Here is a 121,896-nt window from a genome sequence, read left to right as displayed (position 1 = left end):
CTTCAGTAACAGTATGGACTAGTATAAGAAAAATACAATATAGCAGATATGCCCACCAAATTGTGCATATTTAGCCCTTATCAATAGCTAACTAGGGGCTTCCCTGGTGGCTCAGTGGTAAAGAATCTGCCTGCCAATGCAGAAGACTTGGGTTCAGTCTCTTGAGTCAGGAAGTTCCCCTGGAGAAGGAAATGGCAACCCACTCCAGTATTCTTGCCTGGAAAATCCCATGGACAGAGGAGCCTGGAGGGTTGCTGTTCATGGGGCCACAAAAGAATCAGACACGACTAAACAACAACAATAATAGCTAAGATATTATCTACTGGGTATGAATATTTAGGTATGATATCTGGTTAAGTAGTCTCAAAAAGAATAAATATTCTAAACAGGTTACAAATCAACTTTACAATTTTCAAAATAACTTTCGTATGATCTCAACTGGTTCTTATGACAACTTTGCAACAAGGACAGGGTAGATAATTATAACCATTTTACAAGTGAAGAAAGGGAGAAATTAAATGATTGTCTGAGGTTATAAAGCCTCTAAGTAACAGAAGTAGGATAAGAATCCTCAGAGCCATTATTATTGTTATTATTATCATATGGTTGTAATATTGACTCCCTGATACACTTCTCTTTTTGGCTCTCTGTCCTGTCCACAGAGATCTCTGGAGCGCATGTACCCTTGAGCTGCTCTTTCTCCTCTGGGCTGGGGGTAGGTTGTCCCGGGCTGTGTTCTTGGCTTTCACAGGGGCTGAAGGGGCCGGAAGCCTGGCCTGGCCCTGCTGGCTCATGTCCTCGTTTTGCCTGGGGCCAGGCCTGAGTGGATAGTTAGAACTGGAACCCTTTTTACATTTCATGTTTTTCTGGTTTCTAAAAACGAAACAGGGCAAGACATCCCTGCAGCAGGAGTGTTTGTTCCAGGCAGGGCGTTCCTGCCAGTCTCCTGTAGGAGGGCCTGTCTTCGGGCATTCCTATTCCCTTACCTTGGTATGTGATCACTCTGATAAGTTTTAAAGATGTATCACACTTGGTGTCCAGGTCTGACTGTTGGGTCAGATGCAAATGCAGGAGGTGATGTGGTTTCATTTGATTAAAATAAAGACTATTCGTGAAGCTGGGAGGTACACATGTTTCCTAATATCATGCTGAAACTCTAAGAAGGGACCATCCCAAAGCTCCAGAGGAGTCAGGCTACACGGTATGAAGCTGGAAGGAGTGACGGTGACCAGCCTGGGCTGACACAGGCTGGTTTAGCGGGACACTGCTCAGTCTGGTCTCTGGAGGGTCATTATCTGAAAGAGAGATCATTCACTCTCATTTGGTCTTTGCTTGAACTTCTTTTAGGGAAAAAAAAAAAAGAAACATCTCCCCAGATTCAAAGTAATGGAACTTAAGTTGGAAGCACCAAGGTTGTGTGAATGGGGAGGGTTTTAATTGAACAAGAAAACGTAAACCCCTGCTCCTCCCTAGCTCACTCAAGTTGCACATCTGCATCGATCCAACTGCACGATTGTCTCTGAGGACCAGGAGCTCAGTTTTGGACGCTCACTAATCAGAACCATGCCAGGGGAAACCCAGAAGCTCTACCCAGAGAATTTAGCAACTCTACCCAGAGAATGCAAATAGTCATTGCAAATACTCCTTCACACACCACCACACTCCTAGACACCGTGGACTCTGGAGGCTGCAGGGCAAGCATGACTCTGAAACTGTCTCTTGTAAGCTGTAAGAACATGCTTTCCCACATGGCCCCTGATCTATCTCAGAAGAGCGAGGAGACTGGAAGAGAGAGGGTGGAGGCAGGGAGACCTTCTCTGTGTAGAAGAAGCCAAGAGTGCAGCAACAGCATAAACGTGCCAGAGGGAGGCAGGCAGGGAGCCAAGAGTCTGTGAGTGAGAGCCGAGCAGCGGGACAGACCTCTCTCCCAGCACCGGCAGGCCTAGAAGAATTGGATGGTACCCTCCAGTTGCCTCAGCAACCAGGGGGTGTTGGAACCCCCGGGGGTTTGTTAGAACTCTGGGCTCCAAGGAGGGGCCTCCTGGTTCTTTTCAAACTGCGTGGGGAGCAGCTGGAGGGTCTGAGTGGCCGTCGTGGTGTTTGGGGGCTCCTAGAGCTGCCTCCTCCGGGCCAGCTGAGTCCCGTGATCGGAGTGGGCTGAGTCATGACAGCAGCTGTGTGTCTCTCCAGCTACAATCTGCATGTAAAATCATACTTGTTATTGTATCCTAACCTTTTCAGCATAGATGTGACTTCATTTTCAAATCGTCCCTTTGCTGCCTGGGGATTGTAATCTTTTCCCAAGTCTCAGCATCACAGTTCCCGAGTCTCCAGCATCCCCCACAACTTAGTTCTCCCCACTCCTACACAGGCAAGAAAGAAAGTGAACATTGTGATGCCTGAAACACCTCGTCCTCTGAGTCTTAGAGGACCAGGCCCTGGGGAGAGGAGCCAGCTGTGTGCCGTCAGATCCAGGGAGACCGGAGGGACCACCACGGCCAGCCTCCTCCTCGCCTTGGCACCTCTCTTTTCAACTCCTCTCCCTTTGAAAACTAAATGCATCCTCTAGGCTGCAGGAGTCTATTTCCTGGCTCCCAGAAATCCTTGGTGTGAGAACAGGCAGAGGAATCTCCTGGGGTATAGTTGGAAGGAAGGGAGTAAGCTCAGAGTTGGATAACTTCCACGAGCAGAATCTTAACCCTGCGGCACAATGGAATTATCTGGGAGCTGTTAAAAAAATTGAGACCCTCAGGGCCAGGGCCAGATTCAGTGCATCAGACTTGCACAGAATTTCCTTTGTTTGTTTGGCTTTTGTTTTGTTTTTCTGTTTTGTATGACCAAGGTACTTTTGGTCACCATTCCTGGGTGATTCAGAGATGCAACCAAGGTTGAGAACCACTGATGGAAAAGCTGGGTAGCCTAGACACGAACACAGTCAAGGTCCCTATGTGCTATATAACGGGCCCAAACCTGCTTCACCTGCCGGAGGCCCTCAGTTTGGGCCAGTCAGGCAGCTCTACTTGGAGGTGGAGACTTCTTTCTTTCTCTCTATCTCCCGGATACCTCTTCTAACTTGTTCCAAGCTTGAGGGAGGTGGTCCTGGGTACAAAGAACCCAGTTCTGTGGCACAATTATAGTCAGAGGGCTTTTGGAAAGTCAGCAGAGCGCTGGAAGGAGAGGGAGTGGTTCGTAGGTTTTTTCTTGACATTTAAAATAAAACCCAGAGGAGGGATAGGGCAAAGACAAAGAGAGGGAAGAAACACAACTGAAACAGCAGACAGTCGTGAACGAAAATGAAAGAATCCAGGAGATTCCCCACCCTTCACACCCCCCACCCCGCACACCTGTTCTTTGAGACTCTGAGAGAGTGGGGCTTTTGACTCTGAACAATTAAAATTGCAAGTGGCCTTCCTTGGAAATCTGTCCTAAAATTCTGAATAGCTGTAGCTCTGGCAGCTGCTTTGGGACAGTTATTTCAGTGTCCCAGAGGGAAGATATTTTAGGGTTTAGTCCTTGCCAGAAATAAGAAGCTAAGGGAAAAGGAGAAACATTACAGAATTTCCAAAAATATTTTGATAGCAATGCAAAACTTTGTAGGAGGCTTAAAGAAAAGTTAGAGTACACTCTTATTTCAAGAACGCCTACTGGCTTTGCATGTTGGTTAGTAGATTAATTAGGTTACCCTGTGTTGTCGTCTGTAGAAGGCCAAGTTCACAGGTACACATGTGGGAGTGCATGTGTATACGTGTGTGTGCATATGCCTGTGTACACTTATTTATACATTTTTACTCTTATGATTTGTGTATATGAAATAGAAAAGTTCTAAGTTTTAAAATAATATAGAGCTTCTCCTATTTGAAAAAATAAAAGAGATGATATCAAGTTCTAAGTCTGGCAGTGAAACAGGGACGTCTTCAATTAGTGATGTAAACTTGGACTACACATCTCAAGAAACCAAACATGTTCCTACCCACCTGTGGTTTTCAGGGCAGTACTGGCCCTCTGCCATACACAGGGACCTCTGGTGGGCCTGCTGAAAAGTCATGTGCTCCCAAAAGAGTTTGAGGTCTTCCTCCTCCAACCCTCTTCCCTTGACCAACTCTGGCTTCTCCTGCATTGCCTAAGCAGAGTCTCCTCTTTCTAGTGCATCCTAGTCTCAGTGGTTAAAGGACTCTGCTCCTACCCAGTGGCCTAGGAATAAGGCTATTTTGTGGATTCTTATTTTTAGTGGGTTTAAGCTATTCGTTGTTGTTTTGTAATATTTTGTTATACTGTGCTCATTTTCTCTACAAGTACCCAAGGGCTGTGATGCACAGGGTGCAATTTTAAAAATAAAATAATGCTAATTATGCCCTGGAGGTCAGCAGATGCAGGCTCCTTTAGAATGACTGCATTGTAAGGGCGTCCCTCAGTTACGTGCGTATTCATAAGTACCTGCACATCAGTCAGCTTGTCTGGGCAGAGCTGTAGAATCAGGTCAGGATCAGAAGTACTCAGATGACACAGCTTTGCTTATCTCAGCAAAGAAGTTCTTCATGCAGTTTGGGACCAAGTCACAAATGTTTCTATAATGTAAAATGAAAGTAGAGGATGTGACAACACAAGATTTTCCCAGCAGTCAAAAGTGTGAGCCCTTTCGAAGGCTAGGCAGCTACAGTAATTGAGTAAATAATATCTTATCTGCTCCATAAAGTGTATGTTTAAAAAAATTCACCTCAGTGGCTCTTTTTTAAAAAACATATTTCTAAAATTATTTATTTTTGGCTGTGCTGGGTCTTCATTGCTGCTAGGGTTTTTCTCTAGTTGTGGTGAGTAGGGGCTACTCGCTAGTTGCAATGTGCTGGCTTCTCATTGCAGTGGCTTCTCTTGTCTGGGAGCATGGGCTCTGGGGTGCATGAGCTTCAGTAGTTGTGGCATGTGGGCTCAGTAGTTGCAAATCCCAGGCTCTAGAGCACAGGCTCAGTAGTTGTGGCACATGGGCTTAGTTGCTCTGCGGCATGTGGGATCTTTCCGGACAAGGGATGGAAGCCGTGTCTCCTGCAGTGGCAGGAGGATTCTTTACCACTGAGCCACCAGGGAAGTCTCCAGTGGCTCTTTTTTTTAAAAGAAAAAAAAAACAAACAAACTTTTCCTTGACAAGGGAAAGAAATTGTATTTTTTATTTAAAAAGGAAAGAAAAGTTATTTTTATTCATATGATTATACCTGTAGGAATTTTTTTTTGTTTCTTTGAATTTTAAACTATTAATGTTGGTAATATGCAACCATCGCCCCCCGTCCCCCAAGCAGTTTCAAGTTCATATTGTTGCTAAAGTTAAGATTGAGTTTAATTAGGAGAGTTTTCAAGTTGAATGTTCATTGATAATAAAATCTTATAGTTATTTACAGTTTATAAAGCATATTCACATGCTTGCTTATTTAATTTTCACAATGTAGAGAGGAAGGAAGATGTTGTTGTTTTCTGTTGTTGTTTAGTCACTAAGTTGTGTCTCACTTTTTGCGAACCCTGGACTATAACCCACCAGGCTCCTCTGTCCATGGGATTTTCCAGGCAAGAATACTGGAGTGGGTTGCCATTTCCTTCTCCAGGGGATCTTCCTGACACTGGATTGAACCCGTGTCTCCCGCACTGGCAAGTGGATTCTTTACCACTGAGCCACCAGGTAGGTTTTACTCTCTCTAGTTTATGAGCAGAGAGGCCAAGGCTTAGGAAAGTTAAGGATTTTGTCCCAAGTCATAAAACTGGCATGTGAAGAATATAAGACTTCTTATCCCAACCCCATGTTCTTCCTTAACTGCTAACTGATGAGTTTGGTAATGATTGCTAAAAGCTCATGAATTATGTATATGTATCTTGCATCATATGATTTCTTATTAAAATTTTAAATTTTGTGAGAGTTCTTTAAAAGAAAATCTCGGTGAGTTAGGACGCTCAAGCTTCCCATGGCTTCAGCTCCCTGTCTCCCATATTTGTCAGGTTTGCTGGCTCAAGCAACTGTTTTTCCTTATCCTAATATTGAATGAGTTCTAGAAAAATTCTCTTTCCTCTTAGTGGAGTCCAGCCCAGCTGTGACAACATTGGACCCTTTCAAAATTGGCTCATCTTAGCAAACTGAGAAAGCAGTTATGAAAACACATACATGGATTAGTTTATGCAACACAGATTTAAAAATTCTAACTTAGCAATAGTCTGGCCAATAGATTCATTAGCTTTCAGGACCGACACCCAGCTCCAGTTCCTAGGCCTTGTTTTCATCCTGTTTGGGGTGATGTTTGATTCCAAGGATTGTGTTATTTATCATATGATAGAAAAGCACTAGGCAGGGAGGAAGGAGCCAGGGGATAGGACCAGGTCCCCATGGGTGATGCTGGCAAGTCGCTTTACCTTTCTCCATCTCAATTTCCTCATCTGAGAAGTACATAGGTTCAAATATCCATATCTGCCATATTTTCCCCAGCCTTTGTCCTGGAAGTCTCTCTCAGTAGTCACAGATTTCCAATGGCCAGGCTGAGGTGGTGAGGAAAATGTCATATTTAAACATGCGTACGAGAGAGGGTCGACTTGTACTTGGGACCCAGAAATGTAGAGACCCTGCTTTTCTAAAGAATTAGGGAGCTGAATGCAAACTCATCTGGGGCCCAGAGATGCAGATAATGGAGACAAGCAAGATGAGGACCCCTGAGAGTTCAGACCTAGAGAATATGCAAACCTAGCACAAGGATTGACAGATGATGGCACTCTTTGCTGCTGGAACATGAACTTCAGCAGGGCAGCAGGGATTTTTGTTCTGTTTTGTGATGAATCTCGCACCTAGGCACTCAATACATGCTGTTGAATGATGAGTGAATACTTCAACGTTGTGATAAGTTAAATAAACAATGTGAGAATATCTAACTTACATAACTGCATTCACCCCCAAAATGCCCCCTGTGCCCTAAGGCTGGTCTCTGGATAATTATGACTCACTAGCTAAGCTACTGTCCACATAGATACTAAGTGGCTTGGCCTTTTCTCCTTCTACTTGCACTTTCTTTGGTGTGACCCTTGTCTGTACAATGGTTGGTCTGACATTTTTGGCTCTGCCCATCATCAATGAATAAACTTCCCCAGAGTCATCATACTGTACAATTCAGTCATTAAACTGAAATGGTCAATAAGACCACACAACCCTCCAGACTTGACTGTGGAGAACTAAGGGTGTGGTAACCTGTGGGTGGATATGTTTGTAAGTAAATATTAAACTGAGGTCGAAGAGGAGAAAAAGAGGAGAGAGCTGCTTTGTCTTCGCATGTGCCTTGCTCTGATAATCAGGGATGGGCTCAGAGAAGTTGAGAAATTCTCTGCTTGCCTTGTGTTCCACTCTGCAAACAGAGTTAACTTTGTAAAACAATTTCATTAACATCATTGCACATATAATAGCATATAAAAAGTCAGGGTTTTTTGAACACAAGAAAAGCCTGACACGAATAGGGAATAATCGAAATAGGGTAACAGGGCTAGGAAAAACCTGGTAGCTCTTAAAAAACCTGCCTGCAGCCAGGGCCAAAATGCTGAGCTGTAGGCCAGCCACGCCTCCTCTGAGGCCGGGCTGTTTCTGGTTCACACTCCTCTTCCTTATGCAGGTTCAGGCTGTTCTCTTTGGTTTATCTCCTCTTTAGAATTCAGTTCCACAACTTGATGATTTTGCTCTTCTCCTTAGTTTCTGTTAATAGTTGCTTTTTTTCTTTTCTATCAACCTCTGTTCCCTCTGAGTCCATGTCTTCTGATGAAAGATTTCCTCTTGGGTGTGCTGGCCAGGGCACTGAACTCTTTCATTAGCCCCATGCATTCTTCCTAAGAGGCATGTGGGTTTATCTAGTTTGAGTTACACATGATCCTTGCCCTTTAAGCAATTTACTACCAAGTAAACAGATAAAGCAGGTAAATGTTGGATAAGGTGTAAAAAAGCAAATCAATTAACTATGACAATACATTGAATGCTTGAATACATTCAAAATGCATAATTTACAAGAAAATAGGGTTTGTTGCTTTTAGTAGAGAGAGGAAAAAAGTCTGGCATATAGGATAGACTTGTGATCTGTTCATTCCTGCCTCCAGTAATAACTAAGTAAATATGCTATGTTGGACACAGTAACGGAAAGAAAATGGGTATGACACAATTCCTACTCTCAAAGCTTGTACCTTGTAGAGGAGACATGATGTGTACACATGCCTGTCTAAAATACGAGGGGGAAAGCGTTCAGTGTTTCAAGAGGTACACTAACAAGGCTTAGGCAAGGAAGCAATACTTTTTGGTTAAAGAGGAGGTGGAGACATTTGAGGTAGGCTGGAAGCACAGGTGGGATTTCATATTTTCAAGGTTTCACCAGGTCACTGATGCCTCAAGGTGAAAATAAGTCATTGCAACTGACAACTGAAAAAACAGTATTTTTCTGGCTTTGGTCCACATCTATTATAGTGGTTTTCTAAACCTTACCCAATCTTCTTGCCCTGATTTTTTTTTTTGGGCCTTGCCAGTTCTGAACTATTTGAGAATCATATCCTCTTTTCAGCATCTGAGAAAGTTATGAAACCTATTTCCAGAGAAATAAACATATATACCCAGTGAGTTGCACACAGTTTTCAAGACTTCGTGGACCCTTGCAGCCTTCTTGGACTCCCAGGAGTCCGTGGTCTCCTGTTTAAGGATTCCTGATGTAGAGAGTCCCTTAAGTGTGGAAGCCATCGGAATTCAGAGCTACATAGCAAGGTCTGACTGTTAGCACGCTGGGAGCAGCTCTCACGTACAGAAGTCATAGTGTGTTCTCTGGAGTCCTCCAGAGAACCAATCTTGGGGGCCAATCTTGACACCGAAGCAGTGCTCCTTGCTAATGTATACCTATGTGTCTACACACACATGCGTGTGCACACACAATCAGAATGGGGAATGCATTTGTGCAGGGTGCACATATTTTTTTAACTTTTCCCTGGTGATTCTGATACCCCTGATGTGTCCTTCCACACCCACTGCCTTAGGATGTTATTATGTATGAGCCTCCTGCATCCCTGGTGCTGAGAGATTCCTGCCTGGCAAACCCATCAGACCTGCTCAGACAAATCTGAACCTTGGCTGTGAGCCCAGCTTAAGCTTGAGCTGGGACATCCCTCCACTCACCTTACATGCTGTGTTAATATTGAAGTCAGACAGCAAAGTAAGGTCACCAACAAGGAAACTCTAGAAAGCAGGCAGTTTGCAAGTGTTAAAAATAATTCTCTATCACAACTTCCTTGAGTGGGAGCTGGGCTGGAGCCTTTTAGAATCAGGGATGTGACCTAGGATGTTGAGTTGTTCTGATCTGCAGCTCTGGAATTAGACTGGGCTTCTGGGAGTCATGAGTAGGTTGGGGTGAAAACCGCCTCCCTTCTCCTATTTTGAAGGCCATTGAACGTCAGTGTGGTATCTCCCTCAGGACCAAGTCTAGATTACTGGATGTGCAGAGTAAGCATGTGTTTCTTACTCTAGGAGAAGGCAATCCTCTCTCCCAGTTGCTACTCCCACTTTAATCAAAGCTGTATGGTCTCTTACCCCATCAGATCCCCTTCTCAACTGGAAATGCCAAATCAGGGAGAACTGTACCCTGGGGTTATAGCGGTACTCCTTTATGTTCTGAAGGGCAATCTGTATTTCTGAAGATGAACACCTAGTTCATATCCTCCAGCGCTGCTGCTGCTAAGTTACTTCAGTTGTGTCCAACTATTTGTGACCCCATGGACTGCAGCCCGCCAGGTTCCTCTGTCCGTGTGATTCTCCAAGCAAGAATACTGGAGTGGGCTGCCATTTCCTTCTCCATCAATACTCCAGTACTTCCCAAGAATTTCTAACAGTTATTCATAAACACCCACTCTGTCTGGGTATCAGGTCAGGCACTTCAGAAAGGAACCATTTATGGTGAGTTTGTGGTAGGGAGATGTTCTGGGAGATGTGTGACGAGCAGGCCTTGAGCAGGTTCCTTGATCCACAACACAAAAGCGACAACATCTACTGTCTGTGAACCAAGAATTCTTCTTGCCTTATGTTTTTCTTTTCTTTAAAAAAATTTTTTTTTATTTATTTTAATTGGAGGATATTTACTTAACAATATTGTGATGGTTTTTGCCGTACATCAATATGAATTGGCCGTAGGTATACATGGGTCCCCTCCCTCCTGTACCCCACTCCCACCTTCCTCCCCTGTTTTTCTTTTCTATTAGTTTTTCTTGGCTTAAATTTATGTAAAACTTTGCTGTGTTAAATGTTTACTTTCTTTTTTTTTTAAAGGCAGAGGGAGAAGAAGTCTTTTGAATCTTTCCAGTTCTTTCTAATAACTTTCAGTTCTGACATCTGCCTTGAAATTGTCATGTCCCCCTTTGGCAAGGGGAAGGGGAAACAGGAAGAGAACTCCTGGCCTTCCTGAATCTGACTTCAGAGCCCAAGCTCTCCTCTCTCTGTAGGAGCCAGGAGCCCCAGGGAAGGGTTTGAAGGCAGGGGTGCTCACAAACAGTGGTCTGGGAAGCCCTACTCCACACAGCACGAAAGCTACTGAAACAGATAAATTTGAGGCTTGGGAGCTGAATTGTCTTAAGAGGTAGGCTTTTTATTTTTCTGAGGGTTATTACTATCCTTGGAATTTATTTCCTTGGAGGTTGGTGGCAGCCTGAATTTGGCAGTTTTCAGGGCAGTGTGCTTTTGAATTTGCTTTCATTTCTTTCTTTCTTTTTTCTCTCCTAAAACTTGGGGTTCTGAGGACTCAGGGCATTGCCTTATTAGGAAGGAGAACGTGTCAACCTGTGCTGAAACTGCTGCACGACAGGATGCCTAGACTCACCTGGGGTGCCCTGAGTAGGGACAAGCAGGATTCAGGACTGAGTTCAATATAAAAACAGACCAAAACCAAACCCCACACCAAAAACACCTACCAAAGGCAGGAAACAAATGAGAACATTTCACACCTCTGAATATCAAAATTAAGAGACAAATTAAAAACTGGGAAAAGTATGTTTGAAACACATGTAAGAGAAGTTTAAGGTCATTTGAAAGTGCCCTTTCAGGAATTCCCTGGTGGTCCAGTGGTTAGGACTCCCTGCCTTCACTGCAGGGAGCACAGGTTTTGTTCCTGGTTAGGGAACCAAGATTCTGCAAGCTGTGCATCAAGGTGTTTCCCCCTTCCTCTGAAAAACGCACTTTCAAATCAAGACGAAAACGGTGAATATCTTGATCAAAGGTATAATAGCATAAAAATGCACAGTATATGAAATACAAATGGTACTAACTGTATGAAAATGCTCACCCTGCCTAGTAATCAAAGAAATGCAACTTAAACAAAAAGGCCATATTTTTTATTATCAGATTGGCAAGAATTAAAAATAAAAACTGCGTTGGTGAGTGTGGAGAAATGGGTACTTTTATGAGTAGCTAGTGAGTATATAAATTGGAGGGCAATGTGGCAGTGTATATCAGAAAACTTAAAAATGTATGTACCCTTTAGTATAGTAGATCCACTTAAAGGCATTTAACTTTAGGGAATTCCCTGATAGTCCAGGGAATAGGATTCTGCACTTCCAAAGACATGAGTTCTATCCCTGGTCAGGAAACTAAAATTCCACAGGCCATATGGTACAGTCAAAAATGAAAAAGGAATTAATCTTTAGGAAATTACCAGAGATCTGTGTAACTATTTACCTACAAGGATGTTAAATAATATATCCATACTATGAAATATGCATGTATTAAAAATGATGTCTTAGGTATTTAATTGTATAAAAGGATATTCATAATATATCAAATTTTAAGTTAACTAAAATTAGCATGTAACTGTAATGCAGTTTTACAAAAGAAAATCTGATGAATAGACTAAAAGAATATAAAAGAAATTTAACAGTTATAACCAGTTATTTTTCTAAGATAGTAGAATTGTAATTAATTTTTCTTTCTTGTCATCATCTCTGTTTTATAAATTTTCTACAGAGAATATATTTTCTTTCCATAAACAGAAAAATAAACCTTCATGGCATTATTTATTTTGTCAAATGGTGACATATTTTTACCCTCTGAGGATGGTGCCAGTGGAAGAAGTCTTATAGCTTCAAAGGTAACTTGAGCAATGAGCTCTGTCATTTTCCAATTTTAAATAAGAATTTTTTTAATTTGAAGCAATTTGATTTTTCTCTTTGTGAAATTGTAATGTGAGAACTCTCTCTAGAACTAAAACAAGTGATTTAATCCCTTTTTAAAAATTAAAATGATGTTCTGAGGAAATTAAAGTCCACAATGACTAATGCAACCATGAAAATGAGCACTGACATTTGCAGAGTTTAAAAATAAAGTAGGGCCCCAAAGCCCATTACACCAGCCTACACACGAGAAAAACATCAGACAAACCCAAATTGAGGGCAACCTTCTATGGCATACAATTACTCCTCAAAAGAGTCAAGGTTGTGAGAAGCAAGGGAAGACTGAGAAACCGTCATGGGCCAGAGGACATGAAGACAGGACAGCAAACACTGCGTGGTGTCTTGAGTTATATCCTGGAACAGAAGAACATTAGAGGACATACAGGTGAAATCCAAATAAAGTCTGGAGTTTAGTTGGAAATAACTCACCAATGTTGGTTTCTAAGTTTTGGCAAATATACCATGGTCATATAAGATGTTAACACTGTAGGGTAACTAACCACCCTGGTTTGTCTTGGAGAGGGACTTTCCATAAATGAAATATACACTGCTTGTCTTTTTATTATCTTGCTGTTTATGTTTTCAGAGATATTTGTTTGCAGGGTATTTTGTGTGGTTATTTAGTTGGCCTTTTTGTGCATTCACTTTTAGCATACATTAAATAAGCTTTAAAAAGTTTGTACTTCTTTCCATTCCATTGCTTTATCCCTGGATTTTACGTACTTTCAAAATATTCATTTCTAAGCCTTTGTTCACATGCTCTCATCTCCTGCTCAAAAAAGTTTCCATGATTGCTTAAACCTCTCTATGCATGGGTCCCTATGCTGTTCTTATAGAATCTTCCACTCTCAGTATTCTACTAGATTTTTTTTTCCTACTAGATTTTTTTAAAGTGAAGATTCTTACTTTTTTCCTTCTCATTTAAAAATCAAGGTAGGGACTTCCCTGGTGGTCCAGTGATTAAAGACTTCTGTGCTCCCAATGCTGGGGCCTGGGTTCCATCCCTGGTCAGGGAATTAGGTGCTGCACTTGGCAATGAAGATTCATGTGCCACAATTAAGACTCAGTGCAGCAAACACACACACACACACACACACACATAATCAGCTTTTTATTTTTTATTTATGTTTTTGAAGTTCATTTTTTAGTATTTTTATGACAGGAAATTCCAATAATTCAGAATCAGTATTTTTTTTTTTTTAATCAAAGCATAACTGGCATGGTGGTGAAAAGAATGCACCTGCCAATGTGGGAGCCCTGGGTTCAGTCTCTGAGTCGGGAAGATCCCCTGGAGAAGGAAATGGCAGCCCACCCCAGTATACTTGCCTGGAAAATTCCATGAACCAAGAAGCCTAGAAGGCTGCAGTTCATGGGGCTGCAAAGAGTCAACTGAGTGACTGAGCACATAGTGAGACGTCCTTCTAAAGCATAAGTACATGAATTTTTGACTACTAGGTTTTTTACAATTGTAATTCAGATACTATCTTCTTGATTCTTCACAGATGTTTGATTTCATCAATAAAGATAAAGGTGACTTGAAATACTGATAGACTATGTCTATGCCAGTTATAATAAATAAAATCTCCATTAAAGTTTTGCTCATTTCTTTAATACCCCTTTTCTCTTGAGTACAGGTTTAGAATTATTAAGCTTAAATTTCATGGAGGACAAGACATAGGTAAATTCTGTAGGAAAAATGATTGAAAGTATCAGAAAGTTATGATTTAATTTAAAAAGTCAGCATGAATTCACATCTTATCTGCCACTGTTATGTGAAATAATCTCTGGGTCTAACGACAAATAGCAGCTCAGGGAAGCCATGAACCAATTATTTGGGATCATACATAGAATACTATAGAAACAACTAATCTAGAAGTTAAAGTGCGGTATGGGGATGAACTACTTAAGTAGATTACACATTGACTTTGATATCAAAGTGTGGAATAGTTTGGAATGGATGGATTACAAAGCTCTAGGGATCAATATTAAGACCAATTTTATTCATTTTATTTGTCAGTGACTTAGAAGGAACAGGCAGTAAGCTTGTTATACAAAACCAGAGGGAGGGACCGTTGATACAAAACAGGAATGAAATGACTTGAGTAGACTAGGAACATAAGCAGATAAGTGGCTTATTCAGTTCAGGGTGGAGGAAATATGAAGTAGAAAGATTATCTCACAATAATATGAAATCACAATGTTCAAGTAGAGTAAAAGAGTGAAAACTCACTAGGTAAGTAAATACACATGCTATAAATAAAATAATTCAAATGCTATAAGTAAGAAAGGAATATTGACTACTGAATTTAAATATTAGTATTTTAAGTAAAAACATTCTGTCTTTAGTATAGTAGACTAAGAAAATAACTCACTGAAATATGTATAATTAGAGGAAAAATAATGATGCTTTGGGAATTCCCTGGCAGTCCAGTGGTTAGGACTCTGAGTTCTCACTGCCAAGGGCCTGGGTTCAGTCCCTGGCCCAGGAACTAAGGTTCCACAAGATGTGAGGTGGGGCCAAAAAAAAAAAATAATAATGACACTTGCTGTCAGGGATGATAGATCACTTGCATTCTGGGTACATCAATACCAGAAAATATATTAAATTAGGTTGTAGAGCCACTTTATTTATTTATTATGCTTTATAACTTACATATACATTGTACATATTTTATATACATCAAGTGGTATATAATAAAAATATTTAAAGATTTCCTTACAAATTTTTGATGATTTGTTCAGCTGATCAATACTAGTTTTGTGATCTCTTTACAATCAGCAGGTCATATTCTTAACAGTTTCTCCATCAAAATAAGATGTCTGAAACTTTCACCGTAACAGAATCCAAATTCGTGGTGTATTGAAATCAATGAGTGATTCAACAGATGTTTGTTGATTATCTTCTCTTTGCACAACAAATATAATTATTTCTTGTACTTAAATATGTCTCTTTTGATAAAGTGTAAAAATCTAAACTTTTCTAAGAGATTGGTACATATATATGGATGACTGAGTTGCTCTGCTGTTTACCTGAAACTATCACATTGTTAATTAGCTTACTCCAATACAAAATAAAAAGTTTTTAAAAATCTAGCATTTTCTCTCTTGTTCTTTTTTGGTTACACCTTTATTTATTTGTTTATTTTTGTCTGTGCTGGGTCTTCATTGCTGCATGAGCTTTTCTCTAGTTGCACAACTCTCTGGTTGTGATGTGTAGACTTATTGCAGTGGCCTCTCCTGCTGCAGAGCACAGTGAAGTCACTCAGTCATGTCCGACTCATTTGCGACCCGCATGGACCGTAGCCTACCAGGCTCCTTCGTCCATGGGATTTTCCAGGCAAGAGTACTGGAGTGGGTTGCCATTCCCTTCTTCAGGGGACCTTCTCAACCCAGGGATCGAACCCATATTTCCTGCATTGCAGACAGACGCTTTACTGTCTGAGCAGACTCTAGAGCATATCAGCTCAGTAGTTGTGGTTCCTGGGCTCTAGAGCACAGGTTCAATAGTTGTGGAGCACTGACTTAGTTGCTCCAAGGCACGTGGAATCTTCCCCCACCAGGGATCAAACTCATCTCCTGCATTGGGAGGCAGAGTCTTTACCACTGAGCCACCAGGGAAGCCCTAGCATTTTCTTTTAATATCTGAAATTCAAATAAGTTAATGTCATACCTTAAAAAATCAAAAGTTCCAGTGGAACAAATGAAGAGCTGTTTTCAAACTATACGCTCTCCTTCCTTGAGAATCACTGCTTACAAGTCACAGAAGAAGGGTGAGATATCATGCTTGGGCACAAAATGTGTAGGATTTCAACAGTGATGACAATATGGTTGTGAATTAAGTGTAATATTAAGGGCACACAGACAGTTAAAAGTGAGGGAATTACTAATTGCTGGAAGCAGTGCCTTTACGGAAACAAGGTTAAGGCTTGAACTGAGGCTTAAAGGCTTTTTAGAATTTTCAAGAATACAGGCGAGAGGGCACAACAAGCCTGGTGATAAAGGTTCAGGCTTCCCCGATGGCTCAGATGGTAAAGAATCTGCCTGCAACGCAGGAGACCCGGGTTTAATCCTTGCATCAGGAAGATTCCCTGGAGAATGGAATGGTTAACCACTTCAGTATTCTTGTCTGGAGAATTCCAAGGACAGAGAAGCCTGGTGGGCTACAGTCCATGGAATCACAAAGAGTTGGACATGACAGAGTGATTAACATAGGAAAGGAAACAGAAGGTTGGTATTCTCCATATTCTCTCTCTCTTGGTCTCTTCTTCTGTCTCAGATTTGGTTTGAAGTGCTACGATGCAAGAAATCCCCCATGCAAACTACTTCATACAATATTTTTGGGCTTCCCAGGTGGTACTAGTGGTAAAGAACCCATCTGCTAATGCAGAAGACATATGAGACATGGGTTCAATCCCTGCATTGGGAAGATCTCCTAGAGGAGGGCATGCAATTACTCCAGTATTCTGGCATGGAGAATCCCATGGACAGAAAAGCCTGGTGGGCTATAGTTCATGGGGTCACACAGACTTGGATACGACTGAGCAACTTAACACACAGCACAGAGCGATTTCATATAGGGCAGTAAAGGGTTTTGAGAGAGACCCTTGTATATGGTAGATAATGGGAATCACTAACATTTTTGAGGCAATGGAAGGTTAATTTGGGAGTGGGAGCCGGAAAGTCTGGAATACTATCTAGAGCTACAGAAGTCCAGACAGGGAAAAGCATGCTCTGATTTCTTTCCGAAGGAGGCAACTAACCCTCAATGATTTCTGAATTTGGAAGATACTCCCTTATCAATGCATGTAGCCAACTTTAGACTTTGTTATTTCTCTTCTATTTTATCTGAATGTGTGTATGTTTATCTTTCTTCTCATAAATGGATTATCTGCTGCTTGGAGGTAGGGGCTATACACTACCTTATGGAATTTGTTGTTGTTCAGTCGCTGTGTTCTGTCTGATTCCTCGCGACTCCATGGACTGCAGCACACCAGGCCTCCCTGTCCCTTGTCATCTCCCGGAGTTAGAGCAAGTTCATATCCATTCAATCGGTTGGATTGATGCTATCCAATCATCTCATCCTCCGCCACTCTCTTCTCTATTTGCCTTGAATCTTTCCCCAGCATCAGGGTCTTTTCCAGTGAGTCGGCTCCTTGCATCAGGTGGCCAAAGTATTGGAGCTTCAGCTTTAGCATCAGTCCTTCCAGTAAATAGTCAGGACTGATTTCCCATAGAATTGATTGGTTTGATCTCCTTGCTGTCCAAGGGACTCTCAAGAGTCTTCTCCAGCATCACAGTTCAAAAGCATCAATTCTTCGGCACCCAGCCTTCTTTATGGAATAGAGCTCAATAAATTGTGTGGTTTCAGTGGGTAGCTGAAGGAGATTCTGCAGGAAAACTTGATAGCGTCTTGGAACTGGCTGCCAGTGAGAAAGAAAAGAGAGAAATGTGTCCAAGGCAATTTCATGTATGGACCTCTGAGAAAAGGATGAGGAAATTGCTGTCAGAGACAGGAATGTTACAGGGAGAAGGGATCTGGTTCTGTAGAAAGTTATGGGTTTAGCTTTGAACGTTCTGAGTTTGAGGTTAAAGGGCGACATTCCAGAGGAACTGACAGTGCTTGATGTAATGGAACTGGAACTCAGGGGACAGGAGACGATACAGATATTTGGGATTGAATTTAGAGATGGCTGAAGTTGCAGGAGTGGTGGTGCTTCCTGGGGATGAGTTTGTAAAGAAAAGCTCAGGGAATCCAAACCCAAGTCTGGAGTAACATTCATCACTTAGGGGCTGGAAGGAGGAAAAGAAACCCTAAATGTACACTTAACAGTGTGGTAGTTAGTAGTCAGGTGTGGCCATCTAAATTTAAATTATGTGTGCTCCTGCTCAGGTGTGTCTGACTCTTTGGAGCCCCATGGACTGCAGACCTCCAGACTCCTCTGTCCATGGAATTTGCCAGGGAAGAATCACTGGAGTGGATTGCCATTTCCTACTCCAGGGGATCTTCCCAATCCAGGGATTGAACCCTCACCTCTTTGTCTCTTGCATTGGCAGGTGGGTGCTCTACCACTAATGCTACCTGGGAGGCCCATTAATTTAAATTAATTAAAAACAATAAAAAACTCATTTCTTGGGTCACAATAGCCACATTTCAAGTGCTCGCTAGTCAGGCGTGATTAGTGGTTACTATAATGGATGGTGTCAACAAAATACTATCTTAAAGATTCCAATGACTTCCTTATTGCTAAATCCATGGATTGCCCCTACCCTGATTCTCATTCTTTTTCAGCATTTGACACTGTTAACATTTCCTCCTTAAATTTTCTCCTCCCTTGAAAAGTCACCTGCCCTCTGACTTTCTCTCAAATGAGTATTTCTCTGTATCTTTGTAATGCTCTCCAATAAAACTATCTATGATGCTCAGCCCCATCCAGGAGCCCCACTCAGTCTACTCACTAGAACAAAAGATACTCCTATCATCCACGAAATTCCAAGGGATTTAGGAGCTCTGTGTCAAGATCCAGGCTAAAAGACCAAATATTTGAGCAAAAGATGCTCCTAGTGCCCTTATCACTCGGGAAATCACAAGATGTTACGAGCTCTGTGCCAGGAAGGAGGGGTGGATGGGGGGGACAGAGGGCAATATATTCATTTTCTGTTATTATATAGGCTCCCAAATCCCTGACCTACATTTGCTTCTCTTTTTAGCTATGGGTTCAAGTCCATAATAGGCTGTTGGATATCTCATGGATATCCTGCTAGCACCTCCAACTCAACACCTAAACTCCAACCTCCAACCTCCAACTCAACATCTAAAATCAAACTCATGATTGTTCATCCCATACTCATTCAGTTTTTTATGTTCTTTATTCCAGCTCATCTTTCCAGTTACTAAAGCTGGAAGACTTAGTCATATATGAATCATTCTCTCCCTCGCCTCTGCCCCTTCCGTCAATCAGCTGCCTGGCCATTCTGATTTACTACCTCTGCCATACACTCGTGTATTTTAATTTATTCTTTTTTGTTTAAAATAATGATTATGAAATATTTTGGCAAACAGGGTAGTAATAAACAACACTATCATAAAACAGTCTACTCAGCTTAGCTTAAGCAAAACTTGCAAATACAAACAAAGACCTTGGCAAATCCATTCAGATCCCATCCTCCTCTCCATGCCAAGGGGGATCACCATTTAAAATTTAGTACTCATCATTCCCATGCAAGATTTATAGTTCTTCTCCACATGTATCCACATAAGGCATAGAATATAAGTTGTGTTTTTAAATGTTGGATAATTGTGGTATTCTGTTTATCCTATTATAACTTTTTTCACTTATTATTATTTTTGAAATTTATCTTTGATGAATCATCTCTTTTTATTAAATTTGTTATTTAATGAATATACCATAATTTATTAACCACTATGAATTATAATGTATATATATGCATATATATATACACACGCATTTGTATATATAATAAATGTGTGTCTGTGTGTGTATAGTTGCTTTCATTTTCTTACTTTACCTCTGGAATTGAAATGGAGTAATGACATGGTGTATTTCAGCCATTTTTGGTTAATTAGAAAAATTCTATTCCTTGTGGCAGGTATTATAAAATAAAAACTTTTCAATATTTTCTAAATATTTTCAATATTTTCAAAAATTCTATCCAACTTGCTCTCTGCCATTCCATTCTTTATTTTTTCCCCTTTCTTTTATCTCCTCTAACTAGGCCTTAGGCATGGTTGCCTATTTTGAGAATAGTTGGTATATATGTCTGGTTTATAGGATTAAAGGATAGAAAAAGGGAATTCCTTGGCAGTCTAGTGGTTAGGACTCAGTGCTTTCACTGTCATGGCCCAGAAGATTCCACAAGTCATGAGGTGTGGGCCAAAAAAAAAAAAAAAAAAAAAATCCATTATAAGATAGGGATTTAATCATGAAATAAAGTATGTTACACTTCATGTCGAAAGTGACTCTTCATCATTGAGGGACAACTCACTTTAACAGCATCAGGTTTATTTAGTTTTAAGTACGGTATTATTAAAGTATATTTTTAAGTAAAGCTACCCCATAAGTTTCCTAAGTACAACCAAAAGAATTTCTAGCATTTTATATTACCCTAAGATAACTGACAAGATACTTCCCTGTACTTTATATTTTTCTAACACACATTATTAAAAAGGTTGAAACACTAAACATTAAAAAGGTTGAAATCCATCTTTTCTTCGAAAATTGCAAGAACTTAGAAATATGTCAGTGGACTAAGCTTCCTGAACTGACATGAAGATGACTTTAGAAGTGTTGCAAATAATTTAGAAAATTTAGAATACCAGGGATGTCAATAGCCTGGATAGAGAATGGGATTTCATGAATTATAAAAATATCTGTCCTTTTGCACCACAGTGATATCACTGGTATGGAGCTTGAATGAAAATGAGGGTCTAACTCAGTTGGAAAAGGTGATCTTGAAAGAGGTAAGCTATCATTAGGTCAAAGAAATTTTATCATATAGTATGTATTGGTTAATTGTAATTTTTTAATTCATCATTCATTTTTCCACAAGATAATAGTCTTGACAGTTTTTGGTTTAGTATTAATTAAACATCCACAGCGTGTTCAGTATTGGTTAGAGCATTCAAAATATATGACCCCTAACACAAGTAGTTCACATTCTAAGATTTGCTTTAAAAATGATCTCCATTATAAATATGTATTGTTTTTATCTACTTTATTGTTTTATTTTTTCTCATCTCTTTATTTTTTACATAATGGGTAAGTCTCTTAAGCTGATCATTTAAGACTTGATATGTTGATTTGTGAGACTGACATGTGGATTTAAAGTCTCACTCTGCTCTTTATTTGAAAATGACACTGAGTAAGTCTAAAAACCTTGCTAGCCTCAGTTTCCTCATCTATAGAATGATGAACCCATGATACTTATGATACTCATGATTTTTAGGGTTGTGATGGTTAAAGATGCAAAGGAGTTGGCACATAGCAAAAGCTCAAAAGTGTTAGTTCCAAGGGATATAGCTTTTGAGGCGTATTTTTGAGAAAGCAGGGAAGATATGAAATATGAAAGGGGTTAAGTACACCTAGTCAATCTCAACTAGAATATTCCTGAAATATGTTAGTGATTACCTAAGGCGAACAAGTTGAAGATTCTTGAAATCCAGTGTGCACAGGTTAAAGAGATTCAGAGGTAGGTAAAAGGTGGATCAGGATCACAGGAACAAAGGTTATGTTAAGTAGACATTGATTTAGGTGCAACTATACAAAACTGCCACCTTTTTAGACAACAATGGGTGAATACTGGTAATTTTATATTGTTCACTTAATAGATGTTCAGAAGGAAAGCAAGGTAGTAGGGATTGTGAAGGAAAGGGGAGTCCTTTAGATGTGATGCAGTTAACCAGGCTGTCATTGTTTTTAATACAGAATGGCTAGGCTCTTGCAGATGTGAATCAAGTATTATTTAATGGCTTCTTCTCTTTGGAAAGAAAAAGGGCACTGAAGATGGGTGAAAGGGTTCGTGCCAGTGGGTCTATAGAAGTCTTTGAGGCCCTTTGACATTCACCACAGTTTCCAAAGGATTTAACTTATAAAAACACATGTAAGATTTTAAAAAATGAGGAAATTGAGAAAAAGGGAAAATAAAGTGACATTCAGATCTCCTGCTGTGATGTAAACAGTGGCCAGCAAGGGGTTCCTCCAATCATCTTTGGAAAGAAGACAGTATAAGTAATACCTAGCACAGTGATCCCTTCCTGAAAGCAAGTGCAATTTCTGAGTTCCTATGTAACATAACAGTGGGTGCCATTGAGAGGCTATCTTCCACAGAGAAAATACCTTTTAATTAACACAAACCTCATTTCAAGTTTTGGCTACAGTACTGAAATAGCTAAGAGAACATTTTCTTTTCAGAGACTACCTTCACTTCCAGCTTTCTTAAGATATTCCATGACAGTGACTCTTTTCGGTGCAGTCTGAGCAGGTCCTCTGAATCTGATTATGTAGTAGTGATACTTTTGGTAGTTGTGTCTCTTAAAAGTACTGCAGTTATAAAAGTAGAATAGTTACTTCTGGTAGGTTATTACTGTTTTTTCAATTAGATTACATGAAATGTTTCTGCATCCTGTCAGAATGGTCTATGGACCAAACATTTCAAAAATGTTTGAAAATGATTTTTTTTTCATTTCCATTTGTTAATTGGTATCAGTGAGGAAACGAACAGAACTTCTGTGGCCAAGTACTTTGCTTCCTATGGGTGGCTAGACTAACGCTTTGTGAAAGGGGCATGGAAGTCGTATGCTTAGACTCATAAACCACATCCCCATTCCCAGAAAAGCACCTGAAAATGTCTGAAATATCTCTACTAGGCAAAGAACTATTCTCTATCCAGTACATCCATGTTAAGTAGAAAGTGACAATGCTGTGACTTCCCTCCCTCTCTCCCACTCCACTAGTTTTCACTTGTACTCCCTCAAGCTTCCCACCCCTTTTTCTTTTTCAATTATCAGCTTATTCTACAACACTTTTCCTTCAGAATTTAAGTGTAAAATGGTACAGTGTTTATACCATTTGCTTTAAAATGTGATTCTTCTACTTATATACGAGACCCAAAATTCTGTTAGATCAACTTTGTTTTTGCCTGTTTGTGGTTTTTAAGTCAATTCCCTGGGAATTCTATCTTTTGCACAATTAAGTGCCCATTAATCATGTTTTTGATTCAATGAGCAGAAGATGGAAATAGAAGAAATGAGACGGAAACTCCGTCTTTCATATAAGTATTCTTAAATTCTTGTCAGTGCACACAAAACCCTGTTGAAGTGTTTGGACTTTACAACTCCAGCCCCCAGTACAACTTTATTTACCAAACAATCACAATTGGAACATTAATTTTTGGAGCCAGAGTTCAAATAAAAAGTGTATTGTGGACAGCATATCCACCTCTTTGAGCTCAACCTCTTTCTTGGCCATTAGATTCAGTGTGTAATAGGCAGGGATGTCTCTTGGCAAAACACACAGATAAAACTGAGGATTTCTCCCACCCAGGATGATATCAAGATATCATGGATGCCAAAGAGCAAAGGTGTGTTAACCTAGCCAGTAAGTGAAACGAGATTTTCAATGAATGGTCCAAGATAAAAAGATACTTCACTGAGATTCACTATTTTTAAAATGTTGGCAATTACTGCTGGGCTTTTTCAGATATTTCACTTGCTACCAAGACGATTAAATAACATGTTTGTGCAACAAAATGATTATGTGACTGAATTTTTTTTTTAAGGATTCTGTCCTTTTGAATATATATACTATATGTTAAATGAAATATACTTGTCTGTTTCGGTGCCACGGGCCAGAATGAAAGCTCTCCTATCTGTGAGGTGAATTGAGATTCCTGTTTAAAATGCCTGCTTCCAGGGTACGTAAAAGTGGAAGACAGTTTGGAAACCAGGGGCAAAGGGCGATGGGAACGAGGTGGCTCAGACAGAATCTAAGAGCTGAATGTGTGTGAGAGAAAATCCTCCTCCAGCCTCGGAGGGGGTGTCTCCCCCAATACCAGCTCCCTCCCCCCGGGCTCGCGGGGCGGGCCTGGTTTGCTCAGTAGCAGCAGCGGCCGCAGCAGCAGCCCCGGGGCTGAGCGGCAGCGGCCTCCCGGCAGCGAAGGGAACCGGCGGCTCGGAGAGCGAGAGGCCCTGGGGAGATCCGGCTACTGCCAGGATGGAGGAAGAGCCGAGTGGAGCCCGAGCCTTCGGGGACGGGATCTCCTCCCCAGCTCAGCTCCCCCACGGCTTGCCGGGGCGTGCTCCAAGCGCCTACGAGGTGGAAGAGGCCTGCGTTTCGCCCTGGCAGCGGCAGCCGACGAACGAGGCGGGCACAGCGGGGTAACAGGCTAGCCTTGGCCGCTCTCGGGAACCTACGCCGCCACGGCCGCTCATTGTCTCTCCCCTTCCACCCGGGGGGGCAAACAGGAAGCGTGCCGCCAGGCCGAGTGACGGACGGGCGTCTGGGCCAATGAGAGCTCGCGACGAAGACCGTGATGGCAAATGAGCGCGGAGAAGAGGGGCGGAACTTCCGGGCGGGCTGTCACCCTCTTCCCCCCTTTTGGGCTGGAGGCTCCACCTTTTGTGTTTCCCGCACAGTCAATCAAAATAGGAAAAAAAAATCCCCGGACCGCTCCGGCCGTGTCCGCCGCCGCTTCCCGCATCCTCTCCCGCCGCCGCCGCCTTCGCTCCTCACCATGTGTAAGGCGGCGGGGAGCCCCGCCTGAGGTGCCCTAAACACACTATGACCGGTACGTAAAACCGAGAGAGCAACCCTTGCTGCTGCCGCCGCCGCCGCTGCCGCCGACAACAGCCAGCCGGGGGCTGCCGCCGCCGGCTCCCGGCCCCCTGTGTGCGACCGAGTGTCTGTGAGAGGCAGAAAGCCGCAATCCCCTCCGCCTCCCTCCCCTCCCCGCCAGCTACCGTCCACCCTTCAAGCCCCAGCAACGCAGTGTCCCCGCCGGGCCCGGGGCGGGCGGCCCGGTGCGCCGGGAGCGCATCCCCTGTGTGCGGGCGCGGGCGGCGGTCGGGCGGGCGTGTGAGTGACTGACGGTGCGAGAGGAGCGAGCGCGAGTGAGAGCGAGCGGCGCGAAGGGAAAGGGGAGGAGAGGAGAGGAGAGGGGGCAGGGGCAGCGCGGGGAGGAGGAGGAGGAGGGAAAGAGGAGGAGGAGGAGGGTTACAGGCAGCGGCGGGCGGGGGCAGCAGCAGGAGGGGAGGAGGGAGCCGCCGCCGCCGCCGCCGCCGGGGGGCGGGTGGGGGAGGGGAAGGGGACTCGGTCCGGGCTTTCGGAGTAATTTCGCCTCGGCCCGCGGGCCCCCTCCCTCTCCTCCACCCGCCTTCCTCCCCACCCCCACCCCCCCGCGCTGTGCCTGCAGCTCCCGAAAAGCCCGTGAAACAAGAGGAAATGGCTGCCTTGGACGTGGACAGCGGCGGCGGCGGCGGCCACGGCGAGTATCTGCAGCAGCAGCAGCAGCACGGAAACGGCGCGGTGGCGGCGGCGGCGGCAGCGGCGGCAGCGGCGGAGGTGAGGAGCGGCTGAGCCCCGGCCCGGCTCCCCCCTCGCGCCGCTTTCTCCTCCCCTCGCCTCTCCCCTCCCTCCGCGCCTCTCTCCTCCCCTCCCCCCGCCCCGGGAGCTGCCCGCCCGAGGCGCCAACGCTCCGACCCCGCCCGCGCTCCCCCGCCCGCCGCCTTTTTGTGTGAGAGACTGAGTGTGTGTGTGTGTGTGTGTGTGTGCGTGCTTGTGAGAGAGTGTGCGCCCTCCCGGGGGTGGGTTCCGGGCGGAAGGTGGAGGCCCGGCGCGCAGTCCGCCGCCCGCCTTCCCGCGGACGGTGGGGCCGGTGTGCGTGCGAGCGGGAGGGCGCGAGCCGGAGTCGAGAAGGAGGAGGAGGAGAGCGCGGGCTGGCGCTCGCCCGGGCGCTGCCTGCGAGGCCAGAGTCGCACTTCCTGTGCGAGCGGCGGCCCGGCCCTAACCGCCACCCCCTCCCCCTGTCTCCCTCTCTGAACCCGCCCATCGGGGGTAGGACACTCAGCCGTCACCGCTCGCTCTGCTGGCCGCTACCTGCAGCAAGATAGGGCCGCCATCGCCGGGCGACGACGAGGAGGAGGCGGCCGCCGCAGCCGGGGCCCCCGCCGCCGCCGCCGCCGCCGGAGCGGTAAGTCTCGCGCGCGCGGCCCGCCCCCGCCGAGGCCCAGCGCCCGCCATCCCGGGCCCGCGGCGCGCCCGCCCGCCTGCAGGCCTCCCCGCGAGACGGACGGCCGCGAGGCCGGGGCACCCTTTCCTGCTCTTTGGAGTGCTTGGTTTGGATCAGAAGCCAGCCCAGGCTTTCTCTAAATTGTCACTGCAGCACCTCCATCCACATTCACTACAAAATGAAGTCTGAGAGGGTGGGGGTAGAGGCCTCCAAAATGGATGTTTGAGCAAATTCATATCAGTGCTGAAAACTCCTTCGCCGAACGCTACAAAAATTTCAAGCACAGCCTATCGGCCATAGATAGTATCAACTACAGAGCCAGTGTCTTTAGCTTCTAGTGTTTTTTGGACTCGGAGCTTTTTCTGCTGGGAGTTACTAGATCTTACTTAAATGTTAAATCTTTTTTTTTTTTTTTTAAAGGAATGAAGGTTTACTCTTTGAACTACTCTCTTGTATACAGGAATGAACACCTTTTGAGTGCTTTTTTAATGCCCATTCCAAATGATAGAATTTTAGTTTTTGCAGGCTACTTATTTTAGTTTTTGCAGGCTACTTAAATTTGTAGTAATTATTCTTAAATGGAGTTTAAGTGATCGTTGGAATCGGTGAAGTTATTTAGATAATATTTTGGCTTTTAAAGTTGAATAAGAAGAAACAAGTACGTGTAAGGAATTATGTTTACATAAATGCTAATGCATACCATGCTTACAGTTGAATTTGGTTGACAAAGCTATATTTTCATTTATTGTGGTTGCTAGTCTGATGGAATGTGGTGGGATTCTTCTTTTTGGGTTTTTAGTTTGTCTGGGGCAGAGGGAGGAGCTGGCCAGTGTTAGAGGAGGGCTTAATACAAACTAGCTAGAAACAGTTTTTAAAGATTATTGTGAAGTTTACATTCGTTTGAATCTTTGTTGTTACATTAGTTTAACATGTAGATGTGTTCACTTATTAAAATAATTGAAACCGCTTACATTATTGTTTTTTTTTTTAATGTGGATTATAGGAATTGGTCTGTGTTGTAGTATTTTGAATTGTCACTGTAGACGAAAAAGTTTCTTGTAGTCTGCAGGAAATTCTTAGTGTTTCAAGACATTAAAAGTGAAGTTGTTGTTCAGTTGAATAATTACTGTTAAATATTGTATTTGTAATTTTAATGCTTGAAATTACACTGTAGGGGGATGTGAATAGATTTACTGGCTTAAAAGTATGATTTTAGGTTTTGTTCTTTTGTAACCAGGTTGAAATGTAAAGGCATAAAATTGTGTATGTGAGATGCATTGTTACTTTCAAACAAATTTATGAACTGGTAAACCTCTTTTATGAACTATGTCCCTTTAGGCCCACAGTGTCAAAGGAAAAAAAAGTTGCAAAACACTACATGAGTAAAATTGCAAGGCAGATTGCGTCTACTTATCTTTTTAAGTCTACTTATCTTTTTAAGTTTTTCAAATAAGAACAAAAAACTTTATAACTGCAACTTAACCAAGTTTAGGTATCAGCACAGTGATTGGGGGAGGAGAGAAGGAGGAAGTGAAGAGTAGAATATATGTATGTATACATGTATATGTGAGTCTAACTGGAGGAATAGGATACTGTCTCCAACCTTAGCCTACTGTGGCCATAGACTTGTAGGGAAGTTGTTTCCCTGCCTCTTCAGCTCCTCTGAACTACCAAATCTCTACTGACATCACATTTCCCGCCAGATTAACATGAACCACAATCACTGTAAGCACTTTTTCTTTGTATGTTTGGTATTTGTGCATAGTATTTTTCACTGAGTAAAAAATAGTATGACTGTCTTGAGCGTGTTTGCCTTACCAAATGGGAAAATTATTTTCCCAGTTCAAAAATGAATTGTAGATATGGACATCTCAGTAGATAAGAGAGAATTTAAGTGATTTCATAGGAGTTTTCCCCACTTTAAAAATGTGCTTGGATAATGTGACTTTCTTCAAACTAGTAGGAATTATGAGAGGTTTACGGAGAGCTTTTGTAGGTGTGCTCTCTAAAAGTTTTATTTTGGGTTTATTTTGTATTTACAGAAAAATTGCGAAGATAGAACTGAAAATTACCTTTTATCCTTCACCCAGCTTCCTCTAATGTTGATATAACTAACTGTGATTCATTTGTCAAAACTAGAAAATTAACATTGGTAGTGTTATTAACTATAGACTTTGTTCTGATATCACTCCATTTTCTGTTCTAGGATCCAACTCAGGATACCACATTGCATATAGTAGTATTATGTTTAAGATCAAGTTGAAATATACAGCATTCTACTTAAAACTTTTTTAAATGCAACTTTATACTAGTTTGATATTTTAGGATTAAAGGGGCACTGAAAAGCCAACAACTGAACTACAGACTTGCTTTACATATTTTCAGTTTAGAATTTGTTATGATTTGTGTTCATCCTGGATCCTGGCCAAGAATTTTTGGCACCCTCATTATAGTGCTGAACAGGTCTAATCACAAAGCAGCCTCACCTGTAATGTCCCACAGCATAGACTCTCAAAATTGATGTGATGGCAAGATTTTTATGTTTTATTATTAAGTTGTGTAGTTAGTTTTAGTAGTAAATCAAGAAATAGAAATGGAAGAACTTTGAGGTATTAATTCATCCAGTCTACATTTGTGTGAACCTGTGAATTACTCATTTGCACTTAAGTATTAATCTGTATAAGTAAGTGTTATGAAAGACATTGCCTAAATTTTAGTTTAATTTGTAATGTTTCATTTATTACATAAATGTTTGTGAACTACAAAGTGAATAATAACTTACTATATAAAAATTATTTTGACTCTTACTTCAGATACGACTTACATTATCATTGTAAGGAATTCATTGGGTAATTGTTTTTATATTTGTAGTCTATGTTCTTTACTGTTCTCTTTGAAGATTTTAAGAAACTTCAGTACTTGCCCTAGAATGTTTCTTGTTTTTTTTCCACCTTAGCTTCACACTTGTTTCCAGTTATTCTTTTCTTGCCTATTTCTGGCTTTTGTAAAGCCATTTGTGGGAACTGAGGGGTTATTAATCCTTTCCAAATGAGATGTAATAAGTTGTTATGAATTTGTTCTTTTTTCCTTTACACAGTTATTATCTGAAAAGATAAATTCTTGTATTTCCCCCTTCTCCCCCGTCCCCCCATTTTATGCCTGGTTGCAGTGGAGAATGCCCTTGTAATGAATTTGCTGTAGTAATGTCACAGGGCTGCTCTTGGTTGTGGTCTTTTTTTTCAACTATATGATTATGTGTTTGTATACAGAGGGAAACTTGGACTACCTTCAATTACAACGTTTTAAATAATGCCAGTGTCCATGTTAATTGGTGTTTTGTCAGTAGAATATTAGAATTACTGAGAGAAACACGATTTTTCTCTTAGTGTATAAGCTTAATGTGGAGGGTTATCTTGAACCCAAACCAAATACTAATTCTTGCCTGGGTTATGTGTTTTTTATGTCTCTCTGTCTATACTGTTTCTAGTAGCCTAACATCAAACATTCTTACAAGTTTTTTTTTGGTCTCAAATGTTCTAGTTTATTTATTTTGCTAGTATACTACTGATGAAATTTCTGTTAAAAGAAATCATCTTTGTAGGCTTTGTAGTTTTGAAACATTTGGGGCATATTTTTTTGTGGAGTTGATTTAAAACTGGTACAGAGTTTTTCATTGAAGACACTAATATCTCAAGATCAGTTTTATTGATCCCATTTTTTCCTATCATTTTCTTTGCAATTTTTAAATAAGATATTTTTAATTACTTAAAAAATATTTATTGATCTTTCTGGTAGGCACAGTTGGATGTTTTTCAAATCTGTCCCGTAATGGTAGTCATTGTAAGGATACTTTAGGATTATACTAGTGCTCTACAGTTTATAAACCTTAACATTTTCTTTAGGCTCTTATGACCCTGCAAGGTAATAGTTTTCCCATAAGGAAATTGAGTCCTGATCTAAATCATCTATAATTCTAGGTGATTATAGAATAGCTAGGGCTAGAACCAAGTTTTGAACTTTTTCTTCCCTAGTGCAATATACTCCTTTCCTCTAAGCATTTGCTGTCTTAGCTTAAATCGTGAAAGTCTAGTATTTTTCTGTTTCAGTGTTCATAAATATTTGTTATATATTTTTTAACCTTAGGTTTACTCAAAAGTTCAAGTACATCATTTTAGCCTAGGTTTGGGGACTTCCCTTTGATTAATGGCCTGCGTTGTTGGGAAAAGTACTGTAGTTTACTTAGCTTCTGGAGAAGGGGGTGATTGTGTAGTATGTCATCTGAATAGTTGTATTTATTTTCAAGGAATTTCTTGAACTAGAAAGCTGTTCACAGATGGTTTAATACCTGTTCTTATAAAGATTTTGTTAAAAGAGATACTCAGATGCCATAAATTTTAAGGAAGAAAAGGGACAACATGCCAGTACAGTTGTCCCTCTGTATTTGTGGGTTCTGAATCCTTGGAGGTCTGCCTGTTGCATCTCACTTTATGTAAGGGAATTGAGCATGGGGATTTTGGTATCCATATGGTCCTGGAACCAATCCCCTGTGGATACCTACGGTTAACAGTATTGTAAAATTAAGTTGTATATGAGGTATCTTCTTTGATGTAAGTTGAAAGATGGTATATATAATGCTGGTCAGAAAAAATACAAGTTCGATTCCCCAAAGAATAACCTTAAGAAAATAAGAGTTGGATTTGAAACACTATACTTTAGATTTCAGTATGAATGTCTTTAGTTTAAAATGCCAAGAGACTGAAATGAAATGTAAATTGTTACTCTAATCCTGGGAATGATGACTTAAACTTGTAATTTCTATACCAGGTAGAATTTGAAGAATGATACATGACTTTAATGTCCACTGCTTCATTTCAACAATTTAAGTTTGATAAGTTTAAATGTTTGTGTTTAAAAGAGAGATCATTATTCTAGTTCAAGCCTGGACATTTGTACTTGGTCCCACAGTTTCTGTGACTTTTTTGTCTTCAGCCTTTCAGTCTCCTTCACTAGGTCTTAGTTTACTTTTATAAAACACAGATCTGATTGCACCACTCACTCGCCTCAAAAGCTTTTATAGTTTTCATTCACTATCTGTAGGATAAAGTCTAACCTCCTTAGTATGATCTATGGAGCCATTTACTACAGGACCTGATAAAAATGTCTGGTCCTCTTCCCCATTATTTTGTTCTATGAATATGAGTCTTTTCTGGATTCTCTCTTCAACTCCAAACTATCCTTTTTTTTTTTTTTTTAAAGTTTCTTTTTGTCTGTGAGTTAATTATTTCTATACCTTAATGTGTATCTTTGCTTCCTCACTGCCTGCAGTGAAATCTTAAATTTTATTCACAATTACCTAAAAAATCTCTTCTGTGAAGTCTTGTCTTTTTTCATTTTTCTATTTCCCCAAAGTATTTTGATCCTATGCATAGTGTACACCACCGTTCACATAGTAGTAACATGTATGTGTATGTCTGGTTGGATATATAGCGAATCAGTTGAAGATAAAAATTGTATCTCATGGGCTTACTCATGGTTATTTCATCTTGGCAGATATGCTCAAATATTTTGAATTGAGTCATTAAACTGTGGTTCCTTCATTGAAATATACATTTCAACTGTGTGTGCACATGAAAATTAGGTAGTGAGTCTCTATAAAAAATCGAAAGTTTCTCTGGTTCTATAATATTTGTATTAAATTTTGTGGAATGGTTCATTTTGAGAGAATACTATTTGTCTTCGCCTGTTTTTAATGGTCACAGACCCCCCAGCCCCATCCTTCCAATTGAACTTTCTCAAAAAGTTGATATGCTAATTTAGAGGATTCAGAGATCCTTTGCACCTCAGGCATGGATTGTACATTGAGAATTTTGGTTTAGATATCTTCATGTTCTCATTGTCTAGTGATGTGTGGAGTTACAGGAAATCACATACAGATCTAGAAGGAAATGGGGTAGGGGTGGCATTATTTTGATGGTGGTCAATTCATACAGGTCTCATTCCCTGTGTTTACCCTTGGCCTTAGTGAGAGACAGGTATGGTATAGTATTTAAGGGCATGGCTTCTGGAGTTAGACTGACTTAGTTTTAAATCCTGTGTTGGACATTTGATATTTGACAGCTATCTGATTTTGTCTCTCAGTTTTGTTATCTGTGATATGGGGATAATCATACTACCTCATAGAATAGTTGTAAGCAATAGATTATATAATCTTACAAGCCCCTACCATGGTACTTGTTATTATTCCCTTAAAAAATTTACTCTTTCACATTGATATGTTGGGTTTTATTGCTTTGTACTTTCCTACAGTGGTATTTTTCTAGTCTTGTCTAATCCATAATGGAGATGATACCTGAAATTCCAGCAGATAACAGAATTGCAAAATATAATGTTTAATATCCTACTGCAAACTTAAAGAGAAATAGTAGGTAAAGTAACAATCTATTTCCTCCAGCTTTTAGAGTCTAGAAAAACCTTTTAGATGGACTGACTTTGCAGTGTGGTCACAGGGCAATAATCTTTCCTCATTAAACATTTTTAAGGTCTCATATATTTTTTTAGTAGTTCATGCAAAAGTAAAGAATTTGATGGCTCGCTAAAGGAATCACCCACATCTTGTATTTACTCCAGAGTACCTTACTACATGCCATTAAAGAGTAGCTTTAATTGTTTGATTTAAAGTTGATAGCAAAAATATACAAATCTTATTTCTGATTCTAGGAACTGATGACACTGCTCTAATAATGTTTCTTTTTTGTACACAAATATGATGCACCTGATTTAATGATAATGTTTTTAGTGGGTTTTATACTTTTTGAACTCTCTTCCGTGTTTGAGGCATATTTGGTTTGAGGCGTTCATAATCTTTTCTACCTATTTCTACTTTTATTTTTAACTATATAGCATCAGAGGGATCATAGATGAGGGATTGGAAAATCAGTTTGTAGTCATAAAATAAAGAATATTCTAATTGAATTTTTTTCTTGCTCAAATATCCTGGTTTATCTTAGCAATAACTAGCAAAATAGAAAATGATGATTATCGTAGTTTATACAGTACTTCTGTATTTGAGCTCTGTTGTGTTACTGAGAGAATTTTCAGGTGATAAGGGTTTTTATCAGTTTTTAAAGTTTTTTGAGAATTGGATTAAATATACCACAAATACATATCACATAACATTTTCTGTTTTCTTCATCCAGACAGGTGATTTGGCTTCTGCACAGTTAGGAGGAGCACCAAACCGATGGGAGGTTTTGTCAGCCACACCTACAACTATAAAAGATGAAGCTGGCAATCTAGTACAGATTCCAAGTGCTGCTACTTCCAGTGGGCAGTATGTCCTTCCCCTTCAGAATTTGCAGAATCAGCAAATATTTTCAGTTGCACCAGGATCAGATTCATCAAATGGTACAGTGTCCAATGTTCAGTATCAAGTAATACCACAGATTCAGTCATCAGATGGTCAGCAGGTTCAGATTGGTTTCACAGGCTCTTCAGATAATGGGGGTATAAATCAAGAAAGTGGTCAAATTCAGATCATTCCTGGCTCTAATCAAACCTTGCTTGCCTCTGGAACACCTCCTGCTAATATCCAGAATCTCATACCACAGACTGGTCAAGTCCAGGTTCAGGGAGTTGCAATTGGTGGTTCATCTTTTCCTGGCCAAACCCAAGTAGTTGCTAATGTGCCTCTTGGTCTTCCAGGAAATATTACCTTTGTACCAATCAATAGTGTCGATCTAGATTCTTTGGGACTCTCGGGCAGTTCTCAGACAATGACTGCAGGCATTAATGCTGATGGACATTTGATAAACACAGGACAAGCTATGGATAGTTCAGACAATTCAGAAAGGACTGGTGAGCGGGTTTCTCCTGATATTAATGAGACTAATACTGATACAGATTTATTTGTGCCAACATCCTCTTCATCACAGTTGCCTGTTACTATAGATAGTACAGGTATATTACAACAAAATACAAATAGCTTGACTACTACTAGTGGGCAAGTCCATTCTTCAGATCTTCAGGGAAATTATATCCAGTCGCCTGTTTCTGAAGAGACACAGGCTCAAAATATTCAGGTTTCTACAGCACAGCCTGTTGTACAACATCTACAACTTCAAGAGTCTCAGCAGCCAACCAGTCAAGCCCAAATTGTGCAAGGTATTACACCACAGACAATCCATGGTGTGCAAGCCAGTGGTCAGAATATATCACAACAGGCTTTGCAAAATCTTCAGTTGCAGCTGAATCCTGGAACCTTTTTAATTCAGGCACAGACAGTGACCCCTTCTGGACAGATAACTTGGCAAACATTTCAAGTACAAGGGGTTCAGAACTTGCAGAATTTGCAAATACAGAATACTGCTGCCCAACAGATAACTTTGACGCCTGTTCAGACACTCACGCTTGGTCAAGTTGCAGCAGGTGGAGCCTTGACTTCAACTCCAGTTAGTCTAAGCACTGGTCAGTTGCCAAATCTACAGACAGTTACAGTAAACTCTATAGATTCTACTGGTATACAGCTACACCCAGGAGAGAATGCTGACAGTCCTGCAGGTGAGTCTTCTAAGTCATGTGATGCCATAGATAAGTTCACTGATATGTTAATATGTAGGGAAATTTTTTCCTCTAAGTGTTTATCAGAATCTGGCTATCTTTAAAGATGATACATTTCCCTGTGTCTGTATAAAAAAATCAACATCAAAACGTGTTCTGAATTGTTCTTCATTGAAAGATGATAGTTTTTGTAAGTCAAGGATTGATTTCTGTGTTATGCCAGTTACATTTGTTGTTTCTTGTCACTCCGTTTTATGTATTTTCTTAACATCTGATCGGTACTCTCAAGCATCACAGAATTTTTATTTGGCAGGTAAGGTGTCTTGGCTGTCTTTGAAGTGTGATGTAAATTTTATGTTTTATGCATTTTATTTGATTGGGCAATCAGACTGGCATAGTGAAAGTGTGGTACTGGGAGTAGGTAGGGTTCATGCTGTCTCACTCACTAGCTAGCTCTGTGGTTGTGGCTAGGTTACTTTTGCTCCTACAAACTCAGTTTTCTCAGCATGTAAAATGTGCTTGTTGGACTACATAACTATGTGTAGGTCTTGTAGACCTAAAATTCTTCAATTCTGTGATAATTTATTCTCAGAAGTGTGAAGTAGGTCGTAAACATAGTTGTGCTAGATATGTTATTATTGATTGTATGGATAGAAATTTCAGAAGTGTCCTCTTTGTTTTATAAGAATGAAATGATACAGTTTTGAAAGAGATAGTATAATCATTACTTTATTAATGTTATTTACTTAGTATTTTATTGAATGTTTTGTTGTACACTAAATTCTTACTTTCACTCTTTTATTTTGTTGTTTTGACCCTTTCAAACTCAAGCTGGGAACTTGGATTTAATTTATTGAATTAATGGTATTATCCTCTTTCTTTAGAGAAATTTGTGATACATACACAGAAAATTGGGTTTCCCAGGTGACTCAGTGATAAAGAATCCACCTGCCAATCTAGGAGACCCGGGTTTGATCCCTGGGTTGGGAAGATCCCCTGGAGGAGGAAATGGCAACCCACTCCAGTATTCTTGCCTGGAGAATCCCACGGACAGATGATCCTGACAGGCATAGGGTTGCAAAGAGTTGGACACAACTGAGCAACGAAGTCTCGATGTGTTCTTAGGAAGCCTTTAATTGCATTTGAGCCTTCTGAAGCTGTGGTTTAAAGCTGCATTCTCAAAAGTGTGGTCTGTGAACCTCTGAGGATTCCTGAGACCCTCTCAGAAGTCCTTGATGTCAAACTGCTTTTCATAATAATAGTAAAATTACTTGCCTTTTTTGTTGTGTTGACATTTTCACTGATAGTTGCTAAAACTGCTGTATCTTAGCACAAATCAAAGCTGTGATGGTAAACTGTAATAGTAGCAGTCTTCTTTATGACCATCCACTTGCAGTTAATGAAAAATGCTAGTTTCACTGAACAATAACCTTGATGAACACATCAAGAGTTATTTTCACTAAATCTTAACCCTTGAATGCTGCATGTCCTTTTTAAAATAATAGCTTTATTGAAATATAACTCACATATTATAAAAGTCACTAAAGTATGCAATTTAGTGGTTTCTAATATAGGGAGAGACTTGTCCAACCATCACCAGTGTATAATTTTAGAGCATTTTCACCACCACCCCCAACCTCTATACCCATTAGTAGTCACTCTACATTCCCCCATTCCCTTATCCCCTAGCAACCACTAATCTACTTTTCTGTTTCTTTGGATTTGCCTATTACATCTTATCAGTAGAATCATACAATAAATGGCTTTCTGTTTTTGACTGTTTGCATATTTTCAGGCTTCATTTGTGTTGTAGTCTTTACCAATACTTTTTTCCTTTTTGTGGTTGAATAATATTCCATTGTAGGGATATACCACATTTTGTCCACTTATCCATTGATTGACAGCATTGCCATTTTTTAGCTATCGAGAGAATGCTGCTATGAACATTTCTGTACAGTTTTTGGATGTGGACATGTGTTTGTTTCTTTTGGGTATATACTTAGGAGTGGATTTGCTAGATTGTATGTTTAACATTTTGAAGAACTGCCAAAATGTTTTTTCAAAGTGACTGTCATTTTACATTCTCACCAACAAAAGGGTTCCAGTTTTCTACACCGCCACCAACACATCATTGTCCTCCTTTTTGATTTTAGACAATGGGTGTGAAGTGGTATCTCATTGTGTTTCTGGTTTGTAGTTCCTGCTGCATGTTTTTGTAATATTCTTTGTGATAAAATGGGAACTGTACTGTAATAAAGCACTTCTGCTGCATTCCAAAATAAGATGATTATATTTTAAAAAACATATATATTGTTTTCACTTGAGCAGTCGTGTGAGTTGCAAGCTGAGCTAGATGCTATTTTCAGGAAACACAATACTTGAAAGACTGACAAACTGATTATTGAGTGACTCATGTATTTAAGTGACAGATATTTTCTGAAAAAATAAGTGAGCCTGTCCTTCAAAGGAAAAAAATCTATTTGCTTCCAATGATAAAATTTGGACTTTCCAATGAAAATAAGAATTTAGGAAAACTTGAATCTAGTACTATGAACTTGATAATGTATTAATAATTTCATTCTTTTCTGATGAGATGGACAGTGTGAAATTAATAAATAGGATTTTTTTGAATACTGTATTGTAATGAAATATGCCAACATTTGCAAGATCTTTATGATAGTTCAGTGAATCAGTGGTTTTCAAATGACAACTTATCTTACAAATCATGCGTGGGTGTAAGATAGACTAACAATAAGCACGTGGAAAGTTTATCAATATGTTTTCAGATTCTACACTGCAGCTGATGTTTAAAAAACTGTCACTAGTCAAATTTGGTATAGTATCAAAGAAGCACATTTGGCTGAAAGACTTAAAAGATTACTTCTTCCTTTTCCATCCATGTATCTTTGTGAGACCAGATATTCTTCATATGCTTCAGCCCAAAACACATACTGCTGCAGACTGCAGAAGAAAATATGAAAACTCCAGTTGTCTTCTTTTAGCCTAGATATTAAGGAGATTTGCAAAAATATAAAACATGGCCTTTCATTAACTCCTACATATGTTTTGGGAAAATAGTTGTTTTTCACAAAACAGTAATTTGTGTTAACATGTAATGGGTTTATTGTTTTCAAATGAATTGAAACATTAAAATTTTCTCTTTTAATTTCTACTACAGTAAATATAAAAAAATGTATCATAAATGAACAAAAGCTTTTTAGGGACCTCAGTAATATTTAAGAGTTTAGAAGGAGTCCTGAGACCAAAAAGTTTGAAAATACTGGTAGAATGACAGACTCCTGAAGACACAAATAGTTTTTAAAACCAGTCTTTAAAGCTTCCACAAAATTAAAATGGAGATCTGTATGTGTTAGAACACCTCTAGAGAATTTATTTGTGATTTTGTGAATTTATATTGGTCATGAAATTAGATGGATACGAAGAAGTAAGTGCTCAGTAATTTATTTCCAAAATAGTATCAAAATAGCAACACTGTTTGAATTAAATGCAAAATTGAATTTTTAAGATGATAATTTAGTTTATTGAATGCTGGGCAAGGAAGAGTAAAATAAGCACTCCAGAAGCCCATTAAATTAGGATTTTCTCCCTATTTTAAAGGAATGAGAAAACAAAAGTTAAAGAGAATGATAATGAAAATGCTGCATAGTACACTGTAACATATTTAAAAATAAAAACCAAAAAATTGGAATTTGGGGATAATCTAATAATAAAACTATTCCTTGGTATACTGTCTTTTTAATTGACAAAAAACTTGTAAGACGTGTTTTCTTATGTGAATAATCAGTTTAAAAAAAAGTGTTAGAACATAGTATGGCCAGATGAACTGCTTAAATCTTGATACCATTTGTTTGCATTTTATTTTTGTTTAGTATGGAAACCATGAAACACATTTCCCACATAAAGGAAACCACACAGTTTGTTTTTTTTTTAAACCAGGGTTCTGGAATTTAATCATCATCTTTTTTTTTTTTTTTAAGCTCCTGTTTAACAGAAATGACTTCTATTCTGACCTGTTTTAAGGTGTGAATCTGATTCAGGACCCCTCCTCATGAGGGGTATGTTTAGTGCTCTTTACCCCTTAGAAACCAAACCCCATTTTCCTTGCAACATAGAACTCAGTGGGCCCCATGCTGCAACCCCAGTCACTCCTTTTATTTCTATTCCTTGCCCACTGAGAAATGCATGCTGTTTTTGAAATTTAATTTTTACTCTGCCATTTTTTATGTGTGTGAAACTAAGTGAGAAGAGACAGAGGATGAATTTACTTTTGGAAATTACCTTCCAACATCTTTCCCAGTCAGAAAATGTCTCCCAAATTAAGCCAAGGCCTAATCCAGTTTCTCCGATTTGAGTCCTGTCAGATTTTGACTTATCCTTTAAGACTGAGTGTTATATACATTTTAAAATACTGTCACATAGCTGCACTGCTTGTACAGTTTTTCTCTTTAATTTTTGGTTAATTATTTTTTGGTAGAGTGAACATGTCCATCAAGTATTTATGTCAGGAATTATATCCTGTTTAATTATCTTCTGTTGTTTAGTTGCTCAGTCGTGTCTGACTCTTTGCGACCCCATGGACTGCAGCACACCAGACTTCCCTGTCCTTTACCATCTCCCAGAGTTTGCTCAAACTCCTGTCCATTGAGTTGGTGATGCCATCCAACCATTTCGTCCTCTGCTGCCCCCTTCTCCTCCTACTCTTGATCTTTGCCAGCATCAGGATCTTTTCTGATGAGTTGCTCTTCACATCACGTGGCCAAAGTATTGGTGCTTCGGCGTCAGTCCTTCCGATGAATCCTTAGGGTTGATTTCCTTTAGGATTAACTGGTTTGATCTCCTTGCTGTCCACAGAACTCTCAAGAGTCTTCTCCAGCACCACAGTTCAAAGGCATCGATTTTTGAGTGCTCAGCTTTCTTTATGGTCCACCTCTCACATCTGTACATGACTACTGAGAAAACCATGGATCGACATTTTTTGTCTAAGTGGTATTTCTGCTTTCTAATATGTTGTCTAGGTTTGTCATAGCTTTTATTCCAAGGATCAAGTCTCTTTGAATTTCATGGCTGCAGTCCCCATCTACAGTGATTCAGGAGCCCAAGAAAAGATAATCTGTCACTGTTTCTACTTTTTCCCCATCTGTTTGCCATGAAGTGATGGGACTGGCTGCCATGATCTTAGTTTTTTGAATGTTGAGTTTTAAGCCAGCTTTTTCACTCTCCTCTTTCACCCTCATCAAGAGGCTCTTTAGTTCTTCTTCACTTTCTGCCTTTAGAATGGTATCTGCATATCTGAGGTTGTTGGTATTTTCCCCAGCAGTCTTGATTCTAGCTTTTGATTCATCCAGCTGGATATTTCACATGATGTATTCTGCATATAAGTTAAATAAGCAGGGTGTCAGTATACAGCCTTGATGTACTCCTTTGCCAGTTTTGAACCAGTCCGTTGTTCCATGTCTGATTTTAACTTGCTTCTTGGCCTGCATACAAATTTCTCAGGCGACAGGTAAGGTGGTTTGGTACTCCTCTCTAAGAATTTTCCACAGTTTGTGTGATCCACACCGTCAAAGCCTTGGGCATAGTTAGTGAAGCAGATGTAGATGTTTTTCTGGAATTCTCTTGCTTTCTCTTTGGTCCAACGAATGTTATCAATTTGATCTCTGGTTCCTCTGCCTTTGCTAAACCTTTGTACATCTAGAAGTTTTCGATTCACATACTGCTGAAGCCTAACTTGAAGGATTTTGAGCATAACTTTACTAACATGTGAAATGAACGCAGTTGTATGGTAGTTTGAACATTCTTTGACATTAACGTTCTTTGGAATTGGAATGAAAACTGACCTTTTCCAGTCCTGTGGCTGCTACTGAGTCTTCCAAATTGGCTGACATACTGAGTGCAGCACTTTCACAGCATCATCTTTTAGGATTTTAAATAGGCCAGCTGGGATTCCATCACCTCCACTAGCTTTGTTTGTAGTAATGCTTCCTAAGGCACTTGACACTCCAGGATGTCTGACTCTAGGTGAGTGACCTCACCATCATGGTTATATGGGTCATTAAGACCTTTCTTGTACAATTCTTCTGTGTATTCTTGCCACCTCTTTTTAATCTCTTCTTTTAGGTCCTTGCCATTTCTGTCCTTTATTGTGCCCATCCTTGTGTGAAATTTTCCTTTCATATCCCCAGTTTTCTTGAGATCACTAGTCTTTCCCATTCTCTTGTTTTCTTCGATTTGCACTGATCACTGAGGAAGGCTTTCTTCTTGCTAGTCTCTGGAATTCTGTATTCAGTTGAGTATATCTTTCCCTTTCTCCTTTGCGTTTCACTTATTAACTATTTGTGAAGCCACCTCAGAAAATAATTTTGCTTCCTTTCATTTCTTTTTCTTTGGAATGTTTTTGATCACCATCTCCTGTACACTGTTACCATCCTCATCCATAGTTCTTCACGCACTCTTATCTACTAGATTTAATTCCTTGAATCTGTTCATCACCTCTACTGTATAATCATAAGGGATTTGTTTTAGGTCATACCTGAATGGTCTAGTGGTTTTCCCAACTTTCTTCAGTTTAAGCCTGAATTTTGCAATAAAGAGCTCATGATATGAACCACAGCTTTAGGTCTTGTTTTTACTGACTATATAGAGCTTCTCCATCTTCGGCTGCAGAGAATGGAATCAGTCTGATTTCGGTATTGACCATCTGGTGATGTCCATGTATTGAGTTGTGTCTTGTGTTGTTGTAGGAGGGATGTTTGCTATGACCAGTGTGTTCTCTTGACAAAACTCTGTTAGCCTTTGCCCTGTTTCATTTTGTGCTCCAAGGACAGACTTGCCTGTTATTCCAGGTATCTCTTGACTTCTACTTTTGCATTAGTCACTTATGATGAAAAGGACATCTTTTTTTGGTGTTAGTTTTAAAAGGTCTTGTAGGTCATCACAGAACCGTTCAGTTTCAGCTTTCTTCAGCATTCATGGTTGGGGCATAGACTTGGATTACTGTAATGTTGACTTGGAGAGGAACTGAGATCATTCTGTTGTTTTTGAGATTGCACCCAACTATGGATTTTGGACTCTATTCACTGTGAGGGCTACTCCATTTCTTCTATGGAATTCTTGCCCACAGTGGTTGATACAGTGGTCATCAGAATTAAATTCACCTATTCCCATCCATTTCAGTTCACAAAGTCCTAAAATCTTGATGTTCACTCTTGCCATTTCCTGCTTGACCACATCCAGTTTACTTTGATTCATGCATGTAATATTGCAGGTTCTTATGCAGTATTGTTCTTTGCAGCTTTAGACTTTACTTTTACCACTAGACACACATCCACAACTTCAGTGTCATTTCCATTTTGACCCAGCGTCTTCATTCTTTCTGGAGCCATTTCTCTGCTCTTGCTCAGTAGCATATCGGATCCCTGCCAACCTGGGGGGCTCATCTTCTGGTGCTATATATCATTTTGCTGCCTTTTCATACTATTTAGTACAGTTAAAAAGACCCCACATGAGAAAAAGCTGAGAGTCAAATTCATTGCTTAAAACCAGTGGCTGGAGTAGGCTTCCTTTTTGTAGCGGTGAGCTAAAAACAAAGTTGCAGGCTGTTACTCTAAAAGTGAAAGTGGCTTAGTCATGTCTGACCCCATGGACTATAACCTGCCAGGCTTCTCTGTCCATGGGATTTTCCAAGCAGGAATACGGAGTTGGTTGCCATGCCCTCCTCCAGGGGTCTTCCCAACTCAGGGACTGAACCTGCATCCCTCACATCTCCTGCATTGCAGGTGGATTCTTTACCCTCAGAGCCACCAGGGAAGGTCTGTTAGTCTAAGGTTCAGCTTAAATGAGGCTGTACAAATCATAGATGAGAAGAGGACTTGGGAAATAGGAGGACCCAAGCACCGTCTTACAATCAATTTCTGAGCCAATCTGAACCATTCAGCTATTAACTGGGTGTCTAGGTTTATGATATCCAGTACTATCTGAAGCCAATAAAAGACCTAAGTCTGCACTAGAGCTAGAAGGACTTGATAGAGACACTTGGAAAAATGGGGTTGTAATGCGTAGAGAAGAATTTTACTCAATGTAAGTCTGAAACCAAAATTCCAAAGTAAGTGATGAAGGCAGAATCTATGACAGCCTGTAAAATCAACAATTAAGAGATGAATTCATGTCCAACTGCAGAAACATAATTTAAAATTCTGAAAAGCTAATATGTCAGTGAGATAAAGGAAGCTCTAGCATCTTAGGAAAAAGGTTGTGAAACACAGAAGGTAGATATGTAAAAGAAAAAGCCAGTAATCCTAGAAAGGAGAAACATATTTCATTGTTTCTAAGGCACATAATGTTTAACATTTTAACATTTCTGAGATCTTGAGTTTATCTTACAGACCATGACACATCAGTGTTTTAATTTATAGTACTTTTTTATTTTTTACTTGAAGTAGAATGTGTTCTTTGTGGTTAAGTTGCTCAGTCGTGTCAGACCCTGCAACCCCGTGGACTGCAGCACACTAGGCTTCCCTGTCCTTCACCATCTCCCAGAGCTTGCTCAAATTCATGTCATTGAGTAGGTGATACCATCCAACCATCTTGTCCTTTGTCATCTCCTCCTGCCTTCAGTCTTTCCCAGCATCAGGGTCTTTTCTAATGAATTGGCTCTTCACATCAGGTGGCCAAAGTATTGGAGCTTCAGCATCAATCCTTCCAATGAATATTCAGGACTGATTTCCTTTAGGATTGACTGGTTTGATTTCCATGCAGTCCAAGGGCCTCTCAAAAGAGTCTTCTCCAACACCACAGTTCAAAGCATCAGTTCTTCGGCACTCAGCCTTCTTTTTATGGTCCAGCTCTCACTTCCATACATGACTATTGGAAAAACCATAGCCTTGACTAGATGGACCTTTGTTTGCAAAGTAATGTCTCTGCTATTTAATATATTGTCTAGGTTGGTCATAACTTTTCTTCAAAGGAGCAAGCGTCTTTTAATTTCATGGCTGTAGTCACCATCTGCAGTGATTTTGGAGCCCAAAAAATAAAGTCTGTCACTGTTTCCATTGTTTTCCCCATCTATTTGCCATGAAGTGATGGGACCCCATGCTGTGATCTTAGTTTTCTGAATGTTGAGTTTTAAGCCAGCTTTTTCACTCTCATCAAGAGACTCTTTAGTTCTTCTTTACTTTCTTCCATAAGGGTGGTGTCATCTGTGTATCTGAGGTTATTGATATTTCTCCTGGCAATCTTGATTCCAGCTTGTGTTCCATCCAGAACAGCATTTCTCATGATGTACTCTGCACATAAGTTAAATAAGCAGAGTGACAATATACAACCTTGACGTACTCCTTTCCCAATTTGGAACCAGTCTACTGTTCCATGTCCAGTTCTAACTGTGGCTTCTTGGCTTACATGCAGGTTTCTTAGGAGGCAGGTCAGGTGGTCTGGTATTACCATCTCTTGAAGAATTTTCCACAGATTGTTGTGATCCACAGTTAAGGCTTTAGCATAATCAACGCTTATTAGCATTGTCTAGATGAAATAGAAAAATTTGGGGAGACAAACAGAAGAACCTGGAGGCTGGACATAGGAAAAAATGAGTGAATAGTAGAGTACTAAGACATTTACCCAGAATATAGCTTAGAGATAATGAACAGGTGGTTAAGAGAATTGAAAGATTGAGAGTCATCAACATAAGAGTTTCAGAAAAAGAGAATAGAGTGGATGACAAGAGAAGCCATATTTGATAAGACAGTGGCTGAGAATCTTCTTGTGTTGGAGATAGTTTACAGATGAAAATTTTTCAAATATTAATTTAAGCAAGGTAAAAATAAGTCCACCCGTATGTTGAAATTATGGGGAGAGATAATCTTAACTTTTAACAGAAGTCAGATTGCTCTCAAAGAAGTTACAGATGTACAATCTTTTCATCAGCCACACACATACCAGAAGATCGTGTAGTAATATGGTATGAGAAAAAAGAACTGGCAGCCAAGTATTCTATATGCAGTTAAAATCCTGCTTAAGAGTTAGAATATAATGATGTTTAAAATAATCAAGGACTGAGAGTTTATTATTCAAAGACCCTCATAAAACTAACTGCTGAAGGATTAAGTAGAAAAATGGATCCAGAGAAAAGGAGGACATAATAGTGATTAAAGTGGGTAGAAAATTAATAATGACTGTAAAATACTAGTAACTTTAAAATTACAGAAAACTTCGAAGATACATAAAAGCAGAGAAATGTATTATGAACCTTAATGTAATTACCTCCCAGCTTCAACAGTTATCAGTATTCTGCCATTCTTTGCTATATTCCCACTATGTAAACTTTTGCTCCAGTATCTTAAAGTAAATTCCAGACAATGTATAACTTTACCTAAAAGTACTAATAAAATGATTTGCAGTGTGTGGTCTTGGAGTCCCCAAGACCCTTTGCATAGGTATCTGTGAGGTCAAAGTTACTTTCCTAATAATAGCAAGATGCTATTTGCTTATTTCACTTTCATCTCACAAGTGATATACAGTGGAGTGTTTCAAAGGCTGTATGATATGTGATAACAGCAGATTCAGCACAGAAGCAGATGTAAAGGTCCAGCTGTTTTTTTTTTAATTGAAGTATAGTTGATTTGCAATGTTAGTTTCAGGTGTACAGCAAAGCAGTTCAGTTACGTAATATACATAACATGCACACACATGAATATATCTTTTCAGATTCTTTTCCATTATAGGTTATTACACGATGTTAAATATAGTTTCCTGTGCTGTGCAGTAGGTCTTTGTTTATTTTGTATATAGTAGTGTATATCTATTAATCCCAAGCTCTACTTTATCCCTTCCCTCTCATTTCCCATTAAGTAGTAACCATAAATTTGTTTTCTATGTCTGTGAGTCTATTTTTGGTTTGTAAATACATTAATTTGTATCAGTGATACATATTTGTCTTTCTCTGACTTGTTTTACTTAGTATTATCTAGCTATTTTCTAAAAGCCAGATATTAAAGATATTTGCAAGAAAGGCAAACTAGCCTAATTTTAAAAATTATTTATTTATTTATTTATGGCTTTTCTGGGTCTTCATTGCTGCCTGGCTGGTGATCGAGGGCTACTCTTCATTGCAGTGCATGGGCTTCTCATTGCGGTGGCTTGTCTTGTTGCAGAGCATGGGCTCTAGGGCACACAGGCTTCAGTGGTTGTGGCTTCCAGGCTCTACAGCGGAGGCTCAGAACTTGTAGCACACAAACTTAGTTGCTCTGGGGCATTTAGGGTCTTCCTGGACCAGGGATCGAACCTGTGTCTCCTGCATTGGCAGGCAGATTCTTTGCCACTGAGCCACCAGGGAAATCCTATTCTGATTTTTTAAAAAATATATTTCCCATAAGATGATGTTACTTATGCTAACATCAATGAGTTTGTTACTTTAAGATTAATTAATAAACCTTTTAAATGTTCCTAGTTCTGATTTCTAATATGGTAAATACTGATATATAAACAAAGACCCTTTGAAATCTTCAAGTTTTTAAAAAATGAATCTTTCCATAGTTTACATACAGTAAGATTCACTGTAAAATTTTAGTGCAGAGTTACACAATTTCAGTAACTGTACACGGTTGTACAAACACCACCATAATTAAGGTGTAGTATCATTTTGTCTCTCCTCCCCATTCCAGAATGCCACTTCATAGTCAGTCATTCTCTTTCACCTCTGGCAAAGGGTGAAACAAAAACTCCTTAAAGTTTTCAGTAATTTTTAAGACTTAAAGTTTGGAAACTGCTGTGCTAATGAATAAGAATTTTAAGAACCATAACCATAGTACCATTACATACAGTACCCTAAATTGATAGTAACCCTTTAAATATTTAAGTAAATAAATAATATTTGGGTAATATCCTTGCAATGTTTAGTTTTCCCAAAATGGTTAAAAATATCTTTCTAGAATTGATCAAATTAGGATTCAAACAAGGGCCGTGTCTTTATTATTTATTTATTTATTTATTTATTTATATTAGTTAGAAGCTAATTACTTGACAACATTTCAGTGGGTTTTGTCATACATTGACATAAATCAGCCATAGAGTTACGCGTGTTCCCCATCCCGATCCCCCCTCCCACCAGGGCCGTGTCTTTAATGGGTTCATGTGCCTCTTAAGTTTCAGCTTTTCCTCATTGTCATTTGGATTCATTAAGATTTGCAAAACAGTGATTTTTCTAATTTTCTCAATACTTTTGTGTTAAGCTGTGATTCTTTTTTCTGAACAGTCTTCTCTTGTTAGCTGTTTGGTTACCCCCAAAGCACAGTTTGTACAAGAAAGGCAAGGATAAGCTGTTAAATCCATTCCTTTTATTTGTTTTCAGAATGAGTTGGTGTCTTAGCATCCATCAGAGGTTCTCTTTATTTTTTTTAGTATATCATTATGAACTCATTTTTTTAATCAGTTGTATTTTAATACATGGTATTCATTATTCTTGGTAGTTAATGCTTATTTATATTGTTAAGAAATGGAATTGTAATCCTAAAACAAAAATAGGGGTGTGGGACTGGTAGGGGTTGGTTTCTGGTTAAAGATTCTTGTCATTTTTAGGAGGATCATTTTTATAGAGAATAATTTTAGTCTTTTTACATCTATTTATAATTTGGATATAAGTATCAAGAGAACAGAAATGCAATTATATATGTATATTTCTAAATTAAGGCTTTTTTTAAGAGTAGTTTTAGATTCATAGCGACACTGAAGAGAAGGTACAGAGATTTTCCATATACCTTCTGCTCCTACACATGCATAGCCTCCTCCATCACTGACATCTTTCACCGTAGCGGTATGTTTGTTAAAACTGATGATCCTACATTGATTCATCATAATCACACAAAGGCCACAGTTTATTTAGTGGTTCACTCTTGTTGTTGTACAGTCTTGGAGTTTGGACAAATGTATAATAATATCCATCATTATGGTATTGTAAGAGTATTTTTACTGCCTTGAAAATCCTCTGTGCTCTCTCTGTTCCAGGATGCCATTTTTAGCTTCTGTACTAGGGCAGGAGTTAGTAAATTATCAATCCAACAGAAAATAGAAAAGGAGAAGTGTAGCAAAGACAAAGAGTAATAGCAGATACAGAAATTTAGGACAGTTCTGAAGAGAAAACAGGAAAAAAAATTCATCCTACAGCTAGTAAAGTTGGTAAATTACCTGCTAGTATTCTGCCATATAATCTTCGAATCTTTTCTCTGTGCGTCTTTCCTACTTTAAATGTCTTTATAAAATTGGGGTCATGTGTGCAGCAACTTTATAATTTTTTTTTTTCAAATAATATGTTGTATACATGTCCCCATGTCATTAGTTTTCTACATGATTAGTTGATTTCATTACTAAGTATTTTTGTGCAAATGTTTCATGATTTAAATGATCCTCTTATTAGGTGTTTAGGCTATTTTTCATTTTTTTCCTGTTACATAGAAATAATTTGCTCACACTTCTGATTATTTCCTTATGCAGAAGTATTTAAAGCTTTTATACATACTGCAGAAATGCTTTTTCACCAGCATTGTATGCAAGTATAGGGTTTGTTTTTGGTTTTTTTTGTACTGGGATATCATTTTATCAAATGGCAGAGGCAGAGTTTTGGGGTGGTATAAATAGAATCTAATACATTCATTTTTTATTGGGGAATCTGATCAGCTTTGAATGTTTATTGGCTATTTGTGTTTGGTCAGTTCCCTTTCTTTCATGTTTTTTTGCTTCTTTTTCCCCCTCTACTGATTTGTAAGACACTTTAAAAAAGACGTCTTTATATGTTAAGGACTTTAGTCTTGTCACATACCAGAGATATTTTCTCCCATTTTTTTTGCCATTGTTTGGTCAGTGGTGAGTTTTACATGTAAGTTTTCCTTTTCTTTTTTAAAAAAATTATTTTTTAAATCTAAGATCTTAACTAGACTTTTTTTTTAGTAAAATAATTGAGAAACTCTGATCATAATTTTTTAGTTTAGTTTGTATTGTTTGCAAGTCATCTGATGCTATTCAACAATTTGTGCAAGAAATTGGAAATTTCAAATTATAATTCCTGTGCCAAGAAAAATGTCTAGACTATACTATGTGACTTTTAAAGTAAGTCATTTTAATGTAAGTTTTTGGTCACCCTTATTATTTTCTTAGTATTCTATGAAAAATTAGTGTTTACAGATCTGTGAGTAATCCCTTGACAGTGATACCTACAAAAGTCTCATATCTTTTTAATTTAACATTGGTAAATATAATAGCAGTATCATTATTATATGGTATTTATAACAGTATTATGTACCTGTATGATAGAAGCCATGGCATCTTAGAGGGATCAGCTAGTTTAACTCATTAGATGCATCTTCAACAGATGGCTGCTCATGTCTATTTTTTAAATACTTTTCTCTTTGCTTTTGCTTTTTGAAATAGTGTATTTAATTTATGAGTAACCAAATTTACCACATAATATAATGATAATGTAAGTTAGAGTTCTTAATGGACACAACAGCATGTAAATCACTAATTAAGTATGATTTTCATTGTATAGTTTCTTTGATGCATTGTTTTGTAGTTCAGTATTATTTTTAATCAAGAGAATAGCTTATTAAAGCTAGTCTTTAAACTCCTTGGTCATTTTAGTGGTTTGGGGGCACAAATTTTATATCTAACTTTATTTTATGTGAGGGTACATAATGTGTAACACTTAATAAATACATAAATTCTCCTTTGATGAGTAGTACCATCATCTTGCCAGCAACTTGAGAAGTCAATACTTTGCAACAGTATAAGAGACAAAGTCCCTACTTTCATAAATTTTGTGTTTCAGTGGAAAAAGACAAATAAGTGCACAGTAATTTTACATAATTAATGTTTGAAGAAAATATAGGTAGGGTTATAGAATAGTAGGGAATATGGAAAAACCATGGAGAATTGTTGTTATTTTAGCTAGGATGATTAGGAAATATCTCCCTATGTATAGGCGAAATAGAAGTTCAGGTTTTTTTTTTTTTTTTTTTTAATAGAAGTTAAGGTTTGAACGTTGAAAAACCTGTCTTAATGATATCTGGAAGAAAAGCAATGAGTAAATATACTGGAGTTTAGTGAATGAGAGGAGTCAGAAGATGAGATTGGAAGTAGGCAGGGGTAAGATAATAAAGACTATGGTAAGGAACTTAGATTCTTCTTTTTTAATATGAAAACATTGGATGGTTTTATGTTTTAAAACGATCACTGGCAGATCCTGTGGCCAATGGGGATGGTAGTTTGAGGTTGGAATGGCTACAGTAAGGACAAGGCTAGTGCAGTAATATAGGCAAAAGGAGATAATTAATTTGTCTAGGCTAGTAATAAGAAAAGTCTGGAGCAGGGTAGGGTGAAGGGAGAATTAAGAGTTCTGTTGTGACTTTGTTAAATTTGAAATACCTGTTAGATTTCCAAGTGATTGGTTCAAGTAAGCAGTTGTTTATCAGAATCTGGAGCTCAGATTGGGCTGGAGATAAGTTTGGGAGCCATTAATGTAGATAGAAGTGACTGGATGAAAAAATTGGGATCATAGATTTTTAACATTTGGCTGCATAGTAGAGCTTCACAGGGAATTCAAAAGGCAATCAACTTGTGTTCACCCTCCTCCCAATTCTAATTTAATTACTCTGTGTTAGGCTTAGGAAAGATGTATTAAAAGCCCCCAAGAGATTTTGAAGTGGTACTAGGGAAAGAATACAGGCAAAGAAGAGATTGGAAAATGGTGTCATTTTGAGCCTCAGATTATTTTCTTGATTTTTAAATGCAGTGTCTAGCACAGAATCATAGGTAATCAGGCATATGAGATGACATGCCAGGAATGAAAATCAGCAGAAACATCACATAACAGAAATGAGACTTCCTGGACCTTCAGATAACCAACATAGACTAAAACAGTTGTTTTTACTATGGTCTAGAAGGTAAAAGCCAAGCTTAAAAAGTTTTAGCACAGAGCTGGAGATTATAATAAAAATGACATGGCAGATTTGTAAAAGAACCAAACATAAATTTAGGAACTGAAACTTGAAATGACCGAAATAAGGGAAATCTGGCTGAATCTGAGGACGTTCTCAACATTGAGGGGATTGGAAGTGGAGGAGGAACCAGCCAGGCAGGCAGGAGGCACTGGAGCAGGGGAGGGCCCTGGATGCCAGGCGAGCGGCCGCTCAAAGGGCAGTTCTGGACTTCAGACAGTGTGGAGGTAAGATGGAAGAATTGGAGTCTAGTTGTTGGTAACAGGTGGTTTCAGTGGAGTGTTAGGAAGAAAGGCCTGGATAGAGTGATTAGTTAAAAGGAAGTGAAGGGAAGAGGGAGTAGCAACAGTAATTACAAACAAATATTTTAAAGGTTTTTTTCCTGCTACGATAAATGTTGAAATAGGACACAGTAGTTGGAGGTAGGCTTGAGGTCAGGGTGGGATTTTTGGGAATGTCTTAGTAAAGAGTAAGAAATTGATGATGTAGGAAGAAGGTATAATAGAGAAAAGTTATTTAAGAATGCAAGCAACATGAAATACAGGACACAGGTATAGAAATTGGCCACATGTAAGATTGGGAATAATCATATGGGACAGTTGTTTGAAAGATAAGATAATTCTTGTTGGATTGCTTCTAATTTCCTTCTGTAGTAAGATGAGATGGATGAGGACAGGTGTTAGAAATTTAAGAAGGAGAAAGGCATGAAATGGTCATCTGAGAGAATTGGGAAGCGAGGGGCTCCTGGGTGCTCTCTTGAGTAATTGGTACCATTGTTTTCTTCCTCCTGTTACCTTTAACTGCTTGCATGCAGGTGCAGGGTTAACTCTTATCTGTTTCCTGGTAGAAAGTTCCAAGTCCTTTTGGTTTTCTCTGCTATGTTTTTGTGATTTTCCTTCCTGTCCATTTTCATTTTACTAGTCTGACTTTTACTGTTCTCCTGGGCTGTTAAAATAGTTAATTTGTTTTTCATTCCTCTAATCTTTCCTCTCTAGTACATTCAAAATTCTTTTTGGAAAATTTATTTCTTGGATAATAAATAATACCTGCACAAGACATACATTCAGAAAATATATTAAAAGGTGATTTAAAGATCTTTCCCTCCTTATCTTAATCCTCCTGTTCTTCTCCCTAAAGATAGCCATTGTTACCAGGTTTGTTTGTTTAACTGTATGGAATATCTCTGGTGGAAGGATACATTTGCAAACACTACCATACCTATATATTCTCTGCCATTCCTTAAAGTTGTACTCATTTTTCTGCATTAAAAATTTTTATGTTGCCTCTATTAATTATACAAGAACAGAGCTATCTCATTCTTGGCAATTGCAATAACACTATTCTGTTGAACAGGTATCTTGTCATTTAATAATATCCTTACTGATGTGTATTCATTTTCTATCTTACTTCAAATTATACTGCAGTGATTATCCTTATACACATATTTTTCCCCATTAGGGAAAGCATGTGTATCTGCAGAATAGATACATACTTGGTGATTATGTGCATTTTTAATTTTGGAAGATACTGGAAATCATTTCAGCATATCCTTTACATCAGTTATCTTCCCTAAACATAGGTCATGTTGTTGCCTTCTCTAAAATCTTCACTGACTCTTCCATTGCCTTTGTTTATTTTTTATTTCATCTATATTTAGGTATAATTGACATGTAAATTGTATTCCATTGCCTTTAAAATGAGGCTTATTGAGCCTGTGAGTGAGTGAAAGTTGCTCAGTTGTGTCCGACTCTGCAATACCATGGACTATATATAGTCTATGGAATTCTCGAGGCCAGAAATACTGGAGTGGGTAGCCTTTCCCTTCTCCAGGGGTCAAACCCAGGTTGAACCCAGGTCTCCCACATTGCAGGTGGATTCTTTACCAACTGAGCCACCAGGGAAGCCCAAGAATACTGGAATGGGTAGCCTGTCCCTTCTCCAGTGGATCTTTCTGACCCAGGAATCGAACCAGGGTCCCCTGCATTGCAGGTGGATTCTTGACCAGCTGAGCTGTCAGGGAAAGCCCTTATTGCGTCTGTCACCGTGTATAGACTTCTTGCTCTGTCCAGTGGTGGGCATACGAGGATGAATAAGATACTTCTTACACCAAAATTGTTCATACTCTAAAGATTAGCCTGGGTATTCTCAAAACTTCACATTATTGATATTTTAGACCTAATAATTCTTTGTTGTGGGGGTTGTCCTCTCCATTGTAGACTGTTTGACAGTATCTTTCACTTGATGCCAGTTGCACTCCTAACCCTTCATTTGTGACAATAAAAATGGCTTCAGACATTGCCAGATGTCTTCCACAGGACAAAATTTACTCTCCTTTCTTTGAGAACCATTGGGTTAAGCAGTCAGGTAGAAGATTCTAATGTAATGTGGTAAATCGTATACTAATGTTGAACCACATTTAGGAACATAGAGTAACCTTTGAGTTGACATCTTCTGATGCTCAGCTCAGATACTACCTCATCCCATAGCCTTTCCTGACTCCTTTAAGTTACTACTTTGTTAATAGCATGTGTTTTTTTTTGTTGTGTTTCGTAGTTAACGTTTGTCTTCTTTTGGACTTCAGCAGTTATTTCTTATTCATCTTTCAATCTCTGTGCTTTTTTTTGGAAAATAAATGAAATATGAATAATAGGTACAGAATAAACATAGGTTTGTGTGGTAACATGATGTGAATTTTACCCGTTTGCTTCTGAAATAATTAACTTTGTTCAGTTGTGTGAAATATCTGGTACTTGTTTATTGTATACTACTTCCAGCTGTGTAATTGTGTTAAATGTGTAGCTTTTTAAAGACTTGTGACATTGAGAATTATGTTTCAGAAATGAATCTATAAAACTGGGGGGGGGAAAAGAAGCAAAAGGAATTTTTATTTAGTCCTGTCTGCATATGAGGAAATTTAGAAGAATTAAAGTTCAGAGGAGTCTAATATCAAAGAGGGTTTTGACAGGGCAGATTTTATGGGAAAGGGAGAACTTCAGTAGATGAATATAGATTTGTATAGGTAGAAAAATGAGGGGAAGATGTGTTCTACAAGGCAAAAAGTCGTATAAGTGAGAATATGTCAAAAAGTCATACAAGTTCAGCTTATCCAGAAGACAATTTAATAACCCAGCATTTCCCCCAGAAAAATGACTTGTAAAGATACTAATGGTGACTTCCCTGGTGGCTGAACGGTAAAGAATCTGCCTGCCAGTGCAGGAGATGTGGGTTCAGTCCCTGGGTGGGAAAGATACCCTGGAGAAGAAGATGGCAACCCCCTCCTGTATTTTTGCCTGGAAAATCCCGCAGACAGAGTAGCCTGGCAGAGCTTCAGTCCACAGGGTCACAAAAGAGACATGAACTTAGTGACTAAACAAAAGATACTAAATGGGTATTATTAAATAGATTATGAGAATCCTCATTAGCATAGTGGAAAATAAACCTGTCTAAGGAAGGGAAGCAAGCAGCATCTTTTTTCGATTATACATATCTGGAGTTGAGTGTTTCATTAGGTGGATTGTGAGAAACACTTTGGGAAACGCTGTAACAGCGTAGATAGAAGGCTTCGATGGTGTTGGGGACTGGAAACTGATAGGGCTCATTTGGGTAAGAGTATAAGCTCTGAGTACTGTTGGTGAGGATTTTAATATTTTCAACTTAAGCCCTTGAAGGTTTTTAAACAAATAACATGAATAAATGCAGCCCTTGGAAAATATACTGCAGGAATAGATTGGAATGGGAAGAAACTGGCACTGAAGATGATAGGAATAGTAGGAAGCTATTTCGGTTACACATGAGAATAAAGTAATGAGGTAAAAAATGCTAGACATTTCAGAAGACGAATCTACAGGATTTAGTGATAAGCTAGTGGGAATAAAAGATGAGTCCTTAATTTTAAAAATATCATGTCATTGGCAGAGTTAGGAAGGGAAACTGATCTGGGGGAAGAAAAGGATACCGGTTTTAGTGGATTGAATTTGTGGTGCTAGGTTGGAAAGACTCTTGGTGGTAGAGAGAGAGGACTGAGCTCAGGACAGGACTGGAGTTCTGTAGATCAGAGGTGAAGACGTGAAGTCATGAGTGGATAAACGAATGAGAAAGTTACAAAAGAAGATCTATGGGAGACTTGGGGATGGGAGTACAAGTTAATAAAGTGCTCTGTTAGCATCAATAAAAAATGCAGAAGAATGTGTATAATTTGTACCATTCTAAGATACTCTTTTATGATAATAGTTTTAGTGCAGAAATAGAGTTCTTTGAGTAGCGTGAAAACAGATATTTCTATCTTCTGATGGCTATCATCATAAAGTTTAATTTGGAATTAGTGTAGTTTTGGGTTGGTTTGGTTGGTTGCGACTTGGCTTTGTCTTACTATTTTCTTTTAGAAAATCATCTACATTGATTATTGGTTTGAGATATTATTATTTGTGCTTTATTTAAATGCTTATTTTATCCTGAATCACAATTAATAAGAACACCCAACTTCAAAGAATTTGTAGGGAGCTATTAATAGTTATATGAAACCAATCCACCTATATACCAGCGCACATTTATTCCCTAACCAAAATTTCCTGTGTTATTTACAATAGTCCTTCCTTGTGATCTATTGCTTACCATTTTTTTATCTCATTGGGATACCCTTTAATTCCTAAAACTTCATGTAATCCAGCCAGTGTACTGGGCCCTCTAATAGGCTAAAATTCTTTCTTTGGATGCTTAAGTGAAGATAAAATAGAGTGTAAGCATTTATTTTTAGAAGAAGGGAGTTTTAGCCTTAGACCTGTGAAAATAAAGCTTTAAGCTTTGAAATAATACCTTTGTTTTGGATGAATAAATAGGCAATTGATTGTTTTGTTATAGTGTTAAATGACAGAAGGTTAACTTCTAAAGGTGATAAGGAAATCTTTTTGAAAAAAGTACTAAAATTATCTTTAGTCTGGATTAACATTATATTCCTCTCTTTTATCCACTGTAGCAGAATAAATGTGGCATTTTCTCTTCCATTTAATTTTTCTTCAACCTTGTTTCAGTGGCAGTAGTCACTTGAAAATAATTGATAAGAGAAGTTAAAGAAGATTTGAAGTACTTGTTTACCAAAATGAAGTAAAAGAAATAGTATTTGAGCTCTAGTCATATCTTTTTGATTGCTTTAGCCGAATCTCCAGAAACTTTATTGAGAAAGTTATGTTTAATGGCAGAGAAACTGCATTTGTCCTAGAGTTCTATTTTAACTAGCTAACTAGTAGTAGTAGTTTACTACTTTATTTGCTTTTTGAAGTAGGTATCTATTGGGAAAAAAGGAAAATTTAAAAGTATAATTCCTTGATGATATAATTTGAAAGTTTTAAATTGTGATTTAAAAATTGGTTATGATAGTCATTAAAGCTATATCTACCTAATATTTCTGGTTTTCTTTCTGGGCACGACCAAGTTGGGTGCAGTTATGTAGTTTGCTTTCGTCAATGATATATGCCATACTGACTGTTCTACCGGTCTTGATCCGTAAGTGAGGAAAGCATGTAGTACACTCTTGGCTGAATTATGGTGGACATGAATAAAAAATAAGCCTTTGTTTTAAGCCACTGAGATTTCAGGGGCTGCTTGCTACTGCAGTTTTATTTTGCCCTGCATGGTCTAATATGGTAGCCACTGGGCTCCATGATACTGTTAAGCACTTGAAATGTGGCTAGACTGGTTTAAGATGTGATTAAATGTAAAAATACAATTGGATTTTAAAGATTTGGTGTGAAAAGGATGTAAAATATCTCAACAATTTCTATATTGTGTGCAGGTTAAAATGTAAATAATTTTGTATATATTGTGTTAAATGAAATACATAAAAAATAATTTTGCTGTTTCATTTTGCCTTTTAAATGTGGCTACTGAAAACTTTAAAATTGTATATGTGACTTGAAAGCTATTTCTATTGAACAAAATTCATGTAACCTGTCTTGACTTAAAAACAAAGTTGATATAAGCAGTAGGGTGCTCTAACAAAGCCCCTCAAATGTGGCATTGGTCAAGGATCAGGGCAGCAAGGAAACTGATACTAGAGACTGGAAGATGCAGCTTAGGGAAGCATTTGGTAAAACTTGCCTGCAATAACTTGGAAGGCTAGTAATGTACCTAATGCATTTATAGCTTTAGGAGATGAGGTTGGAAAACAAACTATTCTTGCTGCTGTTAGCTCCATCTGAAAAGATATAAGAAAGAAATGAGCTGTAACATACTATTAGCTACTTTGTGTAAGTAGGAAGGAAGAATAGTAGAGAGACTTCAGAAATTTGGGGAATTGTAGGATTGGAAAAAGCAATTGTTTCTCACTGTCAGTAAGAGATGAAACTGAGACATATTTTGAGCAGATAATTAAAACTTTTATGGCAACTAATAAAAATAAATGAAAAAAAAACAAAAAATAAATAAAAAATAAAAATTTTTATTTTTATGACTGTTAAAAAAGACTGTTAAAAAGTCTGAGTGGATTAGGGTGTTTCAGAGTAGAGGTCTCTGCTTAAGGGACTGGTGCCTTTCAGTTGGGTTAGAGAAGAGACTTTTTTAAAAAGTATGTCTTTTCCCTATTAAAGCCAAGTAGTTCCAAGGCACCCACAATTAAGTAGAGAGGAATAGACCCCATACAGTCTTAGGGGACACGAAAGCAAAGAAATGTAGAATGCCTAAAAGACATGTCTAGACAAAAAGTTGTGGTTTTAGACATCAGCACTTGAAAATGGCTAGAATCAAACAGGTAAGGAAGCCTCTAAGTTTTTTGGAGAGTTGTAGAGCCCTAGAAACAAGAGTGGAAAGTATGAAAGAAAGTGTAATTGCACAATGTGATTGCCATCCACTGATCTTCTGCCAGCAGGCTGAGAGTTAGCTAAAGATGCTTAGCTAAAGAGGCACACTCCCTGTGTCCACTTCACCTGTGGAGGAGGATAGCGGGCAAGGAAATACATCTCCTGAAAGGTAGAGCTGAAAGACTTACAGAACACTGGACAGAGAAACTCCTCCCAGTGATCAGAGAATCCTCTGCCCCAGAGCAGAGAACACTTACCCTACCTGTTCAGCAGGGTTTATGAATTGCTCCTAACTATGACTATTTTATCTCCTCTTCCTCCTCTTTTGGACAAGAATATATATTCATATATATATTATGGTTATGCTTGCCTTTCTCTGTCATTGTGTAGTGTGTCTGTGAAAGCAAATAGATAACTTGTTTTAGAAAATAGGTCTCTGTAAAGAAGGGCCATACCTGGACCCGGGAGCTTTGAGTTTGATACTGTTAACTACATGGGGTTTAACTAAAGGGACGAATGTATCCAAATGTGGGAGGAAAAGTAAATTGAATATTTGACCAGCATGGGGACTTGGGAGTCATGATTCCTCAGTAAATATATCACTTCTTTCTAAGCACATGATAGGATTGCTGCTTCTTGTCAGTTTTAAAATCAGCATGGACATCTGACTTACTGTAGCTATAAAATGTGAATGGAAGTTTTAAGAGTGGGATGATTTACCACATTGCCTTACTGGCAAGACAGTTTTGTAAGTATGTGTCAAGTAGAATCCTGAGAGACTGTGATAAGCAGATTTTTTCCCCTGCCAGCCGGAGCTGGACATGTAAAATTAATGGGAAACAAACTGTTGTTGTGTCAAGCCACTGAGATTTTTGGATTGTTTGTTAACTATAGCACCACCTCACTAATTCTTATTGATGTATTATGTTATCATTTTAGTCATAGTAGGTGCTCAGTAAATGGTGATTACACTAAGCTTTGAGGGCATAAGAAAATGTCCAAATTCTAAAACTGTCAAGATACAGCTTTTTGGCTTGTATTTCTTTATAAAACCAAGCCCACCCACGCACTCTTATGTGTAACATGGCAAAGAGATTATATATTGTAGAAGACACTGGAAAAAATAAGAGAACAGTGAAACTTGTAACATTTTAACTAGAAATAATTGTTAAATAATTGTTAAAACTAGAAATAATGGTTAAACTGTATATGGTTTACTGAGTCTACAGTCCCCACCTTTTTGGCACCAGGGACCAGTTTCATGCAAGACAGTTTTTTCCATGGACTTGGAGTGAGGTGATGTTTTCAAGATTATTCAAACGCATTACAGTTATTGTGCACTTAATACTATTATTATTGCATTGTGATAAGTTGGTAATGCTCGCAGTAGGGAGTGGCTGTAAATGCAAAGGAACCTCTGCTCCTGCCGTGCGGCCCAGTTGCTCACAGGCCACAGACCAGTTGCTGGTCCATGACTCAGGGGCTGGGGACCCCCGTTTTAAAGCACTATTTCCTGTTTCTGCTGGTAGCAGCTAAAATTAAGATTGTTGAATCTGTAGAAAGTGGAGTGAATAAACCTTAGGAAGAAAGTAATATGCACTTTAAACACAGGATTGAGGGAATCTTTTGTTTAAAGGCAATATTTTTTTAAAATGAAGTGGTAGGGAAAAAACCCCAAACCACTGTTTTTTCTAATGCTAATGTCAGTGGCAGCAACATCAGTTTTAGTTCAGTGCTAAAGTAGAACCTTTGCTCATGAAGCCTTAGGTAGAACTCCAATGTATAAAACTGACCTTATGGGGTTGCTCTGATTTATATAAGGGCCTGAGGCTTATACATAGTCATCTTTCTGCTGACATTTACAGTATCCTTTAAGGAACTATAATTAGAAAATCCCTATTCTGGAGTGTGTATTGCTGCTGTGGCCATCTTCATTTTGGGGGGTTTGGGCTTCTTAGGAAAAGCCTCAAGTTCTTTCTTTAGGCATAATATATTTTATATACAGTTTGAACAATTCTGACAAATTTCCCAGTTTAAAACTGGCTTGGAAGAAACACCTTAGAATGGGCAATGAATGGTGAATGTTGGGAAGAAGGCAAAAAACCAATCCAAAACAAACCCCACAAGTATATAGAAGAAATAATAATAGTTAAAACAATTCTGTATGTCTTTAATACAATGTTAATACCATAAATTATTTTTAATAATGAATTTGAGTCATTAACTTCCTGCTAAAGAAAGTAGGTAAATGTATGATTAAGTCTGGAGAGATTTCCATTCAAAATATGGTAACCTGTAGTTTATCTGGTAAATTACCATCCTAAACAACTCATGCCCTGCAGATTTTGAATTTTAGAAGTTTTCTGGTTTTTTAGTGATAAATAATTAAAACATTGAAGTAGATCACACTCTTCTAATGTTTACTTTTTTAAAGGACTTTTTGATTATTAAAACTTAAAAGAGGAACCCCGCCCCCGCCGCCCCGGTTGTTTAAATTTTAAAAAATGAGCATATAGTAATGTGCTATATGCCATTGCCTTTGCTATTTCAACAAATTATGATACAAATATATAGTATCTATCTTATCAATTATTTTTTAAAGGAATATTTTAAGAGATGACTGCAAACCAAATTTTTTTTTTTTGGTGGGGTGGCCATGTTGCATGGGTTGCAGGATCTTAGTTCCCTAGTCAGGGAGTGAACCCAGCCCCAATCCCACTCCGACAGTGAAAGGGCCAAGTCTTAACCACTGGACCACCAGGGAATTCCTGAGTGCAAACCAATTTGGAAGAGAATTTACTTGCTGTGTGAAATTAGAATGGATTAGTGGTAGAATTAATGTAGTGCTATCTTTTATACCCTTGGTGAGTAACATAAAATATATATATGTGATCATGGGAGAAGATACATTTAATATCTACTAGAAGGATGATATGAAAACTGAAGAGTTAAGATTGTGAGAGGTGAGTATACAAAAAATCATATGTAACTTACTGCTGTTTTTGTATATTTCCCTTCTTAGTCTTACTAAAGAAGACTTAAAAAAACAAAACAAAACAGTGTATTTAGTCCTGAATTGCTTAGACCAAGAAGGTATTTTGCTTATTCCAATGACTGTTAGGTGCTTGGGAGGTAAACTACTGTAGGGATCCAGTTTATATTATGATCATGGTTTGTTTTGAATGAAGAACAAAAATTATATCTTACGGTTTAAGTACTAATATTACTCATAACATGTGACTTCTGATCATCATCTTGTCTCTAAAAATTGAATCTCCTTTTAGGATGAATGTGTGGGTACTATTAGGATTTGAATAGTGACCGTTGTGAGACCTCTTGTAACAAATTACTAGTTGTTTCTTAGACGGCCATCAGGACTTATTGGGAACTCTCTTTTGGGTATTATTTTAACCTAGGGGAGTGGTAGAGGAAAACATCTTTTTCTTTTTTAAGAAACTTTGGAAAGCTTTAAAGTAGTCTTTTTCAATCTGAAATTAGAGAGGAAAATGAATCTCTTCAGCTTAATGGAGGAAGGGATGAACCTTAGCAAAGGCTCATTGATGTGTATCCTTCATAGTTAATTTGAACTTTTTATCTGTGATATTGAAGATTTTATCAGTAAGATTCCTAAAATAGGTCATCTGTGGGAGTGGGAAGCAACAAGGGAAATTTCCCCAGATTTTAAAAATTGTTAGTAAAAACCACATAACATTAAATTTATTATTTTCACTGTTTTAAGTGTATAGTTCAGTAGTGTTCAGTATATTCACACTAGTGTACAACAGGCTGTAGAACTTTTCACCTTGTGAAACTGAAACAGTACCCATTCTCCATCTTTCTCCAGCCTTTGATGTTCAGTCGCTCAGTCCTATCTTGACTTTTGTGACCTCATGGACTGTAACCTGCCATGGACTGTAATCCTAGCCGTTGGCAACCACCGTCTGTATTCTGTTTCTGAGGTTTTGTGTACTTCTAATACTTCATATTAGTAGACTCATGCAACATTTAATCCTTTGGTGTCTGGCCTGTTTGACTTGGTATAATGTTATCAAGATTCATCCATGTTGTAGCACCTGACAAGATTTCCTTTTTTAAGGCTGCACAATATTTCATTGTATGTATATATATAACATTTTCTTTATCAATAGATTTTTTTAAGTCACTAATTTAATTTGAACAAGCTAAATTAAAACTACATATTCATATGTAAAAAAGCTAGACTGTATTCCTGGACATTAGCCCTGGGAGGGAACTGATTTTTAGCAATACTTGCAGTATGTTTTTCTTAAATTTATTTTTGGCTGTGCTGCGTCTTCATTGCTGTGTGCAGGTTTTCTCTAGTTGCGGCGAGTGGAGTCTCCTCTAGTGTTGTACAGCCTTTTCACTGCAGTGGCTTTTCTTGTAGATCACCAGCTTCAGTAGTTGTGCAAGAGTTTAGTTGCCCCTCCATGAGTGGAATCTTACTGGACCAGGGATTGAACTCGTGTCCCCTGCATTGGCAGGTGGATTCTTAAACACGACCACTAGGGAAGTCCCTGCAATGTGGTTTTGCATAATTCTTTGTCTTTTGTCCCTGCTTCACCAATTTTCAGCTGTGTGACTTAAGGCAAACTAGTTAACCTCTTTGTTTTCTCATAGATAGGACGGAAAAAGTACTGCTAAAACCTTAGGGTAGTTGGGAGTATGAAGTAAATTAATGTATATTAAGTACTTGTAATAGTGTTCAACAAACAATAAACCTTACATTTTATCATCTGGTAGAGTAGAACACTGTTTCTTTAACAGTAACATATATTTAGTACTGCAGATTAAATAAAGTAAATATTTCACTGTTTACAGTGTATTAATTGCAGGTCATACTTTTTCTTTTCATATATTTGTGGTATGTCTATAACATGAAGTCTTCTATAAGGCATATTAGAAAATCAGTCATTTCCAGTTACATCTATGTGTGTGTATCTTATAAAAGCTTTTGTTTAGATTTACAAAGAAGAATAATTTTATTAATGTATAATCTTTAGTTGGGTAGAAAAGCTTTGAAAATAATTTGGGAAAAGACTATAAAAAATAGAAGAGGGTTGGATTTGAAAAAGATAAATAGAGATGAATTAAAGATTAAATTTGAGGGCAAGGGAGCAGTCATAGAAGAGTAATGATGCAAAGCCAAGAATATAGGGTTTATGGGAAAGAGATTGCTTCATGTTAAAGTAGAGATTTCATATATATATATAGTTTATATTTGGTAAAGAAATAAAATTTGGCTTTAAAACGTTCCACTAAAGTGTTAATTCTTTTGATCAGATTAGAGAAGTTATATTTTCAGGAATCCTTGTCTATAGTTTAGAACTATCCCCTTGAAAGAAAAACTAGAAGAAGACATGGTAGCCCTGAAATGTTCATAGGAATTTAAATAATTATGAATGTGAAAGTTTAATTAAATAATATATGAGATCTTATAGGATTATCCTGTAATTCTGTTTAGGTGATTTTTATAGCAGGTGAAACTGATTAAAGAGAAAACATAAATTTTTAGAATCAAATGAAGTAATTTCATCAGTACTTTAAAAATTGAAGGCAGAGAACATGAAAGCCTTTGATAAGAACAACAAAGTCCTAATGATATCCTATTGATAAAGGAGAATGTCTCATTTTATCAACAGTACTGTAATTCATATTTATCTAGTGTTAGTTATTTAAACTAAATATGCATGTTTCAGGCTTAATAAACCAGCAAAGAACTTATCATAAATATTCTGTTAGCTCTATTGACAAATAATTAGCAAATAGTCTTCAGAAGAAGCGGTTAGTATTTCTTCTGGTAATATTTTTAATAGAAATCTAGACATTCCCTGAGTTATTAATGCTTAACTAATATTGATTATACAGCCTCTATTTTTTCTTTATTTAAAAGTATACTAATGACATGTTAAAATATATCTTTCTATAATTTTGTGTTTGTCCATTTACTATACAAGAAAATTGGTCCTATCTTTGTAACCATACTCTGTGTGTGTGTGTATACATACATGTTTTTCATGATTTGATGTCCCTGTTTCTTTTTCTTTTCCTTCAGCTTTTACTGAGGTGTGCAGGAAATTGGAAAAAAAAAATTTTTTTTCAATGTTTTTTTAATTTCTGGCGGCAGTTGGTCTTCATTGCTGCTTGTGGGCTTTCTCTAGTTCTATGTAGAGAGTGGGGGCTACTCTGTTTTCAGTGTTGTTCTTCCCAGTAGCTTTTCTTGCAGAGCGTGGGCCCTAGAGTGTATGGGCTTCAGCAGTTGCGGCTTGTGGGCTCCAGAGTGCAGGCTCAGTAGCTGGTGGCACATGGGGTTACTTGTCCCTTGTGTGGGATCTTCCCAGACTATAGAGATCGAATCAGTGTCCCTTGCATTGCAAGATGGATTCTTAACCACTGGACCACTGGGGACACCCTGGAAAATTTTTTTTTTCCATTTATATATTTCTTGTACAAACTTGTTTTACTTGGGTAGACTTTGAAAACATCTATATCTATGGAACAGAGCTATAGTTGAAACTATAAACTGACAGTAGTCTGTCATATATCAGGCCAGATGAAGAGGAAATTTAAGCATTTTGAGGCAGAAAATATTAATAGGCATGATAAAAAAACCAATGCTGTTAAGTTAATAAAGTTCTTAAATGTATACACAAATGTTCTTGAGAACTTAGGATTACGTTGTTCTTGACAAGATTTCTTCTCATGGCTTTTGGGCACCAGTTTCCTCCTGCAGTTTCCTCCTGTCTCACTGTTCTTTTTTTAATCTCCTCTGTTCACTTAGTGCCCCAGGGCTTCTTACCTGTATATACTCCATTCCAGGTGCCTCTAAGTAACCAGCTGTTTATGTTGATGATGCCCAAATTTTTATATGTGGACCATAGTTCTGTTTGAACTCCAGATCTGTTAGCTGCCTAATCAACATGATCATTTGAATATTCTATAGGCACCTCAAAACTTTGATGTCCAAAAATGGGCTCCTGAGTGGTCCCTCTTTCCCATGGTTTTCTACCTCCGCTGCTGCCGTTTAGTTTTTTCAGTCATGTCTGACTCTCTGGGACCCTATGGACTGTAGCCCGCCAGACTGCTCTGTTCATGGGGATTCTTTAGACAAGAATACTGGCGTGAGTGGGTTTCCATGCCCTCCTCCGGGGGATCTCCCCAGCCCGGGGATTGAGCCCGCATCTTGTATGTCTCCTGCATTGGCAGGCAGGTTCTTTACCACTGGTTGCTACCTGGGAAGCCCTTTTTCCACCTTTGCTCTGTTCTATTTCTGCTAATGGCAGCTCCATCTTTCTAGTCGCACAGGGCTAAAACCTTGGAGTTGTATTTAACTCCTTGTTCTCACACCTCACATAAAATTATCAAATCTGTTCTCAAATACCTTTGACTCTCCCTACAATCTATTTCCTGACTGACCATTCCTTACTAGTTCCTCATTAACTAGTTTTAGGCCACTGTATCACCCTCTACTCTCGGTGGCTTTACTCACTGAATAATATGTAAGCTTTTAGTGACCTACGAGGTAATACACAATGTATAACATCATATATATCATATCCCACATTTATCTCAGGTGTCTTATCATTTACTACTCTTCTTCATATTCATTTCATTCTAGCCACATAGGCCTCCTTGTATTTCTCTGAACACAACAAGCATACATCCACCTTGCTCTTCCTTTTACATGGAATACTTTCCCCCACCTTCTTGCTCTTTGTCCTCCTTCAGGGTCAGATGTTATTGTATTAGCAAAACCTTTTCTGGCCACTCTATTTAAAACAAGTACTTCACTCCTTTTACTTTTGGTCTGTCCCTGCTCTACTTTTTTACCATAACAATTCACCACCACACAAAGTGTAATAATAAAAAAGTACAACCCACGAGCCACAGACGCATCAACCAAGTACTTTTTAACCCAATCAACAAAACTATATTTGATCCTTGAACCTGGGTTTGAACTGCTCAAATCCATTAACACCCAGTTTTTTTCAGTACTAAATACAACAGTACTGCACGATCTGCAGTTCATTGAACCCTCAGATGTTTATAGAGGGACTGTAAGTTACACCTCTGCATTGTTCAAGAGTCAGCCATATTAACTTGTTTATTTGTCCTGTTGTCCGTCCCTAAAAGGTAAACTTGATAGAGGTATGAGCTTAACTCCTGTTAACTTTTATCCTTGAAACCTAGAACAGTGACTGGCATATTGTAATCACTCACATATTTGTAGAGTGAATAACATTATATTATAAACTTCAAATTAAGGACTTAATTTTTGGAGCACAGTCATCTTAAGGTTTTTTTGTTTATAAATTCCAATGGTGGGAGAAAGGGGGTCATTGGTTATATAGGAACTAGAGATGAAACCACAACAAACATTGACTGTCTTTAAGACTCCCTAAGTAATCTCCTATAGGTTACTTTAAATTTTTGTATTTAGAATCGTTCAAGGTATAGTATACATTTAGAAAAATGTACAAATCATATGTGTATAACTTGATGAATTTTTATAAAACGAACACATAGGAGAAATTACCACCTGGATCAAGAAATAAGATATTGCCAGCATTTCAGCAATCTTCCTGTACCCAGTCCTTATTCATTGTAAAGGTAGGCTGTCACTGTGTAGTCGTATTTCCTGTTGCTTTGAGCTTTGTGAGCTTTATTTAAATGGCATATCTGTCTATAGATATAGGCATTATATGTGAGAGTCTGGTGTTTGTCTGCTTCTATTTAAAATTAGGTGTTGGTGATGTTCCTGTTGCATGTAAGTTCATTTTCATTGTGTTAACATATTCACTGTATGAATGAATATATCATGATTTTCTCCCCCCCTATTCCAACACTAACATGTATGAGTTACTTCCAGTTTAGGGTGAATTTCTGTACTTTTAGTGTCATGTGTATATACATGTCATGTGTATATGCATATCTGTTGGAGTGAAATTACGTGGGTTTATAGGATATATGTAGGTTCAGCTTTAAGAGATAAAGATTTCCAAAGTCGTCTTATGGATTTACATACCCACCTGCAGTGTGGGAGTTTCAGTTGCTGTACTACTTTGCTAACAGTTGGCCTGGTCTGTTTTTAAAAGTTTTAGCCATCTAGAATGTGTAGGGTGTTTCACTGTGATTTAAATTTTTCTGGTGTCTAATAATATTGAATACCTTTCCATACTTCTGTGGCCCATTTTAATGGTTATTACTTACCCTTCTCCTGAGCTTTATAAACAGATTTCTAAGAGTAACTGGATCCATGTGGGGCTCTAATAACAGCTTGGTAAAAAATATTTTTCTATTATCTATACTAAGATACTGAAGAAGATACAAATTTGACTGCCTGGTACTAAAGATATAGTTTGAAGGTTTGTGTGTCTTAAATTGATAATGCAGGTTGGCAAAGGGGTTATTTAGAATTAGGTAAAATTTATGATTAGTATTCTAGAATATCCCAGTGTGTGTATGATCAAGTAAAATGAAAAAATCGGATATAACACCTGTTGGGCAGTTTAATTTATTGTCTTTAGTGAGCACTAAGTGGTCCTGTTCATATGGACTGACTTTTCTTTGTTTCACTAAGTGATGCTAGAAAATGAAGTATCCATTTGGGATAAAATGAAAATTTTAAAATCTTATCTATATGTGTTATTTATAGATAGAAGGAGCATAGTGAAGCCAGGGGGACAATCTTTCCAGGTAAATTATTAGCTATACTGGAAATCCTCCTTAAGGAAGGTTTTGTTTATTTAGTCAGATTGTATTTTCTGAGCACTTTTGAGTGAAGCATTATCTAAAGGGATGTGTGAAATAGAATTAATTCTAACATAGCATGTATAAAGGAGGTGGCATTTGAACTAATCTTGAAGGATAAGTAAAGGTTAGTGTTAGTTGCTCGGTCATGTTAAAATTATTTCATAGGTTCCATTAAGAGAATTAGCAATTGGAGTAGGAATGCCCTTTTAATATCGTTATCCCCTCAGTCAGGTTGTATTTCATTCTTGCCCGATCTCATCAGTTGCTTTATTTGTTCTGTGTGTTTTCTTTAAATCTTTCTTCTGTCTCTCTAGACTCCTTTATCTATATTTAGCATTCTGTCCTCCTTTTTCCTTGCTATCTTGTCACAAATAATGTAAAATGAGTAGCTTTAAAACCATCTGAGAGAGAAAAGCAAATCCTATATATTAACACATATATATGAAATCTAGAAAGATGGTACTGACCAACCTGTTTGCAGGGCAGCAGTGGAGGCACAGACATAGGGAAGAGACTTGTGGACACAGTGGGGGCAGGAGAGGGTGGGACAAATTGAGAGAGAAGCATGGAAACATATACACTACCATATGGGTGGCATGGAGGGAACATATGTATACCTTTAGCTGATTCATGGTGATGTATGGCAGAAACCCACACAATATTTACAGAAATTATAATCCAATTAAAAATATTAAAAATTCCTCATTTTATGGACTTAAAATTTATCCAACATGGGATACATGCTATTTGTATGCTGAGACTTTTAATTAACTTGTAAAAAAAGCTAATACTCTGAAGTGTTTGTGCAGGTATTTAAATGTTTGTCATAATGATGCAGGTGGACACCTGATTATAGAGTGATCAGTACTCATATATGTTGTGTGTTTGGGTGAATTTTATACATATCTAATTCTTCATCTTTTCACTGGGGAAATAGAAACCAGTTTCCCCTTAACTTCCAGCCATCAAATTCTCTCTGCCTCTGAGGTCTAACACAGTTCATGGCACATAGTAGCTGATTATTTATTGAATGAATGAAAGAATGTGCTTATATCTTTTCTTCTCTCATGTAATAGAAAAAGAGGTGGCTGTGCTCCCTCAGTTAACCTGTAAGTGCTATGGATCATCATCCCCTCCTGACTTCGTAGAGACTTCATTGCTGTGTTTTCAGTCTCTCCCTCTGTAATGGATCGTTCTCATAAACATGTACACATGTTCAAGTCTTTCCTGTCTTCACAAACTGAACAAAACACTCCCTCCCCAGACTCTTCTTTGGTCCCCTGCAGCCGGTACTGTCATGCTTCTATCTTCCTCTCAAGCCAGATGTTTTGAAAAACTTACCTATACTTGTTATTAAACACTCTTTTGCTTATTGCCCATGTTCTTAGTTTCTGTCTTGATGTCTTTATTTTTCTACAGCATCTGATGTTGACCACTTAGTGTCTTTCCTTTCTTTTGTTATAGCACATTTTCCTGGGTACTTCCTTCTTTCACAGGTTCCTCCTCTTCTCTGTTCTTTAAATACCTGCGTTCTTCACAGGCTAATTCTGTTCTCATTCTACTCATAGCCTTTGAATTTTCTAACCTACTTCTTTGGATGGACTCCATCTGTGCAGGTCCAACTTTTTTTTTCTACTGGTTGTCTGACACCAGTTCAGACTCCATGACAAGCAGCACTGAACTCATTAACTGTCCCTCTTTACCCCCACCTGAACCTTTTCTAGTGTTTACTGTTGCAGTGGGCAGCACCACAGTATAGCCTGGTGCCCAGGCCAGAGTGCTCTCTCTTCCCATTTCCCTCCTTGGTTTTTAGTTGTAGTTATTCTGATAAATTTAAACTATTTGAGGCATTCTTCTTGGTTGTACATTCTAGTTTTCAGTAGTATAAATTCAGGAGATATTAGGTAAAGCATATTTTATTCTTCATGCTACTTGTGGCTCCAATTATTAATGATATAGATCTAAAATAATTTTCTATTAAGATTTTTAGTTTACATAAATCAAAATAAAAATGGGCAGAAATTTATGTTTTACCAAAGATGATTCTATTCAGTATTCTAAATCATGTATTGTTTTTTAAAAGAATTTGTTTTTCTGAATTGAAAAAATCTCTTAGCTCACTTAGAAAATGATATCATATCATTATTGATATAAACAAAGATGTTTGGCTATGCTGAGAAAATGATGTAGCTTCCTGCCATATCCACTCTTCTTCACCATTGCATGCTCATTTTGTTTCTCAGTCTGGTTTATAATAAAATTCCTTGAAAATAAAAACTCTCTCATACATAGGTACCTCTTTCCACAGTGATACTGTGGTTGTGGCCATTATGGATATTTTAGCAAGGATTGACTTTAAAGGTTAGGTTAATGAGTAATAATTTCATAGTACGTACAGATAGGCATAATTGCATTCCCATAATACATTTTCCATTCCCATAGTTTCTACAAATGGGTATAATGGATACATACTGTACAAGAGAGGTTTAAGGCATTAGAATTTGTTCCAATCTGAGTTGACCGATAGATATATTGACTATTTGAACAGTTATAATAAAGTTTCAGGTTGTTCTATGACTTAGCTTGCTCAAAAAAAAAAAAAAATTGACTTTCTTACTGAATTTTAAAAAACAAGCTCTCATGCTTTTTGGCTTAATCTCTGATATTTAGAATAAAACAAATTGTTTTAAAAGAATAATCCACAACAGGGAGCAATGATTATGCTCCACCAGTACAGATGATTTTTTTTACGTATACATAGTATTTACTCATTTTATTTTAGAGAAGCTCAGATCTCTTGCTATCTTTTTGGGCCAGTGGGCTGCTTCTCATCTGTATTTGTTTTTTTCTTTAGATATTAGGATCAAGGAGGAAGAACCTGATCCTGAAGAGTGGCAGCTCAGTGGTGATTCTACATTGAATACCAATGATCTAACACACTTAAGAGTACAGGTGGTAGATGAAGAAGGGGACCAACAACATCAAGAAGGAAAAAGACTTCGAAGGGTAGCTTGCACCTGTCCCAACTGTAAAGAAGGTGGTGGGAGGTATGCATACATGCAACATACTTTTTTTTTAGGCTGCTGATATCATCATCCTAATTTTTGAAATGCTGCATGCCCTGTCACCTAATTAAGGGAAATTATTCACTACATGATCATCTTGTGTGTTTGTCTGTATGAGTGTGGCAGAAAAAGTTAGTGAACAAAATATGTGAATTCACATGTTTAGTTCTGAATACCTTTTTTTTAAAAAACTAAAGTTAGTTTACTTTAAAAAGAAGTATAATAAGATGCCATTTAACAGGCCCATATCAGATAATTTGCAAACCAGCAATGAGATTTGCCTAAATACTGATTAAAAAGTTGGATTAACTGTTACATAAAAATAAGCTTAGAAATTGGTGATAAAGTGTATTTTCCATTTTCAACAGAAATGAATAGTAAGCGTTAATGGTGGAATTTTTGAAAAAGTGAAACTGTAATATTTCTGTTCAGTGTTCTTAAAAATAAACATTAAGAAAAAAATGACAAACTCAAAACATCAGTAATTGCATTAAATGTGGATGGATTAAGCTTAATAATTAAGAAATTGAGTCTCTGATCATCCTTAAAAAACTAAACTCCAGCCTTATATTGATAATAAAGAACGTCTTAAATTGGCACAGAAATATTGAAAATAAAGGAATGAAAGAGATTTATTAGGCAAATGTTAACAGAAAGGAAATATGCATAGCAGACATGGTATCATTTGATATCTATTTGATATTTTCATCTAATCAAATGGATAGATAGGGATATATTTCTTAATAACATGAAGTTTTCATCAATAAGATTTACTAGCCATGGTACCTTTTCCCCATAACTTTGAAGTATATAGAGATAAGACTGATAGCACTCTAAAGACATACCAACCAAATCCTCCAGTCATAGTGAAATATCTTAATATACCTCTCTCAGAAAGGAGCTATTTAAATAGACCAGGGGTGGGGTGGGGTGGAATCTACTAATAGAGTTAATGAACTTGATCTAATAGAGCCTACCTGCCTTTGAAAAGTTGATTTGTACACTGGGCAGCCCATTCACATTAATAATAATGACTAATTGTTAATACTGAGAGCTTACTGTGTTCTAGATAGTCTTATATATGTGAGGCATGGAGAGGATGAATAGCTTTTAAGAGCATGTACAACTGGGATTTGGACCCAGTTTCTTACGCTAGGACCTATCTTAACCACTCTCCTGAGTAAATTTGCTTCTGCATCTGATCCTTAGGCATTTGTATTTACTAATAGTAATTATTCACTTGTTTTATTTGTTCTTTGAAGTGTTTTGGCCAATTTAAGTAAATTAGTGTGGAATTTGGTTAGACAACAACATTTCTGAAGTTTATCTCATTTTTAGAAGAACTTTCAAGATAAATTGTTCATGAAAGTCAAATCTGAGGGTCATGACTTTGCCTTTGTTTTGCTTATTTTTTTCATTAAATTGAAGGTTTCAAATTTACATTTATTGAACTAAAACATGCTCAGAAAATTCAGAAATTTATAGAAGAATATTAAAATAATACCAGATTTCTACCCTACTTCAGGATGACTATTGTAACATTTTTGTATTTATCTTTCCAGACTTTAAATATATTTTAAAGTAGAGTCACCTTCTCTGCTTTACATGTCTGTTCTTCTTATTTTGAAAATTTTTGTGATCATACTTCACATCTACAAAAAGCTTCGATCAATTTTTTATGACTGTAGTATTCTAGTGTATGGGTGTATAAGAATTTAGAAACTTTTTGGGAGTTTATTGTCAATTAATTCTTACACATATGTCTTTGCACATTTGTCTGATTATTTCATCAGTATAAGTTGGCAGTGGTGGAATTGTTGGATCAAAGGGAAATGTCTACTAGAAAGTTGCATCAATTTGTATTCCATCCGTGGTGTATGAGAGTGTTTGCCCACTCCCTTGCCAACAATGAATTTTACCATTTTTTAAAACCTTTAAAGTCTGAGAGATGAAAAGTAATGCCTCACTATTGTTTTACTTAGTAGTATATTTTTGTTACTTTGTGAGATTGAACATTTTTTGTTGTTATTTTACCATTTAAAAATTTTGTAAATTATTTTTGTCTTCTGTGAATCTATTAATGTCTGTGTCATATGTGCAGATATTTTTTTCCAGTTTTACGTTGCCTTTCAATTTTTTCAGTGGTTTGCAAAATGTGATTGTTTAATACAGTTTATACAAGTAAGGAGAATTCTCACTTACAGTTTGCAAACTTCTTTTAAGCACAAAATTTTTACTTGAGATGCATTGTTATCATGCTGTTAAGTCTTCCTCAAACTGAGGATTTTAAAAATACTCATTTTTCTAGAACTTCTGTGAGTTCATTTTAAAATAATTTATTCTGAGCAATTAAAATTGAAGTTCTTAAGAAAGAAACTATATTGTTTCTTAGAGCTCATTTGCACAAAATTCAACTAATATATTCATGAGAGGCACAATCTTATCCTTGGCAGTTGCTACATCCAGTTAATAGAAGCATAACATATAGTAAATCCCATTCCGCAAAGGTGAGATAGTTGGCATTTTAAGCATTTTAGAATATTGGCCTTTTTCTTTCAGCAATATTCTTTAAAAGAATATAAGAGTGTGTGTAAAGTGGCATCTGTAAAGACCTAAATTTTGTTTTATCTTTTTGACCAAGTTGTAAAATATAATTAAATATTTAAAAATTATATTCATTTGGGCATTTAGCTAATATTTATTAAGCAGAACCAGCCCTCAGAAACTCTATACTCTGGTAGAAGAGACAATAGTAAAATAAATTCTAAGGACATTATTGTTATATAGGTTTTGTGTGAATTAGACCTCAACTCATTTTTTAAAAAATAAGTTATTTTGTAAAATCTGTTATTTTTTCTGTCAGCATTTCAGTTTGTGTTTTGTTTCTCCTGTCCCACGCAAAAGCCTCAGTTTACTTTTCTTAATCCTTCCACTCAGAGTTGAGCTTGCTTCATTGTATTGGTCTGTCTGCATTATTAAAATTCTGTGAGTTTAAGAAGTCAAGAACATGAACTTAAAATTGTTAGATTTTTTTTAGGTCATGTAATAGGTATAGTGGTGTAAATATACAAATCAAGAAGAAAACTTAATGGTAATCTTTTATTACTTAAAGGTTGTTAAGAAATTTACTTAAGTTCTTTTTCTTCATATCACATGCCATAAGTCCATATCTAGCATATCTATATCTTGAGTGAAATTTTTCTTTAAATAGAAACTTGAACGTGGGTATTGGGCTTTTCCCTTATATTGTATATTTTTGTGTGCCTTGTCTTCATTTTTTTTCTTTCTTATATGCCTGTCTCATTTTCAGACAATAAATATGTCTTGTTTCCTTATAATTCAGTTGATGAAAAAATATCTTTCCTGGCATTTTGGTTCTTTGAAAACTCACTTGTCGCAGTAGTTTATTTTAGTCTTGTGTGTTGTTCCTGCTCTCAGGCTGAGTTTTGCAGAGTTAGTGCAGTAGCGCTTTAGAATTTATAAAAGACACTGATTCACCTGAGTGGTAGGCTTAGAAGAGGCAGGAAGTTACGAGTATAGAATCAACTGAATCGGGTTCTCTGTGAAATTGCTATGGTGAACACAATATGTAAAATCGGTTTATACACCAATAGCCACAGACATTGCTCTTTTTCTTAGGGTCATTCAAAAATAAATTTAAAAGAGCTTAAACTAAAGAAATACTGTTGGCTTTGGTTAAGACTTTGGCATTGCAGGTGAGCCAGCAAAACCTATTTCACTCAACTCAGCTCTTCGAAGAGAGTTGTAGAAATTGGGGGTGGACTGGAGCTGAAGCTAGAATTGTGTTAGATTATGACATCCTTGCCCTTGAGACAACAGCATGACTCCTCCTTGTCTTTACTTATGCTATTCCTCTGCCTGGAATGCCTTCCCTCCTTTCTATCTAAATCCTACCCACCTTCTCCACGAAGCCTTCTCTAACTACTGGAACCCACATTGATGTCTCCCTGTTCAGAACACCTATGGCACCTAACAGCCAGCACTGCACCGTTTAGCACTGTTTGTCCTATGGCAATTTCACATGCTACTGAGTGTGAGTACATTAAATATAAATGTGGGGAAATATGCATTTTTCCAGTAAAATTTGAGAAACAATAGGTATATTATATACAGGAGGATTTGCAGGCTTATGGACGGTTTACAGGCTGTATACCTAGACTGAGATTGTGGGAGGAGGGGTGGGGGTCTTAAATGTATCTTTTTTAATCTCGGAGAAACTGCGAAGTTTGTGTAATAAAATTTCGACAATTGATGAGTCTAAAATGTCATTTTTAAAAATATAAACTCATTTATTTGTCTTTATTCAGTAACTGGCCTTTTTTGTTGTTGTCGAGGTTGAGTAATAACATTTTGTGTAGTACTTAATACAATTTGAATAGCATTTCTGGAATCAAAAAAGTTTCCTTCTTGCTTAAGCTAAGATACCTGTGTTCACCCATCTAAGTGCATATCTCCTAAGCCTTGTTCTTGGTATCAAGTACTGAAATGTAACAGATATAAAACTTTGCAGTGTGGAGAAACTGCATTTTATTTATGTCTCTGATTTATAATTTGGGGTATCTGCATGGTTATTAGTAAGGGAATTTTAACTGTAAGTTAATTTCATACAATTTAGGGATCTAAGATGATAGCTTTGTCTAGATTTTTTTCCTCTGGTTTTCTGTAAGTCAGTGTATATTCAGGGTGTGGCCATACAAATATGTGAATAAGTAATGCATATATCATATTAATTTAAAGCCTGATTAAGGCACCTAATTAATTGTACCTGTGATGAGTTAATGCATCTTTTGTTGATTTATTTACTTTTTAAATTAGCTGACATCGTGACTTTGAATAGACCATTTAGTTTTCCTGTTCAGCTAATTTAATTGAATTGGGTCTATGCATAGAATTTGTGAATGGTTCTGACAAGATAATAAATAGCTTTATTATACACTCTATGTATGAAATGTCCTTTTAAATTATATATTTCTTGAACATACTTACATTTGGACAGCATTCACATTAGTTGTGGAGTAAAAGAACATATAAAACTTCCAAATTCTTATTTAAATTGACTTTAAATGGTTTTGGTTTCTGATTGACCGCATGGTGATAATGTCTTCTATTTGAAATTCAGCATGTTGAATATGATGAGTGGTATTGCCTGTTTGAATATTTTCATTTAAGTATATATTATTCTGTGTGTGTTTTTTAGAGGTACCAATCTTGGGAAAAAGAAGCAACACATTTGTCATATACCAGGATGTGGTAAAGTCTATGGGAAGACCTCACATCTGAGAGCTCATCTTCGTTGGCATTCTGGGGAGCGCCCATTTATTTGTAACTGGATGTTCTGTGGTAAAAGATTTACTCGAAGTGATGAATTACAGAGGCACAGAAGAACACATACAGGTTACTAATCTTTACTTTTAACAGACAAAAATTAATTATAGGACTGCATACTACCTTGAATTTTTTTTAAGCATAGCTTACTGAACTGAATCTTTTAAAATATTTGTTTACATCACATTTCTATCTTCAACATCAAGTTAAAAACACTTAATTCTAAACAAGCCGTATGGCTTACCTTATAAAATAATGTTTTATCTTATGCAGACTTTGGTTAGTGTTTTCTTTTTCAGTCAGTTTTCTGTTTTGTTTTCATTTTATTCAGTGTCTTAAGTCACGTTTATCTTATCATTGTTAATTATGTCCATGTTCTAAATTAGTTGTATGCTTTTACTCTTGATCATTATTTTCTTCATCCTTAACACTGTGATAATAATTCCTTTTCCTCTGATGATCTCATGTTTTAATATATGTGAAATAAGTAGAAAACTATTTTCTTTGAGGAGTAATAACCATGGCATCTTTGATGTCAGGATTTTCATTTAATTGTGTTTACATAGTGTTTGTATGGTCGTTTATGAAATGGACCTAAGAATGACCCAAGTTGAATTCTAACTTAATATAACATACACAAATAGTTTTCTCTTACTACTATATAATGATCAAGATCATCATCAGTCTGTGCTCAACATTTGAAGAATTGATAAATATATAATGTATTTACAAAGCCTAGAGAGCTTAGAAGGAAGAATTATGGTGAAACTTTGAAATCTCTTAGATCTAAATATATAAAGTAACCCATGAAATATGTAGCAGTGTATTTTATGCTCTACTTGTTTTACTTTCTGTCTCATCAGGTAGTTAGACAGGTGAACTTATTAACCTGTTTGAAACTGCAACTGACAATATAAAAAAGTAGGTAAAGTATGCCCAGAGGCAGAGATCATTATCACTGGGCTAGTAAGGCATTTTGGGGCATTAAGACCTTAAGATGGGCCTATACTAGAATTTTCCTCAGTGGAATGTAATCAGCAGGCTATGAAAAGATGCCGTGTAGAAGGGAAGAAAGGTCTATGATCAAAGTGTAGGAAACACTGTGTTAAAGAGGTTCACTATACAAGTACCTTCAAGGAGCACCTTTAGTAATATGTTAATGGGCACTCTACATCTTCAGGTAGGGGAGGTAGTGGCAGCCTCTCATTGTGCCATTTTGTCATTGAGCATCTCTCAGAACTAATGTTTCAAGGGAAACTTTGGGAAATAACCTTCCTGGAAGAATAGAATAGTATGCAAATAGAAGAAGTGAGAGCTCCATTTGTCATGAGTGAAGATGAGATTCTGTTAATACATTTCTTTTATGTAGGATTGAGCCATGTTAGAGAAGTTAAGTAGTGGAGACCTTGAAGTATTTAGTTATCTACAAATTACTCTTACATCCCCATACCACTTAGTGCAATGGTAAATTTTTGTAGCTCTAATAAAATTTGGTATTTAAGGGAGATTTTCTGGCATTGATTTGTTGGATTAGAGGGAAAGCCTGGCACGTCACTGTAATAGTTCAGGCCTGAGGTCTGATGAGGGCCTGCTGAGAGGGGAGTTGCTGAAATGAGATAGGCAAGACATTTTGAAGAAAATAAGAAAGTATTGGATTTGTTTATTGTGTGAGTTCTCTCTGTATTCCTTTTAGTTTGGCCTTTTGCCTTACCTTCTAGTAATCCTCCCACATAGTGGGTCTTCAGCATAATAGAAGTTTTGTCTGTCCTTTGTGTTTAAAAAATGTAGTTTTAAAATACTTTTAAAAATGTTTTTTATTCATGCTGAAAAATAAATTTATGTGTCAGAGTCTTATTAACTTTAACATCATGATGTATTAAGCTTGCTTTTGATTATTCCAAGTGAAATCAGATCAGGTAACCATCTCCAGTTCTTGGGACTACCCAGTCTTTATTAGACTTCAAACTTGTGTCTTGGCTTTAATCTTGAAGTACTTTGTGTATTTACTTGAATTTGCATTTATGAGTTGGAAGGTTAAATATCAGGATCTGACATGTTAATAATATCTGAAGTATAGCTTAAAACTGTAGTTTTCTTTAAAGAATATATATGTTACAGGTCATCATTTTTAAGCTGGTATCTTGTAACAGATGTTTCAAAACAAACTTGGCATAGTTGAGGTATCAGATTCTTATTTGATATCAGTGTATAGTTTAATAAGTTTGAAGATTGCTTTTCATCCAAAAATAAAGATGATAAATTTATTTTGAAGAAAATATATTGCAGGGACAGCTCATAAATTGAATACAATTCTAATTGAATTCTGCTCCCTGTCCCTGAAACTGTCAGTCTTGACTTATTTTCTTTCTCAGAGAATGAGTCTATTAATTTTGAATTTAAAAAACTAAGTAACTCAATTTCTTTAACAGGTGAGAAGAAGTTTGTTTGTCCAGAATGTTCAAAACGCTTTATGAGAAGTGATCACCTTGCCAAACATATTAAAACACATCAGAATAAAAAAGGTATCCACTCTAGCAGTACAGTGCTGGCATCTGTGGAAGCTGCACGAGATGATACTTTGATTACTGCAGGAGGAACAACACTTATCCTTGCAAATATTCAACAAGGTTCTGTTTCAGGGATAGGAACTGTTAATACTTCCACCACCAGCAATCAAGATATCCTTACCAACACTGAAATACCTTTACAGCTTGTCACAGTTTCTGGAAATGAGACAATGGAGTAAATATTACACAAATACTTATTCATTGTGGTTATTTTTATACAGTAGTGAGAAGAATATTGTTCCTAAGTTCTTAGATATCTTTTTATTGATGTGCAAAAATTTTTGGATTGACAGTAACTTGGTTATACATGACACTGAAATGCCTTACTTTGTATGATATTCCATAGTATATTAAAAATGGTAAAATTGCATGGGTTTTGTAGGTACTTTTGGAATCTAGAAGAAATGAAATTTTACCAAGTTATATAAAGAGAAAATTGAATTTAACAATGCGAATGGTAGTCTAACCAAATGCACCAATCCTGTGTGGTTTAGTGTAAAAATGAGAACATGTTGGTATTTATCTATTGTAAGATAAAAAAGTTGGTGGGTGAAAGAAATCATGTTATGATAAAAAAAATTTTTGTAATTTTCTTGATGACTGGAATTTTTATTATGCATAACTGACAAATCAAGTTTCCAAGCAAATGTTACATAGTGTAGGCTTTACTTAGCTTATCAATTTGTCATTTTGAAGCTAATTATTTTAATTAGGTTAACTATGTACAATATTTTAAGCATTACTCTTGTAAGATTTTGAAAAATACATTTTAACATGGAACTCTAGGGATAGTCACCTTTTAAATCCTGTTGAAAAGCCATGTTTAAGATTTAATTTGCCAAAATAATGTCTTGTTAATATCCTTTCAATAACGAAGTTGGGCAATATAACCAATGTTTAAAAAGGTTTAAAATGTATAGGTTGAGGCATTTGGGTGGTAAGAAAATGTTATAGTGAATTATCCCTTTTCTTGAATATTGGAGGACCAAAAAAATAAGGTTTATTGCGTCTTAGCAGTGATTTTTTTTTTTTTTTTTAATCCAATCTTGTTTCCAAAAACCACATGTCTGCCAGGGCCTTAAAAGCCATCATGTAAATTACCAGTAAAGTATAACATATGCAAACATAACAAAATCACTTCCATAGTGACGATACTCCAACCATATGGATATTAGTCATAGAGAACTAGAGGTTTTATGATATTTTTTTAAGTCTTTTTTTTTTTTTGGTCTAGGTAGTCAGTCTGCACTTAAATATAAACCATTTTCCTTTTTTTGCTTTTTCCCTTAAAATTTATATGTATCCAGTACATTTAATTGAGAAATGTATGTTTTTTATTATGCTGTATTTTCTTTTTATTTTTTAATTATTGTTTATATTTTCAATTATTAAAAATGTACAAAATAAAGTTTCATTGCTGGTCTTGTAAGAGCTATACAATTTTCTTAAATGTATACCTATAACTGCAGCAGTTCACCTATTTCAAAAATTTGGAATTCTGTTCATTTGTTATTCTTAAGACCACCTCAAATTTAAAGGCTACCTTATTGTACGTTTAAAGTGTATTATAACAGTGTGGTAGTTAATAAAACACTATTTTTTTTCTTTTGAGTTTGTTGTATTCCTGTGCGTTTAAAATAATTGCAGTGGTATGGGGTGAGAAAATTGGTGTGGTTTATTTTTCTTAGCATTTTATTTGCAGATTCTTGATTTCAGACACACTGAAATTATTGTAGACATATATATTTACTTAAGAAGGGAAGAGTAGAGGCTCCTGGAGATCACTATTTTTTTCATCTAAGAATAAGCTTATTAAATAGAACTTCTGAGAAAAATCTTTTAACTCTTAGCCCACATTGATTCATAGGAATTTTATCAATCCATTTTGCAAACCTTGTTTTTTGTTTCCCTTCTTAAAGCAATGCAGAATGTTTTGATTTATCAAAAATTTGAGTTTACTTGATTCTTAAAAATGATAACATACAACAGCTTTGGTAACCATGACAAGAGTTATTTGAAAAGGTTTTTTAATTTATATATATTTAATCATAAAGGCAGGGTAAGAGGGAAGGAAAAATAAACAGGATATTAATGTGAATATTTTATATATTTTAAAATAAAATATCCAGTTACTTTCTACATGTATAGAGTAGGGTTAAAGATCTCCATTGTCTGTTTTCCAGGCCCAATCTGATACTGTCAGTAATACTAATATTTTTGAGTGCTTAGGACAACACTAGATATACATAAAAACAAAAGTTTTTCTAAATGTGAGACTTAAGCTTGTGATGCGGAATAATATTACTTGGAATAGTGGTAATTAATGAATGTACATTTATTTTGGTGTTACATGGTTAGAATTTGAATCTTTAAACTCCTTTAAATAATTTTTAGAATTTAAAAAATTATGTTGAGTGTATGAAGAGGATTATGTGAGAAGGTTGCTCACTTGAGAAAAACACCCATTAAATCAGGAGATTAAAAAACTTTTAGGGTGATGGTAGAGCTGTTGTTGTTGTTGGTTTTTTTTCTTTTTTTTTTTTTTTAATTGGAGGGTAATTTACAATGTTGTGTTAGTTTCTGGGGCTGTTTTTAACACTGAAAATTTACAATAAGTTTAGAGAGTTTTCAGTCTGAGTTTCCAAGCAAAATTTATCACTTCTTAGAGCATGAATTCAATGTAAGCAGTCTTAAAAATTATTTAAATAAATTTTTAGATTTTTTTTGAGAACCTGCCTGGAATATACCAGTAAGTTTTGGGTGTTTGCCTAACAAAGAAATGAAAGTTAGTATTCAACCTCAGCCAAGGTGACTTTAAATATTTCTGTTTTTTTAATAGAAAAAATGTTTAATACACTCTAGAAACTTAATATTTGAAGAATTACCCTAAAGTAATTTTTTCCTAGTTAAATAAAACCTATTAGTATTATGTTTGGGTGTAAGGTTTTAGTGTAAGTTTGTTCTTCAATAGGTGTTTTTAGCAATTGCTTTGTTTTTGTCAAGGCTGGAGTTAGTACATACTCAGTATATTTACATACAGATAATCCCTATTTATCAGAATATACTCATTTAGTGGACTAGGTGTCTATACACTATACCTCAATTTAAAGAAAATATCACTTGAGAAAATTTTATTTTCTGTAGATTGATACTTAATGACTTTGAGAAGTAATTCACTTAACTTAAAGAACATAAAGCTTTAGAAAAGTACCTCAATTGCAAAAAGTCAGGTGCCCTGTAAGTAACTTTAGGCAAAATATTGAAGATGCTTAAATTATTTCAGAATAGTGAAAACACATTCTAAGTAGTAAAAATACATTTAAGGTGAAGGCATGTCAAACATATTTCATAGAAAATAGTATTCATCAGAAAATGCTGGGAGTATTTAACAATCCACAGACCTAACTTCATCCCTGACCTAAATCTACATATCTGGAGTTGGAGAGTACATACATACACATGACCATTGAATGGTGGTGGGTTTGAACTGCAAGGGTCTGCTTATACATGGCTATTTTTCAGTTGTAAATATTACAGTACAGTCTGGTTGGTCGAGTCCACACATTACAAATCAGTCATAGAGAGGGCCAATTGTAAGTAACATGATTAACCCCCATGTTCAAGGGTCAACTATATTTTTAACAACTCATCAAGTAGCTCTGATAAACACTCCTGAGTTAGAATCTTAAGTAGAACAAGTGTCCCCTTGTATCTTAATTGTAGTTAGGATCCTATTACTTGAAAATTTGTCTTATCAAAAATTTCACTCAGTATTGTTTAAAATGTGAGATTATTACTAACATTTGGTTTTAAAATATATGTGTTGGTCATGCTACCCTACTAGTAGGCAGTTTGGTTTTCAGTTTTAATTAAGTAGATAATTGTTTTCAATGTAAGAACAATTTGTTTCACTACATAGTATTTTTAAAACTTTTTGCCATGAGTGAGTAAGAAGTAAGTCTTTTATAGTCCGATAATCAGTACAAAACAAAATTGGTTGATACCTTGGAAACAAAATTTGATATTTAGTGAATTCGCTCAGTCATGTTCAACTCTTTGCGACCCCATGGACACCAGGCTTCTCCGTCCATGGGATTTTCTAGGCAAGAGTACTGGAGTGGGTTGCCATTTCCTTCTCCAGGGAATCTTCCTGACCCAGGGATCAGACCCAGGTCTCCCACATTGTAGACAGACGCTTTACCGTCTGAGCCACCAGGGAACATATTTAGTAAAATCATCTTTTTTGTGTTGGGAGACAGATAATACTGGTTTGCCCCCTTGTCTTGTTCAGACAGATTTGTATATAATCATATATATTGTGAATATGTGCTAGTGGCAGATACAAAGTGCTCTATAAACTAGAGGGAGAATTCTGCATGGAGAAGTCTGAAAAATTCAGGCAGAGGAAATGGCTCAACTCGATTTGCTTTGGATGACGGGGAATTGTGAGAGATAGCTTGGGGGTATATTGGAGGAGGGGCTGTCACATTGAGGAGTTCAGAGTTTAATCTTTGCTGGTGATTCCTAATGTTTATGGGATCACAGGCCTTCTTAGAAAATCTGCATTTAATTCATTGTAGGCTAATGTTTAAACAATATGAACTCTACATTGGCGATCTGTTTGAACTGGGCCCTGAACCTTGGAAAATGGCCACACTTGTGGAATTGGTGGAGGAAGAAGAGTTGTCAAGGAGGCTGACATAGAAACTGAGTGTCAAGATGGTGACAACAAAGGCAGTCGAGAGGTTCAGTCAGATGAAAAGATTTTGGCCTGGCAATGAGTTGTCAACTGATCTTGGTTAGTAGTTGAGAGTAATTTGGGTCAAAGATGACACAGGAAAAGAGGCTTATGGAGACAACACGCATAGGCTATTCATAAGTTTAGTGGTGAAGAGAAGAAAGGTGGGCAGACATACACCTCAGTCAGGATTAACAAAATAGTTGAAAAAGTTCCGATTATATAAAGTGACACTGATAAATACTAAGAAAATAAAGAGTATAAAGGAATTTAGCCTCTGAGCTACTCAGAGATAACTTATTTGCCTTGAAAAATGCATATCAAAATTGGAGTTGAAATTTAGAAGAAACTGCATGATTTGATGATATGTAACATTTATACCATTTTATTATAAATTTAAGATACACGATAAACTGAAAAAGAAGTCTTCCATTTCTTTTGGCTTTCCTCTTCCCCACCACCCAGCTGTTTAACAACATTGCCTCTCCTAAGTCCTTATTAAGCTGCATATTAGATGTGATATTGGGTAGGTTTCTTGCCTTTAACATCTAATTTTCATCACCCATAAAAAGGGGATAACAATAGTATCCGTAGGATTGTCGGGAGGGTTAAAGTGGAAGCAGAGAATAAATGCTGTCTCCTCCCTGCATCCCCCAGACGTCTGTTCTTTAACTCTGAAGATTTCACTTTTCTACAGAAAAGTGAAGGGGTGTCCATCATTTAAACGTGGCTCATGCACTGATTCTCATCTTGAGAGTGAGGGGGAGTTTTCAGTGCCAAGATCTGAAGAGAGCTGTAGAATCTAATTTGATAGTGAACAATGTGTCTGAAGTGACTGCGTCATCAGAAAGGACTAAGAATGAAGCACAAATTATTTCTCCAAAAATAGGGTATAGCTCTTAGGATATCTGCCCAACTTAGGTCCCATTTTCTGAATACTACTTTTTGCCACCTTCAGGGGCGAGCTGTTTAGATGATTGGATGAGGAGTGGATATCTGGTCAAATTTGAGCCAACTAGATGTTTTCTCCCAAGAGTTTGAAATGGAAAACGAATGTCTTGGGAAGTTGCATTTGGAACCTACATGTGAAGCAGAAGGAATAAAAGATGAGAGACCGTACAATACCAGAAGAAAAAGATGAAGAGAACAGCTGCCTTGATTCCTGATACTTTGTGCTTTTATTCCAATTTTTTATGCCTGTTCATTTCCTGCTCCTGGGTTCTCATGAGATAATCTCAAAACCTTCCAGAGACCTCACTTTTACCTTAGGTATTTCTTAAACTTGAGAGGCTGTTACTGGTTTCCAAATAGTGCCAACTAAAACATCTTGAGATACAATTTCTACTTAAAACACACTGCTTGAAATAGTTGATGACTCGGTGCTGTAGAAAATACCAACAAAAAGTCATGGTTAGTGCCAGACCAGTCAGATTTAGACAAGGAAGAACTCAGTGTAGAGCCTGAATGAGTCAGAAAGGGTGAGTCTTGAAGAGCTAATAAGATGTGCCCACGACAACGGATGAAAAGGCCTAGAAGTCCATCTGCAATCTGAGGACTCTTATCAAAGGACTGTATCTTTGTTGTGTCTGTTTTTGGTCTTAAGGATCACTGACTTTTTGCCAACATTAACTTTTCTGTTTAGCATCTCTCACCACATGGTCTATATTTTCGTTATGTCTTTGGACTCAGGTGCAGTTTGATTCGCTTTTAATTGTGTTTACTCATTTAGCTTCCTCACATGCAGATCCTTTAAAAATTGTTAGTTATTTGCATCTTTCCCATTTTTACTGTTGATAACTTTGTGTAGCTTTTTCATCTTGAATCATTTAGTGAAGGTGAAAACTTGCACAGTATAATAGAGTGCAGAGATTTTGGACTTGGGCACATGTGGGTTTATGTCCTGGCTCTGCTGCTTACTAACTATGTGACCAGGGACTCTACCTTTCCACCCTTGGCCTCAGTTTTTTAGAATATAAAGTGGAGGTAATAGTAGTATCATCTTCATAAGGATAATGGAGGACATTAAATAAGTTAATGCATGAAAACCACTTCCCACAGTGCCTGGCACATAGTTAAGTATTAGTAAATGTTAGCCTTAGAGAAATCAATAATCTTCCTACACTTGGAAATAATTATCCCCATCTTGTACATTAATTTGTTCATTCACTTAGATCCACTTAGTTGTCAGCAAACATTGACAAAATTGCTAGTATTTACATTGTGCCTTTTTGGTGAAGCATTTCAACTATAGAAAAAATATGGAAAACCATATAACAAGTAACCTGTGTATCCAGTATCCAGCGTTCACAGTTTTAATCATTTTACACATAGTTGCTTGTTTCTTTTAAAGAGAAACGATTATAGCTATAGTTGAAATCTGTGTAGTCCTATATCATTCCGTCTCTCTCTTCACCCCCAGGGGTAACTGCTGCTCTGAATTTGATGTTGGCCAGAATGATACCATGAATGATTTTAAATGCTTACTGTATGTGTGCATATATAGGGTGATTTTTATGTTTTTGAAACTTTATATGAAATGATATTTTACTGTACGTAACCTTCAGGGACTTGTTTTTTTCTCCACTCATGTTTTTGAGATGTACTTGTGTTACATGTTTCTCTAAATTACTCATTTTAAATGCTGTATAGTTCATTAAGTATATCAGAGTTTGTCAATTTTCTTGTTGATGCACATTTCAGTTGTTTCCAATATTTGTCTATTATAAACGATGCTGCAATGAAATACTTGATATGTTTCCTTGTGCATGTGTGTGAGTGTTTCTCTTAGATATGTATCTACAAGTTCAGTCACTGGCCAGTAAGATATTATTATCTTCAAATTTGCCAGATACTGCCAAATTGATCTCCACTGTACATGCCAAAGTCCATTCCTCATAGCAGTGGTTAGGAGTTCACATTTCCCTATACTCTTTCCAAATCCTTGGCCTCAGCAGATATTTCTTTCCAATTGAAAAAAACAATGCAATTTTATTTTGCAGTCTGACAGAGTGCTTTAAAATCCATCTGGGGGTAAAACAAGCAGGTGTAAGAAGTTAAAAGGGAATCAGAAAAACAGTCATGTATTTATAAAGATATGAGCACTAATAGGCATCACCAAACATAATGTTAGTTATAGCAGAAATAATGCATGTTTTCCTCACTGGTTCCAGCTTTTAGCTCTCATTCAACCCCTGCCTTGGTACGGCACTCCCCACGGCCTCTCACTGTAGGCATCTCTTCGCACAGTACACAACCCTCTTGGATTGAATATTGAAAAGAAGGCTCAGGCCCAGCTGGGTGTTTGCTTCACCCAGAGGGAGGCTGGGGGTATAGTCTGCTGCACTGCGGCCTCTTTGCCCTGTTTTCTCCAATTTTTTCTCCTTTTCTACTCCTGTTCAAATTCAAGTAGTCAGATCAGCCTACCAGCTACAGAAGCCCGCTTCAAACTGGGGTAATCCTTTCTTGAAGAGACCCTAGTGTTGCCACTTAAATGTATTATATATGCATATGTATATCTCCATCCCTGTATGAATGACAAGTAAATCATGACTTTGATTCCGATTTCTCTCTATTTTGGTGAGGTTGAACAAGCATATTTTTATTATTAACCCATGTTTCCTCTGAAGAAAATTATCCATTTGAATTTTTCCCAATTTGCTTTTTTGGTGATTTTTATTTTGCATTGATTTTTAAGCATTCTTAATGATAGTAATATTCCAGACACATATTAGTTTAGATATATATGGGAAAATAATATCTTTTCCCAGTCTGCATCTTCCAACTTTGTTTATGGTGACTTCTATGTATGGTAGTGTTCTACCAAAGTTTTATTGAATCCCTAGTTGTAGCTTCCTTGTCTTTCCCAATAAATTCTCTGGCTGGTATCATAAAAATATTTCTCTCTAAAAATTTTATTATTTTGCCTTTCAGTTTGGCTCAGTCCACTGTGAAATTGTTTCTGGTATGCAATTCCTAATATCGTCCATGTGGGTTACCAGTTGTCTTAGCACAGGTTATTGAATGACCCAGCATTTCCCCACTAATCGCAACGCTGTGCTGTGCTTGCTTTGCCCAGCACAATTGTAATGCTACCTCTCATTTATCAAGTTTTCATTTGCGTATGGGTCTATTCCTTGACTTCTTTCTGCCTGTCCTGTGCTGAGACCATACCATCGATACCATGGCCGTCACATCTTGATGTCTTAGAGGGCTTGTCTCTGCCCACCCCTTATGTGTCCTTCAGAGTTATTCTGACTGTTCCTATCCATGGACATTCTTTATCTTGTTATTCAAGTCTACTTTAATGTCCCTTTTATAAGTGACTGTTTTCTCTTTGAAAGATCTTAACATGTCTTTTCTTAGATTTATTCCTATGTAATTTTTTCCCCCTGGGGAATAGGCTTTTGCGGAGTTATTGTTTAAATTGATCAGTGTTGATCTATACAAATGCTACTGATCTTTATAAATTGATTTTGTCTGGCTATTCCACATAATTCCTTTGCTAGTTCTAATAGTTTACCTATAGATGCCCTAAGATGTTTTTTATGGAGACAGTCACATTGACCTCAAATAATGAAAGATTTGTCTCTTCAATTCCAATTCTGATAACTCTCTCTCTCTTTTTTCTTTTTTTAAGTGTCTTGTTGCATTAGGAACTTAATATTGGCTAGAATTGGTGGTAAGAGGCATTTCTGTTCTAATACTTGTCTTTCCCACACGTAACCCTATTGCTGCTGCTGCTATCTACCTGGTACTCAGGATAAATTCATAGTTCCTGTCCTGAAGGATGTAGTTAGACTGATGACATTCTGACTACAATAACCTTTCTGACTTAAAAAAAAATTCTATCTGGTTTCTCTAGTTTCATGTACTTTTTCCAATATAGCAACGTAGTCCCTTTATTTCAAAGTTAGGGGAAGATTGGGTTTTTTGTTTTTTTTTTAAACACATGATCCTCTAAGAGCTACAGCATAACCCCGCTAACTGTCCACAGATGTGACATCTGGAACATCACACACCAAGCATGCCAGAGCCTGATGTGGGCCCTCTGTCTGCTTGGCACAGGGTTATATACATGAGGGCACCTAGGAAAACTTTTATGACTTTCAAAGAAAGAGCATAACAGCTGACTTACTCAGGCTCTACTGTTAAGCTCAAGGCTTACTTGATAGGCCAAATTCAGGGTCGGGAAGAAGCAAAGAGTTGCTTATGGCAGTCTTTCTGGCCAGAGTCTCTTCAAATTTATTCCACTACTGGAGACAGTGAGTCACCCCTGAAGTGGAAATTAGAGACTACAAGACAACAGTAAATGCACTCAACCAACTTTCTCTTCACAGTGGATGAAAGGAAGAATTAACAACCCTGCTCGGTAAAATCATGACTCGGTGACACAAGGTGGAAGGGGCAGTAGGTGTCAATGCCACCCAAAGCCAGGGGGCTTGTAATGTCTGGCACCTCTCGGCCGGCTGCTTTCTTCCTCAACTGCCAAGAGATGAAGGGATAGCTTTGAGATATTGTTTGTGCCCTAGAATTTAAGATTGGGACGAAGGAGAGGCTTGGAGAAAGGAAGTGAGCAGTTAAGAGTCACTGGCGTGGAGGTTTGTGCAGGAGAATCATAGGACGGGACTTGGCCTTCAGCCTTGGTGCTGGGCATGCTCTGAACCATCTGTGCAGAAAGAAACTGAATTTTCACAGGAGTCAGCTTCCTCGCGCTGGTATGGAGTTTTACCAGCACTTGAAGGTGGCTTTTGGGACTCTCCCCCGGAGTCTTTGTTTTTTTGTTTTGTTTTTTTTAATTTTTATGTGTTTATTTGTTTATTTTTGGCTGTGCTGGATCTGCATTGCTGTGCACGCTTTTCTCTAGTTGTGGCAAACGAGGGCTGCTCTCTAGTTGCCACGCGCAGGCTTCTCATTGTGACGGCTTCTTTCGTGGTGGCGCACAGTCCCCAGGGCATGTGAGCTTCACGAGTTGTGGCTCCTGGGCTCTCCGCACAAGCTCACTATTGTGGCCCAGGGGCTTATTTGCTCGGTGGCATGTGGGACCCTCCTGGATCAGGGATTGATCAGTGTCTCCTGCATTGACAAGTGGACTCTCCACCACTGAGCCACGGGGAGAAGACCAAGGCTTTGTTCCTGAGGCTTTCCCCCACAACTTGAGAGAGCTAATAGGGAACAAACTGCAAACTTTTATTCCTCTTTGGTTTGGCTTTGTGAGGACAGAGAAAACTGTTCCTTTGCAAACAGTCATAAAGCTAGTAGGATCCCTGGGTGGCTTCTCTCAAGCTCCTACGCAGTCGGGCCTCTAACTGCAGAAGGGCTTTGGACATGCTTATCCTGGATCTCTAAGAATTGGCAGCACCAGTTTGCTAGCTCCTTTGTTTTTGGCCAAGTTTCTTCTGCCTTAATTTCTCTCTTGCTGGTTGGGCAAGCAGTGAGGATGAGTGAAGTCAGCTTCTTGAAAGAGTGGTCCACACTCTCTACCTCCCCTCCTCTCACTCTTCTCTGTTCCCTTGCAGCTGGTTTCTGCCCCATCACTCCACTGAAAATGCTCTTGAAGAGGTCACTAATGACCTCCATGTCACCAAATCCTGAGACCAAACGCTCACATCCATCCTTGACATCTGTGGCCCTCCTGGGCTTCCTTCAGCTTCTATGTCACCTCTTCTTTGCTGGCTTTTTTTCTTTTTCTACCTGACACTTAACTGTTGGGTTTTCTCAACATCTTGATCCTAAGCCAATCTCTCTTTTCACTTTATCCTCTTTTACTGGATGACCTCATTTATTCTGGGGATTTCTTCTGACTCCAGACGTGGCCAGCTCCCGAGTGTTCTGTCTCTACTCCTCCTCACTTGAGCTGTAGCTAAGATATTGAACTACCTGTTAGGTTCCCCTGTTGGAAATCTCACAGGAATCAAAATTTATATGCTCAAAACTCAATTTCTGAATGGCTGCCCCTGCACCTGGACCTTTAGGATTTATCTGAATGAACAGCATCATCATATGTATCTAGATGTTTATGCCAGCCAGAAAAGTGCAAGTTAACCTGGACAGCCCCCTCCTCATCCCCTATATCAGTTCTGTTGATAGTCCAGGTGTCTCAAAGGCATGGCTCTCTCTACATCTCCTCTGCCAGTATCCTGGCAAGTGGCCATCATTCTTGCCTGGATTATGGCAATATCCTCTAATTTGGGCTCCCTCTAACTACTCTTCTTGAACCCTTACTAATCTACTCTCCACATAGCATCCCAGAATGATTAAAAAATATATATATCTCTCTCCTTAAAACTCCTTATTGGCACTTCAGATAGCAACCTGAGTCTTTGCACTGACCTGGTTGGGCCTCCTCAGATGCGTCTGTCCCTCTCTTGCTGGGTGTTCCAGCCACAACCGTTCTCTCACTTCCTTAGATACCTTACATTCCTTCCAGCTTGCCTCTAGGCTCATGCCTTCTGTCAGGGATGCATTATGACATTTGCAGGTTCTAGGCACTTTTGTCTTTTTAGGCTCCTTCACAAATAGTAAAAAACCAAAAAACCAAAAAACATGTATTTGATGACGACATTGGTACCAAGATGAATATAATCCAGGTTGGATTTTTTTCTTTTTCTGCTTTCTATCAAGAAGAAAATCACCTAACACAACTATTTAAAAATGTCCAATTCAGTGGCATTTTATATAGTCACAATGTTGTTCAGCCACTTCCTCTGTCTAGTTCCAAAACATTGCCACAAAGAGAAACCCCGTACCCATTAAGCAGTTCCTTTCCTCCTAGTCTCTGAGAACCACTCTTCAGCTTTCTGTCTCCATGGATGTACCTATTGTGGATGTTTCATGTAAGTGGAATCATACATATGTGGCCTTTTGTGTCCAGTTTCTTTTCCATGGATATTCTCTGGGGGGTTCAACTATATTGTAGTATGTATCAGAACTTGATTCTTTTTCACAGCTGAATAATATTTCACTGTGTGGATTTTATTGTTGTTATTCAGTTGCTAAGTTGTGTCTGGCTCTTTTGCAACCCCATGGACTGTAGCCTGCTAGACGCCTCTGTCCATGAGATTTCCCAGGCAAGAATACTGGAATGGGTTGTGATTTCCTTCTCCAGGGGATCTTCCCAACCCCAGGATGGAACCCTGGGTCTCTTATGTCTCCTGCATTGGCACGTGGATCCTTCACTACAATTTACCAGATTTTATTTAGCCTTTCATCCACTGATGGGCATTTGAGTTGTTAACCTTTCTACTATTGTGAATAGTGCTACTATGAACTTTTGTGTGCAAGTATTTATTTGAATGCCCATTTCAACTTGGGGGGTGGGTATATGCCATAATTGCTAGATTTGTTATTCTCCTGATTTTAGAAGAAATTGAAAACATTTTCATGGACCCCTAAACATATTGTGAGCCTAGGCACTGCGCCTACTGTGCCTGGCCTTAAGTGGATGCTGAATTCTATTCCTTCTGTCTGAGATGGTTCTACTGCATCTTTATTGCACCAGGAGGGGAGCAGCTCCAGCTTGTGAAATGTCATTGAGAAGATCTCCTATGCCTTGTGGAGCAGATGGGGCCCGCTGAGTAGGACAGAGAGTGGATTTATTCTCAGCTTGCTTCCCAGGGAGAAATATGAATTGATGGCAATGGTCAGTCTGAGCTCAAAACAAAGAGCATCTCTGCATATCTGTATCATCAGCTTACCATCCGGCTCCCTCAGCCAGCGCCTATCCCTTATCCCCCCAGCCGCTGGCACTAGGCTCTTCTTGGGTCTCATGCTCTCACCCTATTTCACTATCACACCTTGAGGAACCTGATCTCAACAAGAGAAACATGGCCAATCTCTCTAGTCCTGAGGATGGCACTGGTGGTGTTAGACAGTAAAATACAACCACGATATGCTGCCCTAAATATTTTTTCAAGACCTTGTGCTTATTGGAAAATCTCAAGTAAAATTGGAACTTTATGAAGAAAGAAATTCCAAGTAGAATAACATATAATAGAGATCATGGTGCTTTCCCTAGCACTGTATCACATATCTCTTCTGGCAGTTTTGCAGCAATTTGTTGACAGCAGAAGAGGGAGGGGATAGCCATGTTTTATCGAAACACGTCTTTTCTTTTTATGTTAACCTGAAGTTTCATTATTTTCCTTCTCTTGACTTCTTTCTTCTCTTACATGTTAGTTCAGTTAAAAGACTGAAAGGAGACTGGTAGAGGGTTTTTATCAAGGGGATGAAGTATCTGAATTTGCCAGCCTTACCATTTAGAGTTATGTCTGTCTTTCTATTTGTCTGCATACCAGGTGGTTAAAAGGGAGAGTTTGCACAGGTCTGCCATCGTTTCATCTTCTTTGCATCCATACTTCCTTATGCTGACATTTGTAACAAGAGAAGATTATAGTCAGGAAAAGTCCATACCCACTTTTAAAAAGTCAAAACCACAATATTTTCCATTCCCCCTTTTAATTACATTTGCTCTGTGGTTTGGAAAAGCAGACCACATTGCTTGCACCTAAATTATTTTCTAACTACCAAATTGCTCCATCCCTGAACACATGCCCAAATCATCTCCTCCATGTTTTCAGGCAAGCTGTCTTGTAGGACATTGAATTATATCTTTTATTATGATATATAACTACAGTATTTGTGTCTGTACATCTTTTGTACTAATATATGCTAAGGATCTTCCTGTTTCAAAAATCTTAAAGCAATTCTTAGACATTATAAGATATTGTCAACAGAGAAATATTGAACAGAAGATTGTTGGAGGGGTGAATCCAGAGAAATCAAATTTTCTGTAGATTAATCTAATAGCTTTACTTTTGCCATGATACCTCTTAATATATTTTGACAGTTATTAATTAGTGCATTTCCTTTCCTCCCTTTGAATTACTTTGTGAAATCAAATGGGTCACCATGAATAATAAAATTATTGTGACTAAGATTACTCCTTAGTCTTATTTTATAATAGTCAAAATTGGCTCCTCTTGGATATGTGCAAAAAGTATTTGTCAGAACTTAGCAAATGTTTCACCATGATGGAAAAGTGCCTCTACTTTTATCAAGAGATCAAGATGATAATAAACACCATGGTAAAACAGAATGGCTAATGGGTTTGGGAAATCTGAGAACACAGGCCAAGGTTAGTATGGATTTAAAAGAAAATGCAAAAGAGGAGAAAGAGTTAAAAGGGCTTCCTGAGTCTAGAACTCTGTGGATTTCCCCAAGACTCCATACTTTATGAGAGAAACTAGACATAAAGGAACTTTTCTTACCTTATTTGATAATTTTTCTCCCTTCTACTTTAGTTTCACATCTTTCACTATGATTTATAGGTCTGGTTTTTAATTTCAATATTCGAACATGGGTCTGGGTCCCTAACAGTCTTAATTCTCCCTAACAGGATCCATTCACTGAAAGCATTCTACCTGGTGACCCAGAAAGGTGAGGAACACATAACAGGGTACATTATGAAGCTCACAAAGGAAACCTGTGCTGCAAGTCTGGTGGCAGGAAGAGCTCTAGTCCTTTTGCCCATCAGTATTGGAACCTGGGGGCTTCCCAGGTGACGCTAGTGGTAAAGAACTCGCCTGCCAATGCAGGAGACATTAAGAGATGCGGGTTCAATCCCTGGGTTGGGAAGATCCCCTGGAGAAGGGCGTGGCAGCCCATCCCAGCATTCTGGCCTGGAGAATCCCATGAACAGAGGAGCCCGGCGGACTATAGGCCTACGGTTGGAAAGAGTGGGACACGACTGAATCAGCTTAGTGCACACACGGGAACCCAGGCTGGAGGCACTGTCCGCGGTGCCGTGTTCAGATGTATCTGATTAAGACAATAAAGCCAAGCTTTGCATGGCTTTGCCGGAGTTAATTAGCACTTCCCATTGTCTGGTGTTTCATTACCTCCTAAAGTTTCTTACAAAAAGCCAAGAGGTGTTTTATGAACACACTAACTATTTTTATGGGTTTTAGTGATGTAAATCAGATTCATTAACCCACAACCACTTTTGCCTTTTTGAACAATGTAGATTTTATTTTTTCCATATTTTGTGTGATGAATATCAATTTCCCCCTCCCTTGAGTAGCACTTAAGAATGATGCTTCTAGAGTGGTTTTATCTGGTCCTTTACAACTGAAGTGAAAATGAAATATTTTGTGATGTACGATCACCTTTGCCCCTGTTTGAAATCCTCAGAACTGAGAGTTCCCTTTCAGTGCTGGGTGCCATAGGCAGATATGCAGACTGGTATGGGAGAAGAGCAGAGGCTCATTTAAACCAGAGTTGGGGCTCACAGAAGGCTTCCTGGAGCAGTAACAAAAGCTGAAGATGAAAAAGCTGGATAGACGAGACTGGCAGATTACGTGGGCAACTCCATGGTCCATGTGGTTAGCACTGTCTCCCCAGGGCTTAGCATACGACCCGATCAGGCAGAAGAGGTCATCGGTAAATACCTGCTGCGTGACTGTCACAGGGTCTGTCAATGTACTGGCCCTCCAAAGCGGCAGGCTTGCATTTAACAGGACCATTGAGACAGACGACCCCTTAACCCTGTGCAAACATTTTGGGCAGTGAGTGCGGACAGTTGGGAGGAAGAACTTAAGGGCAGTTGGGGCCTCTGATTGAAATCTCCTAGGTGGCTGCTTCCTCTATATTCAGTGTCTGCATTATGTCATTAATTGGAATATTGAAAGAAAAACCGAGGAAGTGAATGCAATGGTGATCACCTAAGCTTCTTTCATGACTGGAATCTGTTCTCCCATCTGGGTTCACCAAGGATGCTCACAGCTCTCCGGAGGTGACAGCAATCCTGGGGGACCCCAGATGACCACAGGTCCAAAGTGAGCCTCAGCTACAGAAAAGTGTGTGGGCAAAACACAAATGAGCATTTCCTGGTTATCTTTATCAGGTAAGATACTCTAAGGCCAGGAGGATTTTCTCCTGAGCCTCTTAGTGCTCCTCTGAAGAAATAATGAGCTAATAGGCTACTTACTCTTTGTCAAAATATGATAGAAACAACCCTGCAAATTAATGTCCTGAAAGCATTGAGAGAAATAGCTTACAGGGCACAGAGATCTCCCTACCGTTGATCCTGGATCTGGGGCGGGGATATGGGGTGGTTTTCAGTAAATAATATAGCAGAAAAGAGAGCAGATAAAAATGTTTCACTTTCATTTTCATCGAGTAGGAGTCTAGTAAAATGGAAGCTTCCTCCACTGTCCTATGACCACCCTGACAACAGATCAGTGTCCATGATGTTTCCAGTATACACTTGGCTCCAGTAGCTCTGTCATTGATAACTGCTGTGGTGTTCTTTCCTGGGCCACAGCCTCCTGTCTGCTGCCTTCTGCCACCTCCCAGATAAACCTGAGTGTCAGGAGAGCGACTAGGGGATGGTGGTATGGGTGCACTCTTGCCATTGGAAGGCCGTGAGGTCCCTTGTCACACTCCCCGGGTGGGAGAAGATTGTGCTGCTAGAAGTATCAACACAAGTATCTCATCCCTCCATGGGTGAAAAGCTTGAAAATTATTGATGAGGATGTGATATTGTGATATTAATAGGGATGTAGGCCTGGCCCTGCAAAGTATTTGCACCAGCTAGAGAAGGTTGTGACTCCTGGGAGATGCAGTCCCTCCAGGGCTCAGGGCTTGGCCAGGGGACTTGTCTGGATGTCAGTTCCTACTTGCATCCTTGTGCAGGTCTTGTCCTGCATAGCTATGTGTGGTGGCCTGAATCGATGTTCTTCTTAAACAAGGCTGATGTGATTAATGCAAATGGTGGCTGCAGACAGGAATCTTGTTCTCGGCACTGTGGCATTCTTTTTTCTCTATTCCTTTTTCTCTCTGCTTCTTGCTCCTCTCTCCAACTGGTACTTGTTAACTGGACCCCCGAATTCAGCACACAATCCAGGTCTCTCCCTTTAGACTTAAAATCCTGCCTCCCTCCTAGCCATACTTACATTCTGTCCCATTGCTCCAAGACCCCTCCCAGGGGACAGATATTAATCTGGGTAATAAATTTGTGCTAAGTTGCTAATGGTTAATAATATATCACTCTTATGGATAGAACTTGGATGAACATTTATAGATCGGGCCACAGCATTTACATTTTAGTAGAGACCTACCAGGCCTAACACCAAAAGGAGAAACTCTATGAAGTCGCCTCTAGACTCAGTTTATTTCCAACAAGTCACCCAAAATTTGGACAGCTGCCACTTGTGGCCAGGACTGCCCCATGGCGTTGGAGAGGCCACTAGGCCTTCTTGAGTTGCATACCTCCAATTTCAAGATCATTTTTTTATGTCACTAATCAAATCTCTATAACTTCAAACTTCTATACAATAAAAAAAATTTAAATTCAATCTGTTTTTGTAAGACTGGAAAGCCACAGAAAACTAAGTAAGATGTAGAGTTTTGGAGTTTCTTTTAAAAAATGTAGAGTTAAACATTGCTGTTTAGTCTTGGGTGGTTTCCCTTGTGGCTCAGCTGGTAAAGAATCCGCCTGCAATGTGGGAGATCTGGGTTCGATCCCTGGGTTGGGAAGATCCCCTGGAGGAGGGGGACAGGCTATCAACTCCAGTATTCTGGCCTGGAGAATTCCTAGGACTGTATAGTCCATGGAGTCCCAAAGACTCTGAATTTATTCTAAATCTTACCTTCAGGCCAGACTTCTTTGAGGTTTTACTTGCTCCAGTTTTCAGTCCTAAAAAGAAACCAGCCCCTGCCCTCAGTTTGAGAGAGACTTCTGGGGACAGATGTGGGTCTCTTAGCCTCCTTCTATCCAGGCAGGGGTAATGTTTTGCCTGAGATACTTGATAGCCTTGCTGCTAACTATCACTCCTTCTTTCAGGGCCTTCTGTCTAATTAATACTTCATTTACATAGAAAGAAACTGCTTTAGTTAAATATTGCATTTCATCAATCCAGTCCCCTGCTACATTTTAGTAAGATTTTGTATCCTCCAAACTCTTTTAGAAGTTATTTGTATCTTTAAAAGAAGTGTCCCCTTTTCTGAGTTGCTGGAATGTATCAACCACAGAATACAAGTTTTTCTGCTGCTTCTTGGTGTTTGAATCACAATGCAAAAACAGTGTTGCTAATCTGAACAATCTACATGGATGACAACTTGCTGAAATAACTATCAATTAACAACGTAATTGTTACTTATATGTTGCCAACATTAAAGTAGGCAATTGTTACTTCTATGAGGCTTTTGTGCTTTCTTTTTTCTTCTCTTCTCAGGATGTGGATACAGGGCAGGGGCCTGGGTTGAAAAGTTTAAACTGATGACCAAGTTAATTGCTGTTTTAATCACTGGATCATCGTTCTTACAGGTCATTGCGAAGTGAAAACAGTGGTACAAGTCATAAAATTTCACTCCAGACTTGGGGGGGGTGAATCTTGCTTTGGTTCTGAAATCTCTACAGCTATCAAATGCATTGCCAGGTCTATGGTCTCTTTAATCAGGGTGCTATTGTAGACAGAGCATGACATGTGCTATTTTGCTCGATCAAGACCACGATGAAGAAAACCCATCCTCTGTGTGAAAGCACAGTCCACGTTCCTAAAGCAGCTGGAAAGAATTTAGCCAGTGTAGTCAGGGTAATGACCCTCATGTCTTCCTCACTATCCTATGTCAACAAGAGTACCCGGCCACTCCAGCCTCTATGAGAGAGTGGACACCAATAACAGAAGGAAAAGAATCAGGAGGAAGGGCACTGAGGAGATGGTAAGTGAAGTGCCAGGCCTTCCTCCGGTGCTGCATAGCTCTCATTTGGCCAAAGATGGTCGTCAGGGTGGAACCAGATGCCTAGTGCTACAGGAACACCTTCAGGAACAACTGCTTCAAGGTGAGACCTCAACCTGGGCTTGGGTGCAAATCGCTTTCTGGTGCAAAATCGTGTCCTACTAGCCAAGACCTGGAGCTAGCTAAAATAGGAATTAGGACATAAAGAAACTGGTTGTTTTGCTTTGGGTCAATTCATCTGCACACCAACAGGTGGTACTTCTCTGTGAACACAAATTTGGACTCAGAACTTGTAAGAGGTCGCTACTCCCTCCTTGGTGGCATGGTCGTGGTGTGGAGAGAGAGTGGGCTTCCAGCTGGACCCCGGGCTCTGGAATAGCAGTGCTTTGAGTTCCTGTCAGTGTGGCCAGGCTCCTTTCTTGGCTCTTTAACTTAATACCTCTGAAATGATGAAAATCATTTCATTTTCTAGGATTGTTTAGAGGATTAAATAAGTTGACACGTGTAAAGTGTCAAAGGTTATGTATTGTTGGTGCTTACAAGTGGCCTGTGTTAATCTCTCAGTCATGTCTGACTCTTTTGCAACCCTCTGGACTGTATCCTGCTAGGCTCCTCTGTCCGTGGAATTCTCCAGGCAAGAATACTGGAGTGAGTAGCCATTTCCCTCTCTGGTGGCGTGGTCACTAATAATTTAAAGAAATAGCAACAAAGGCACTTTTACTGACCTCAAAGTATTTCAGTTAATGAAGTAACTTTGCTTCTTTGATTTTAATGAAGGGGATTTAAATTCTTAAAAAGTTTTTTTTTTTAAGTCATCAATTGGTGTTTACATTTTTAATTCACTTTTAAAATCCAGTGAGCTATTGCTGTTATTACTATGCATGATACCTTCACTGATCATCAACTTCTGAATCAAGCTTTTCTGTGCAGTTGAGTAGGTGCTATTTGTAAGCGAGTCAGTTTTGCAAATAGAGCGACAGGTACAGGTGGCATTTAATAACAGTATAACATGTATTCTTTGTTTTCCCCTTGTGGTTACATCATTCAAATGCTTATAGTATAGTCAGCATTCCAAAGAGAGAACTATTATCCAACTTAACTGTCACTTCCTACTTGGAGAAGATGTGATTCTGCTTTTTATGCCCATTGGCTTAGGGTTGAGGGGAGGCATATTTTAGGTGCCCCCAAAGCAAGGTTTCTGATTACTTAATATTTTGCATGTTTTCCCTCTGTAAACGCTTCCCTTAAGCCAGCCCATCTTTCTTGTCGCTGAGTACTTTGGTGATCCCAGACGTGGGTAGGCTTTTCCAGATGTGTGGAGATGCACTTCACCTCGGGGCTCCGCCTTTTGAAGGTTGTGTTTGTTGCACAGCAAAACGGTTGCCTCTCCTGATAGGGAACATCTCATTGCACCCCTTTTCCAACCATCTGGCTGACCTGGACCCATTCCAGACACTGCAGCATTGTTGGCAGAAGGGTCTTCCTGCTACAGAAGTTTTGTAATCTGCTAATTGACAGGGTAAGGAAAATTTATATTTGGGTTACAGCTGAAAAGTTGGATGTTTCTTTGATGGGGCTTTAAATACTGACATATGCTGCATTGGTTTTTGATTTCAGGCATCCTCGTTTGTGCCTGAGCACGCACTCTCCCCGTGTTCTCTGGCTTATTGAGAGTATGGCATCCTTTGGAGAAGAGCACAGTACGGATCTAGTAGGGAATTACCCTCCACTTAGCTTACTCATTAAGCAATGGTTTCATTATTATTATCTCTTTGTAGTATCAGACAGATGGCAAGGAAGGAGTTTGCTTTACTGCACAAGATGTAGTGTTGGGCATGGCAGATCTCCCTGAATGGTTAATATCTGCAGTAGCCATTCTAATAAGCATCTCAGATTTTGCAAAGGGCCTGGCTCTATCCTCAGCTCTTCATTTAAATGCAAAGTTTTTCTCAGTCCTTTTGCCCTACACAAGGCAGAGGGCAGAAGAATCCTAGAAATGGAAGTATCAGTAAAACTGTGTTGTTCAAGTTGACATTTGTGGTCATCCCACCCTGAAATTGTGCATTAGAACTCAATGTGAGCAAGGCCCATGTCGGTGACTGTGGTTGCATTTATGGAGCCAGATCCATGTCACCAAAGCGCAGAAGCACATGCATGTGTTGGGGGCACTGCATGAGTGTGGGGTGAAATTGTGTCTCTGGGCCCTGGGGCCCTTCTCTCTGGCAGCCCCCTCAACCTGCCCTGGAGAGCACCCGGCACGAAGAAAGATGAGGATGAAAGAGGATTTCTTCCCGACCTTTGAAAACTTCAAAGAAATCGTTCCCAATCTGGTTCTGATGATCCATGTCTCAGGCAGAGCATGCACAAAGGTTGGAAATCTGCACACTGATCGGAAATAGTTTTTGGGAAGGAGGATTTAATCCCACGAGCCAAATGATCACTACCCACAGCGATCAGGGGAAAACCAAAGTCCACAGCAAATTTTAATTTGGCAAGTGCATAAAATGTTCAAAAGAGCAGAGGTCTCATTTACATTCCTCCCTCTTATATGGGATTTTCTTCTATATTAGTAATTAAAGGGTGCAGCCTATAGAGCGCAACTATATCCCATAATAGCCATCGGGGACGCACTAACAACTTCCTTGAAGCAACGCACACTAGGGTGTTTATGGCTCAGTGTCACATAGTCTCTCTTTGATCTAAATTAGGATTCATTGGCAAACTCGCAATAGGCTCCACATGTACCCCTCTCAACCTCTTTCTTTTAATCATGGAAATTAGAGATGGAAAATACCCATTAAGTCACTTAGTCCACTTCCCCGCCAGGGTGAAATTGTTGCCTGTGATACAGGGGTAGTGCTTGGTCCAGCTGAAATTTAAATGTCTCAGGGGATAGGCAGCCTTCTGATTTTACAGTTTTTTTCTCTTTCCCTTAAAATTCAGAGGGAAAAAAATGTAAAGCAGAGGAGGAGATTTCCGCCCGCCCCCTCCCTACCCGCCCCCCCCCCCCCCCCCCACCGTGGGTAGGAGGTAACGTTAGCAGGTGGGTACATGTACTCACATGCATAGTGGCAGGTTTTTGGAAGCCACACCTCTTGTGATAGTCTTTTTGTTACTGGTAAGAGACCACTTATGGGCTGGGCTGATAGCTTCCCTGATAGCTCAGTTGGTAAAGACTCTGCCTGCAATGCAGGAGACCCTGGTTCAATCCCTGGGTTGGGAAGATCCCCCATGGACTGTACAGTCCAAAAAGTTGAACACAACTGAGCAACTTTCACTTTGGGAAGGGACCAGTTAAATTCAACCCTTGTCCCAGCATGTTTTACGTAGTCTTCAGTTCAGTGGAACTCTCCAGACTCCTGGACTTTCCCTGTAAAGTCAAGGGAGCAAGTACTCCAGGTCTGGAGTTCTCCAGGCAAAACTTTGTTTTTGACTTGCCAGTGGAATAGTTATAAATTGCACAGGCCTTCCTGGTTAGAGTGTGATGTCACCCATGAGCTGTGAGCTCATGAAGGCAACACTGCCTCTACTATTCCATTCAGTGACCAGTCAACGTATTTTTCTACTTGGAACATTTGGCATCTGAGAGATGAGAGATGTGTGAGGCTCATGAGGAATCCTTTCCCAACTCATGTTCAGCAAAAGAAGCAAGACCACCATCCAGCATCTGCCCACATCTCCTGAGCTGACAGGTCGACAGGGAAGTAGCGAAACCCAGCAAGCATCTCCCCAGGGGGGCCTCTATTGGAGAACACTCATCTTAAGATGAAACTTCAAAAGGGGAAACGAGGACCCCGATGAGATTCACATCTGAGGTTTGTTTCAAAGGCTTCTGTTTAGTTTGCTGAAAGGATCATGAGATGGCGTTAATTTAGGAAAATCTGATAAGTGATCATTTCAAATTCTGATATAGATGTGTTAGAGTGTGATTATTCATATTATAAGATGGATGTCTCTCCCACCCCCAAATCCCTGCCTCAGATTCCCTATGGATGCCACAAAGTAGCTAACATTCCTAGTGCATTTGAAGGAGGGTCAGGTTTGCAAAACTTGATACAAAACAGTATCTTAGGAAGGTGCTCATTGTGGTTTCTATTAGACAGAAAAAGTTGGTCTTTTGATATGTTTGTATCAACCGTGCATTCACAGAGACATATTTCAGGGCTTCTACAATGTACAATGTTTTCCTGGGATAATTCTTTAAAAAAAACTTTTTTATTGAACTGTAGTTGCTTTACAATGCAGCATTAGTGTCTGTGGTACAGTGAAGTGACTCAGCTCTATGTATACATATATCCCCTCTTCGTCACCATGGAGCATTGAATAGACTTCCCTGTGCAATATAGTTTGTTCTCATTAGTTATCTATTTTATGTATAGCAGTGTATACATGTCAATCCCAATCTTTCGGTTCATCCTACCTGTTTTTTCCCCCTTGGTGTCCATATGTTTGTTCTTCACATCTGTGTCTCCATTTCTGCTTTGCAAATAAGTTCATCTATATCATTTTCCTAGATTCCACATATATACATCAATATATAATATTTGTTTTTCACTTTCTGACTTGCTTCACTCTCCTAGGATGATTCTTGTTTTGAATTACCCTGATGGCAATGGATAATGGGTCTTCAAATAGAAAAAAAAAAAAAAAAAATGAAGATTGCAATCAGTTATAAGTTGATGGCCTAGAATTAGAGTTCTACTGGATACAATTCTAGTATTGGATCCTGTGCTTTGCTAATGAAAAGCTTAAGTTTTCAAGCAGATGTGGCCGAGGCTGCTATTCTCCCAGATCCGTTCCCTGTGATTTTAGCGCCTCCATTTCCCACCCACCTGCCATCTCACTTACGTTGTGGCGAAGACATGAGGGACATGGCAGGGAGCCCCCCGTGGTGTAATCTCAGGGACACACACCCGTCCCCTCCTCCTCATGCCGTCAGCCTGGAAAGTGGACCAGGCGGCCGGAGCTCCAGCTGCCGTCTTAGATCTCAGGGGCAGACACCACAGTGTGTGGGTGATGGAAGGTGGCTGGGCCCCACACGGTTCCGTGGAGCGGCCAGGCGAACCTGGAGAAGCCTGCTCTGGACTTCTTTCACATGAAAGAATAAAACCTAGTGGGTTAAAGTCACTGTTTTCCCAGGATTTCTATCACCAAACCTAAAGCTGAGTAGGTAGATACTATCTTGTTAAAGTCGGAATATTTCTGGTTCAGTTGATCATCAACGCCAGCTCACACATATTCCTCTGAACTTGGCCTTGACATGTTTGGAGACATGGGTGTATGGAATAACCCCAGACTTACAGATCCCCAAATATATGGTCAGCTAAAGTAGTAGTAAAGACATTGAGGTTAAGTGTTCTCATGCAGCTTCTCATATCTGTTCTCTTCATAGCATGTCGGAAGGTACACACACTCTCATTCTACAAAGGATTTCATGAAAACCCAGGCCACAGTAGTGGGTGATGCAAATATAAATAGAGGGAAGATGAGGAAAACGTGAGTAGGGGGTCAGGGCCAGGAAAACGTACAACCAGACAGGTCCAGGTTGGTTCCAGAGAGGTGTTCTTACATGAGAACAACTGTGATTTGGGAAGAAAACATAGTAGAATGTTTGGACATTTTTTAATCCAGAATGAGAGGCGTGAAGATTTAGTGCCACTTAACTCGTGTTTGTCAGGTGCTTCCCTCACGGGCCCCTGACGCTTCCGGAAGGTGTCTGAGGAGCAGCGGGCCGGCACACCACAGCCAGGAGCCCCCAAGTCTCCCGGTTTGCTTGGCCGCTTGCTGCAGGCTGGGGCATCTTGCAGCACACGTGTGTCCAGTTAAGTGGCTTTCTGGTTTGTATTACCCGTGTTTAAGTAGATCCTCACAAAAGGAGGAGAGTAGCTTAAAAATATTTCTGCAGAAAAACCGCCGGTTTTGCTTGTCCTGCTAGAATTATCTCCAGGCAAAAAGGTACTGGTGCTGCTTGGGCAAGCTCTTTGTCAGCCTCATTAGAAGTAAATATAATCTAGTTGGGGCTGAGAAAAGAGGCTAAAACAATTCTGAAATTGTTAGAAGTCCCTTTGAAATATGAATTTATATCTTCTTTCATTAACAATGAGTTTCAACCTCTGTGTATATTATGATTTAAAGTATCAGGAAATAGTATATAATCAGATGAAAGTGTTGAAAGTGTTAGTCGCTAAGTCCTGTCCGACTCTTTGCGACCCCATGGACTGTAGCCTGCCAAGCTCCTCTGTCCATGGAATTCTCCAGGCAAGAATACTGGAGTCAGTTGCCGTTTCCTTCTCCAGAGGATCTTTCCGACTCAGGGATAGAGCTTGGGTCTCCTGCGTTGCAGGTGGACTCTTTACTAACTGAGCCGCCAGGGAAGCTCAGGCACATTTATAAGTAAAGGAATAAACATACACCTTCTAGGTAGTGGTTTGGGGATGATTCAAGAGCATTACATTTATTGTGTGCTTTATTATTAATACAACAGCTCTATCTCAGATCGTCAGGCATTAGATCCCGGAGGCCGGGGTCCCCTGGTCTAGACTATGGGCAGGACAGGTGCTTGCATGAGGTAAGCTCTCCACGGCTGCTGTTTGTTATGATTGTAAGTGCTGTGTCGATAATTGGGATCTTTGAAGCACTGACATTGAAATTTTAGGTGAATTTTACATCCAGATTGTTCAATTTTCACTGTCACCCTGTAACCATTGACAGATGGGTTTAACGCCTGGCTTAAAATTCAAACCAGGGTCACTGGAATTGGATGCTCCCTTTTCTAGGGTCTTATATTCTTAAATCTGTGCAAAATGGCTGCCAGAGCATCACAGAAACAATACATTCCAGTCCACATTTTTCCTTATGAACCTCTGTGCCATAATTTGGCTAACAACTTTGAAGCAGCAAACTTGTGATTTGTTTTCACTGTAATCCCCAGATCCTCTGTCCTCCCTATGGGTCTCATCGCCACCCCTCCCTTCCAGCTGGAGGACAGAAGTTGCCAAAACTGTGATACCTTGCCTAGCAGACAGGAAACTTGCAAAACTGAAGTGATGAGCTTCTCCTGTTGGTTATGTGTTGGTGTAGTTCTCCAGCTCAAATGTGAAAGTTGAGATCAGTTTGGGTCACGAACCTCTCCCCTTCTCTCCCTATCACTGGACGCACCAGGCCATCATGAGTGATGACTTTGCTTCAGGTTCCAATCAGAGCCCCCAGGATGGCTTTCACGTGGAGGGACGGGAGCTGTCCTCTTGGATGCAGTCAGATGTGCTTATGCTCTTGGCCCAACTGAGACATCTGGGACCTCATTAAAGAAGGGTTAAGGAGGATGCCCAAGGGCTTTTACAAAATTTAAATCTCTTAAACCACAAGAAATCTTTATGCTCTGTGTCTGCACCAGGTTAAATCAGGACTCATCCTTTGCTGGTCCACACTCATGTACGTACTGGTTGCTCGAATGTGGAAATCTATGCCCAATGGTAGATGCCCCTGCCCCAAGCCCTTGTGCCATGCCCCCTCCCTCACCCTGGCTGCTCTGGACACCATTGGAAGGCTCCCTTCACTTCCCCATGATCCAGAATGTGACATCCAGACTAAGCCAGATGGTGAGGTTAATTCATAAAGGGTCACCATGTCACAGATCTGACCCCAGCGAGCCTCAAGCATCCTTTGTCTGCCCTTTGTGAGCCTCTTTCCTGTCCTTTGGTTTCTTTGATCCTTCAGCCACCTCTGCCGCTTGACTGGTGAGTGTTTCTGCCACCCACAGGTGTGACCAGGGAAAAATGCCTACCCTGCATCACCGTTATTCTGTACCCAGGGCCCCAGTTGCTCAGTAGCTATTTACCAAGCCCAGCTAGGGAGTCAGATTTTTTTTTAATTAATTTATTTTTTAACTGAAGGATAATTGCTTTATAGAATTTTGTTGTTTTCTGCCAAACATCAACATGAATCAGTTATAGGTATATATGCTCATAGTACTTAAGTGTGTTCATGAAAGGGTCAAAGGGGAGGGGTGGGGAGCTTCATCCTTCTTGTTCTGATCTACCCGTTCCTTGCTGACTCTGGAAGAACATTCGAGAAGGTGAGAGTGTGTTCCCAATTCTCCAGTGACTCCTGGGAGGCATCTTCTAGTCATTCTATTCCATAAAGGATAGTCTCCCTGCTGGGATAAAATACAAGCCCTATTTTATCCAGCCTCTTGTCTGCATTTTCTCTTTTCTGGAAAGTCTGATCCCAGGGGCTTCGTTCAGGGCTGCTCCAGTGGTTCTGAAATTTCTCTGCACACTGGCATCATCTGAGTACCTGAGGCCAATCCTGGTGCTTGACTCCCTCCCCAGTGTTCTGATTTGATCAAAATGGGGAGCCACGTGGGCAGCAGGAGCTCTCAAATCTTCCCAGGAGATCGTCACATACTGCCAAGTCTGGGAACTCTTGTCACAGCAACCTCATGCCATGTCAGACACAAGGATACACAGTGAATTGTTGTTAGGTTCTTGGGTGCAGGTGGAGTGTGGATCCATGAGTAACATCTAGTTGTGATAAACTTTCATCATTACCTGTTTGTCCCTTCCTGATGGCAGTTGTTCTCAAACTTTAATGTGCATCAGAATCATCTGGATAGCTTGGTCAAATCCACATCACTGGGCGCCACGCCCACAGCTTCTGAATCAGCAGGTTTGGGGGCAGGGGGGTGGGGGGTGTCGGGCGGGTGGGAGTGGTGGAGAATTTGCATCTGTCATAAGTTCCCAAGTGACAATGATGCTGCTGGTCCAGCGACCACACTTTGAGAACCACTGCCCTAAAGCAGTGACTCCCCTCCTTCCCTGGTCACCTGTTGAGGAACAGAGATTCTTGGGTCCACACCAACCTGATGAACCTGACTGTCCAAGGAGGGGCCTGGGCTTAGTTTTGTTAACACGTATCTAATGGTTCTTATCTTTGGGGCGATATGGTAGTGTGACCTTAAGACAACAGAAAGTGAAGAAGGAGACCCACAATCCTATGTTAGAAAAATAAATATTTGAGTTTGGAGTTTTGGAGTTGCTGTTGGTCTTCTGATAACTTTTTTTTTTTTTGTGACTGTGCTGAATAGCATGCAGGATCCTAGTTCTCTGACCAGGGATCAAATTCGTGTCCCCTGCAGTGGAATTGGAGAATCCTAACCACTGGACCACCAGGGAAGTCCTGATATATATATATATATATATATATATATATATATATATATTTAGTGTTGAAATAGATATACTTATAAAGAAATGCTAAAAGTGTTTTAGGACTTCCCCCTCTTTTGATCCCAAGCTCAGCCTTGGGCCTTAGTACTGGATCTCCTAATGGGTGGTGTGGAATGACTTAGCTAAAGCAGCAGTTCTGTAGTGGAACATGGGTCAGCATCGTAAGGTTTTCCTTTATAGAACATAATTTACCTCATCTTATTTCTGAACCCCATCCCACAGATGATTTAGGGGCTGGGGAAAGTTTTTAAATTGAAAACAAAATCAGTACCTCCATTTTCTGGTTTAAAACAGTTAACTCAGGCTCTTACTGGTAAATGCTCAAAAGTTGGACATTTCTCCCCCTTTTTCCTCCTCTAGCCAATCTGGTTTCTGGTGTAGAGGGATGCTCAGGCTCTGGTGTGTCAAGAGAGAGAGGGAATGATTGGTCCTTAGTTCTGCGGATCACCTGTCTGGTTTTGATGTCCCGCCCACATTGTCATGATAATCCAGGCAGCCCTCAGGCCTACATGTGATTTTCTCCTGGGGTAACAAAGGTCTGTCTAGTCAAGGCTATGGTTTTTCCAGTAGTCATATATGGATGTGAGAGTTGGACTATAAAGAAAGCTGAGAGCCAAAGAATTGATGATTTTGAACTGTGATGTTGGAGAAGACTCTTGAGGGTCCCTTGGAAGCAAGGAGATCCAACCAGTCCATCCTAAAGCAGATCCGTCCTGGGTGTACATTGGAAGGACTGATGTTGAAGCTGAAACTCCAACACTTTGGCCACCTGATGCAAAGAGCTGACTCACTTGAAAAGACCCTGATGCTGGGAAAGATTGAAGGTGGGAGGAGAAGGGGACGACAGAGGATGAGATGGTTGGATGGCATCACCGACTCAATGGACATGAGTTTGGGTGGGATCCAGGAGTTGGTGATGGACAGGGAGTCCTGGTGTGCTGCAGTCATGGGGTTGCAAAGAGTCGGACACGACTGAGTGACTGAACTGAACTGAACTGAACTGAGCAAATCTTTTGCTGGGTTGACAGTGGGTCCAAGATTAGGCTTTCAAATGGATGCTGGAGTTTTTTTCCACTAATGGAGAGTGGGAGTTTGTATATACATTGGTAGATGTCTATGAATTTTCTTGGGCTTTCCCTAGTGGCTCAGTGGTAAAGAATCTGCCTGCAATGCAGGAGACCATGGTTCGATCCCTGGGTCGGGAAGATCCCCTGGAGAAAGAATTGGCAACCCACTCCAGTATTCTTGGTTGGAAAATCCCATGAACAGAGGAGTCTGGTGGGCTATAGTCCATGGGGTCACAAAACAGTTGGATACAACTTGGTTACTAAACAACAACAAAATTAATGAATTTTTTTGGGCTTGGGAAGATTCTGTGTCTTGCCCTAGATCCCAGAACCTGTTTTTCAGTGATTGACCAGGGGCAGAACACAGGTCATGTGGTTCCTGGACCCAAATTTGGGATGTTTGCACACCCCATGTCCCCATTCTCACATATGTGCCTGGCCACAGCTCATCCCTCATAGCCTGCTGTTTCATCCCATCTCCATATGCTGACCTTAGCTCCTCCAGATCCATGAGAAAATTTGTTTTAAGAGAGATTGACAGCATTGAGCCAAAATCTCCTGTCTTTAGATCTAAATCTGACATACACCCCAATTCCCAAAGGCTTAACTGCCAAGCTGTGTAGAAAAGCATTCCATTCACTCACTCACTCATGCACGCTTGCATTTATGGAGTCTCTACCATGTATTGGCCTTGGGCTGGGTGCCAGGGAACAAAAACACAGCAAGGACCCAGACACAAGCACATAAAGATGGAAGTGCAGTAACTCTGCAGCATTTGATTAAGATCAAAGTACTGATGCTGTAAGTGAGAGAGTTTGGAGGAGAATCTGCCTGTGTGCTGGGACAGTAAGGAATGCTTCGCTGAGGGGCTGGATCTTAGCGCCCGACTCGGCACTGAATCAAAGCTCAAGGGGGTGGGATGAACCTGAGAGGTGTTGAGGTTAAACTGTGTAGGATGCCACACACCACGAGCGTGTCCTGGGGCTGGTAAATTCTAGTGTGTTGTCAGACATCATGGTCATTTACGAACTGGAGGAGGAGATGACATGGTGACTATGGAAGAAAGGGATGAAGAGCCGGGAGATGGGGTAGAATTTGATCCTGTGCCCCCAGGAAGACATCACATTTCAAATTATTTTATCAAGAGCAGATGTTGGTGTGAGTTGTGTGCATGCTCAGTCATGTCTGACACTTTCTGACCCCATGGACTGTAGCCCACCAGGCTCTTCCGTCCAGGGGATTTTCCAGGCAAGAATTCGAGTGGGTTGCCATTTCTTATTCCAGGGGTTGGTGTGGGTTAAACTGATTCAAATGCAAAACTCACCCATTCTTAGGTGTAAGAAACTCTCTAAGCTTTGGGAAAACTGGAGGTTTTTAACAATCTATTGATTTCAGCGCTCCATTGGTGTAGTAATCTTACCTAAGAAATGTGTAATATGAAGGCTATTTTTCCTCTCATAAAACTAGAGGATGAAATGTATGAGGGAAGACAACACAGGGAATATTTTTGTAGAACTAGTAGTAAATTCAAGTTATCCCACAGCTGGGTCTGTTCATTGGCCTGCCTCCAAAAAGTTATAAAGGGAAAGTGGGTAAAGGCAGCTTCTTCTCCTCAGAATTCATCAAAATCCAAATCTTTTACAATTCCTTTTATGTTGGCCCTAAAATGTTACTTTCCTGAAATAATCTTCCCCTGGATAACAGAGAATGTCTCACAAACTACAGATTGATTGATCCACTTGACATTCCTGCTTCCCAAAAGCTAATGCTGGCCCCCCTTTTTCCTAAAATGTGGATCTGGTGTGTGATTTATGGGTAGGAGTGATTTAAGGCTCAATTACCCTCTTTTTAACAACTCCTGTAGTGCCTCTTACTCTGAATTGTCTAGCATTTCCCATTTGGTTCCCTGTGCTCCAAATAATTCTCCTCTCCATCTTCACGTACTGATTTCTTCTTCGACTTTAAGACTCACCTTGGAAGAAAATGAACATTTATTGATGCTTCATATATACCAGACTCTGCACCAGCCCTTGACATTGTTATCTATATAAAATGTTCAACAGCTCTTTGAAGAAGAGATTATTTTTGACTCCCCACCCCAAACTCATTTTTCATTTTACAATGAAGGAAGCAAGGCTCAGAGAAACTAAGAAATTTGCTTGCTGCCCCATATGGTGTGGGGGGTGGGGTGGGCGGGTGGTGAGTCTGGTTGACTTCAGGGCCCTCCATGGTTTCACCTCCTCTGAGAAAGGCCCTCAATACCCAGGCATGGAGGAGTCATTCCTTGGGGGGGTTTGCAGCTGGAACTGGGGAGAGGGAGCTAATCTCTTTCCTGATGGTTTTACTGGGGATGAGAAAGAGCTCATGGTTCCACTCTAAGAACAGAGCCAGCTGGGGAGAAATAATGCTGACTCAGCATGGGAGGGAGAGGGGAGCACTGGGGGCTCTGAGGCCCCGGGTCCCACCCCGTCCGGCACCCAGTGGCCTCCCTGCCCCTCCCAGCCTTCCACCTGTTGTCCAGTTGCTCACTCGTGTCCAACTCTTTGCAGTCCCATGGACTGCAGCACAACAGGCTTCCCTGTCCTTCACTATCCCCCGGAGCTTGCTCAAACTCATGTCCATTGAGTCGGTGATGCCATCCAGCCATCTCATCCTCTGTCATCCCCTTCTCCTCCTGCTTTCAATCTTTCCCAGCATCAGGGTCTTTTCTAACAAGTTGGCTCTTTGCATCAGGTGGCCAAAGTATTAGAGCTTCAGCTTCAGCAGAAGTTTGCCTTTTTTGCTCAAGCTAGTTTGGGTTTCTATCTTTTTCAATCAAGTATCCTAGTTTTCCTGGTGAGCAGCACAGAGATTCCAGAACACATGCCTTTTCCATCGGCTGTAGGACAGGAAAGAAGGTGGTCCTCCCCGGGACTCCCCTGACTCGGGCTCACTGACACCCTGTAAGTGACATCATCTGGTCACACCCACCTCAAAGTCTTCCTTTTACATTTGGGGAAACAAGGAAGAAAGGTAGAAGTCTGAGGATAGCAACCTGCACTCCTTGCTATGACCACAGCAAGTACTGAGCTTGTTCCATGTGAGTTACCTGAGTGCACAGACCAGGCCTTTTATTTGTTTAAATTAAAAAAAAAATTATTTAGCTATTTTAGACTGCACTGTCTTCATTGCCATGCAGAATACACTCTAGTTATGGTGCGTGGGCTTCTCATCGCAGTGACTTCTCTTGTTAAGAATCACAAGCTCTAGGGTGCAAGGGCTTCAATAGTTCTAGCACGTGGGCTCAGTAGTTATGGCTCTTGGATTCTAGAGCACAGGCTCAGTAGTTGTGGGGTAGGGGCTTGGTTGCTCCAAGGCATAGTTCCCGGATCAGGGATCGAACCCGGGTCTCCTGCATTGGCAAGAGGCTTCTTTACCACTGGACCACCAGGGAAGCCCTGCTCTCTTTTATGGGAGTATCATTGCTTCCCAATGGGTTAGTTTCTGCTGTACTGCAAAGTGAATCAGCCTTGTCTATACATATATCCCCACCTCCTTGGCTTTCTTTCCCATTCAGGTTACTACAGAGCTTTGAGTTCCCTGTGCATCAGTAGATTCTCATTAGTTATCTGTTTTATACGTAGTAGTGAATATATGTCAATCCCAAGCTCCCAATCCATCACACCCTCTCCTTTACCCCTTGGTATCCTTACCTTTGTTTTCTATGTTTGTGTCTCTATTACAGGCCAGGACTTTTGAATTATTGTATCTGATAATGTGTATGTGCGTACTTCAGTCATGTCAGACTGTTCGTGACCCTATGGACCATAATCCACCAGGCTCCTCTGTCCATCCGGGCTTCTCCAGGTAAGAATACTGGAGTGGGTCACCATGCCCTCCTCCAGGGGATCTTTGCAACCAAGGGATCAAACCCACATCTCTTAGGTCTCCTGCATTGGCAGGTGGGTTCTTTACCACTAGCACCACCTGGGAAGCCCATATCTGATAACAGCACATCTTAACTGTAAACACATTTAATAATGTGACTTTGAAACTGAATCTAAATGAAGTCTTGTAAGAAAATCTGGAATTAAACTACCTTTGAGTTAACAAACAGGCAAGCAAACAAATATCCAGGCTCACGGTGTACGCACAAGGCTACAATTACTTGACAGAGAAAGAAAATACCATCTTTGGAAAGGAGGGGAACAGCAAGATGGGTGCAAGTGAGAAGGAGCCAGCCCTGAACCGTTGCCTGCCTGGGCAGGGTTCTAAAGCCTGAGAAACACGGCATGCAAGTCAGGGGTTTCCTCCCTGGAAGGAGCTCTTGCTCTATTTTGATTTTTAGCAGCAGAGAAACATGCATTCAACAGACAGGCTCCATGTTTGGACGGTGAGATTGGAGAGACCTCAAAAGGCTGGACGTGCTCGGCCACTGCCCTTGAGCACCCTTGGCTCTGGGCTCCTCCCCGGTGACGTGGAGAGAGTCCCAGACGCTCCCTTGTTGCTCTGTATTGGGCTGTGCTGTGCTAAGTCACTCAATCGTGTCCGACTCTTTGCGACCCCACGGACTATAACCCGCCAGGCTCCTCTGTCCGTGGGATTCTCCGGGCAAGAATACTGGAGTGGGTTGCCAGCAGCTCTGAGGTGCAGTCATTCAGCGAGCAGGAAGGGGGAAGAACAGCACAGGCTGTTTGCTAATGAAATCTCAGTAGACATCAGCTTAGATAATGTGTATCATCGAGAAAAGGCAGAGGAGACTGGGTCAGCATCACTGCTTTTCTGCTCAGTGGTGGCTGATGGGGGAAATGCAGGCATGGGAGCCAGAGACAGTGTGACTCCTATTATTTTCTGTGACTGATGTTTCTTTGTCATCTGCTTCTAATTAAAAAGGAAAAAAAAAGTTCTCCCTATCCCCAGCCTTGGCCCTTTATAAGGAGTAAAAATCAAATCTAAAAATAACAGGAGGGGGCAGGCTTAAACTGGCAGACAAGGAAACCCTGGAAAATCAGAAGTGGAGTGTGGAGGAGTTTGAGCTGGTACCATGTGCCGGGAATTGCCTGCGTTGGAACAGATGATACGATAAGTGAGGTCATCCCTGTGACCACCCTAGTGAAGAGCAGCTGATTCCTTCTTTGGAAGAGGATAGAGGAATGCAGAATTACAGATGCTTGCTTATGAACTGAGGAGAACTACCCTCTCTCCTCTGTATACTGAGGCAAGTCTTCATCTGCTTTGTAGAGAAGAGGGCTGTAAATTGAATTCAGTGAGGAGCACGGGGGCCAGCTGAGGACAGGATCGTTTCCCCCAGGGAGGTGGTGTCTGGGCATAAGCTACCCAGGAGGAAGGTCCTGCCAGGGACTTCTAGTTGCGTAGGGATTCCCAGCAACTGTCTTTCCAGGATGCCCATAAGCGTGTTTAGTACAAAATGTTTGTGAAGAGCAGCAGAGGTGTGTTGAGGTGGACTGGAGGAAGGTGGTGTTTCTTCAGGTAGAAGTTACCTCCTGGAGGCGTCCATGCAACTAAATTTTATGTCTTTCCCCGGGGTGGGAAAACAGAGCTTCCTGGAGAAGGTGCAGAATGTTTATCGGGGCAATACCTGGTGCCCCGATAGAATCAACGCCAGCTAAAGTCATTGGATTCATCAGGGTGCTGTAGAAACGAACAACGCCAAAGCTTAGCAGCCTAACACAGCAAACTGTTATGTGTTCCCCTCCATCGGCAGGAGGCTCTGAGAACACAGCCACTTAGAAGCTCATGGGAATGGAGGTGCCGCCATCTTGTATTAATTTAACTAATGTATATACGAGCTATTGCAGTCAGCTGTCCCTTGTCACCCTGGAGGACCTCATGGGGTTTTCTGTGCTTTCTCTCAGAAAGGGTACTCCCTCCTCCCTTCAGCCCAACGGTCAGGTGTGATCACAAGGCCAAGCCCAGCTGCGAGGGGTAAGCCTTGGGAAGTCATCTGTGTGCCTCAGTCAAGGAACAGTGAGGCTCCACATGGAGGAAATACTGGTCACTGAGTGTTCTGAATGGTGACAGGTTAAAGCACGATTCTCGACAAAACAGAGAGACAGAAGATGGGTAAGGATTAGAATGTGTGCTTACAAATGCAATACAGAAGTTCACTGACAGACGTCAACCTGGTCATTTGGCAGGTGTGATGAATTCGTTGTGTTGGTGCGGTAAAGGGGCAGGAATTTGGGCTGGAATAATTCCTATGGTACGGTTTTGGTGAATACCTCCTGGAAACTCATGTAGTTAATTTGAGGAGATAAGTGTTTTTTTCTTTTTTGACATATATATTAATATATGTATATTTATTGAAATATGTTGATTTATAATATAAAGTGCTTCTTTGTGTGCATGTATGAATGCTTATTCAGAATATGAAGAGTAACAAAGACTTAGTTTCATGAAGAACATATTTGAATTGTTTTGGGTTAACATTAATTGTATGAGGCTTCCTTGGTGGTAAAGAATTTGCCGGCAGTGCCGGAGACCCAGGTTCCATCTCTGGGTCGAGAAGATCCCCTGGAGAAGGAAATGGCTGCCCACTCCAGTATTCTTGCCTGGAGAATCCCATGGACAGAAGCTATAGTCCATGGTGTTGCAAAGAGTTGGACACGACTGAGTTGGACACTTCACTACTCAACACTGATTGTATATCCATATGACGTGACATGCTGTGGACTCCTAGTTACCTCCTTCCCCCAAAAAGAAGCAGAGGGGACTTTCCTGCTAGTTCAGTGGTTAAGATTTTGCTCTTCCAGAGTCTTAGAGTAGGAGGCTCTGGTTCAATCCCTGGTTGGGCAACTAAGTTCCCACATGCTGTGCAGTGCAGCCAAAAACAAAAAAAATAAGAAGAAGCAAAGGAGGATCTTAAATATAAAAACAGAGATGAAAGCTTCAGTTAAATAACTCTCCAAAGAAACCAAGTATTCTCTGTGCAATTGAGATCGTGTGAGTGTGCACAGTGGAACGAAGTATATAAGCCCGTCTTATTTACAGTTGTGTATGTCTAGCTAGAAGACTTGGGCAGTATTCCAAATATTACAGTAATTTCAATGTAGCTTACATTATCCTTGGATAAAAAAATAAAGTGGTGATTGAGATTTGGGGTATTTTTTTGCAGGTTATTAAGCTAATATTCTATATATCACGTCACACCATTCTGGTGATAATGCATTGATGACACTTGCTGAATTTAGACTCACTCTTTTCTAAAAAGTTAACCTTTTAGCAAGTATTTGCCATTTTATTTTACTGAATGAACCCATTTACTATTTTTTTTTTTTTTTTTTTTTACAACTTAGAAAAGTCCTCTGGAACGCTCAGTTAAAGCTGATAATGAGCATGATCACTTATTTTATCATATGGCTTTATATTTTAACTACAATTTGCTTTCAACACACATTTGTTGAGCAGATCCTTCATGTCAGCCTTACAGCTTATGTCTAAGATTAAAAAAACAGATCTAGAAGACTTTAAAAAATGAACTTAGAGTGAAGAAGGAAAGACTTCAAGAAAAATGCAAGTATTTCAGAGCTTCAGAACAACCTTTACTACAAGGAAACCAATTACAGTCTAAAGGAGGTTCGGTTGCCACTTTTCTTATGGCACCCAAGTGTTTCCTGACATGGTCTCCTCCCTGACTGAGGTCTGAGAGTTATATCCTCTTTCCTCCCATCGTTGGCCATACTGAGCATCTTTCCTTTGCCCTTGAGTAGAGGCTGGTCTGAGACGACTCTCAGCCCAGCTTACTAAGAAGTAAGAAAGACTGTCAAGGAGTTGATGGTCTTGAAAGGAGGTATATTGGTATATATTGGTATATTTTAAGGTTAGTATTAAAAAATAAAATGTAAAAAAACAGAAAAGTTCTCGACCCTTCTTACATCATGGCACTGACAAAACCCACAGTGTTCGAGCCACCCAACAGGGGGTGATGCTGGGAAATGTGGCCACACTGAACAGTGCTCTGGAGGAAGACACTACCCCGAAGTCTCACAGGGCAAATTAATAATTAGGAATTTAGGATGTTTCCAGGGGGAGGGGTATAGAAACCCTGTTCAATTATAGTCTCAACTGTATATATAAGAAAACAGGTTCAAAGTGTTCTCTCTAAGAGCTGGTGGACAGGCTCCGAAGGCTCTGCTGTGATGGGGGTCAGGATGGTGGAATCTTTGTTTCAGCTCTGCCCCTAACTAGCTGTGTAACTCTGGCTATAGACTGTTTTGCATCATCTGTGAAATTATCAAGTTGATGATTTTACAGGATCCTAGTGCTGAAATCCCACAATATTAGCTAAATGTTCTCCATAGGGTTGTGTATAAATGTGAATTTTTAAAAGGGGACAACAGATTTGACATGTCAAGTGACCTTGGCATGTTCCTTGTTGATTTTCCTAAAGGTTCAATCAAGAGGTCTCCAACTGCCAAGAATACTCAACAGAGAAGGGACAGTGTCATCAATTTTCCTAATGGTGTTGGAAAAACTGGATAGTCACTTGGAAAAGAATGAAATTGGACCCCAGATTACACCACTCACAAAAATTAACTCCAAAATGGATTAAAGATTTAAATGTAATAACTGAAATTGTAAAACTCCTAGAAGAAAATGTAAAGGAAAATCTCCCTGGCATCAGTCTTGGCAAGGAGGTTTTTGGATATGATCCCCAAAACACAAGCAATGAAAGCACAAATAAGCAAATGGGACTACATCAAACTAAAAAACTTGTGCACAGTGAAAGGAACAATCTAATAGGTGAAAAGGTAACCTATGGAATGGGAAGAAAAGGACTGATGCTGAAACTGAAGCTCCAATACTTTGACCACCTGATGCAAAGAACTGACGCATTGGAAAAGACTGAAGTCAGGAGGAAAAGGGGACAACAGAGGATGAGATGGTTGGATGGCATCACTGACTTGATGGACATGAGTTTGAGCAAGCTCAGGGAGTTGGTGAATGACAGGGAAGCCTGGCATGCTGCAATCCTTGGGGTCACAAAGAGTCAGACACAAACTGAGCAGCTGAATTGAACTGATATATCTGACAAGGGCTTAATATCCAAAATATATAAGAAACTCATACAACTGAATAGCAAAACAAACAGAACCCAACAGCACATAAACAATCTGATGGGTAGAGAACTTGAATAGACATTTTTATGCTTTTCTAAATAAGACATACAAATGGCTAACAAGTACATGAAAATGTGCTCAATATCACTAATCATCAGGGAAATGCAAATCAAAAATACAGTATCACCTCACACCCGTCATGATGGCTATCATCAAAAGTCTACAAATAACGAATGTTGGCAACAATGTGGAGAAGAGTACCCTGAGAAACTGTTGACTGGAATGTAAACTGGCGCAGCTGTTATGAAAACCAGTAGGGAATTTCCTCAAAAAATTAAAAATTGAATTACCCTATGATCCAGCAGTTTTACTTCTGGATATTTATCTGAAGGAGATGAAATCACTATCTTGAAGAGATACCTGCACTCCTGTGTTCTTTGCAGCACTATCTACAATACCCAAGACATGAAGACAACATAAGTTTCCATTGACAGATGAAAGGATAAACAAAATGTGATAGATATATGTATATATACATATACCACATTAAAAAAAAAACTAATTATGGTTCTTGTTTAATTTCTTCTAAAGAATTCAGGAAGCATCTGGGATCTTGAAGAATCTAAGTTAATAATCATTAGACTACTATCTAAAAAGAGGCATCATTAATAGAAATTCTATGTTAATGAAAGTGATAGAGGGTCTGATAACGAGGCTTTCACTGTGGATGGCAACTAAAACATTCTGGTTTATAAAGAGATGTTCTCAGCGAGAACAACCTCCACAGATCTACTTGAAATGAACCAGCTATTGTGGTGGAATGTGTTATGTGCACACGATTCTTTCTTCTCTTCCTGTTTACCAGGTGTATCCCCCACAGACCAGAGTCTGCTGACTCTGGAGTGGGCCATCTGTTTAGATGCGGACATCCTCTCAGGACTCTAACGCCTTGAAGGCTGACTCTCTGTCTGTCCGATGCACCTTCCTTCATGTCTGTCAATGAGCAAACTCTCAGAATGTACATATACATATAAACTGAAAGTGATAGTCACTCAGTCGTGTCCCACTCTTTACTACCCCATGGACTGTAGCCCTCCAGGCTCCTCTGTCCATCAGATTTCCCAGGCAAGAATACTGGAGTGGGTTGCCATTTCCTTCTCCAGGGGATCTTCCTGACCCTGGGATTGAACCCGAGACTTCAGTGTCTCCTCCTTTGGTAGGGGGATTCTTTACCACCGCACCACCTGAGAAGCCCCATGCTAATACTATCCTGTACATTTGAAAGTTGCTGTGAGTGTAGTGGTTTAAGGTTCTCACCAGAACAACAAAAGCAAGATGGTGTTCGATGAGGTGAAGGACGTATTAACTAACCTTACTGTGGTAAGCTCTTCACACTATATACACCTAGCAAATCATCACAATGTATTTAAGATTGAACCCAGGTCTCCCACATTGCAGGTGGATTCTTTACCAGCTGAGCCACAAGGGAAGCCCAGGAATAATGGAGTGGGTAGCCTATCCCTTCTCCAGTGAATCTTCCCAACCCAGGAATCAAACCAGGTTCTCCTGCATTGCAGGCAGATTCTTTACCAACTGAGCAATCAGGGAAGCTCACCCTAAACTTACACAACATGATCCATCAATTATATCTCAATCAAGTGGGGGTAGAAAAGAGGTCTCCAGCTGCCGATCAAGCCTGGCCACATTGTCTCCTGCACAGGTCCTCTCCCAGCCCCACTGGTGGCCCTCGAGGTAGAGGAAGGCTCTTCTCAGCTGTGACGGAAGAAGTCAAACACCAAGCACCGTTAACTAAAGGCTCATTCTGAGAGAGTGAGGCTGAGCCCCAGGTGGTGCCAGGCAGTGTGCTGTGGTGCTGACCTGGCTTCCCGATTCAATCCAGCCCTCCGTGTCTATCGCAATGTGCTGGGTCTTCACTGTTGGTGCTCAGGGCGATGAATTAGCTCACATCGTTTGGTGCCAGCCAACTGTTGGCATTTGGCGAGGACTTGGTAATCTGATAGTTTAGTTCATCCTTTTAAGTGAAGTGGTGGGAAACACCTAACTACCTCTTCCAACTAAAACTAAAAACCACTTGCTCCCTGAATGTCTGAAATGAAAGCATGACATGTTTTCTCTTGAGCGCTCACACCAGGCTCTGCGACTCCAGATTCTTTAGTTTGGCTTCCTCTGCCTGCAATCGTCCCTATTTCGGAGATGCCAGCTTTATCTTCCAGTTACTCAGGCCAAAAGCCCTGGAGTCATCTCACATCCAACTGGCCAGGAAATCCTTCTGGCTCCTCATTCACTCAATATCCAGAATCCAGCCTCTTACCACCACCACGACTACCACCCAGTTCCAAGTCCCCAGCATCTCTTACCTGCACCCTTTCAGGAATCTCTCAACCATTCTCCCTGCTTCTGCTCCACCTTCACACAGCAGCCAGAGTGATCCTGTTACAACCCAGGAAAGACGTCATCACGCCTCTGCTCAAGACCTTTGACCTGTCTTCTCACGCCTGGTAGAAGCGAGAAGTCTAACTGTGCTCTAGGAGGCCCAACAGGACTGGCTCTGTGCTGAGTCTCTGGCCAGCTCTCCTACTACTCTTATTCATCCTCTCCAGCCATACAAGGCTCCTTGTTCCCTAAGTGAGCCAGCCACACTCCTGCCCAGGGCCCTGGCCCTGGCTGTTTATTGTGTTTGCAATGCTGTTCCCACCATAACCGTCTAGCTTGCTCCCTCACCTTCTTTGGGTCTTGACTTAACTGCCATCTTCTCAGGGAGGTGCCCCTGGGTTACACTATCTAAAACTGCAAACAACCACTGATATTGTCTGTACCCCTTCTCGCTTTACATTCCTCCATTGTACTGACACTATGTAGCAAACTATATTTTTATTTATTTGCTTTATTTTCTTTCTTCATAAGAATGTAAGCTTCTTGGAGGAAGGCATTTTTGACTGTTTTGTTTGCTATGGTTTCCCCAGCAGCTAGGAGAGTGCCTGACACTTGGAGGTGCTCAATTATGACTGGGTGATGCTGGGGAAACTGCCCAAAGCCACTGGATAGGAGACAGGAATGATCTTCTGCCCGAGGCTGCAACTTCAGAACAAGCTTAGGTCAGAGGGTGGGCTCCCACAAGTATTGTCTGTGTTGGACTTCTGGATCAGCATTTTAAAAGGCCAGCGCTGTGGGGCTGGGTCTTCTTTAAGACCCCCAGGGCTTCCTGACTTTAGAAGCTGCACCTGATCTGGAAAAGCCCACTCTTGCTTGGGTTACAACCCAGAGCCAGCCCTTCTCCCAGCCTTTCAGGACCTTGGACCCCTTCCAGGAAATCCTTAGAACATGTTTCCCCACCATCACCCCCTGCCAACTCTTTCACACAAACCAAGCTAGGCTTTTCAGAGAAAATATAGAAAATAAGTCTCAACAACAGCAGCTTCCTTCCTATCCCCCAAACTCCAAATTATTTTAACCATCCCCACTTTCTCTTCCACCTCAAGGGTAGAGGCACCCATTGTCCAGGCTGGGCTTCCATCTCTGTCTCCGGCCCTCTACCCGGGTCTCGGCCTGGCATGAGGCAGTAGATCAGACGAGGTGGGGGTCTCTGGCATCAGACAGCTGGGATTGTACAGGCTGGATGACATCACTCAGGTTACTCAGTAGCTCTAAGCCTCACCTGACTCACCTGTAAAATGGGGATGAGGACGGTGTCTACTTGATGGGGTTGTGGGGATGAAAGGGTTAATACAGGAACCCATCTAGAACAAGGTCTGGCAGATAGATCTCACTTTGTGGAACCATCTCTTACCATGTGTCTCCAGTCTTGGAGGGGAAAAACAATGAGAATGCCTGAATGCTGACGCTGTCACCTTAAAACTGGTGAGATTCTTTACAATGAGAGGCTCTTGGGTCTTTTCTTGGGAGGTGTCCTCAGGGTCACTGGTAGGTGCTGGTCCATGGTGTCTGATCCAGCCCATCCTGTCTTTCAAACCAAGTTGACCCATCAGGGCCATCCTTATCCTGGGCTCTTCAGCCCTGTCCACACATCAGTTGTTCTGAACTATCTTTTTTCTTTGCAAACCTTGCTCTAGGCTTCTTACTCAGTCCCTGTGTCTGCCTGACCTTCTTGCCTTTGTTTTATATTTTGGCCTCCAAGCTAGTCCCTTAACCTTGATGATAGAGTTTGGCTTTTCTAGCTTTGACCCAGGGATACCCAAACGACACTTATTTCCTGGTTTTCTGGCTCTTTGACTCCTAGTCATTCTGGGTTCTCTTGCCCACTGAGTCCCAGTCTACACTGACCTTATGCCAATGTCAAGAAGACTGGTCATCTTCTCTTGGTTCTGTCTCTTCAGGGAAGATTGGATAGGAGGTCATGATAATAGAAATGATGTTGATATATTTGTTGAATGCTTACTATTTTCTTGAGTGGTTTAAGTGGATTGTGCCACTTTAAGTGCAATCTGAAAAGTTTTATCTTCATTTTGGAGGTGAGGCTCAGTGAGTTTAAACTTAAAACCACACATGCAGAGCAACAGAATATGCCACCTCCGAGTATACCAATTTGGCATAAGGATACTCTTGAGCTGAAGGCAATCGGAATTAACAGATACAGGAAGAGTTCCTGCCCTTCTTTTATCTGCCTAAAAGGAGGGCATAGATTTTCCTTGGTGAAGGTCCTGCCCCACCACCAGGAAGGGAAGAGCAAGATGGGGAGCTGACACCCAGATAAACTTGCAGAAATAAAACTAAAAGTAAAATAAAATAAAAATAAAACAACTTATCTTCCTTTAGTTTCCTTATATATCCTAGTCGCTTCCCCATGATTAATCTTCCCTTGAAGTTCAACCCCCCTTCCCCATGTTAAAATGCTATATAAACCTTTGAATCTGATTGGTTTTTTTGAGTTTCACTTTTTTTTCATTTATTTTTATTAGTTGGAGGCTAATTACTTCACAACACTGCAGTGGGTTTTGTCATACATTGACATGAATCAGTCATGGGTTTACATGTATTCCTCATCCCGATCCCCCCTCCCACCTC

The 121,896-nt window shown here is 39.4% G+C and overlaps 1 protein-coding gene across 1 annotated transcript; it reads left to right on the top strand.

Annotated features, from left to right (window-relative positions):
• Nucleotides 1-24,098: 24,098 nt before the first annotated feature.
• SP3 (Sp3 transcription factor) lies at nt 24,099-79,637 on the top strand. The gene is made up of 7 exons (XM_065931778.1): nt 24,099-24,492; nt 25,117-25,247; nt 25,762-25,893; nt 33,129-34,488; nt 69,903-70,095; nt 75,332-75,528; nt 77,889-79,637. The coding sequence occupies exons 1-7, from the start codon at nt 24,486-24,488 to the stop codon at nt 78,203-78,205; spliced, it is 2,337 nt and encodes a 778-aa protein (XP_065787850.1). The 5' UTR covers nt 24,099-24,485; the 3' UTR covers nt 78,206-79,637.
• Nucleotides 79,638-121,896: the final 42,259 nt, after the last annotated feature.

This window comes from Muntiacus reevesi, chromosome 3 (genome assembly GCF_963930625.1).
Source record: "Muntiacus reevesi chromosome 3, mMunRee1.1, whole genome shotgun sequence".
NCBI classification, from domain to species: domain Eukaryota; kingdom Metazoa; phylum Chordata; class Mammalia; order Artiodactyla; family Cervidae; genus Muntiacus; species Muntiacus reevesi.
This window is presented reverse-complemented; position numbering and strand designations above follow the sequence as displayed.

What these genes read in the sequence shown, in the direction of transcription:
- SP3 (XM_065931778.1), top strand. An exon ending in GAATGCTGACAGTCCTGCAG is followed by an intron (nt 34,489 to 69,902) that starts GTGAGTCTTCTA and finishes TTTTTTCTTTAG; the next exon opens with ATATTAGGATCAAGGAGGAA. An exon ending in GCACAGAAGAACACATACAG is followed by an intron (nt 75,529 to 77,888) that starts GTTACTAATCTT and finishes TTTCTTTAACAG; the next exon opens with GTGAGAAGAAGTTTGTTTGT.